Source organism: Halichoerus grypus, chromosome 3 (assembly GCF_964656455.1).
Source record: "Halichoerus grypus chromosome 3, mHalGry1.hap1.1, whole genome shotgun sequence".
In the NCBI taxonomy this organism is placed as follows: domain Eukaryota; kingdom Metazoa; phylum Chordata; class Mammalia; order Carnivora; family Phocidae; genus Halichoerus; species Halichoerus grypus.
In genome coordinates this window covers 159,987,917-160,105,478 of record NC_135714.1, presented here as the reverse complement: position 1 = coordinate 160,105,478, position 117,562 = coordinate 159,987,917, and the positions used below count along the sequence as shown (strand labels likewise).

At 51.4% G+C, this 117,562-nt stretch overlaps 2 protein-coding genes and 1 long non-coding RNA gene across 13 annotated transcripts; 2 read left to right on the top strand and 1 right to left on the bottom strand.

Moving 5' to 3' along the window:
• The first annotated feature begins 2,103 nt into the window (after positions 1–2,103).
• R3HCC1 (R3H domain and coiled-coil containing 1) lies at positions 2,104–10,341 on the top strand. The gene is made up of 8 exons (XM_036075071.2): positions 2,104–2,229; positions 2,649–2,776; positions 3,151–3,288; positions 4,152–4,779; positions 5,793–5,965; positions 7,581–7,651; positions 9,030–9,125; positions 10,017–10,341. Exons 1-8 carry the CDS (start codon positions 2,104–2,106, stop codon positions 10,142–10,144), a joined length of 1,488 nt encoding a protein of 495 aa, XP_035930964.1. The 3' UTR covers positions 10,145–10,341.
• Positions 10,342–11,280: 939 nt separating this feature from the next.
• Positions 11,281–98,986, bottom strand: LOXL2 (lysyl oxidase like 2). Of its 11 annotated transcripts, none has more exons than XM_078069506.1 (16): positions 98,816–98,986; positions 97,820–97,970; positions 70,895–71,298; positions 63,884–64,059; positions 50,010–50,221; positions 43,781–44,003; positions 40,128–40,332; positions 33,360–33,511; positions 27,227–27,394; positions 25,180–25,342; positions 21,816–22,059; positions 16,164–16,279; positions 15,746–15,805; positions 14,921–15,057; positions 12,957–13,068; positions 11,281–12,214 (listed from the first exon to the last, which is right to left on the bottom strand). In XM_078069506.1, exons 3-16 carry the CDS (start codon positions 71,247–71,249, stop codon positions 12,135–12,137), a joined length of 2,403 nt encoding a protein of 800 aa, XP_077925632.1. In that variant the 5' UTR covers positions 71,250–71,298; positions 97,820–97,970; positions 98,816–98,986; the 3' UTR covers positions 11,281–12,134. The 11 variants fall into 11 exon arrangements, 8 of the variants coding, with proteins under 8 accessions (XP_077925632.1, XP_077925631.1, XP_077925630.1 ...); XM_078069505.1 differs by lacking the exon at positions 97,820–97,970 and adding an exon at positions 80,756–80,869; XR_013446596.1 differs by lacking the exon at positions 97,820–97,970 and having other exon boundaries at positions 15,756–15,805.
• On the top strand, positions 75,204–81,685 carry LOC118524793 (uncharacterized). Its single transcript, XR_004911836.2, has 3 exons — positions 75,204–75,315; positions 81,291–81,454; positions 81,583–81,685. It is a non-coding gene; the product is annotated as an uncharacterized LOC118524793 (long non-coding RNA).
• Positions 98,987–117,562: the final 18,576 nt, after the last annotated feature.

Below are 117,562 nucleotides of genomic sequence, written 5' to 3'. Positions count from 1 at the left end.
TTCCAACTCTGCACTTAGTAGTTGGGTGTCCTTGGCTAAACCTGAGTTTCCTCTTGTACAATAGGCTAACAATCTCCATCTGAAAGGGCTGCTGTGAGGATTTAATGAGTGCGGTTTATATGGCAAGCTTTCTGTAAATAGTCATCTTTTTTTCCACCAGCATTTACTCAGCGACACTGCTTTGTTGCCTCTAGTTTTTGCTGCTTCTGTGATGAACATGATTGCCTCTTTTACATCTTTCCATGGCTCTGACAGTTCTCTTTCATCTCAATCTGTTGTTGGTTTATCCGCTGTGACACGGAAATCAGGCTTTCTTTGATTTCCTTGGGAATGTGAAGCAGTTATTAACTGAAATTTTATTCTCTTTTCTCAAGAGAATCTTCCAATATCTTCTTACCATCTATGCTCTGCTCTGCTCTTTTTCCTGCTCTGTGCTTTTCCTTTTCCTTTTTTTTTCCTGTAGAAATTCTGTCTATCCGTTGTGCTGCTTTTTGTTCTGTTTACTCACCTCTGAGTAATAGGGCCCATTTTATCCTCACCTGATATTGTCCCAAAATAGTGTGGGTAGAAGCACTTTGACTCCCTTCTGCATTTATGCAAGCGTCCCTTCATAAGGTCCACCCATGGTGGAGGCCTGCATGCTGACGCCTTTTTTTTCTGTTTAGCCTCTGAGCCACCTGAAGAGGGTGTGGTAGAAGCAGCTCAGGGGCAGCCTTCCTCTAGGAGCTTTGTTTTTACCTTCTCTGAATGTGTTGAACATCTGTAACACGAATCAGCTCTAAAGAGGTGGGGGCATGGCTTGTTTCCTGGGTTTTTTGATCTGTCCTTCTGTTTTGGGGAGAGATAGCCACTTTGCTGAGAAAATTGGGCCTTTGTTTTCTGAGTCCCCAGGCATATTTCTCCCAGGTCAGATCTGGTCCCTAGCTGTGGCCAAGTGGGCTTGCCTCCCAGCCTCACACCTCCCAGTCGAGGAAGCCTGGTCAGAGAAACAGTGCCATCGTGTGGCCACTCCGCATTCTCTCCAGGCAGGCTCCCACTTCAAGCCTGTGTGGAGTGTGGGTGGGGCTGGTGGGGTCAGAAACCAAAAGGGTGTCTCTCTTGTTCTTCCTGCCACCCTCCCATCCTCTGCCCCCCTCAGGGACTACAAGCCCCTCCAGGCTGGGGGCAGAGGACCTGTCAGGCCTTCAGAAGCTCCTCACAACCATGCCCAGAAAAGAGACTCATGACTTGGCTCCCTGGAGTTCTCCCTGCACCGGGTTTTGCCTTTATTCTAGGCCCTTTTTATTGTTGGAACTATCTGGAAAGATAGTTTTTGTAAATGTAAATGTAAAACATCTTCTTAAGAAATACTCTGGGAAAAACTGTGAGAAAGCAAAATGCATCTTAATTTCTCTCCATTTTTCTGTTCCCAGGCCTCTCCTCCCAGCCCACCTTTTGAGCTACACTGTCCCCATAACCTTGTCCGTATCCTACTGCAGGGCACATTCAGACTGTCCCATCTCTATATTAAAACCTGGGTCCTAAGTGTTCTTAGCTCAGGGCCTTGCTTTGCTCTGAGTTTCTGGACTCAGGATGATCAGGGGCTTACATTTCAGCCCCTTTCAGGACACAGGAGGATTTCAACTCTGGTCTTCTAGATTATAATAGCCAGGAGGAGCTGTCTGATGGCGAGAATTTCAAGCCCCAATTAAGGTGGGTGCTGGAGTTACTTGTGGATGTAGTAGGGTAGTATAATTTGATGGCCTGCAAGTCACCATGCTAGTGGCTACCTCGTCCAGTTACCCACAAGGCTAGTACACCTTGTCAGTGACCCCTTGGTGTCAAGCTGGACTTCTTTGACGATTCCATCAATGAGGGCAAAAGAAGGGCAGTGATGGGCAAGAGGTGGTGAAATATTTGGTGCCCCAAAACTTCCTTCCTCCTTATTCCTCTGTTAGGTCCCTCGGGAGGGGAGCATTGAACCGGAAAATCTGGTACCCCACGACCTAGCACGTAGGAGCCACTCAAAAGTGTTTGCTGAACTTAATCCTAGGAGACAGCGTGCTCTCATGAGCAAAAAAAACCCCAAACAAACCCAGAACACGCCCCTGTGCCATTTCGGCGATGCCTCCCCCGGGCCGCGCGGTGGCGCTGTGGCTCCGCAGAGGCCGGGTGGTGGTGGGGCGCTCCGGGGCGCGCGGGCTTCCGGGGACCCTCAGAGCGGCGGCGACGACGCGTGGGGCCGCGGCGGTGAGTGCGGCGTGCGGGCCTGGCGGCGGTTCGCCGCCCCGGGCACACCCCGCGCCCCCTGGGCCTCTCGCTCGGGGCCTGGGGAGGGCAGGCCGTGCCCGCCGAGCAGGCCCCCGAGGCGCCGCGCGGGTTCCCCGGGCGTGAGCGGCGGGCCCGCCCCGGGGAGGGCGAGGCAGCGTGGGGTTGGCCGTGCAGGGGTGCGCGCTCCCGCAGGGCCAGGAGGCGCCTCCCTGGCCCCGCTCCCGACTTGCCCGGGGACTCTGGGCACGTCCCTTCCCCTCCTCGGGGCCTGGCTCCTCGTTTGTCAGAGGAGAGACCTTGGTCGCGGTGCCTCTAAGACCTTTTCGGCACCGCCACTCGGGGTTGTGGGTGGGCCCGGGGTCTGTGCTCTGATCGCGCCGGGTCCGACTGCCCCGCAGGCTCTCTCACCTGTCACCCTGGCCCTTCTCTGCTTGGACGGCGTCTTCCTCTCCTCCGCCGAGAATGACTTTGTGCACCGCATCCAGGAGGAGCTGGACCGCTTTCTGCTGCAGAAGCAGCTGTCAAAGTAAGCTGGAGTGCGGGGGGCTGGGGGGCAGCTGCCTGTGCGGGAAGGGCGGGCTCACGCGGAGCCCCCTGTGCCCCCTTCCCAAGTAGCTGGTTCCTACCTGCCTCTGATCTTGGCCTTTGGGTTTAATAACCTCCTAGCCACAGCCTCTCTCAGCCACATCTTCCCTGTGTAATTCTGAGCATCACCCAGAGATCGAAGGGTGTCAGCACAGGAGTGGAATGGTACCAGTAACTCCCTGTGATAACCTCTGTGCTCACGTCCTTTGCAGTCGGGGAGGGAGCCTAGTGCCAAGCCTCCTGTAAACTGGACATGGACCTGGTGGGGGTCAGGCCCTAGGTCCCTGCTCAGCACTCATTCCCATCCCTTCCCAGGGTACTTCTTTTCCCCCCGCTCTCCAGTCGCCTCCGATACCTGATCCACAGGACAGCAGAGAATTTCGATCTTCTGAGCAGCTTCTCTGTTGGGGAGGGCTGGAAGAGAAGGACAGTCATCTGTCACTTGGATATCAGGTGTGTATCTTAGTGCCATGGGGGTCCTCAGTAGCTCCTTGTGGGTTGGTGGGTAAGCTGGTCAGGAACCAGGACAGGCTGCTGCCTCTGTCCCCACCTCAGCTGCTTAAAGTCAGTGCCGCCTTCTGTTTTAGCAGTGGAGTAGCTGTGCGTCGTTTGGGGGATTCATTCAGCAAATTTACCTATACACTTGGGCCGAAAGAGAGAAGAATAGAGCCGTTTAAGCAGTGAGAGTGCTTGCTCTGAGAGGCCATGGAATGTGAGAAGCACACTTGAGTCTCACGCATCTCTTACCGTGTGCATCTCACAGGATCTTACCATAGCGGCTATGATCCTAGTGCTTCAAGTTATGTATTTTTCTTTTTTCTTTTTTTTTTATTAGAGAGAGAGAGGAGGGGCAGTGAGAGAGGGAGAGAGAGAATCCTAAGCAGGCTCTATGCTCAGCACAGAGCCAGATGTGGGGCTTGATCCCACAACCCTGAGATCGTGACCCCGAGTTCATGACCTGAGCAGAAATCGAGAGTTGGACGCTTAACCAACTGAGCCACCTAGACACCCCCAAAGTTGTGTATTTTTCTAATAACCAGGTTCCTAAATGCAAATACTTACTTTTATCTAGTGTGTACCCGAAGATTCAGCTATCTCTAATGTAGTTGATAACACCAGAGGGAGAGCTGGTGTTTCTTCTTCAAAGTTGGCATTCAGCTTCCTCTGCAGTGCCTTCCTGTGGTCTTTCCAGGGGTCATTTTGGCTTTGGTTTTGGCCTAATGCTGACTCGAGAGCCTCATGCCTGAATGGCAGGTAGCTCCAGTAAACCATTGTCCTTAACACTGCTCTGATCACACCTCCTGTTCCTGCTCCAGGTTACCCAGTTCAGATGGACTCTCTGGCCCCTGCCGCCCTCCTGCCTCCCAGCTTAGCAAGTACCGAGGTCCCCGGCCCACCTCAAACCAAGGAGCACCTGCTGGTCCTCGAGGAGCACGGGCCGGCCGGTGGCATCGCGGACGCAAACCGGATCAGGCTTTGTATGTGCCCCGAGTACTGCGCAGGCAAGAAGAAGGGGTACCATCCTCTACCCCAGCGCCCCAGGGAGACCCTCCAGCTGGTGGGCTCCTGGAAGAGCCTGGAAATGTTGGTGCTGGGGACCTCAGCTCTGATCAGGACCTCCCTGTGTTGATGACTCAGGCACCTGAGGACCCAGAGGGCCCAGACCAACACTGTGACAATGAGCAGCTACTGGACCCACCTGGCGTTGAGTCCCCACGGCCTGAGAGCCACTCAGGGATGGGAGATGGGTTGGAGATGGCCACAAGGCTGGGGTGCAGCCTGCGGCTGGACTTGGAAGAGGGGAATGGGAATGAGGTGGAGAAGAGCCCGGAGGCAGAGGCGGAAGAGGCAGAGGCAGAAGAGGCAGAGGCGGAAGAGGCAGAGGCGGAAGAGGAGGGGCCTGGCTCCGGCTCTGGGGACGATTACAGTGAGCTGCTGCAGGAGGTGATGAGGCTCTTAAGCCCAGAAAAGGGAGGGCGGAAGTGAGGTGGGTGTGGTCGCGGGCCGGTGGAGACCAAGGGTCCTGGCCAGGAGGGGCAGGGTGTGCGCTGGCTGAGCAGGGCTGGGTGTTGGCTGATAGGGGTCCCTTAGGAGACGTAGGGGTGGAGCACTGGGACTTTCCTCAAGGAGTCGGGACTGACCTAGTGGAGGGGACGAGGCTCTGGATATGGGGTCAGGGGTGTGGATTTGGGTCCCTGTGCAATCATGTAGGAGCTTGTTGACAAGCTTCTCTATGGGCAAGTCCTTTTGTTTTTCTAAATCTCCCATTTCCTCGTCTGAGAGGCAGGTAATAATACTTTGCTTCACAAGGTAACAGGTAGGATATATGAGGAAATGCTTCGTAAGGGACTACAAGCCTGGGTCATGAGAATGGTTCTTCTGCCTGAGGCCTTGTGTTACAAATCTCCTTTCCTTGGAACGGTGTGTCTGTCCCCGAGACTGGCTGTGGTGTTCGGTTGGGAGGGTGGGCGTCTGTTATTACTATGTTATATGTGAAGGCTAAAGACCAGGTAGACTTGCTTAATGTCACATTGATGATAAGGGGAGGAAAGATCCTGGACTTGCCCAGTTCTGTCTCTTACTTGCTGACCATGTATCTTTGGGCAGAATTACTTAGCCCTTTGATATATAGTACTCCTGTCTGTGAAGGGGGTGTATAGAGTATAGTTTTCAGGATTCTGTGGAACATAATGCATGTAAATGCCAGTTCCCCAATGGGGACTCCATAAAAGTAAGTTACCGTCCCTAAAAGTCCCACCTCTCCACCTTCTAGCCCATTCTGCCCTCCTCCTGCCATTCCCGGACTCCCGCCAGGGGTGGCTCCTGTGGGAAGCGGGAAGCCACTTGGGGTGCTCTGCTCCCTGCCGGGGAGTCCTGCTTCTCTCTGCAGGACTCTGTGTGTGGTTTTGAGAGCAGGTGTCCGAGCTCCCCTTGCTAAAGGGTGTGGTCTCTCCCAGATAACAGACAACCTGACTGAGAAGGAGATTCAGGTAGAGAAGATCCATGTGGACACGTCCTCCTTCGTGGAGGGGCTGCCTGGAGAGAAGGATTTCGCCCACGTGGTGGAGATCTACGACTTTGAGCCGACACTCAAGACTGAGGATCTGCTGGCCGCATTTCCCGAGTTCCAGTGAGTGCTCTCGAGGCTTCAGGGAGGCAGGGGAGGTGGGCGCTAGGACATCCCTTTGTTGTTGGGCACCCTTGCCTGCTGCTCCCCCAGTGTCTACTGTCTGGAAGGACGGGCAGAAAGTGGATGTGGTTGCTCTGCGCTCCATACCCCTGCTGGCCATGACTCCACGGTGGGCCCTGGATCTGGTCCCGCGGGCACGCGGCAGCAGACCTCCATCCTGCCCCCTGCACACCCACACGCCTGCCAGGAGCCGGGCCCCCCATCGGGATGCCTCCCCTTGCTCCACGTCCTGGCCACCCAGTCCGTCAGTCAGTCTACAGACTGAGGGCCATTCCCGTGCAAGAACTGTTTCTGGGGTGAGCTGGGCCTAAATGCTCTGGGGCAGAGTCAGGGTGGAGATGGGCACCAAGGGGGTATGTTGCAAGCAGAGACTTCTGTTTCCCCAAATTTCTTGATCTAACTCCAATCTTTTCTCCTTTTTTTCCTTCCTCCCTCTCCCTTCCTTCTTCCCTCCCTCCCTCCCTCCCTGCCTGCCTTCTTTCCTTCTTCCCTCCCTCCCTTTCTTTTTTTAATGCTCATTTTCCTTTCTCCAGTCTCCTTTCTCTTTTCTGTGTAGTCTTTTATTTATTTATTTTTTAAAGATTCTGTTTTTAAGTAATCTCTACACCCAACATGGGGCTCGAACCCACAACCCTGAGATCCAGAGTCACATGCCTCACTGACAGCCAGCCAGGCGTTCCTCCAGCTTAGTTTCTTAAAAATCCCTTTCTTGGGGCGCCTGGGTGGTACAGTTGGTTAGATGTCCGACTCTTTGTTTCGGCTCAGGTCATGATCTCAGGGTGTTGAGATCGAGCCCTGCGTCAGGCTCCACGCTCAGTGCAGGGTCTGCTTGGGACTCTCTCTCCCTCTCCCTCTGCCCCTCCCCCTTGCTCTCTCAAATAAATAAAATGAAAATCTTTGAAAAAAATGAAAATAAAAAAATAAAGATCCCTTTCTTCATGGTCCCCTTTTCTGACTGCTTTCCAAACTGCCCTGCCTTGCCTCCCTGAGCCTGAGCCTGAGGAAGGCTGAAGGGGCAGCTTGGTGGGGCATGAGGGGCTCATCTGCTCTCGCTCCCTGAAGGTGCAGCCAAACTGGGGCCACCTGTGACTCGTTCAGCCAGCACGGGCGATGCCCACAGAGAAACAGGGGCCTCAGACTGCTTTCGGCCTCTCATCAGCCCCAGACTCAGTGTGGCTTTCTTGAGCAGTAGGAAGAAAGCTGATCAGGAGCAGTAACACTGACAGGCTTATTTTAGGTTCTGCCCCCTGTCCCCAGCAGGTAAACCCTTTTGTCTTCACCCTTGGCACTGTGGTCTTTGAGCTCTTTGAGTCCGGTCTTCCTCAGTTCTAGGAATTTGGGACCCACCAGTCAACAGGGGTGACATTTGTCTTTCTGAAGCTAACCGTGTGGCCTTTGAGAAAGTTTGCTGCAAAGGGTTGTCTCAGCAGGGGAGATAGGAACTTGTCTTGGGCTCATAGTGTTGGAGGATTGGAGGTGGGAGGGGACTCCTTTTGCAGAAGGGGTTTTCGCCCCTTGCTTTTGTACTCACTCTGTCTCCTCTTCCCTGGCACAGAGAGAAGGGGCTCAGGATTCAGTGGGTAGATGACACGCACGCGCTCGGTGTCTTTCCCTGCCTGGCCTCAGGTAATGCAGCTTCACGGTGGGCTTGGCTCTTTCTCTGACTGCCGCTGACAAGGGAAGGTCACCCATGTGCGGGGTGCGGGCTCACCTGAGCAGGTGGACTGGCAGCCCGCGGCCCAGCCCGCCCGGTCCGGAAGTTCAGAGGCGGCAGAGTGGGGCGCTCGGGCCAGGCAGCTCACACCTTCTCCTGTTCATGGTAGTGCCTTCAGGTCAGAGTTTTCTGAGTCCGGTGATGTTTACTGAGCACATGTCATGGGCTGAGCTCTGGGTGCTTCTGCATGTGAAACGAAATCATATGAATGTGCTCTTTTTACGGGTAAAAAACCTTTAAAATACTGGCGATTTCATATGGTTCAAACAGATGCATTTTACTCGGCTTTCATTGCAGCCTCAAGAAGTAGGTCAGACCTACTCTGAGACCGAGGTTTCCAGAATGTCAGCGGTCTGTCCCAGGTTACAGAGCGTCTTAGTGTCAAATCTGGGGATGTCAGCCAGCCCCCTGGCTGTGACCGCAGTGCTCCTTCCCCCTCTCGGCCACTCCCCAAGCCGCCCCTGCCCCACTGTGGCTCACTTTGGGTGTAGTTATCAAGACCCCCGACCCCCTTGGCTGGACTTTCCATAACCACGAGCTTCTGAACACCAGAGCTGGGAGAGGCCATAGCTGGTGCAGGCCGAGTTCTCAGGGAGCCTGTGGCATTGAGGGAGCAGGAGGCTGGGGCTTGGGGGCTGCTGCAGGCCCCCTGAAGGAGCTGACTGAGGGCAGGCAGGGAGGATGGCCACGGGGTGCCGTGGAAAGAATGAGCACTGGGTGCGGCATGGCCGTGGCTGCCTCCTGAGCTCTGCCACGCTGTGTGTGAGGAGTGGGTCCTGTTGGGCCTCAGCATCCTCGTGGACGAAGGGGCGGCTTGCACCTGCAGCTCCGACCTGCCGTGTCCGGCAGCACGTACCTAGCCCAAGTACCCCATGGCCCCAGCACAGCTCCGGGCAGTGAGGGCATAACCCCGGGAGGGTCTTGAGTGGGGAAGGGGGAGAATTTAGTCGAAGCTCCTGGGCTTCGGAAGGTGGGAGCCTGCCTTCCCTGATGTCCACGGTTGCAGCCTCACTGGTGTGGCTCCTGACCGGCCCAGGGTAGAGCATGGAAGCTTCCCATCTGAGAGCACGGGTGCGGCGTGCAGGCCTGTGGGGCTCTGGGGGCATGAGGCGAACAGGTGGCGGTCGTCTCTTGCCCATTCGGAGTGGTGTCAGGGCAGCCCTGTCCCCGAGCTTCAGATGGGTGCACAGAGCAGCTCCGTCAGTTTGGGGTGATACATGCGTTCCTTGGCCCTGACGGGGCCTCACCAGGGGGAACAGGGATGGCTCCAGATCTGTTTTCTTTCCATAGCTGCTGAAGCCCTGACCAAGGATTTTTCTGTGCTCAAGATCCGGCCCCTCACGCAGGGAACCAAGCAGTCAAAGCTGAAAGCCTTGCAGAGGCCAAGTAAGGAGGCCGGCTGTGTCCTGATGGGAAGGCTGTGTGAGCATATGAGTGGTTGGGCAGGGTGGGGCCTTCCCTCGGATTCATTGCTTGTTCTTCAGCTCCGCGCCTTAGGACCGCCAGGCTCCCGTGGCCAAAGGGGTGCTCCTCCCACACCCCGGGGGCCCAGGGATGCCTAGGGAAGAAGGGCCCCATTAGGGAGAGCTGTTCGCCAGCCGCTGTGCTCTGGGCTTGCCCTCCTGTGCTTACCTCTTCTGGGTGTTGCTCAGGGAAAAGCTCGGTCTTTCCTGTAGGGCCATAGAAACCATATTTTACGGTGGGGTAGAAAGAGCTTGGATTTTGGGGTCAGCCCTGGGTGTGATCCCGCTTCTGGCACCTATTTAAGTTGACCTTGAGCAAGTCACCTAACGTCTGTGAGCTGGTTCTTCTCTCTGTAGGATAAGCAGATTGTACCGGGTAGACTGGAGGGGTGAATAAAACAGCCTGGCACACAGAAGGTGCCAAATAAATGATCGCTCCTTTTTCCTCTTGCTCTTCCCGAAAGCGTGATTGGGGGTGTTAGAGGCCAGTTTTCTGTGCCTGCACAGTGGCTGGCGAGACTGGCTCAGAAGAGGCCTGCTGAGGCCATCCGATGCCCTTGTGGCCTTTGCCCCAGACTTGAGGACAGTAAATTTCCTGTCAGTCCAAGAGCTCCGGGTGTCCCATCTTGACTTGATTTCCCTCCCGGGTGGCCCAAACAGGGAAGAGGGAGAGGTGGCAGGATTAGGCGAGGCCTCCACGGGCATCTGGCCATGCTGTGGGCACAGCTGGGTCTTAGAGGTTGGCTCTCCGCTGGGAAGAGTGGTGGCCATAGCTTTGAATTCAAGTCCTCATCCCATGGGGCTTTCCTTTTAGAGCTCCTGCGTCTGGCGAAGGCGAGACCACAGACAAATACAGCGGTGGCCAGGAGGCTGGTGGCCCGGGCCCTGGGGCTCCAACCTAAGAAGAAAGAGCGGCCTGCAGTTGAGTCTCTACCTCCCTGAGGCCCTGAGAGGCCCAGCAAGCCTGGATTGGCGCCCGCAGGACTAGGCTGGTGCCTCCACACCACAAGCCTTTACGGACACCAGAATAGCCCTGTGCGGTTTGTTAGGGTGTCCCTATGGGGCGTGGTGGGCTTTCGCTTGGTTTAGTTGCAGGAGTTGAGAAAAAATAAAAACTTGAAAGTTGCTTCAAAATGAAATGGTCTGCCAGGGAACACTAGGGGGTGCTGTTTGTCTCCCATTTTAGACCTGGGGCTGCTGAAGAAATGGGTCCTCCAGGTCGGCCTGGAGGATCCCAGCAGGGCCTCAAAGGCATTTTTGCCCAGGGTTTACCCAGTTTTGGGGTGGGGGGAGCAGGTTGCACCTGTTGTGTGACCCCTGCCTGGTCTCCTGACACGTCAGGCGTCCTAACCTGATGTCACGTGCTGCAGGGCACCAACCCTTGGACCTGGTCCCAGTGTAACCTGCTGCTGTGGGTCACAGAAGGCCTTTTGTGCACTTCGGTAACCATGAACAAAGCCAAGAGGCAACCCCCGAGATGGCTGCTGAATTTGACTCCCTCACAGGGACAAGGGCATCTTCGGGGACAAGGTCTCGGGCCACTCGTGTTTCTGGTTTGGGTGGAATCGGTGCCCAGGCGGCCCTACTTGGTGCTCTGGGGTCATGGTGGACCCTTCCGGTTTGCTGGGCCGCAGCATGCTCTTGATACAAGGGGAGCCCCCAGCCCGCCCTGGCCGCCCACCCTGCCCGCGCTGGGAAGAGCTCGCCCTGCTGGTGCTGGTGCGCACGCCCCGCGTCACCGCCCCCCTCAGAGTCCGGCCGGCTGCCGGCCTTGTGGGCGCCTCCCAGGACGGTTTAAATCTGGATGTCCCATCTTGTCCTCACACCGCTGCCGTGCCCCGACAGACTCACGAAGAACACGAGTTCAGGAAGGGTCAGGACTTGCGTTTTTGTGATCCTTAGACTGCTGCTGTCAGAAGGCAGGAGTCCGTCTTTGTGGTGGCTACTGTAGGCGCCCCGGGAACCCATCTCTGCAGCGCGCACCTGAGAGGGTGTGCAAGGCTCCCGCCTCGCCTACCATCCACGGGAGCTCTGCTGCTCAGGGCTGGGTGCAGGGGCCCAAATGAAACACAGATGCGTATCATAAACCTTTTATTCCAAGTTTCAAGTATGTGTAAGTGTCTGTGATGACACATGGCACTCGGTGGGTGTCCTCATCACCCAGGACCCTGGTTATAGCACCGTTAAATCAGTTACCCACAGAACTGGAACAACAGAAAGATGAGTCACTTACACGGGTGGGTTGGTTTTTCTTTTGAGCTATACTTTCAGAGGCCCAGATGCCCAATATTAAATGCCACTAAATTACTTCGTGTTTCAAAGTCTGTGAAAATATAATAATGATATCTTGTAAGAGGATTTAGGAGGGGGGAGGGAAAGCACCAACTCTGAGCTCACCTAATTAGAAAACACGTGGCAGCATTATTTGTATATGTGAATATAACAGAGTAGAGGCAGTCTGTTTCATTGGAAGAGAGGTCTAGATATTCAGGTTGTCTGGAAATGACCTGAGGGGAGGAAAAATGGAATTCAGCCTGACCGCCTTGGGTTGATAGCTCCCACCAACATGGCATTTTATCTGTCGTGAGTTGAGTGGGGTGGTGTCCTACTCAGGGTGGCCCGTGGTTTCGGCGGGACAGACTGCTGGTGACTGTGCTCCTGGGGTCCCAGACAAGATGGCTCTTGGTGCCCAGGACCCTGTTGTCAGGCCCCACCCTGGAGGTCTTCCCGGGTCGTCCCAGGCTCCAGAGGTCAGGCAGCAGCCCCCAGCAGATGACGGGCACACCGCGTCCCCCCGAGCCTTGGACATGGCCGCCGGGGGTCGGGACAGGGCAGGGGCTGGGCTGGATGAGGGGGGAGGGTGGCCATCCGTCAGACTGCCGTTGTCGGGGAAGATGCGCCGTGGCCTGAAGACAGGAGGTGACCTGGTGCTTTACCGTGCGGAGAGCTGGTTATTTATGAGTCCACTGAAGTGTTCAAACTTTTTTTCCGTCTCTTCACTGAAGGAACCACCTGAGGGGTGGGCATGGGGGAGACAGAGTTTGGCAAACCAGATGCTCAGCCTTCTCCCACACTGGAGCTGTCGGCCTCAGGGGCCCTGGAGCCACCGCCGTCCACCAGGTGGCCTGCTGGGGCCACCTCTGTGTGACGCCCCGAGGGCGGCCACTAGGTGCTGGCCACCCCAAGGGCCACGCATGGGTCAGGTGCTCTGTCAGAGCTGAGCGAAGGCATGGCTAACCCTAGCGAGTTTAGTTTTTGCCATCAAGGGAGGGGGGCCATCGCTTTTCCTACAGGAGAGGAAGCCCTCCTTCCCCTTTTGTTCCCCAGTGTGCATAATGCAAGGAAAAGTTTCTTTATTGGCGACCAGGAGCCACAGTTGTTGACTAACTTCTAGTTCTCAACAGAGGGAAACAATACACAGAACCCACAAATTGCTGACGCCCACATGTTTGAGGTCACATGCGTAGCGAGGAGATGGCCTCAGCTCCAGCCCGGCGGGGTGCCGCCCTCCTCCTTGGCCAGAGCTGGCTGCGAAAACCCAGCCTCCGTCCAGGCCTTATGTGTCTACAGCTTCCTTCCTGTGTGTGCAAATGGGAGGCTGGCTCCAGTCCCCGCGCTCTACCCAGATTAGGAGGCTGTTCGGATTCCTTGACAAAGCAGGGCAATTCTTGCCTGTCTCCCGGAGGGTGGGCTGCAGGGGGTACCTGGCAGGCCTGGGGGGCTCCCCCTCTCCCCGAGGGCCCAGGGCCCTTACCTATGTGGCAGTTGTACATCCAGATGCGGTGGCCATCGTAGCGGGTCCTGCACTTCATGATGTTGTTGCTGTAGTCAGACTCCGCGACCTCGTAGTTGGGGTTAATGACGACCTGGGAGCGAGGCAGATCGGAGTGGGCTGCTGAGTCCTGCCGGGGCCCGGACCCCGCCGAGACCAGCCCTGCCTCCAGAGCCAGGGCGACCTCATGAGAGGGAGCATGGCCGGTGCTGGGGCAGGACTGGCCCGAGATGAGGGGGTGAGGCCCGGAGGCATGAGAGTGTGCGCCCCTGGCCGTCGGCCTCTGTGCGATTCACACACATACCCCTTCCCACAAGGAGGCCTTCGTAAAGGGGTTACCCTCTCCTGGGGGCCCTCGGAGGCTTGAGGTTAGTAGAGGCAGGAGCTGGGGCCCAGGGAGGCCACCAAAGAGGCTGTTGATTGGAACTAGAAGGGAGCTGGGGAGCAGGACGTGCTGAGATGAGGTGGGGACAAGGACCAGGCTCTCTGCTCCTGGAGGTGTGACGTCGCACATGCCCTGCCTCTGAGCCTTTGCCCGCAGGCCCCTCTGCCTGGAAGGCCACTTCCTCCTCACCCGGCTCTCTCCCGCCCGTGGCAGCGTTACCGATGTCTGCACACGGAGCCACGTGGGAACGGGGAGGGTCAGTGAATCCCAGGCCAGGGCTCTCAAACAGCTGCAGCTCCGAGTGTGGCCCAAGGGAAATACTCTTTTCCTTAATCTGAGGCACTGACATGCTCCTATTGAGTTCATTAGCGAATTGTATAGTGCAGGCGTCAGGGACACATGTGATCAGGGTTTGCCCGGCTGTGAAATGGGAGTACTGGCAGAGCCCTTCACTGGGGGGCTACCTGCGTTCACAGGGTTTAGGCACGGCCAGGCCTGGCATCAAGCTTTCAGTGAGCCACCGTTAAATAGATGGCATTTGTCAGGACCCATGATGATACCCATTCACCCGGCAGAGCGATAGCAAACCTCACACACAAACCCCCATGCACCGTGTACGTGCACAGAGACATGGATATTCAGGTTTTAAAATAAAGAGCACTTTGGTTGGGCCTCTCCAAGTCTGCGGTTTGGGGTTTGTGGGTGGAAAAGTGCTTGGCTGTCTGATTTCCAGCCTAGGAAGACTTCCAAAGCCTCCCTGTGGTCACTTCTCTGCAGGTGTTGGTTCTTCCCAGGGCCGTCTGCAGGGTGGGGACCATGGGCCAGGCTCTGGGCTGGCTGAATGCCCCCTTGGGCAAGTTTTCAAGGCAGAATGACACATTTCTGGTCACCCACTTTGCCACCCAGCGGGGCCAGCTCGAAAGCAAGCCGGGTGGCTGTGTAGGAACGTGACAGGGCGCCAGGGAGCCTCCGCAGGCCCGAGTGCACCTGTGGTCCCGACGGGGCGGCTGGGGATGCGGCGGCCCTGCTCCCATGGCTGGAACGGGCCACTGTGTCTGCAGGGAGGCAGGAGAACTGTCCCCTCTGCAGACCCTTGCACGAGGCCAACTTCTCTGGGAGACCCAAGTCACAAACACTTGCGAGTGAATGGCTCTTCATGCGATTGCTTTCAGCCTTGACAGCACAGACGGGTGAGGGCACCGGGAGAGGTGCGGGGGAGGGCAGAGCGTGTGTCAAAGGACACCGCAGGTGTGGGGGGCCTTAGGGTCTGAGGGCCAGGTCTGGCTGCACATGTACTTTGATTTGCAAGTGCCAGGTGTTAACTGAGTGCGGATGTCTCGGGAGGCTGGCAGTGCCCCGCATGCGTGCATGCCCCCCACACCTAGGTCACCTGGTTGACCCTGATGTGCCGGCCCCTGGGTGTAGGACTCCTGCACTTCAGACAGCCTGGCCTCCCTGCACGCGTTTTGTGTTTGGACACCAGCAGGAAGGGGGCTGCCTCCCACATCACCGGGGAATAGGGCCCTCCTGCCATCAGCCGGGGCTGGAACCCCCCTCCTACCTGGAACAGGTAGTCTCCAGGGGGTACGTCGGTGATGTCGACCCACTGGCAGTCGATGTCGTGGCGATACATGTCCCAGCAGCCCATGGTGATGCCCTGCTCACCGAAGTTGGCACACTCGTAACTCTTCTGGATGTCTGCAGGCAGGGCACAGAGAAGCCCGGTCACCTTGTACCCTGGCCCCACTGCCTCAAGTGCCTGCCCTCTGCGCTCCCCTTCTGCCACCGCGCCCCGAGAAGCCCCGCTGGGGGGTGCTGTTCCCAGAGCCCACGCTCAGCAAATCTCTTCCTTCCCCCAAGCCCTCAACTCTCTGCTTCATCTGGGCTTGGCATCCCATCCCCACCGCGTGGGTTTCCGATCCGTTCTCATGTCCCCGGAACCCCTTGCCGGATTCTCTACCCACATCCCACCCGTCCTTTTAGGGCCAGCCGAGTGCCCCTCTCCCACAAAGCCCTCCTGGCCACTCTGGCATTCCCGCTAGCTTGGGAATGAAGGGAGTGTGATTTGGGGAAGCTCTGGTGGTTAATATTTAGCTTAATGTGGGGGGTCATCTTGCCACCCTCTGGCGAGTCAGCACTTGGATGTGGGCTCAGATCCGGTTTGTGTATCTGACCCTTACTGGGTCAGCTGGTCGTCTGGCACAGAGCAGGTGCTCAAAACCCATGGGTTTGTGTGATCTCATGGCGTGGCATGTCCACGACTGACTAGTGAACACACATTTACTGAGGCTGCCACGTGTGGGCACTGCTCGAAGCACGGGGCAAATGGGGAAGCAGCACTGTGTCGCCCCGAGCCCCAGGCAGGTCGGGCGGCAGGCGGGCCCACCGGTGATCACCGTGCAGCTGTGGCGGCCTCCGAGACGTGTGAGCAGAGTGCTGCCTCTGTCTGGGGGAGTCGAGAGACCCGGGAACCTCAGAGCGGGTCTTTTGGGCTTGGACTTGGGGGGCATGAGCCTGTGGGGCGGGGACTTGGCGCTGGGACACAGGGAGAGAGGCGGAGGGGACGTCGGGCCAGGTTTGGCCCCACCTGGGGGCCATGTGGACCCGCCAGTGCCCCCCGGCATGACTCGGGGGGGGTCCAGCGCCTCCACAGCAGGCCCCGCCCGCATGCCCAGCCCCGAGTATAGCCACGGAGGGCCCTGAGGAGAGTCAGCCGTGGCCAGCGTGAGGGTCCGGCATCAGGCCTGGGCTCCAGGACAGGTGGGAGCATGGGAGTCCCTCTGAAGCCACCCACCCAAAGATACCTCCTTCACATTCTGTGTCCTCCAAGCAGAAGCTGGCTTTGTGGCCCTCGGCCACCTTGGTACCATTGAGGTTCAAGAGGTCATAGTGGGTGAACACTTCCATGCTGTGGTAGTGCCTGGAGCGAGCGAGAGACACAGAGACAGAGGGCCCAGAGGTCAGTGACCGGAGCCGTGCCGCCGACCAGCAGCTGCCTCGAGCGGGGCGTCCAAAGGGGTGGCCCGTGCAAGAGGAGTGGGTGACGGCCTGAGGAACGGGAGGGCAGAAGCAGAAGCCGTAACCGTGCTGCCCCCCGCCAGAGGCCCTCGCCCGCGCAGGCCTCGGCCCTCCCAGTGGCTGAGCGGGAACGAGCCTGCACGGAGCGCCCCGGGCCTTGTGGGGGTTAGCGAGGGGCGCTGGGGGGCAGAGGGCCCGCCAGGCCGTGCGTGCCATCCATGAAGAGCTCCTTAGTCAGTGCTTTTTCTAACCCCCTGGGCGCTGGGGTGGCCCTCCCAGCCCATCCCTATTTGGTACACTTCCTGCAGACTGATGAAAGTGACTTTCTGAGATCTCCGGAAACTTTCTGAAGTGGGGATGTGGCGGGGACGGCACGTCGAGGAGGGGGAAGGCGGGAAGAGCGGGCACGGGAGAGGCAGGGGGTATCCAGGCAAGACCCTCCCACAGCCCGGACTCGAGGCAGGGAGGCCCCGGGCCAGGCACCAGCTGGGAAGCGGGCGGCAGGAGTCTGTGCCCCTCACCTGGGACGTGACAAAAGGGGCAAAGGGGGCTCTCAGGTCCTTGGGAAGGAGCAGAGCGTGGCAGGCGCATCCCTGTGGGCTCAGGGTGACAGCAGAGGAGGGCGCGCTCTTGTGTAACAGTGTCCCATCTCTTGCTCACGAGGAATTGAGAACAGATGCAGGTTCTTGGAAAGCGGTGCTGCGTTTGGTTCAGAATAAACCAGGGGAAGATGGCTGCCATGTGGGCCGGGGCCTCCCTGAGGCACCAGGCACCGGGCGGGCCAGGCCCAGCCGGAGCTGCAACGTGGGTATCACCGGGGCGTGCAACTGTTTGAACACGCGCGTCTCCGGCATCACAGGGACATGCGGCAAGTGGAGAACAGAAATACAGGGCACCCAAGGCTCGGGGAGCAAAACTAGCTGAGCTTCTTCCTCAGGAAAGAGGGGATGATCACAGGACCCACTCTTAGGGGTCCCAGAAGGATGGAATCAGAGAAACCACAGAAAGACCTCCCAGGGGGCTTGTAACAGAGGGGTACTCAGCACCTGCCAACTCTCTCGTTGTTACTCCTGCTAACGGTAGTACCACGAGTAGTATTTTCATAAGCACCACCGTCGCTACTCTGCTGCTACCATTCCCAGCCGTCCTCCATCCCCAGGCCTCCCGGGGCCGGCCTCAGGCTCCCTCCGAGGGAGTAGGGGCAGTCAGGACAGTGGCAAGGAGGGAATTAAAACGATAGGTTTTCGGAGAGGAAATCAGAGGCTCTTTCCCCCTTCCTCCTATGTTGGCTTGCGCTAAAAATAATGTCAGGAGTTCCTAACGGGCTTTTCCCAGGTTGCTCATGTCTCTGGGTAAAGCGATGCTGAGCCAGGGGCCCCCTGAGAACACTCACAAGGATACATTTTGTGGCAAGTCGAAGTGATGACTTTGAACGCGTCTATTTTGGCTTCTCGAAGGAGCAGGATGAGACATGAGGTCTGACTCACTGCGTAAAACATGTCTGCATCTTTCACAGAGGGGTTTATGTTACCATGTTTACCGGCTGGAAAGACTGAAGAGAAATGGGTTTATATTCCGTTGTCTAAACAAAATTCAGACAGAGTCCACAGAGGGACTGTTGTAAGGCTGACCTTCTCCTGCTCCTCCTGCTTCCTGCAGACTTGATTTAAGAGTCTTTCTAGCTCTTCAGTTTTTCCCCGCAAACACGAGGAGGGAGAGAGCTGGTTTGGAGCCTCTTGATTCCAGCTGGCTGCAGTCCCGGAGCTCCCGTGTTTTACCTCTGGGACAGGTGTGGACATCACCCCCGGGGCCACGTCCCCCTCCCCGCTGGCTGGCTATAGAGGCCGAGGCACCCCTGCCCCCCATGCCCCCCAGGAAATACAGATGGGGCCCCCAGGAAGGCAGGAGGGCACATATTGGTGATGAGGGTATACTTCCTCGTTCCACGCTGAGGTGTCCCGACCTTTGGAAGTCTAAGAGGGGGCTGGGTCCATGGGGTAGGACCTAGGGAGATTACAACTTGGAAAGAAATGCCAGAACCTAAGGAGAGCGAGAATAACCTGACACTTGGTGTAAGTCATTGTAATCTGGAGAAAAGGAAGGACGGCCTTCTACCACAAGACTCTGGAGCTCAGTATTATTCTAAGACATGGTGTCAGTGGAAGGAGGAGATGAGGAATACGTGGAAAACAGACCAAGTGAGTCCAGAGGAGGACGGCAGGGTTGGGTATACCCTTTGTTATCCTAGGTCACTTGGGGCCCACATAAAACTCTGAATCAGAGAGTCAGTGCGCACTGTAGATGCTGTCACCTTTCATCCTCTGGTGCCTCCAGAATGGACGTCCTGGCTGATGCTCAGCTGCACTGGGGACAATGCTCCTGTCCCCATTGCCGAGAATACGGGGGCTGTGTTCCAGGCTCAGGAGGTGCTGTCATGAAGGGCGAGGGTCTTCCGCTCGCTCCACCCCACCTTCCCCACATGCTGGGAGCCCTCCGGCCAGAACAAAGCCCTACGGATGTGACGAGGGCCTAAAATTGGCTCCCAGAGGCCACATCGCATCTGTGGGGCTTTGATCCAACATGGAGCCTGCTCTGCACATGGTGGGAGCCGGGCAGAGTAAACGGAAGTCTCCCCTTTGTAGCAGGGCTGTCCCCGGCTCGCTAGGGGGGTACCTGTGCCGGGCACCTGCTTGCTGGCTCCCAGCGCCTCTCGTGGGGCTGCCTGCGCTGCGAGGGCTCGTCTCCAGACCACAGCAGGGACAGAGCTGCCCTGTGCCCAGCTCCGTCTGGACCCTGTCGGACCTGTGACATGACATGCCAGTTAAACAGGTGTGGCCCCGCTCCCTGGGCCACAGGTAGGGTCATCGACCAAGGGCGTGATGCATATGGGAGAGGACAACTCAGGGCATTTTCTTCTATGTCTGGTTGGCAAGAAAGGTGCTAAGGGGTTCAGTCTTTAGGTTTCATGTGAAGGCTTTCAAAGAACATAGTTCTGTTCCTCATCTTGGCATTAATTGCTTTGGGAATGATAATTGTCCCCATGCACACTCATTTGAGCCAGGGTTCTCAACTTTGGCTCCACAGTCAGTAAATCTGCTGAAAGAGGATGGTTAATCTTCTAGAAATAATTTTTTTTTTTTTGGAGTGGGAGAAGGGCTTGCTTTCATCAGACTCCCAAAGGGGCCCAACCAAGGTTTGGGGCCAGAAGTCCGATTGAAAGGTCCTCCTACAGAGCTTGGAGATGTCCCCTGGAGCTCTGGAGGCTGGGGGCAGGGGGTAGGGGGACCCTCTTATGCTCCCTGAGATCTCATGGTCATAGGTTCTCAGTTATGGACGAGGAAGAGGTGACTTGAAGGAACATATGCTTGGCCAGCATGTTTTTTCCATCCATTCCTCCCAAACCACCGACTAGAACATCTGTAAGCAAAGAAATGAAATAGGATGGCAGGAAAAGCAAGGGGTGGGGTGGGGAAGAGATCAGAATGCCCGGGGCTCCAGATCAGAAGAAACACTTCCATGGTGTTGCCATGTGTACTCTTAGAGGACAGACCACTGCTTGGAGAGCTAGCAGATGTCCCACGGAGACTCCCACCATGTAATGTCTGGGTGGACAGCCACGTGTGGGACAGAGATGCAATTATGTCCAACTTACAGTGGGCAGCACCAGCCCCACAGCCCCAGGGCTCCCACCCATCTGTTCTCTAAGGAAATCCGGCACCAGTCTGGTCACAACTTTAATTTTACTCTCCGACATCCACCCTGCAGAAGGCTGACATGCTTCTATATAGAGACCAAAAATTCTTTGGCTAATTAGGACATTCAAAACATATGGATAATAATTATGAAGGAAAATCAACACCCTAAGTTCTATCCTAGTCTTTTCTTTGAAACAGATTGAACAGTTCTATCACTACACCGATTTGAATGTGACTGGACCATCCGTTGTGACACGCAGAAGCAGGCAAGGACAGATTTCTGATGAAGATTCAGCAGAGGTAACAGAAAGAGCACTCGCTTTGGAGTCAGACACGAGCCGGGGATCCCTGCCTGGCAACTTCCTGTTGGACTTTCTGGAAAAGTCATATAAACACCGAGTCTCCCATTCCCTTACCCTTGAAAATGTACCTGGCACTTAGAAGGGGGTCAATAAATGTCAGTTCTTGTGCCCCTCACAGTGGTCACTAGGTTTTCCAGCTGGAAGGATGCCTAGTCCTAGCTGGGCCGGGGCTTCTCAGACTTGAACGTCACACGCACACAATCACCTGGTGATCCTGTCAAAATGCAGATTCTGATGCAAAGGTCTGCAACAGGCAGACTCTGCCAGCCCACGGGCCTCCCTGTGAGAAGCAGGGAGCTCTGTTGCAGAGATGGAGGGCTTCCGGGGGGGCGCTCACTGTGGACCCCTTGGGGGCTTGCTGCCCTGTTGCATGGCAGGGCCTCCCCCCTTCATTTTCAAAAGTGTCCTCTCTTCTGCTGTTCTCTCTACCTGCCCAAGTCAGGTCCCAGCAGGAAAATATGAACAAGCTAGGGCAGTGGGCTCTGCATTAGAGTAAGAATCAAGGCAAAGAAAAAGAAAAGACAAGACAAGGAGATGAATGGGGTGGCTTCTGTTGAGCTAGGGCTGGCTCTAGGATTTCTGTTCTTGTGTAGGATTTATAGCACTGGGGCCAAGTCCACAGGCTGAGGGCTGGCAGGGACTCTGGAAGTTCCAGGTGATGTGGCCCAGATGGCCTGACATCACGCAGCTGGTTAGAGGCATGGCTGGGTTGAGAGACCAGGTCTCATGACTACTGGGCCTAGAACTCTTGCCTCCACACCCAATACCTTCCTCGAGATATTTCACATATATATATATTTTAAGGATATTTTAAAAAAGATTTAATTTATTTATTCAGAGAGAGAGAGAGAGAAAGCACAAGCAGCGGGAGTAGGAGAGGGAGAAGCAGACTCCCCACTGAGCAGGGAGCCCGACACGGGGCCCAATCCCAGGACTCTGGGATCATGACCTGAGCCAAAGGCAGACACTTAACCGAATGAGCCACCCAGGCGCCCCTCAAATATATCTATAAATGAACTCAGAGTCCAAAAACTGCAGAACCCCCAAGCACCCTGCAGAGCATGAACTTGCCGTAGATGCACTTGAAAACCATCGACCAAAGGGTCAGTAGAGAGACATCGGGTACTCCAAGTTTGTTTCCTAACATTAGGCACCGGAGGCAAGAAAGAGACCAGGCTCGGGGAAGGTGCGTGGGGCCGGGGCAGCCGGGACTGGAGAATGGCTCAGTAAATGTGGAAGGCCACTGTGGCGACCCGGACTCCCTGCCTCCTGGGTGTGTGGCCTCTCGGCTGTCTCAGAGGGAGCCTGCGATTCTGAATCCCATGCAGGCCCTGCAGCGTGTCGGGCCAGCGTGGCCGGCGGGTGATGCACGAGGGCTCACCTGTGACAATCGTGCCAGATCCACGCATGGCGGCCATTCTTGGGTCGGAAGTCAGACTGCCCGTTGTTGTGGATCTGGGAGGAGAAGCGCAGAAGGCGTCGGTAGCCCGTGGTGGGGTTGGTCTGGGCGGCCGAGGCTGAGAGGCAGTTCTCCTCCATGGCACACTGGAGCATGAACATGGGACGGTCCTCCAGGTAGGTGCTCTCCTGGACGATCTCCGCATTGAGGACCAGGTCAGGGGCAGCTGGGGAGGGCAGACACGATGTTCAAACAAGACGAGAGACCCCCTCACCCCTCCCAAGTCTTTTGCTTCTGACACCTGAGCTGGGACAAACCCCCAATCCTGCCTAGCACCACCAGCTGGGACTGTCTCCTGGTCTCTCAAGGTCCCCTTCCTTGAGGAATGCTACCCCAAATTCCTCTTCCCCTCCTCTGAGAGTCCTCTTGGACACCTCTACAGCTATCAGCGCAAAATGATGGGCAAAACACGAGGGTTCATGATATTGTGATCTCTACTCTTGGGTGGCTGGAGATTTTCCATAATAAAAAACAAACAATAGCAATAATATTGTGCCTCCTGGAGAGAAAGCACCAGGAATGCCTTGGTCTGATCCTTCTGGGAAGGATACACATACAGTTTATGACACGTGTAATACTGTATGTAGATTTACAGTTTGCTAATACCGTTTCCCTTAAAATATATCTTGACATATTTCCTTGCTAATAAATATCCATTACCACATGTATTTCATGGCTACATAATATTGAATTCATAACCCTATCTCATGTTTTTAGATACACTGGTTGCTTGCCATGTCTCACCGTTAAGGATAAAGCTGTGATAAACATCCTGTAGTAAATCTGTGTATGAAACTTAAGTTATTTCTTTAGAATATGTTTCTAGAAGTAACATTGCTGGGCAGAAGGGCTGCATGTTCTCAAGACACACTTGTACCCCCTGGGGCCGGCAGCCTCTAGAGAGCAAATCCACCTGCAGGGTTTGGATGTGGAACTGAAGAGTCTGAAGGGTACACACAGATGAGATGTGGGGTAGGGAGTAGAAGACACCAATTAGAGGGCTCTCAATTGTTGAGAAATACTTCGTCTTGGAGGACACACACCAGAATGCAGCATCACCGGTGCTCAGTGTCCTGGGCACACTTTTATTGGAGGGTGTGATGGGTCTCTTATTCATTGTCTATACCCTAGTCAGTACTTAATGGACAGCCCCTCTGCTTATGTCTGAGCTGAGCGAATGGGTCTCCATTGCTCTCTCTTCTGAGAGGAGACCAGCCTAGCTCCAGCTCTGGAGTCTGAACATAACATGGTCTGCAGTGAGCTGGTAGCCTGGGAGCTGTGTTCTCAGCACCTGCCATGCAACGGGGCCTTGACCTCCCTAACATCCAAAATATCCACCAGAAGCTCATTGGAAGCATGCATTCATCCACCTGTCCGCCAAGTATTCTAGTAAACCCTGCCCTAGGCTCTCTGGACAGTGCTGAACAAGGCAGACCCTACATTGTTGCAGGAGAGACAGACAGAAGCCCATATTAATTACTTAATTACAGTTGTGATCAGAGCTAGAAGGGGAAATATGGAGGGTGTTGGAAATTATAACCGAGGGACCCAGTTGGGCAGGGGGAGGAGGTCAGGAAGGATTTCCCCGGAGGCAGTTAGGTTTTAGTTTCTCCCTGGAAGGAGGAGCAGGGATTACAGGAAGTAGCTCTACAAGGCTAAGTAGCATGGCCAGTCCCCTCAGGCATGAAGGAGCACCAAAGCCTGTGTGGCTGGGCCAGCGAGGAGGGGTGGGAGGTGGACAGTGGCCCCAAATGAGGCTGGACAACACGTGCCTTGTGCAAGTCCCTGCATTCACCTAAAGTGCTGCGGGAAAGCCTGGACGGGTTTGCTAACAGGATGGAGGTGTGAGTGGGAGACCAGCATCGATTCTGGCTTTGGGGAGGGGGAGCAATCAAAGGGACACATGTCACTGTGGGGATCCCGTGGAGGAGCGTCTGCACGAATACAATCTGGAAGAATGGCATCTGGACACGGGCCGAGGAAGCCGGAGGGAAGGAGGTAGAGGGAGTCGAGAAAACACGGAAAGGTAACAATAAAGATGGATTGTGTATGGTGGGGTGGGGGGGTGGGTCAGGAGGGAAAGAGAGAGAGAAAGGAAGACTTGCAGATACAGGATGGAACTGGTTGGATGAGAAAAAGTAATTACGAAGGGTGGCCTGAAGAATATACTTCATCTCTGAATACTCTAACATGCATTAAGCCAGATCCACCAAGAGCTGTGTTCCTGGCCCAAGTGGCCACTGCCCCCGCTCCCATAGTCACCCTGAGTGATGCCTTTAGACTAATTTGAGGAGTTCTCAGAGCCCCATGAAACTCATTTCTCACTTGCCATGAGGTGTCAAGGGCACTGTTTATCTCATAACTGTCTGTCTTCATGAGAAATTCCCTTTCCATCTCAGAATCTAGAACAGTGGGCTTCTCTAATCTCATGGGTGTGTTTCTACCTCATGGACATTGAGAATGACTTCCTTCTTTCCTTTGGCTGTTAGGAAGCTCATGGTGAATTTTATGACCTCCCAACAGTAAATGTTTAGGACTCTATAGTATGTATTTTTTATTAACCTCTCTCTCATTTCCATTTTGAGCCACTACCTTTTTGCCAGCCCTACTTTTCATGTCTGCTTTTCTCTTATGCTACCTTGAATTTTATTTAGGCTTATATTATGTTACTCTCCTCTTGGAAATGATGGTATATTACAAATATAAATTAAGAAGCAAAGAAAAGGCCCCTGACTGCTTCTCTCTGCTTGGATGTTCCTCCTGCAGAGGCCAGTAAGGGTGATGATCTCCTCCTCAGACAGGATGAATAGCTAGTGCTGTCCGCCCAGATGAGCTCACGCCAGGGTGGCCAGTCCCTCCTTACAAGGCTTAGAAAACACTGGGTGAGTCTAAAGGGGTCAGTGGGCGCACGAAGCTCACCAGCTCAGGTCTGACCTCCCCTAGCTCTCCATGACCATAAAAGGTGGTGCATCATTGTCTTCTCTGCACCTGTGCATATTCACTGTCACACTTAATTTCCATTGTCCAGGAAAAACAGTAACTAGAGATCAGAGTGGTTAACTAACTCTGCCAAGATCAGCTAATAAATGGCAGGTGGGGTCTGCTCTCAAGTTCTCTGGCCAGATCCGGGGCCTCTTACACCTCCCAGATTCACGAGGGAAAAGGCTAAGTGTCGGCTCAGCTCATGGCAGAGGCCCCAGAGCCTGGCCAGGAATAACCAGTGGGACTCTTGGTCCCCTCTTGGAGGCTGGCGGGGAGGAGGGATGTGACCCCCAGGGACTCTCACTTTCTGAGCAGGCGACTCCAGCCCCATACTGCACTGCACCCTGGGGGCAGGCCACATCCTCATCGTGGCGGCAGTGGGCCAGGGACAGCTCCGTTCCCGAGCACTTCACCCCACTCATGACCACTTTGTTGGCGTAGACATTTCCGTGCCAATACCAGGTCTCCTGGAGGAATCAAAAGAAATGGGAAGCGTGTCACCCTGAATTGTCACTTTCTCATATTCTGTCAACTTTCAGCCTCAGGAAAATCCCAAGGCTAAAGCTAAATGAGCCCATTTTTTCGGATGGAGACAGCAGAGGCACACACAGCCATGTCCCCAGAGTCATGCAGTTTGTTGGTGACAGAGTGGGGGAGACCCTCACGCTCCAGTTCTGCCACTGGTCCCCGCGGGGAAAGCGTAGCTAAGGTTTTGGTCAAATGGGTGTCCAGTGTTGTGTGTCAGGAACGGCAGGCACCTGTAACTCATGCTGCTCGCTCCCCAGCCCTGAGCCCAGGGCAGACATGACTGGTCCATCACAACCCTCTCTCCTCTAAACCTGCACGTGCTCTCAGAATCCTCGGCACAGTGCTCCCGGGAGACACGACCAATCGATCAGAATTGGCAGGAGAGAAGAAAGCTATTTACACGTGATAGCTCAACATGCATACATCCTATTGGTTCTGCTTACCTAGAGAACCCCCTCAGCCTCTAGAGAGAGAACTGGGGCCTTGAGAAGGGACAGGGTGTGTAATCGGTGGCAGATCCAGGCCCACGTCATGACCCTGCTGAGGCCCAAGTGACGTAAGAATGAGCTGACCGGGAATGAAAATAGCTGGACGAGCCCTCTGCTAAATGGCACTGTTTTTTCCTCTCTCCTTGGAGCCCCAGAGGGTGCCTTGGCTTGTCAAAGCAGCATTAGCAGAGACCCTATGGGAAGCCAGGGCCCTGGCGGGTGTGGGCGGGGCTCTCGGAGGCCCGTCCCTTCTGAATGCTGGAATGAGGAGCCACAGGGTGGCCTCTGCTCAGGACTCAGCTCCTACCCTGGACCCAGCCAGCCTGTGGCAGGCAGTTAGGCTCAGCAAGGCTTCAGAGCTGACCCAAGTCCCCCACTAAGAAATCCTGTTCCGGGGGACAGGGCCCCCCCCCCCCTTGCTAACCAGTCAGGGTTAGCAAAGCAAGATGGGGGCTCCAGCCATTTCCTCTTCTCCAAACACTGAGAAAGTGTTTGGAGCCAGGACACTGAGGACCTGGGACTATTCATTCCATGCCACAGGGAGGAGAAGGGACGCATGGGAGGGTGGCTGTTTTGCCCCAGATCATTATACAGCGGGCTGGTGGAGGTATAGATGGGAATAGACCTCAAGCCCCTCATCTCTGCCTCCTTCTCCCCCCTGCCTCCTTCTGACAATGTGTCCTCACAATACAGGCTCCAGAAGTCAATGATTTTTGAAGCCAAAGCACTTCTTGCCTCTCGTCTGCTGCCTTCTGCAAGGGGCAGGGGCTTAGCTGCCTTCAGTGGAGTCCTTCTCTTTCAGGAAGGGGCCAGCGGGAGGAGGGCACAGATGATGGGACAAGGCTTAGAGGTTTACCAGCCAATCGAGGGGAGAAGGCATGAGTACAGACACCAGTTGGGAAACGGTCTGTCCGGAAGGGCCTCGAAGGGAGTGAGCCAAGGCATCTGGGGTGCTGGGCCTTGGGCTGGGTGGTCTCCATTGTCCTGTAGGACCGAGTTGCTTCCCTCTGCGTAGGCACAGCAGCACACCCAGAATCAGCCCTCAGCCCAGGGTGAATCCCAGTGCTCCAAGCGGAGTGGACCCTGGAAACCAGAGTCCAGCCCCTTATTCTGTAGCGGGGAAACAGAGGCCAGAGGGGAACGTATCTCACCCTAGGACTCAGGGCTGTGAGGGGCAGAGTGGAGGCCAGGATGACGTTCCTGCCCCCTCCCCCTAGTCCAGGGCACTTTGCTGTCCACCTCCTGGGTAGCTGGGGAAGGTGCATGGAAAGCAGGGGCTGACTGAGAGGGGCAGGGTCACACTGGATGGAAGGGGCTGAGGCGGGGGCTTCTCACCTGGAAGGCGTTGCTGGCAAACCCCAGGCCCAGCTGCCGGCAGACCACCATGGCCTCCACAATGCCCCAGTTCTCACCACACACTGTCCCCCATACGAGGGACCCGTTCCTCTCCACCAGCACCTCCACCCGGCCCTCGTAGGGGTTCCGGCCCCCATTCAGGCGCAGCTGTGGAAAGAAAGGCATAGTCACCACGTGGGAACAGAGGGGGGCTGCCCACCATATTGCCAGCAAGCTCAGCTTCCCCCAGGCCAGGGGTCCTGCCTGGGACACAGTCAGATTCAACAGCATCACTGAGAGCCTGCTGTGCGCCCGCATCCTGCCCAGTATGGGCTTATGTATTAGGTCCCCACCTGCAGGCAGCCCGAGCCTTAGAAGCCTGTGCACTGACCCCCACTGAGCGGCACCTGCCCCTACTCCCTGCTGCCCTCTGTGAGACTACTGGGGAGGGCTGCCCTTAGAATCAGACACCTGGCAGGATGCGTCAAGGGGCCTTAAATGTTAGAATACACCCTCTGCTCGGCTGGTTCCAGCTCCCGATCTCATCTGCCCCCGCCCCCACTGTCCTCTCCACCAGAACTCCCTTCTGAGACCCTGGAACCAATTGCCCATTTGACAGTTCCACTTGGCACCAGGGAGACCCCAAATGTGAACGTGGCATCTTCTCAGTCTCCACCTGAACCTGTGCTCTATCTCCCCCTTGTTCCCTATTGCAGCAAAAGGCACCACGGTCTACTCCAGGGGCGCACACTTTCTGTAAAGGGCCAGGTGGTATTTTAGGCTTTGTGGGCCGAGCGCTCCGTGTCGTACACACTCAGCTCTGCCGCGTAGCTAAGAGCAGCCACGGCTGATGTGTACACGGCCGAGCATGGCTGTGTTCCAGTAAAACTATAATGACAAAAACAGGCAGAGGGATAGGTTTGGCCTGCAAGCTGTCCTCTGCCGATCCCCAGCCTACTCTGTTATACAAGCCAGAAATCCGGGAGCCATCCTCGACACCGTCCTCTCTCTCTCCCCCCGCATCCGGTCAAAACCCTCCTCCGTGGATTTTATCTCCAGAGTCTCTTTCCAGTCCATCGCTTCCCTCCAGCTCCATGCAGACTCTCTTGTCCCAGGGCCATCGCCTCTGGCCTGAGCCAGACCTCCTCTCCCCTCCCTGCCTCCGCTCTGGACTTCATCAACCTATTGTCTGGTCGGAAGCCAGAGTCAGCTTTGAAAAACCCCAGCTCGCATTGCTTCCCTGCTTGGCACATGGCAGCGGCTTCCCCTTGCTCCAATACTCACGCTTGCACCCTGTTCTCCCACCTCCAGGCACGCGGGCCTCAGTTTCCTCAGCTACCTAACTCTCTGGCCCGAGTCACGCAGTAAGTCACACCTGTAAGCGCACTACATACAGGTGCCCTTCTGCCTGGCTGATCCTTGTTCACCCTTCCGATTCCGTACCCTGCAACACTTCCCTCTCACTGGGGTCAGTGGGGTCAGTCATGTACACACTCTGTCGCTTCCTACATCTCCTTCTTAGCATTTACAACAGTTATAATTAAGCTAACTCACAATTTGTTTAACATCTGTCTCCTCCGCTCGAATATAAGCTCCCAAGGGCAGAGCTGTATTTGTGTGGTTTCCTGTGTGATCGATAATTAAGACAGTACCTCACAAACGTTAGGTTCACCAACATTACTTTTGGAATGAATGAATCATCAGCCTTATGGACTGAAAGCATGGACCAACTTAGGTGAGCTCAAGCAGAGAGATCTGGAGATTGGGGAAGGGCTCTAAAAATGCTACCCCTAATCCAAGCACCTTTCCCAGCTTCCTTTATATGCCTAGGAATTCAGCCTTTGGGACAAGGCATGTGACTCTAGGAACCCTGAGCACGTTGGGCTGTTGGCTTGCCAATCCTTAGCAACAGCATACTCCTGGGGCACAGGTCTCGATTCTTATTATGGACTTAGGGGCTGCAAAGGTCAATGAGGTCAGCTGGCAAACAGACAAGCCAAGGGCAGACACGATGCCGGGTCTACCTCCCAGGCTTGTGGAGAGGAAGAATTAAATGAGGTAATTCATGGAAAGTGCTCACACAGGGCCCGGGACACAGTAAGTGCTCGAGAAATATTAGTCAGCATCCTAGTGATGATTTTTATTAGGGTGAGAGTCCCATCAGAAATCAAAACTCTCTTCAGAAGAAATAGGGGGGGTCAGAGCAGGTGAGAAGAGGGCTGTTCTTCGGGAGGCCAACGTTTGTCTTCCTGAGTGTTTCTGGGCCGAGAGCCCAGGGTGAAGGTGGGCACTGGACGAGGTCTTAGATATGGATCGTACTTTACCCACAACTAACATATGTTTGGGTCTATGTGAAAACATAGACCAATAAGATGAGCGGAGCCAGTGAGAAAATCCCAGAACAGCAGAAGGCAGGCTACCCAGCTTCAACATGCCAAGGAAGGGCCAGCACCTTGGGTGGGGCGTATGCTTAAACCCATCAGGGGCATCTCAAGGGAACCACAGGCCATCCCCTCCCCCCCCCCCGCCCCGGTGTGGTTTCCAGCTGCCCCCACCAAGCCTGTGCACCTGGGGAGGTGGAGGCCATAGGTGTGGACCCTTCCAGTGGGCCAGGGGAGCGCTGAAGCTCTGAATGCCAGTGGGCAGTGAAGCTAAGAGCAGAATGACTTTAAACGGGTTTGTTACCATTTTTGAATTCCTTGTGGACTGTGCCTTGCCTTATTTTTATTTTATTTTATTTGTGCCCTGCCTTATTGACTGCACCAGGGGCGGATGGTTCCTCCTGAGGCCCCCTTCGTGGGCACCACCTCCTGAAAACTGACTTCATTTTGTCATCGCGAGGCCAGTGAACTATGAAGATGTGGGAGCCGGAAGAACCCCGTTATCACTCTGTCCTGCTACCAGAGAGCAGGGGGGCTCCCAAGTTTAAGTCTTGGTGTGAAGGGCTCCCTTTAGGAGGTTCCAGAGGACTCTCTCCCTTGTCCATCTCTGCCTGTGCAGCCCGCCCAAAGCTGGCTGGCCATGTGGCAGCATCCCTGTCCCGCAACCTAAAGCCACGGGAAGCCTCGGGGGCTCTGGCTGAGGATCGTGGCTGCACGTTGGCTCTAGGTAAGGAAACCACGCGGTCACCAGTGGTGAGCTGGCGCCTCTCTTTGAAGCCCTTCCCGAGGCTCCGAGCTGCTGCTGTGGTTCTCCAAGGCTGACTAGGCCTGGAGCAGCCTCTGTGACAGGGACCAGGGTGCCACTGCTCTGGAAGGAGTCTAGGCGCTTCAAGATGCATGGGGGGCCTTTTCTCGTTTTCTAGAGAGGACTAGAGGGAGCAAGAGGCCAGCCATGAAGCTCTCACATGGCGCAGGACATAGCCCTCCATGCCCCGGCCCTACTCCGAGGCGCCAGCATTCTGGAAACAGCCTGGCGCACTAGCTACAGGTGCTCTGCAATCACCAGCACTGGCAGAACCCCAAAAGGCCTCGGGTCAGCCAGCGGCCTCTGGCCCTCACCCCTCGGCCTCATCACCCAGTGAGGATGCCAGGGAAGGTCAATCGTCCTCAAAACAACCCTGGCATTTCCCTTTTCTTGCTCCTTTGGTTCTCAAGGGCGGCAGCCTGGGGTTTGAAAGAAGGCAGCGGCGTTCTCCTGAGTGTCAACAGGGAAAGCCAAACACTTCCGGCCGGTGGAGTCCAGCAAGGCTGCATCGTGGTTTGATAAGGTTGTGGTTAACCAGGCCCACACCTATTTTGGGAGGTGAGGGGGGAGGAGGCGAGGGAACACGACCCAGATGTCAGCCTGAAAGGAAGCACGGGCACCTTCCAACTCACATTCCACACACGGGCTTGGTCCCGCTAACCAGGCCAGGCCAGGCCAGGGGAGGCCCGTGGCTCAGAGGTGGACCGGAGGCCAGCATGGGTGGTCGCCCGGTAACCCCACCGGCCATTCCCAGAGCCTCCCAGGCTCGGCTCCTCCCCACCAGCAGCGGGCAGAATGAGGCTTTGCCACCCGATTCCAAGTCCGTGGTCTTTAGTAGCCATTCAAGAGAAAAGTCAATTTCCTAACGAAGGGGGTGGCAGAGAAGCCAGGGAAATCATCGCTCTCACTTCCTTATTTTCAGAGGAGTAAACTCAAGCCTCAAAGAAATTAAATAAGGAATCACCCAGTGAGTGATGGTGAACTGACTTGTGTCCCCATGAAATTCCTGTGCTGAAGCCCTAAGCCCTAATATGGCTGTTATCTGGAGAAAGGGTGTTTCAAGACGTAATTAAGGTTAAATGACGTCCTAAGGGTGGGCCCCGTGCAATATGACGGGTGTCCTCACAAGACGAGGAAGAGACACCGGGGATGCATATGCAAAGGCCGCGTGAGGACATGCGAGAAGGCGACCATCCGCAAGCCGAGAGAGGCCTCGGGAGAAACCAGCCCTGCCGGCACTCTGATCTTGGATTTCTAGCCCCTCGAACTGTGAAGACAAACATTTTTACTGTGGAAGTCTCCCAGTCTGTGGTGTTTTGCTATGGCGGCCCCGGCAAACTAACACAGTGATAACAGCTGGGAGTCTGGACGGTTCTGCCTGGCGTGGTTGCCCATGCCCGTGGGAGCCCCGAGCCACGCCACGTGACAGGCTGGCCCGCTGCGGTGGCGAGACAACCCGTACGGCCCGTGGGACTTTCCTTCACAGGTGACCTTGCCCATTTCTTCCCGGGGGATGGCAAGCAGGTGTAAAACTCCCCCACGCCTCCTGCGCGAGCTCAGGGAGCACCTGCCGGAGCCTGGAGGGCCCGAGCAAGGGTGAGGCCCTCGGTGCTGGGGGTGTGGGGCTGCCACCAGCCTCACCGAGCACACAGCCTGGCTCAGCCATCCCAACCACAAAATGCATCTGGAAAACATCACTTTCTTTGGCCTACGTCTTTCACTTGGGTTGAAAACCTCACTCCACCCTCCTCCAACCAGCCTGAAGTGAAGGCTGCCACAGCATGCCAGGACCCGTGGCTCGTCACCTTCCATAGCTCTGTACGGTGATCTTGCAATGCTGCCGGGCAATTAGAGATGGAAGCCTCCCCCACAGCTGGGGGCTTGCGGCCCGTGCTCCTACTCACCTACGGGCAAATGCACGGCTTGGCTGAGGCTGTTGGGGTCCCATTTTGGGTCCCATTTTGGGCCCCATCGGGCAGAGAATTGCACAACACACGTTGTGGCTGACCAGTTGGGCATGCTGGTGCCAAGGTCAAGATCACTGTCGAAGCAAGAACCCAACTGGGGAGCCATCCTGCACCCTGATGCGTCTGCAGCTGCTCATTTTTAAAATAAGCACTTAAAAAGCTCTTCCAACGTGCCAGCCGGGTAGCAGATGATGCATGGGACCCAACCAAATACATGGGATAGTGAAGAGCAATCTGAATAGGGGCAACCCCTTCGGGTCCCCTCCCTCCCTGGCAGCTTTGTACTATCACTTTGCTATCACTCAATAAACCTTGCAAAAAAAAAAAAAAAAAAAAAAAGAGCAATGAATAGGATGTACTGGGCCTTTCTGTAGGATGGGATAGACCGAGAGGAATTCATCTTGGCTCCCCTTGTGGGAAAGATCACCCAAGCCAGGAGACACGATGTAGGTTTCTAGAGACTCCATCTCAGGAGAGGAAGGGTGTGTCTCTGGTATAATGTTGTTAAGGTTCCCCTTTCTTTCCCTCTGGTTACCAAAACACAGTCTTCTGTCCCAAAATATTGTCTATATTGTGCTTACCCTTGTGTAGCTTGTAGACCTGCTGTCGATGTCGTTCCCCTGGGTTCTTGGACAGGGACCATGCCGAGGGTGTCACAGGCACTACGGACCTTGAGTCCCTTACAGAAAGGACTGCATTGCGATCATGCCACACGTCCAGTCCCCGCGCAGAGTGTGGCACGCAGTGGATGCCCGCCATCTGCCACTAAGGACAGCGTGGCTATCCATGCATTTTCTCACTTGGCACGCTTAATGAATGTGAGGCGACAATGTCGTTAACAATGACAGCAGCGGAGTCTGAGCCCTTTCTGAGTTCATCATCAGAGCCCTCGAACACCAGCTGTTAGAACCCTTGAGTGTGAGGCCACCTGGCCCATACTTTCTGGGACTCAGTGACCAAAAGAGAACACAGCCCCTCACCTTCTTCTGGAAGCCCATGGCAGGGATGTTACATCTCACGCCAGCATCTTCCTCGTGGTTGCAGCCCAGAGACTCGGCATTGAATTTGCAGTCTATAATGGACTTCTCATTCCCTGTGCACTCGATTTCATTGAGGTGGATGGGTCCTATCCCTGGGGGAGGAAAACAAACAGGTACTATTGACAGCTTCTGAAGGTAAGTTTCTGGAGTGGGCAATAAAGTCCTAGACGGTAAGAACGTGTTTCTCCCACCCTCAAAACTCTTCCAACTGCATCCCATAATCAGCTCAAGGTTCCAGGCCTCCTCTTCTGGAGAGGAGAGAATTGCTTTTTGTCTTGGGATTCACTTCTCCCCTAAAAGCAAATCAAATGTGCTGCAAACTTCCTGTGTGGCCTTGGCTGACCCACTCAGCCTCTCTGAATATTGGTTTTCTTCCCTGAATAAAGGAGTTGGACGAGAAGACATCTAAGTTCCCTCTTCCCAACTTTAACTTTAATACTCTGTGCATTTTGAACCCGAAAAGGGTGACTATCCCTATACAATCAGGAAAGTGATGGCACACTCAAACTGGATGATTTGAACACAGTTAAGAAAAAGGGATTTTGAAAATAAAGATGGGGGCACCTAGGTGGCTCATTCAGTTAAGCAGCTGACTCTTGATTTCAGCTCAGGTCAAGATCTCAGGGTCCTGGGATCGAGCCCCGCATTGGGCTCCACGCTCAGCAGAGAGTCTGCTTGAGGAGTCTCTCCCTCTCTCTCTGCCCCTACCCCACTCGCTCTCCCTCTCTAAAGTAAATAAATAAATCTTTTTTAAAAAGATAATAAAGGTACGGACAGAGTGTAGGGAAATCACAAAATCACAAAGGACAGTCCAACACTCAGAGGCTAAGAGTGGGACACAGAAATGGCCCGTAGGCCAGCAGGAGTGAGGGGAAGATGCCAATGTCCGACTCAGGAAAGCAAAGAACGTATGTGGAAAGGGCACCTGTTAAGAGCCATTACCCCTTTGGGGCACCTGGGTGGCTCAGTTGGTTAAGCGACTGCCTTCGGCTCAGGTCAGGATCCTGGAGTCCCTGGATCGAGTCCCGCATGGGGCTCCCTGCTCGGCAGGGAGTCTGCTTCTCCCTCTGACCCTCCCCCCTCTCATGTGCTTTCTCTCTCATTCTCTCTCTCTCAAATAAATAAATAAAATCTTAAAAAAAAAAAAAGAGCCATTACCCCTGGTCGAGGGGGGACACAGCAGCCTGCAGGGACCCTGTAGGGGGAAGAGATACCTGGCCTCCCTCCTCTCCCCAGCCCATCTCCTGCCAGTGCTCCCTGCTGGGGCAGAGAGGGCAAATCATCGGGCAAATGACCGATGGTGAACATGCAGGGAAGCTGTCACATGCACCCAGATAACCAAGGGGAGCCCCCCACTGCTGGGGAAAGAGAATCCCCAACGTGACCCTGTTGGCTCAGCTCAGCTCAGCTCACAGGGCTACCTCCCCTCTGTCTAGCCCATCAAAGTCAAGTTCTCTCTGGGAGCTCTGGGCTGCACTGACTCCCACTTTGGTTCCCACCCTGCCTGGGATCACCTCTCTTTTCCTGATCCTCACTCACCATCCTCCTCTCGCTTGGGTCCTGCCCCTCAACACTCAGACACTCACCTCCCATCTTAGGGCCGCCCTCCCCTGAGCCCACCCTCTGCCTGTCACTTTAGTCTCCATCAGAGTGAACTTCTTGGAAAAGTTGTCTCTTTTGCCCCCTTTACTTCCCCAGCCAGCAGAAGGACCATCTCCCATCCGCTTCTCCGCCAGCCCTCTCCATCCTGGGAAGTGGAGTCCATCCGGCCTGATGTTCTCACCAGAACCCAGAGGTCATCTCTGGTAACCCCTCTTCCTCTGTGGTTGACAAGAAATCCATCATCACATCTGTTCACTTCCCTAAATCTGGGTGCTTTGCGTTTCTGCCGTCGCGACACTCATCGCATTCTGTCTTCTCCCGTTTGGACAAATGCAACAGCCTCTAGGCTCCGTCCTGCTTGCTCATTCTAAAATATTCGCCGCAGGGCAGCCCACGAGTGCTGTTAATGCATATTGAATCAAGTCACTCCCCATCTTAAGTCCCTGGAACGGCCTTCTCACTGCATCGAAGGGTAAAATCCACAATCCCCAAGTGGCCTGTTAGGCACAGCCTGGCCTCTCACTTAGCGTTCCAGTTCTGTCCGCCGCCACATCACCTATTTGGCCGCTTGATCGAGCTGAGCTTTTCCCCTGCCTGGACCCTCTGCCTGGCCCATCTTCCTCCCCTCCTCACCAGCTAACTCTCGCTCATCCTTCAGGGCTCGGCTTTGACCACTTCCTTAGAGAAGCCTTTCTGATTCCCGTCTAAGCTGGGCCCCCTCGTGTGGCCTCCCACCGAGCACTCAGGTGGCTGTCTGTTCCGTGTCTGCTTCCCCACTGGGTTGGAGGCCCCACAAGGGCAGGTGTCATGTCTGTGTTCCTTCTGTGATTTCTGTTGCGGAGGTTTCCAGAGGCACCCGGTATCTAGGCTCACCGAGGCCAAAATTAACTTCCAGGAGCAACCTACGTTAGTAAGTGAGAGCCAAGTTTCCCTTTCCTTGGGAATTCACAAATTCAATTCACAAACAATAAAGCTTCCAATTCCTTGGAATTTTATAAAATTGATTAAAACACAGTGACTGTGGCTGGAAGCATCCAAGGACTCAGAGTGGAGAGGCTATGACAGCGCAGGCCCTCGAGGCAAGCAGGGGCCACAGCTCAGGGATTCGGGGGGACGCAGAAACGGGCAGCAACCTTGGACCTGTGTATCTGATGCAGGGCTTGTTTGACGACTGTCAGAAGGATGACGATGGCGATGGTGACATATATTTCTTGAGCACTTACTATGCGCTGGATTCTGTCCTACACACATGGCGTATATGAACTCATCATCACCAGTCAATACAATGTGGAAATGGGGGGCCAACGATGAAGTAACAGGCCTGATGGAGGAGCCAGGAGGCAAACCAGGCAGTCTGGCCCCACAGAGGGATCCTGCTGAGTTTCTGGAGCCATCAGGAGAGAAAAGCCCCGTGTGCTGGACGGGAGCAGAAGGTTGCTCTGCGAAAGACCGGAGGGTTTGGAAGCACCTGTGTTCTTCATCTGGGGATGCTCTCTCTGCCTCCTGAACACCTTCTCCTTTTGCTGACCTAGCTAGAGGCCTGCCTCCAAGGAACATCTCAGAGCCTTCCTCCGGCTTGGCTCCGCCTGACACCACCTCACCCCCACCTGCAGCATTTTCTGTTGACACCTCTCCCTGGGAGGCGAGGAGAGACTGGACGACGGCCTGCATCTCCTTGGGAAGTGACGGGAGCTTTCGGAGCCCCACCTCCCTCATCTGCCAAAGGCAATAATAACATGTCTCCGGCAGGGTGGGGATTATGAGAAACGAGGGACACCACGGATGGCCAGTTACCAGGGGCTCAGGAAACGGCAAACAGTATCACTTCTCATATCACCCCTCTGAGTGCAGGTTGTCTTTGAGGGAGGTTATTTCTAGTTTCCCCCGCTTGACGTGAGCTGCCGGGGAGCAGAAACCATTACCGTAAATGTTTGTGGAATAAATGAATTCTCCATTCCAGGGCCCAGCCCAAACAGTCTTCAATGAACGCTTATGAATCACTGGCCTACAGGACTGGCCAGGGGAGGAAAGGTTTATGCAAGAGCCTGCCGTGCTCTAGACTCCAGCTAGCAACTGGTGGTCTCCTTCCAGCCTCCCTTGTGTAAATGCCCACAGTGCTCTCAGACATCTGGCGGTGGGGCCCCAGAGGGCGGGCCCCATGTTCCTGAAGCATACACATTCATGGCACAGAGATTGGAGAACCAGTGTTTCTCACCCTCTTCCCTGTACTCCCGAGCTCTGCAGGGTGGGCGCTGTCCCTGAAGGCCCCTGGCCTGGGTATGCAACAGAGCCTGCCCAGCCATGTCTGTGGGCTCCTGGCTCCTTCTGTTGACCTGGGCCTGACCCCGCATCCTGACTCCCAGCATTCGCCTGCTCCGGGTTCTGGACTGACCCCTGAATTGCTCCTCCTCACGATGCCTTTCCTACCTGCACTTTGACTCTGCTCTTCCCCCAAGTAACAAGCCCTGGCCCAGGGGACCACAGGCCAGGGGCAGAAGCAGGGCACAGGGGAGAAGCGTAACCCCCTGGAGCGATGTCATGGACTCTAGACCCACAGTTAACTCTGCCGGTTACAATCACATTTTTTAAGAGCGCAGTAGAATACAGTAGGACATAGCGTTTTGTATGTTGTAGAGGTAAGCACTGTTTCCGGAAACTTCTGTTTCAGCTTTATGTGCGTGGCCTGTCCCATCACATGTATTTCTGCTTGGGGATTTCAGGAAAAAGGCTTTTAAAGACACTGCTCTAGAGCTGCCCTGACCAATACAGCCACTGGCCACACTGAGCACTTGGACCGTGGCCAGGCCACACTGAGCACTTGGACCGTGGCCAGGCCACACTGAGATGTGCTCTGAGTATAAGGCACACCTTAGATTCCAGACTCGGTACGCAACATGTACACTCTCTCATTAATAGCATTTATATTGATTACATGTTGAAATCATCATATTTGGGATATATTGGATTAAGGGAAATATATTATTAAAATTAATTTGTTTCTTTCTATGAGACAATTTAAAATTACTTACGTGGCTCCCATTATATTTCTGTTGGACAGCTAAGGTGTAGAGTGCTGAAACTTCTTTACCAAGTGTTTATTCAGCTGATCCTACTTACACAAGTGGAACTCATTCATTCATACATTCATTCTTCATAACATGAACAGCCTAGAGCACTATGAGCTGGGTACGGACTCAGCACTAGGGACACAGAGGTGAAGGACACAGGCCCTCCCCTCATGCAGCACTGGGTCTTGGGGGGAGGTGGACATGGACACAGACAGCTGGAGTCCAGATGTGTGCAAGGGGTCCCGGGAACACAAAGCACAAAGTGCCTGACTCCGACCTAACACCCATCCTGGTGATAAGAGCAGGTCTCAGAGAATCTCAGGAGGCTGGGGCCACACAAACCCTCAAATGTGACTCCAGTGTAGAATCTGAAACCCTGGCTTTTGCTCAAGGTCACTGAGCAAGGAGGTGGCAGGGCTGGGACTAGGACTCAGACTGCTCGCCGCTTAGTCCTTGCCTTTCACACCCAAACCACGGGTGTGGTCACTCGGCCCACCAGCCAGAGCCGGGACTGAACTGACCCCGTCTGCTCTGTGACTTGACACTGACTGTGGACTCTTCCCTTCCTGCCTACCAGAATGGACCTGCCCAGAGTGCTGGGAGATCATAAGTCATCCAGTGGTTCTTTCAAGGACAGCATCGAAAATGCCAGCTCTCTCTTTCTTGCAGGGTTCTGCAGGTCCCTGGAAACCTGTGGCTGCTCTGGGCAGTGAAATAACTAGGTCAAATAGCACACGCCCATGAGGGATGGAATGCTTATGTCATCCAGGCTTATTTGTTCCTCAGAATGAGTGGGCTTTGTGCTGCAGGCCTTGGGAAAGCACAAACCAACACAGCCAATCAGTGACACGGACTGTGGGGGTATTCGCCACCCAAGGGAACTCCAAAGAGCTCACCACGACCAGGGAGGAAGAGGACTGGCCTGCGGTATCACCAAGGCTTCTAGGTGGCACGAAGCAACGTTAGAGGCCAGCCTAGACCCCTAACCTTCAGTGCACGCCCAGGAAGCTTGCAGGATTGCAGAATTGGGGTAGAGACGTTCTGAATGTGTGGGGGGCCTGGGCGATGGTGGACATACCGGGAGAAGCCCAAATCTGGGAGCTAATGACTTGGGTTTCAGATTTTCTCCACCACTAACCATGAGGGTGACCACAGGCTCGTCCTCCCGTGCCTCCACGCCTCGGTGTCGGACTAGATGAGCTGAGGTCCTCTCCAGCAGGGCGTCTACGATTCCGGGGCTCTCTCCAGTCCACTGCGCTGTCACTTCCTCCAGGCTGTGACCAATGACCTCACCACATTCCTCTCCGTGGGGCGACGGCCCTCCGGCTGGCAGTATCCTCCCCCCCAGGACAGGGCGCCCCACCCTCCTTGTCAGAAAGGGAAGCTGTCGTGTCCTCATGTCACGTGTGCATCATTGTTCTCAACAGAATGACCCACTTGAAAGCCTCTTACACTTTTGTTCTCTGCTTAGATGAAGGATTTGTGCAGGACACTTAATAAAATCCAGGCCCCTTCTCGTTAGCATCACGTGACATCCGGAAAGGGGCATTCTTGTTCCCAGTCTCTCATGGCAGGGAGAGAATGTTTGTGGTGCTACGCCAGAGTGGGAAAGTAAGATGACCTTTGAGATTCTTGTGTGCCTGGGGTCGGCCACGGCCGGAGGACTTCTGAGATCCTGTCCTGGAGGAAGGGCCTGAGAATTCCAGCTTTCTCAGTGGGACTGGGGAGCACTGGGTTGCGAGCTGGGAGACCTCCACTAGGGTCTTCATTGGCCGCTAATATGTTGTCTCACCTTGGTTATTCACTTCTTTCTCCGGGTCTCAGCTTCCAAATTCATAAAATGGGGGCTCAGTGTTCCCTATGCCCTTGCAGCTCTGACTGCTGGGAGACGCCCGGCATTCTCGAACAGAGCGGCAGCCACGGGTGGGAGCAGGCAAAGCAGGAAGACCCCGCAAAGCCCGAAGCCAGCCCGCCTGGGCTGGGCCCCCCATGCCGTGCTCCCTGTGAAGAGGCCACAGAACGCCCCCCCAGTCCTTACCTTGCCCCAGCTGGGAGCCAGTGATGGCTTCTCTGGCACTCCCAAAGCCCAGCTCTCTGCAGACGACGCTGGCAGACACCAGGTCCCACTTGTCGTCACAGACGGTACCCCATTCTCCGTTCTTGAGCACCTCCACTCGGCCCTCCCCGATGTTGGCACCACCTCTCAACCGCACCAGGGGTTGCTGAAGAGACACACGGTCCTGCTGAGTGCAAAAGCTGATGCACATTCGGCAGGTGGGCGCTGCCCACTGCCCTCCCCTCCCAGCCGCTCCCCTCCACACTGAGGTGCCCGGGCTAGGAGCCGAACCTGTGCTGGAGTTGTGTGCATGTGCGGGGCGGGGGGTGGGGTGCCCATGCTCGCTCTGCACCGTCAGCTCTCCGGGAGCTGCCGTCCTGGACTACAGAGGAGCCCACCGGGACCCTCATTCGTTCGCCACCCCAACCCAGGCTTGGTCAGGGGCCTTACCACCAGCACTTCCCTCCACGGCCCCAGTGCAGAGCCTCAAGCTTTAGAGCTACAGAAAGCAGCTCCTACCCCCAAACTTGGCAGATTCCAGGCGGACCGGGAGTCTACCTTGCTTAGAACCGAGCGCTCTAGTCTAGGCCTGCGGGAGACTTCAGGGCACTGACGGTTACACTCCGGTGATCCCGCTCTGCAGGCGGGGAGAAGCAGGAGCGGGGAGACAGGGAGCTAACCAAGAAGGCCGGGGCTGAGACAATGGACCCTGTGCGGGGGTGGGGAGCCTGCCGTGTGTCCTGGGGCTGCGCGCACGCGCGGCCACTATTCCTGCTACCGCTAGCCCTGATTCTGCTCCAGGTCCAAATCAGCCCGGCTCTGCAGAAGAGGCAGCGCCCCTAGCTGTGCAGAGAGGGGGTGCTTACAGTTTAACTGCCCCTCAGCGCTCACCGACAGCCTGGAAGCCCAAGCGCCTCACAGGGTTTATTTAATCACACAGGGATAAAAGCCACTCTCCACCAGGGCTTTGACCCCACTGGATCACATGTTACCAGACGGGAGCTGGCTCACATGACTCCATCTGCCCACACACCCCAGTCTGCATCAACTTCCGTGCATGCGATGTGTGTGCATGTGCATGCGTGTGTGTGTGGGGGGGGGGGCTCAGAAGGCTTCGAGGCTCTGAGTTACTGCTGATGCTCATTTGCTTCAACACAGAGGGAATGGGCTGACTACGCAGCCGTTCTGTGTGTGCTGGATCAGACCAGAGTCATTGTTCCACTCGCGCCTCCGTGGTCCTCAGACCACACCCGCCGATGGCCCGGCCATGGTGGCCTGGCTGGAGGTGGTGTTTGTCGACATTCAGGTACACCTGCCACCTTGAGGGCCGAGGTGTCAGACCAGAACCCGTGTCTCCATCCTCCAGCTGAGGTTCCCACTCGGCCACAGGGCTCTCGCCCACTGGCAGTGCCCCGTGGCTGCCGTGGCAGGGCAGGGCGCAGTGATAGCACCCAGGCTTACAGGCCGTGGGGACTGCTCTGAGCCTGGCACTAGGGAGAGAAGATGGACAGGGGTGTGTGCCAAACAGCCGGAACCTTCTAGCTTTAGAAAACAAACCAGACACCTGCTGGCTGCAGCCCGTTTGCAGTGGAGCTGTGCCCTCTCCCTTCCCCCACCGCCCGGCCCAAGCTGTCTAGCACGCACAGCTGTGGCTTCCATGTTCTGGAAACTGCTCCTATGGGCTGGTGGGTGGGAACAGCACATGGGAAGAGGAAGGGGAGGGGTAGGAAAGGTGGCTGCTCATTTATGAGGGGGCAGACCATCCATGACCCGAGCTTGATGGAGGCAGAATGCCAAAGATCCTCATCCCAGCCTGGCAGTGGCCGAGCAGAGTCAGCTGGCCCCGGAGGAAAGAAAGAAACCAAGGGAAAATGTGATGTAAGGCTCGCTCCCCCCTTTTTTTTTTTTAAATTCCTTTGGCATGAACTCAATTCCTTTGCTTTAAACCACACAGCAAGAGGAATTCCAAAACAGTAGGGTCTGGAATTCTGGATGACATACGAGAAAAGCTCAGAGGCCCGGGCTGAGGCTGTAGGAAGGATGTGGTCATCCCATCATGTGGCAGGGGGGCAAGTGAGGGTGTGCGGGGGCTGTGGGGCTGGGGGGGGGGCAGCACTGTCCGGGGGTGTCTGTGTCGCCTGGCTGCACGCATGTGCTGTGTGGTGGGCCTGTGCACTTTGGAGGCCCCTTGGCGACAAAGGGGGCAGGGACGGCTGCCTGCTGGAAGAGTCACAAAGGCACTCCAAATAGTTCCCATACCCCTTGGTTGATGGCTGGGCTCACAGCATTCATTTCACTCCTTTCACTGAAGGCTTTCTCTTTTGTGTAAATACACCACCCCCAGCCTGGGAGGGGGCACCCAACATGGTTTATCTGCCTCCTGTCGGGGTTTCCCTTTTCCTTCGGATGAGTGCTATCACCCCCTTCCCAAGAGCAGGTCCTTAGATGTTGATGCGGAGGGGAGACGGCAGAGGGCAGAGGGGAAAGATGGGAGAGACAGGGAGAGAGGAAAGAGACACAGAATGAAGCTGCCATCACGGCCTTTCCCCCTCCTCTTACCCCTGACGTGGTCAGAGCTGACTCAGAACTCACCCCTGCCCAGGTGAGCACGCAGGTTTTATCTGGCGCAGGGGATCACTCCCCATAATGAGCAGCCACCTTTCCTACGCCTCCTTCTCCTCCTCCCATGTGCTGTTCCCACCCACCAGTCCCATGTGAGCAGTTTCTAGAACATGCACATCACTGAGAACCTTTGACGGATATAGGAAAAAAGAAGGGTAGGAAAAAGAAAAATGAATTTCCTCTTAATGATTTTCAAGGGAAGATAGAGGAGCGCACTTTCTCTGTTTCAGAAGCCGCGTCAAGCCTGCCATGGTCAGGACAGTTCACTTGTCCTAAGAAATCGGACACTTGAAACGGGGCTGTTATTTATGTGAGCAGATGTACATCGGCGTGTCTTGAGTGCACTCACACGCACACGCGCACACACGCGCACACACGGACACGCACATGCAGGTGCTGCTCGCATACATGGAACGAGACTGAGGGCTACAGGTGACAGAGACATGGGAATGACAGGTTTTCCTTGTCTGTCTCGGTGAAAGCTTTTTAAAAATTTTTATCCTTGCTGTCGCAGAACAAACCAAAACATGTTTGGAAACATTTGTAGCAGGGTCCATGTGCTTTTGAGAATCATACTGAATTTCCCACAAACTCCAGAACGCTCCTCTCCTCTGGGAATGCAGCAGCACTCCCCACCCCTGCCTCTCGTGCTGGGCCAGCAGACAGCGCACAGAGCCTGTGACAGTGGATAAGGAGGTGCTCTCCTCTCCCTGGTATCTGTCCTCCATGGAGGGGACTCTGGTCTCGGAGAGGAGTAGCAATGGTGGGAGGCCACGTTGGGGTGCTAAAGATTTGGGGCTGGGGCCCAGCGGCTCGGCGCACTCTAGAAGTGGCATCTCTGGGTGGGGCCGGCCCTGACAGGCGTCCCACTACATTCTGCCCTGTAGGAAAGTGGTCTGAGCTGGGGCCAGCTCTCCTCATTCTCTCCTGGAGGGGTCCCTGCCCGCTCCCTGAACTGCCACTCTCCCCCCGCGCCCCGTGCCAAGGGGCCAGACCTCTGGCCACGTCCTCACCTCTGGCTTGTAGGCTTTCCGGAATCTCGAGGGCCCGTCGGAGCTGAAGACCTGGCCAGGCACGCAACTCACCACGGCTGGCAGCCCATTCTCACAGGTGACATTCTTCACGGGGTCCAGCAACACCTGAGTGCCGAGCTTGCAGTTGGAGATGTGGGCCTCCGTGCCTGTGCAGTCCATGGAGAAGGGCCAGTAGCGCTGTTTCTTCCGGGCCGCGAACATCCTGCAGGGGGGCGAGGGGGCGGGTGACCAGGGTGTCATGGCGCCCACCCCTCATTCCTTCCACAACTGGGTACTGGGTACGGGGCCGGCCGCTGTGCTGGCTTCTGGGGATCTGATGGGGGAACGGAACGGGTACGGCCTGTGCATCTGGAGCTCAGCCCCGCTGAGTGGGCAGGCACTCGCTGAGCACCTCAGCCATGCGGGGCACCATGCTGGGCGCTGGGGAGCAGGACTGGGAGGGCAGACATGGCCTCCTTCCCCCCGCCCCGGCCCCAGGCAGCTTATATGCTAGAAGAGGAAGTGAGATAACACAAAAGCCTATAAACGCACAATGCAGAAAGGGGTCTAAAAGAGATAAGACCCCTGGTCCCAGGAAACCCTCAGTGCCAGGCAAACCAGAATGGTTGCTCACCCGAACACTTCAGATAATTTCAACATGATTGGCTGTGGTTTCTCACCTGTTTCAATGAGCAGAACAAGGCGAATGTTAAACTCTCTCCCAGTGACATACAAGATCAAAGGTGTGCATCCGATGAGAAGCAGCAAAGAACAGTCTTAAGTCACCCCATGGGCTGAATCAAAGTATAACTTGCTTGGAAATTAAAGTGGTCAGGAAACTCAGCCACAGACTTTATCAAATCTTCACCTGGGAGCCAGTGAGGCTCACGGTGTCCCCGGAGCATAGCCTAAGGGAAGCTCTTGGCCTGTATTACGTGTGAAGTGTTCCTTTTTATGTGTTTTTGGAAGGCAGAATAAAGACCAAGGTGAGCCAGAGTGTTTTCTAAAACAATAACCAACCCATAAGTAAGGAACTGGTTAACAGAAAGGTTACTGTGCCTCGGTTTCCCCATCTCCAAATTAGAAGGGTAATGGGATCTACTTGGTAAGATTGTTTATAATGCTTGTGAAGCAGTTAAAACCGCACACAGGAAGGGCTTCGTATGTGTTTGTAAAAGCACTGACAACTATCTTGGTTAAAGGAGACAAAGGGAAGAAGAGAAGGTAGGGCTCCCCAGGGTTGCCGTCATGAGACACGACTTCGGGGAGGAGCAGGGTTTGAGCTAGGCTCTGAATGATGGCGGGATTTGCAAAGGAGGAGGGCAGGGATGACACCCTGTCCTCTCATGCTGTCCCAGCTCTCTGGGGTCTGTGCTTGTCCCCGCTTGGCAGAACCAGTGAGATGCCCCAGACAGACAGCATCGCCACCAGCTGCCCAGTGGAGGGGCCTCCAGGGGCAGGCTGGCCCAGGGCGGGGCAGAAGGGGGGGCCTGTTTCTGCTGGTAGGGCAGGCCTGGAAGTTTCTGCTTTGTCTCGGAGTGAAGGGATGTGAACACAGAGGAAGGTGAAACCCTACAGACACCTCCAATATCTTTCCTTAACCCCAAATTTCGACTGGTAATAATTCTAGTGTACCTGTGCACCTGATGACACAGACTCTTTGAAAAAAGGACTATCCTGGGAAATTCAGGATGTGTGCTCAACATCCCTGTAGCCTACGGTGAAGAACTTTGCAGGAGGGCCGTTAAGAATTCCAAGCACCACTGCCCTCCCCACTTCCTGCATACAAGGCCCCTGCCCTTGGAAACACAACCTCCAGCTTGTTCCCCACCATACCCCCACCTCGGACTGGAGAACACACTTGGGGGGGGGTTGTCTCCAGCTTGTCCCTCAGGACGCCCCCACAATAAGCGAGAGAGCACACTCAGGGGAGATCAGCTGCACAAGGCCTGACACATCCTCTTGCTTCCAGGGTTCAGTGAACACTGCCCTCACCCAGCAGATGTACTGAGCTCTTAATATAGACCGAAGCGCACACAGCAAACACAGATCTGCTCCTGCCTTTCCCAGACAGCCCTGCTTCCCTCTCACATCAGCTCACAGGAATGCACGGGGGCCCTCCACAGGCCTTCCCTACGCAGGCAGCGGCCCACCCCCTCCCCCACCCCCAGTGACTCACCAGGGCCAGGGCCAGGGGGTGCAGACACGAGGGGGCGAGGCCGTGGGGAGGATGCATGACAGCCCGCCCCAAGCCTGCTGTTTGGAGAGCCACTGGAGTGACGGGCAGCTTTGAGCCCCGGGGGAAGCCTGCTGGAGAAAGAGGTGTCTAGGCCTATGGCAGGGTAGCAGGAAGAACCCTCGGCTGGGCCGCTGCAACTGAAAATGTAAAGTCCTCCTGGCTCTTTCCAGCCAAGGGAAAAGCCAGATTTGGTTAGGGATTCTGCCAGCTACTATGTATGTCTATTCCAATGATGAATTCCAGAATTAGGGAAATAACCACAAGATGGGCTCAGGGACCCACTGGGCCCACTGTGAGCTGGGCCTGAGCTAAAACTCCATTGATCACCTGACCTCCATAAGCCCCTCCTCTGACTGGAGGGCCATAGCGACCTGTGAGTCTCCCGGAAGCAGTGTAGTTCAGAACCTGTGTCCAGTCGTGCCAAAAGTTTTGGTTATTTCCTCTTCCCCAGTGCACACTTTGGTAAAAGGCCATAGGTCCCTTTTGGGGAAGGCTGGGCAATTGATTAACAGGGTGCATTTTTGGCAGTGTATTGGGGTCCGTCCTCAAGGGGAGCCAGCCTCCCCTTCATTCAAAGGGTCCTGGGTCTGTAACCTGGCTCGGGTCTGGGACTTGGGGGAGGGGTGTGACCCTCTGTGTTTATGATTCAGGTTCGATTTTTGTTCTCTCAGCCTAGATTTCCCATTCATCCAGAACAAGTAAGAACTCAGTAGGCTTCCTACCCATTTCACATCCAGGAACACCATGATCAACCAGCCCACGCCATGGGTCTGAAGGAGTCAAGCTGTTCTGATCACTGCTCAGACTCTGCTGTCATTCAGGAACCATGCCCACCTGGCCTGGGGAGGCTGAGTGCTGTCCCCTGGCCCCTCCGCCCTGGGATCCAGTCACCCCCCACTGCAATTAGGGGAGGTATGGCCTACAGAGAAGAGTTCCCTGCAGGGAGCTCTTCAGAACGCCAGGGTTTCCCACACAAATTTATTCCTCAGTCATAGGGAAAGTGTGTCTTCTGGACCTTCCCAGGGTGGGTGAGGTCTCAGAAGATAAATGCACTCCAATGTTCCAGTCTCCATAAGCCTTTGAAATCCCTTCCTCCACATGAAACCAAGGAGAGTAGGCATTTCCATTTCGCTCACGGTGGGCCACATTTTGGTCCATGTTTCAGCCAACCAACCAAATCATTAAAGCTTTCCTAACTCCTGAGATGCAACATTAGATGCAGAATCTCAGCTTAGTGAGCTCATATCAATAAATCAGTGTCAACACTGGGATCCTGCTCTAAGAAAAAAAACGACCACAAAACGCTCCTGGCTCCAAGAATGGGGCCCTGAAGCTTCAGTTTCATTAGCTTCAAGGAGAATTCATGGTTCCCTGGGCCAGAGCAGAAGTCAGCTCATGGCAAAGCAGCCCTTGGTGGGGAAACGGACTCCACTCTCAGCGACCCTGTGGGCACAAGGACTCTGAGGGACACGTGGGAACCACCTGGAGGGCAGGAGGGTGGCGAGCTGAGAGGCTCTGATGAAGAGCTGCGGTCCCGGCGCTGGGGATAACTGAGGCCCCTGACTGGCCACCAGACACACCAGTTAGCAGAGTAAGGGGGAGAGGCCTCAGACGCTGCCCAGGTGAATGTCTAAGGCTGCAAAGTTCCTTTGGACCTGGTGGATACTTGGAGATGGCCAACCCCACTCTAGACAGAATCACTTTGAAAACAATCTCCTTCCTAGGGTGAAGGGCCTCCCTGGGATTGAGGGATGTCAGCAACAGCAGGGACAGGCTGTGGGAAGGGTCAAAGGGAGCTGGGGGAAGCTGCTACTGGAAGGCCCACACTCAGGGACCACGCAGGGTGGCCCTCACTCGGCTCCCAGGCTCTGCTGTTCTGCAGCCTCTCAGCACGGCTCCCAGACCCCCTGTCCCCAGGCCAGCCCGGCCCAGCTCCCAGACTTAACAGCCCCCTGTGGTGGGGGCCTGTGCCGCGTAGCCAGGCCCTGCCTCTGGGGCGGAGCAGAGCAAGAGCAGGGGCTGAAGGGGGCGCGGTGTGGAGAACACACCTGGGCTCCCCCGTGGGCTCCGGCAGGGGGGGCTCTGGGACCCTGAGTGCCCTACCCCACAGGCCTGCGTCTCCTGTGCAGAAGTAGGGCTTGCGCCGGGTGATGTCTGAGGCCACCCTACGCCCTGGGAGACCCAGCTCACTACTAAGAGCTTCCTCCAGCCGGCTGCCATCACAGCCCCGAACAGCACCACCGAGGCAGACGCTTCCCACTGTGTCTTTCTCTTTTGGGGCCCAATTGTCAGCTGAATCTCAGAGGCTGACATAACACAAGCCTACAAGGTTTAGCGCCCGCCCTCCTGCCTCTCCGGCTAGAGGTCAGGAACCGAGCCGGTTTTCAGTAGTCAGTTCATCATCTCCCAACTTGCCTGAGAACACCACCCACCACCACTGCCTTGGATGCCTCCCAGCCCTGGGGGCCTTTTCCTGTCCCAATGTGAACAGGAAACTGGACACAGGGGTGGGTGGAGCAAGGAGAGGGTTTCCAATGCAGCCCAGCCCACGAGAGAGGATCGCCTGGAGCGAAGCTGCCAAAACAGAGCTGAGACCCCTCCTCAAAAGCAGGAAGAAGACTCAGGACCGTCCTCAGTTGGGGAGATGGCTTTCAAAGGCCATCTGAACAAGCCATGTGCTGCCTGGCTTTGGTCTGCTGGCAGCCTTCCCCACTCCTAGGACTGGGCTGGGGGCTGTGGTGGGGCCAGCCAGGGGAGGGGTTCGCTTTTCTTGGCTCCAATGGGTCGGAAAAGCTGAGAAGGTGTCCCCGGGGAAGGAGCTGACCAGATGGAGGGAGTTGTCCAGACTCAGAGGCCTGAGACCACTCCGCCTCCCAGCTGCCCTGCGCAACCAGGAAGGTCTGGGCCCCGTCTGGGGCGGTGGAGGGTGGGAATCGACATTGTGCTCGCCCCCGGGGTGTTGTGAGCCTGCCCTGCTGCCTGCGCTCACCCCTGTGGCGGACTGGGGGCTCTAACCAAAGGCGGCCAGGCCAAGCCCACAGAGGGATGCAGCCTGCCCGACCCCAGGGATCTGGAAGGAGAGCCTGGCTTGGAACCCACGTCTCCTGACTTTGAAATTCCCTGTCCTTGGTTCGAAAGGAGAGAGGCAGTGCCGTGAGTCTACACTCTCTGGGAGTGTAGACCCCGAAGCTGGAGACCTGTGTTCGGATCCAAGTTCTACCGCCTCTCTCTGACTTTCTTCGACTCTGAAGCAGCCCCTGCTTCCTGGTGCTGGAGGGTTCGACGGCTAGCAGCACAGCCTGACACATAGCAAGACACACACACACACAGTCAGAAACAGACTGTCGCTACCACTAGTCAGAGGAGGAGGAGGACCCCACTGCCACCAAGGTACTCCAGCGGCCAGCCTCTCAGGGGGCCGAATCCCTTCACTGGACACCCCTCGGGGAGGTTACTCTAAGTCTCGTTGGTATCTCGCCTTCTTTCCCCCTGGGAGATGCTAACTTTGGCAACCAGAACAGCACTGGAAGGTTTAACTGGGATGGGTGTAACTGAGTCAAATCGAACCATTTTTCAATCTCCTGAAAGGTCCAGATTTCTCTGAATGATCATTTGCTGAGGAAAAGTGGGCATGTCTCCTTAAGTTAGCACTGCCCTTGCCCCCCCCCCCCCGGCCTGGCTAGTACTGTCCTTGTTCGGCCCCTGTGGTCCCTGCGCTGACCGTCTGCACCAAGAGGTGGGATTTCTCCGGGCTGGAGCACCCTGCACTTCATCTCTGCCCTCACCCTTCCCTCACCCTACCTTCGTCGTACTTTTGCGGTCTGTCTCCCACAGGAACAGGAGTTTCTCAAGGGCAGGCTTGCTGGAGGGCCACGGGTGGGCCTGCCATGACATGGGGCAGGAAGGACTCTCCTTTGTGGGGCAGGGGGGACCCTGCCAGAGTTGACTCTGAACCAGGCAGGCGAGACCAGGAGTAAGCAGCCCCCTTACTTGTACACTTTGGTGTTGTACGTCCTCTCCCCAGGGAAGCCAAACATGCCGCAGACCACTCGGGAATTCTTGGCTGTCCAGTGCTTGTCGCAGATCTGCTTCCAGGTCTTGCCGTCCTTGACCTCCACATAGCCCTCTGTCACGGGGGTGCGCTTGCGGTAGGCCGACAGGATGGCTCGGATCCGGATGTCCTCCACCTGGATGTTCAGGTTCTGGGAAGGTGGAGGCACAAAAGCAGAGGACTCACTGGCCGGGTCTGGCCACAAGAGGTGGCTGCAGGCCCGGCACTCTGCAGCCTGCGTCTGCCCTCGGGCGTGGCAGAGTGGTGTGTGTGTGGGGGGTGTGTGTGTGTGGGGTGTGTGGCGGGGGTGTGGCGGGGGGCTAGGAGTGGCCAGGAGCAGTCAGAGAAGAGCCCCAGGACCCCAGCGGCTTCTCCTACATCCTACAAAAAGCGCGGCCGCTCCCTCTGTGGGTTCTCAAAATAAGCACAGAAGAGAGAACGCGTTCTTTGAATTTTCAAGTTCCATATTAAAAACAACTTGGGTTTTGTATTTTACTCCAAAGCATGTCCGGGCACACATGTGTGCCTGCATGTGTGTGTCTCCCCACTAAGCTTTCAGTAAAATTGAAGTGGCCTCGGCCATCTTAAGGCTGGTGGTGCCACCTTGCATTCTATGTCATCCCCTGGGGTCGGCGTTCCTAGGTGAGCAAATCCCAGGAGAGAAGGGGGAGGGCTTGGAGAGAAGAGGGGCGGGAGGAGCTTTGTGGAGGGACTCAGGGCTGCCCAGCAGGGAGGTAGGGATGGTCACCGTCGCTGGGCTGTGGCAAGGAAAGGAAAGATTCCAAATGACTTGAGGCCCTAGGAAAGCCTGCTCCTCACCCCCACTCCCACCCCCACCCCCATCCATCGTTCTGAGGCAGTGATGGAAAAGTCAGGACCCCGGCAGGAGGAAGCGGAAGACACTGGGCAAGGGGGGGACGGCCTCTTGCCGCACTGCATTGTGGGCTCTCCTCCCCACACCTCTGACACCGAGTGGCAATGTCCCTGCCCCCCGCCTACCCCAGAGGCCCAGGGATTTGGTAGAAGGACAGGGGGCCTCGAGAGGCCAAGCGGGATGGGAGGAATGGGGGACTCCACGGAGTTAGTGATAGCTGTGCTCAATCTGCCCCCAAACACTACAGAAGCTCCCTCCCAAAGCTCTCAGTTCCAGCCCTTCCTCTTTCTGCCCCTGCCTATGAGACCACCACCAGCTCTTGCAAGGGCCCCTGCGTCCATCTCCCTCTTCCATCCATCTGCTACAGGGCCAGCCACCAGAGGTCTTTCTAAAACACAGAGGGATCCTGTCCCTTGACTGTATAATAATGCCCCAATCACTTAGTGAGGTGCCCACAGCCGGTCATGACTGATGCCCCCTCTGCCTCCGGCCCCCTCAGTGTCCCCAGCCCCAAATCTATACTCAGATCTGGTTAACCGCAATAGCAACAGCTTCCATGTGCGAGCCCCATAAGGAGTGTTTTATGTGCGTTCTCTTACTTAATCCTCAACTAACAGAAGGGGGTGGTTCGGAGCTATTGCCATCCCCTTTTCCAGATAAGAAAACTGGCTGACTCTATCTCCTGAGAACCACCTAGAGGCAGGGAGCGCAGTGTGAGGAGCTCTCTGAGCTGGGCCAGGGAGGAAGGGGGGGAGCGCACAGGATCCTGGCAACCTGAGTGCCTGCACCCCTGTCCAGCCAGGATGCAAATGAACCACGAGGTTGAACAGAACCATTATTTGGGTGCCCGGGGATTCATGTCTCCTCACCCCGGCTTCAGGGTGCAAAGCCAGGCCCTGTTTCAATAGCCCGGCAAGGCAGTGGAAAGTATGTGGGCCAGGAGTGATGGCGTTTGGCCCTGGTTCCTTTCCATGCAGAGAGGAAGGAAAGCGCCAGGGGCAGGATTATGTTTGCCAGCTTAGATCCTGGATCCTTTACAGCCTCCATCGGGCCACAGGACCTGTGCCACCAAGACACGTGGACAGGGGCAAGCCAAGAAAGGGCCTGAGCTCTGGAGCAGCGACCTGTGGCCCAGCCCCCTCCTGCCTCTTCCCATGTCCGGAGGAGGGGCTGGAATTCCAGTGGGTAAATGCATAATGCCCAGAAGGAAAGTTACTCTCCAGGGCAGGCAGCCTGGGCCAACTTTGTTAAATTCCGATCCTTCCCTACCCCCCACCCCCAGCGCCATGGGGCAGCAGTGCAGGCTCACTAAGGGGAGGTGTAAAATGTGACCCTCAGCACCCCAGCTACCACAGTGGGAGAGGGGACACGGCAGACCCACGTACCCTTGTCTTGATGCAAGGTGGCATCTCTTCTGCAGAAATGTGACAGTGGGGGGGAGCCAGGAGGGCTCAAGGATGTGGGAAACGAGGTTTAGAGAGGAGAAAGTACTAGAGCAAAGTGTCCTTGTCCTTATTCTTCCACCAACTCACTACCTGTGTGTGTGTGTGTGTGTGTGTGCCTCTCTGTGTGGGTCTGTGGGTCTCTGCATGTCTGTGTGAGTCTGTCTGTGCACCTATGCGGTGCAGGAGAGGTCCACAGAGGGACTTGTTCTCTCCAAAGCCTTAGAGAAGTGGTCAGGGTCGCTCCTTCAAAATAGAATGTCTTCTTTTCTCCCTCCATGGAAGCAACCCCTTCTCATTCCGTCAGGCTCAAATTCACTTCAGTCATTCATTTATTCATTCGTTCAACAAAATACCAGTCTCTGCCCTCAATGGACCTTGAAGGGTTCCTCGTCTGCCCCAACCAGAGGGCTCTGTCTCTTCTCTGAATAACAAAACTGCGAGGGCCCTCACTTATCAAACACCAACTGATTCAGTACACGGCAGGCTCTGGGCTCTGGGCTCACTCAACTCCCATGACAACCCACGAGCAGGCCGATGGTACACCCATGTTCCAGGTGAAAAATGAGAAAACTTGGCAAGGTTTTGCAACTTCTCCAAGCTCACAGAGCCAGGAAGTAGGTAAACAACGGTGAAGACTGAGTTCGGAGCCCAAGCCTGTGCTCCGGCCTGGGGACCGCTGGTCTCTGCCCTCCCACTCACGCCCTGTCCAGGGCGAGGTACTGAGTTGACCCACACGGGGCAGGGGCAGAGGCTCGGCCTTCTGGGTGGTCCCTTTGGGGCCTGCACTTTCGAAGTCCATCCTGTGCTCCGGTGGGAGGAGCCCTGAGTCAGACCAGAGTGTACGTGAGGGGAGAACTGCCTCCCAGCTGCTCTTGGACTCGGGCCAGGGGGCAGCAGGGAAACCTTCGTGGCACGCATTCAGGGCTCCCTGCTAGCTAACGAGCTCCCATAGGCCGCTCAGAGACTTCTGTGCAGGAAAACACACACAGACACACAGAACTTCCCTCCTTACTTCACTGCTGTGGAATCTCTTCCATAACCACAAGGGTTAGATTTTTTTTTTCCTCAGAAGTTCAACTCCAAAAAAGAGAAGATGTGAAACACTGAAACATAGACACATTTTTCTTTCTTTTCTCACAAAGGGCTCTCTAGACTTGCTGGTTATACATTAAGACCAACAGCCCAGAAGCTGGTAATGCATCTGGCACATTTTCAAATTAAAATTAAAGTCTGAATGCTGTCTCTCTTGCCAGAGATAAGAGTTCACCCAGATCTCCAACAAGGCCTTCCTCCAAGGAATTCACAGAACCTTCTAGACTTGTCCTACTCAGAACTCATCTCATCCCCGGCAGGGCTCGAGCCCTGAGAGTGATGATCAGCCACTTCCAAAAGGGCAAATCAAGGTGCAGGGAGGCGAGGACCTGCCTTGCTTCAGCCAGGGGGCTGGTGGAAAGAAAGGCTGGTGCAGGAGGACCAGGGCAGGACTCCCAGTCTTGTGTCTGCACGACATTTCACATCTGCAGCATGTGTGAATGACTGGCAAAAATTCCACAATGTGACAGTCTGGGGCTGTCGCCAATGAGGAAAAATCACAAATTTTGAAAGTCTAGTTGAAGATTGCATCAGGTAAAGATACAGGGGGAGGCAAGGCAAGGCAAGGCAAGCAAGCAAGCCTATAAAGACGTACTTCACAATTTGAAAGCTCGACACTGGGTGCAAAGCCCCCCATCCCGGGAGGCATGTTTGTAAGGGCCCCACCTTAGCCCAATTATCTTCCTTCCCTCTGCTTTAGAAGCTGTCCTTGAATATCAGCCCAGGCCCTCCCACCTGAGAAGGCGTCCCAGGAGAGGTGTCGAGGAGGGAGGACGGCAGTGGTGAGCTGCACGAGTACGCAGTCACCCCAACGAGAACGCGCGGCTGGTTCCACACCACCTCTGTTTGCTTAGCAGGCCCCATCCCTCTACTGCTAACGGCTTCCTGCATCTTGCTCCCTAAGCCCTCAGCTGCCTTTATTCAGCCGTTTCAAAACCTGGCCTTCCAGACCGAGATCCATTTTCCCAGCCACCAGCTCGGCACCTTCCTCAGCACCTCAAACCAAACACATCCAAGATACCCTTAACCTTTCCTCCGCTCACCGAGTCAGGCTCCCGCCCTTCCAGCTTGCAGACCACAAGCCTCACCTGCGTTCTGCACCTTCCCCTCCTCACGCCTACCGCCCGGCCACCCGCCGACGCCTCGTCTAGCCTTCCGTCACTGCCGCATTCCTATCTCCATCTGCCAGTCAGGTGGCAATGGGAACCGTGGGAGTGAAATGACTGGGACTCTGTCATTTCACACAGGCTGAGCGTCTCCCCGGGGTGGAGGACTCGCTGACCCGGTCCACCTCTCACACCACCTCACCCACTATGTAGTCATGTCTTGTTCCAAACCTTCCCATGGCTCCCCAGGCCTTAGGCTCCCTGGTCTGATCCACACCATGCCCTGCCTTCCCTTTTTCCAGCCAGCGACCTTCTTCTCTCACTGCCAGGACATCACTCCTTAGAGCCCAGCACTGAACCTCCCTGCAATTCTCCCTTCCTTCGCTCTGAGTCCTATGACCTATAGTCCCTACGAGGACAATGTCATTCACGCGTTTGAACCGTGTCTGCTGAGTGTTCCTGGCACCGTGTGAGGCCAGGGACGCACAGGCCAACCCGACACACCAGTCTCCTGCTGTCACTCCTGACGGGAAACAGCACCATCTCCTCCACGAAGCCCCCTTCCCCAAATATCTGGTCCACGGAGATTGGATTTCTTTATTCCCCGTGCATCTGTTTTCTGAGTCGCTCAGTTAGTCCTTGATTTAGCCTGACCACCTTGTACTCTGATTATTTATCCTTCCAATGTGTTTTTGCCACCTCAGAATTGTGAGTTCCTGAGGGCAGGACGGTCCCTTATTCATTTCTGTCTTACCCACGGCCCCTAGTGCCAGACATGACACAGAGTGGGTCTTCAAATATTTTTGGAATGAACCAATAATAATTTTTAAAAATCCGATTACAGGAATTCGTCTTAGCTGAACACTGAGCTCCCAAGCCAAAACTGTAATAAAGACTCCCTTTATTCTTTGTTTAATGCAAAATAAACTAGGCAGTACTTGCTTCTCTTCACAGCATAAGTACTACTTGTATGACTTACGGATGGACAAGCAGAAGGTCTATGCTCTCTCCACGCGCTCCCTTCTCATCGGGGCTATTGACACCCTCCCTTGCCTCTCACAATCTGATGCTAAGGGAGCTACTGAGCTGAATTAAAAGCTGATCTGACCCTCAGCACACATCTAGATGGTTTAGCTAAGTGGGTATCATCTGTAAACAGCATGAGGCAAGTTGTAATCGAAGAATCTGGCCACAGTGTAGTTACCTCCTTTTTTTTTTTTAAGATCTTATTTGTTTATTTATTTGACAGAGAGAGAGAGCACAAGCAGGGGGAGCGGCAGGCAGAGGGAGAGGGAGAAGCAACCTCCCTGCTGAGCCCCCTGATGTGGGGCTCGATCCCAGGACCCCGGGATCATGACCTGAGCCGAAGGCAGACACTTAACCGACTGAGCCGCCCAGGCGCCCCTGTGATTACCTCCTTTTGATGATCAAATCGGGAATTCAGGGAGTAAGGAGCCTAAGTAAGAAGTAACATTCAGGGACTTCCACCGGGTCAGATGGATGAAGGGGAAGAGAGAAGGCATCGCCGTGATTGCTGCTCCTCGGCTCCATGTGACGGACACCAGTTGGGTGGGGGTGGTGTGGAAAGCTGGGTCATTCTGAGCCACCAGAGGAAAAGCCCAGCTGTCCGTCAGGGCCCTCCTCCTATAAACCAAGAGCCTTATAAAGCTGCTGGAAAATCGAAGGCTCTGTATTGCATTTTCCAACCTGAGGGCGCTGGGGTAGGTAAGAGAGACTGCTTCTTTGGAGAACAAGTGAGCCCTGCTCTCTGCAGGAAGCTGGCAGGACACGTGCTCCGGCAACCTGTCCCTCCGACCCAGCAGGGGGGCACTGAAGCCACAGACCAGCCAAGTCCCGGGCCAGACTCCCAGCTGGGATACCTACTGTTTCTCAGGGTAATTACCACCATGGTAACAAAGGCACGATTTGTGGAACTGTCCTTCACTACTAGACGGTAATCTCCAGGAAGGCAAGGCTGTCTCTTTATTCCCAGTGCCCGGCATCGCATCCTGTGCTCGATTAAAATGTGAATGCATGACCACATCCACCATCCAGCTAACTCAGCAACAGCCTCATGGGGATGGAGTGGGGGGGATTTTGGGCACTGACCCCTCCGGCCTGGTTGAAGTGACTCATTCGAACTGCTCCGGTCCACTGCAGCCCCACCCTAGCCACATGAGTGGACCGTCCTCCAGAACGGATCCCCCAGCCAGGGCAATGAGAGTCTCCTGCTCACTTCTCCCATCTTGCATTCCTTCCATATCTAATCTTCCACATTCTCTCTTCTCTCCCTTTCCAAACTGCCACAAATTTCCCATCCAAGTCACCCTTTCGAACTTTGAGTCCATATGCTGTCCATTCATTTATTTCATCTAGGATAAATGGTAATGCAACTTACTTATTTCATCTAACAGCTGAGTACAATGTTGCTTATTTACTTATTTCACCTCACACACAATTATAATCGGATTTGTACTTTTCAGAGTTGTGTGAACAACACCCTGGCCAGGAACCAGGTTCCCAGGTTTGTCAGGATGTGCCCAATTTCAAATATCTTGTTCTGTTACCCGCATAAATGCCCTTTTGCTTTTCAGATGCTATGACCTTTTTTCAGTTGGGAAAACAGGTCACTCTGGAACTACTTCTCTTGGTTCCTTGTGATGGCTGGCAAGCCCTGACCACACAGAGACTCAACAAACAGAATCATGGAATGTTAACACCAGACAGGATCTTACACATACATCCTTTTGCCCAAACTCCCTGTGAGCTACGAGGCGAACCCTGCACAGCTATGGCTGATGGTCCTATTCAACGGGTCGGCGAGACTAGGGATTCAGAGGCTGTGGGCTTCCACACAGCTCTTCACTCCCTTGCTGGAGCACCCGGCTCAAACAGCCCACTTGCCACCATTTCTCCTCCTGCCACAGAGGGAGGCCATCTAGCTCTCCTGCAGACACCACGGGAAGCAGGACTGTATTTAGGCTTGGAGGGACTCCCACCTTCGAAATTGCAGAGATGAGAACAGACGCCCTTTCTTTCCTAAACCACCCAGTGCAACCTGTTGAACCCACTCTTTGCTGGGGGGGATGCAGGGGCAGGGGGACACTTTTGGCTGGAAAGTTCTCAGACCTTCCTAGAGGTCCCAGATGCTAGCGAGATAAGGCTGCTGCTGAGAGGGAAATCTTGAAGCATCCTGGAAGCTGCGGGTGACTAATACAAACCTGGACTCCTGGAATTTTAAGAATTCACACCAGCCTCAGTTCCTGTGGTTAAGAGAAGAAAGCGCTTTTTCAGGTCTCCATGCCCTTCCAGAAGGATGTGAGAGCGTGGAGGGTAGGGGTCCCAGATTCTCCCAGCTCTGGCCTCATTGTCCCTCTGGTGGTCTCTCCAGACCTCAGGGCTGCCTCCTGTCACAAGGAGAAACTGAGGCTTGGGGGCCACTTGAGGGATGGGCCCCAACTAAATCTCACAGCCTGGTGGTTTCCGATCATTTCTGGTAACCTAACTGCCTTTGCCAAAAAGCCTTTAAAAAATGGGTATGGAAGAAGGTGGTGTGAGGGGGTGAAGAAAAGGAAAAGATCTGTATGTTCCCTGATCTCATAACACACGGCTCCAGCCTTGAGCCCTTCTATGAGCACATGACTTAGCAATGTGCAAAACAGCCAGTGTGGAGAGGTCTACTCAGGAGGGCATCTGGATTTGTAATCTCTTCTTATCTAATGCTTTTTCCAACTTGTCCACTGCCACAGACAGGAAGCAAAGCCTCTCAAGTTAAGAGCCTCTGAAATCCTGGGAGGTTTGGTGGGGGCTCTGTTTCCTAGGTTTAAAAAAGATCCGTTTGCTTGGAAGCAACAGTATTTTGCATTGCATGCTGTGGTCCTGCTTGCCTCTTTTTGAGAAGGTTTTGAGGACTGGCCTCCGACTCATTTGCCTTATGAGAATGCTATTTTACAGTCCAGAGACCCAGGAAGGGTTACGCACTCGGACACACAGCTGCAAATCTCAGGCTCCGCCAGACCGGAACTCAGGGGTCCTGCCTTCAACTCTGGGGTCTAAGAGAGGCTCCAGAGCAAGATGTAACTATACAGTCTGCGTCAGAAAACCAGAGAACTGAGACTCTCCCTGGTGAATTTTCTGGATGCCGTGAACCAAGGTTGGTAGATTGGTAGGGCTAACCTACTGCAGCACTTTATAGTCTGCTAAGCACTTTGACAGAAAGCATCTGAGTTTTCACATTTAAAACTCCCTTGTAAATGACGAGTGCATGCTGTGTCATTTTGATGGAGAAACCATTGCCACTCTGGCTTCCCGACTGTCCTAGCTGGAAGGGACAGAATTCAACCAGCTCATCTTAATGAAGAGAATGGACTTGCCCAGTGTTCTGGCTGCTGGCCAACAGGAGCTCAGGGTCCAAACCTGTGAACTCTCCCTTGGTGGGGCCATTCCTATGAAGGAGATGTGCTGCTTCCCTTCTTTAGATCGGAATTCATGACGCGTCCAAGAGCCCCCGGGGATGCCCCAAGCAGATGGAGGAGTCCACTGGAAGCACAGTTAGCTCATTGAATGAAATTCATCAGCCAGGCCCCAGGGCTTAGTGACTCATGCCTCTGGCATTCCAAAGTGGGATGAACTTGGTCTAGACCGATGCTCAGTTTTCTTCCACTCTCTGCTTGGGGAATTCCAGTGTGCTCCGGAGAAGGCACAAGCCTATGAGGGTCACCTCAAATGGTCTGTGACCTGCCCCCAATCTCCAGGAGTCAATGAGGATGGATGTGAGAGATCCTGGCCATACTCTTCAGAGTAGGGTGGGAAGAGATGGGATGGGAGGGTGGGGGAGGTGTCCTCGTCACATTCATTAGGCCACTCATTTGCACCTGGGGTCATAAGCCACAGAGAAAGCATTAACTGATACCTCATTTTGATCACACTCCACTCTTGGCCACTTTTGAATTTATGGACCCCAAATTGGGGACGTCAAGGGAGGGCCTTAGTGCTCACGCTTGGATGTGGAAGAATAAGGGCAAAAAGTCTGCTCCTGCTTTCAAGGCTAAGGTTGGGCAGGCCCAAAGAAGAGGCAGGGAGAGAGCCAGGGTACACAGCACACATACCAGCGGGCATTCGTCCCGTAGTGTGCGCATGTGTGCGTATGAGAGAGAGATGCCGATTCACACAATGGTGTGCACTGCCAACAGCCAGCTGTGGGCGCCCCCTGTGTGGGCTGGGGGTGTTCTCGTAAATACAGAGTAAGGAGGGATCTTAGAACTTGGCAATCGCCTCATCCTGCTTCCTTCCCAGGGTAGGAATCTGGCTGCACATTCCTGGCAGGAGGTCATCCCGTTCCTGCTTGCATGACTCTTGTGACGGGAGCTTGCTGTGAACACTGTGCCGTTTGCACTGTGGGGCAGACCTAAGTGTTACAGAGTTTCCACAACGGGCTGAAATCTCCATCCCATTACCTTCTTACCCATCTTGGTTCTGGGTTAGAATAAATCACACATCTTCTCCATGGTAACACTGCAGATATTTAGAGAACCCACATGGCTCCCCTCCTCTCTCTCTTCTTGTCCCCATATCTTCATTTCCTCATAGGATATGGTTTCCAGACCTGTCTCGGTCCTGCTGGTCCATCCTCTGGGTGACCTAGCTAAGAGATGGCCCCAGATCTTGAGGCCAAGAACCCTGCGCTCAGTTCTTGATCTAAAAACAAAGAATTTAGGGGAAGAATTCTTCCATCAGCGCATCAGTGCACATTCATGTTTTGGGTTTTTTTTGTTTTTGCTTTTTTTTACCACCATATCACAGCTTTGGCTTATACACAGCTTTTAGTCAACCAATCCCCTTCAGGGATTTTAAGATATAATCAATGCTTTTCATTCACTCTCCCTCGCTTTCACTCTATGCCTGATTTTTTTTTTTTTTTCCATGAACCTTGATATAGGACCTTCTATTCATCCCTAATATATTATGGTTTGGGCCTATTATCTCAACTTACTGAGGTTTTTCTGAACCTTGTTCAGTAATGTTATAGTCCAGCAATCCCTTCTAGTTTTGTGTCCCTTACAACTTTTATCAGGGCCCATTTTAATCTCCATGTGAACGTCTGCTGTTAGAGAGGCAGGAGCTGGGCCCCAGGAACTACGGTTCGAGACCATCTGCTGTGTTCTCGGATTAACCTGCAGTCTTCCCCGGCACCATTAGTCATCGCACTGTGGCCCCACCTAACTGCACGTCCACCAGCCTACATCTCTTCCTCTCACCCACAAACGTCTAATAGAGGACATTTCTGTAGCCAAGAGGAACGATTCCATGACTTCAGCTACTGACACAGGCTATTACATGAGGTATTTCGGAGAAACTTCTCAACATCCCACAAATATCCCTATAGGTGGTCTGGGCAGCTCCCTACCCATCAGGCCAGCTCTGACAGTAAGCATGAGCTTTAGCCACAAAGTCCTAGATGGAGTGGCAACTCTCAAAGTTTCTCCTCAGACATCCTGAGATGTGGGCCCTTTCATGACCTACATTCAGCTGACACCAAAGGGAAGAGGTTCCAGGGGACCGCTCATCAGTTCAAAGTTTCCTGTGTCTGTGGCTGGACAAGAACGCTCCCAGTGTGGCTCATGGCAACCACCCTGACTATACGACAGCAAGAGGGAGGCCTTCTAGGAAGCTGCAAAGCGTGGGAGGCGGTGGGAGTCATCCCACCCTTCAAACCACTCACCCCCCACCCCACCCCAGTAGTCCTCGCTGGGTTACCGTAAATTCATTTAGGGTCTAGGCTCCTTGCCTTGGAGTGATCGTCTAGCTTTCCAAAGGCATGCATCTCGTCTTCTCAGGTTATGAGGGCCATGTTTTCTTTCCCTAACGGTGTCCCAGACCACGCTGTGTGTACAGCGACACCCAGCAAAGGTCCAGAATAAAGACAGTACTCAGCTTTTATGGTGGACTCTTAGCACTTCCAGAATAAAAATGTACTTCTTACTATATTTGGGGGGGGGTCATTTCTCTGCCTATTCTACCCAATCAAGGGTCTGCTTTTTCTAGGAACCAGATTCAATAAACACTTTTCTGTTAAAGTGCCATGCCCTTTTCCCAGAATCATTTTTTCTAATGGTGGATGAAGTCTTTTCATTCTCCCATCCCCAAAAACCCACTGACATGGTGGTCCACCTTCTTTTTATTCAAACCATCAATGACTTTCTTATGCCTGGAAACCTGGATCTTCACTTGACAATCCAACTGTATTATCCTGAGGTTCTAGGCTGAACAGAGGCCCATTAAAGATGTTACAAATAAGGTCACTTTTCTATTAAGCAGGGCGATGCTGTAAAGGAATGATTTGCTTCTATGTGCTTCTTATCACTGTTTAATTTGATATTTGATCCTGGGAGATTCTTCACCTATGGGGATGACGATCTGTGGTATGCATTCCTAAGAAGAAAATTTAGGGGTTGGAGACTCTGTTCCTATCAGGCACCTAGCACTATTTCTACTGGATACAATGGTGCATTACATAGACCCCTACCCCCCAGGAGCTTCCAATCTCATTAGAAAGTGGGTGCTAATGATCCCGTATGAGGTCATAAGGAGCAGAGATGGAACGTGTGAAACTGGGCTGGACAACCCCATCCTCCAAATCACAGACTTTACTGTAAAGCGAAGCTGTCATCAATAACTGGAACACTAATGCACATTAGCTCTTTGACAATCTCTTCTACTTCTCCCAGATAAAATAGCAGCATTTGAAGAGTGTCAGCTAGAAGCAGTCTGATCCTGCCAGCTGAGAGAAAGCTGGAAATCCTTTTCCCTGATATAATGCAGGCTTGGACAAGTTCCCAGCATACTCAGTGTGCTCTAGGAACATATGAGAAAAGAGTGGGACAGTGTGAGTCATGAGAGGAAAATGTAAAGACCACAGTCTGGGGAGAACTTCCTCTGGAGCCCAAATAGGGCAATTTCAAGTTGCCTTTCTTCAGCACTGGTTCTGAGGTCAGCTGGGGGCTAAAGCACAGTGAAGGCCTTTTGGCTTGGCTTCATGGCAGATCTCACAGTGCCTTGGGGGTGACATCCAACGTGTCCTTGAGGAGGCTGCCTACTCCGGGTGCCCTAAGCCCCACATATCTTGTATGTAAAGCAGTGCCATAAATGTTTGTTCCTTTCTGTTGTTTGGGTGGAGAACTTATTGAAAATCTAACTCTGAAACGTAGCCATAAATGTAGAAGGGTCACAAGCCCTTTGGCCATTTCCAAATGCTGACTTGGGTCAGGCTGGCAACATGAGAATCATCTGAGAGCACTTTCAAAACTAGTCTGGTCCCCTGGGGGTAATTCTGATTCAGGAGGTCTGGGGTGAGGCCCTAGTATGTGTGTTTTAAAAGTGATTCTGATCCCCAGTAGATTTGGAAACAATGGTCCTTTGGTAGCCAGCCTCCGAGATGGCCCCCGATGGTCTCCACCTTCTGCATTCACACCCTTGGGTAATCTCCTCCCACACTGTATATGGTTGGTCTCTGTGACCAACAGAATATAGCAGAAACGATGGTCTATCGCTTCCAAGATTGGGTTATGAAAGGCTGTGGCCTCCATGTTTTGCTCCCTTTCTCTCTCGAGTCACTCACTCTGGAGAAGGACGACAGCCATGTCTTAAGGACACTCAGGCAGGCTATAGAGAGCTTGTGTGCAGAGGACCAGAGGGCTCCAGCTGATGGCCAGGAACTAAAGCTGACCAACAGCCGCATGAGTCAGCTTGGGACAGGGCCCCCAGCCCCAGGTGACCTCATGAAAGAATGTGATCATAGTCAACCAGCTAAGTTGCTCCTGGACTCCTGACCCTCAGAAACTAAGTGAGATCATGAAGGCTATTGTTTGAAGCTGCAAAATTTGGGGGGTAATTTGTTACACGGCAATTGATAACTAGTACATTTTTCCAGCCCAAACCGCAAGCTCCTGGGCAGAGCACAGAGGGGCTTTCGTGCCCACCCTCTGTAGCTTCCTTTCACATTACTCCCACATTCACCTTGTAGTCTTGGGCAGTACTGATCTACTTACCCCGTCATGCCTCGGGGCCTCTATGCCTTCACCCAAGCCATTCTTTGTGTCTGGAATGAATGCCTTTTCCACACTGGTGGTCTCCCCTTCTCCAGAAATCCTCCCCTCAGTCCCCCTGCCCCAAATCAGGTTGACTTGGGTCCCCTCGTTAGCATTCACACACTCTTCCTGGAATCAGTAGGTGAGAACTGAGTTACATGGAAGAAGGAAAATATTCATTGTGGGAGTCATCAAGAACGCAGGACTTGCCTCTATGTGGTTGACCAACGAATTGTCGAATTTGAAACCAGGAATCCTTTTGTCACTGCACACCACACCCACGTCTTCGGTGTGCTTGCAGTCGGTGACGCCCCAGCCATTGGAGGAGCAGGCCGCGAGGGTGGCCTCCTTGCCGGTGCAGTAGATATTGTCCAACCAGATGGGCCCTGAAGGAAGCAGAGAAGAGAGAGACCAAGCACTGCGTCAAAGTTGGCTTGAGTCTTTGGGGGCGCCAATGTCATCTATAGAGAGAGAATTCTTCTCTAATTTTGGCAGTTATTGTGGTCATCAACTGATTTTTAGTATGTTCAAGATACTGGATATCATTCTAGGGCATCTGGGTTCCCTTTCCAGAGTAGGCAGCTGATGTGATTTGGGGATGTGCCAGATTGAATGTGATTTGGACAGAAACCAGATTTGGGCCCAGATGTCACGTGGTTAGTAGAACGGGCAGAGATTTTGGATGCTAAGCTGGGTTTCATTCTGACAGAGCCACTTAGCTATATGACTTTGGTCCAAGCCCCTCTTTCATGTCAGACACCTCAAGTGCAGGGCTGTGTACAGATTAGAGATAATACACGGCACGTGCCTGTTTGTGGTTGGCCCATCGTTACTCAAACAAGGTAACAGTGATGACGATGGCAATTTTAGTTAGACTGACCATGCTGCAGGCCAGACCCACCTTCCATCTGCAGCGGAGGCTGAACTCTGACCCCTCAGGGAAAATGTAAGCTATTCTGCAACCCAGGGTTTGGAGTTTTTAAGGCATTTTTCATATGTATCACCTCCCCTGACCTCCCCACGCCTCAGGGATAGTCATTCCCACTTCCCAGACACACAGCTCTGGCTCAGAGGGCGGCTCATCCTGCAAGGCCACCCCCGGAGCCCAGAGCCTGGTCCATTCAGTGCTCTTCTCTCTTCCTGATGTTTCCCAGCCACTGATTCAGAGATGGCCCTGCTACACTAACCCGCAGAGTCGCCCCCTCATGTTCCAGAAGTCAGGTGAGGGCAGGGCTGGGAGGCCCTGTGCAATTCTGCTTGCCTCCTGTGTCTCCACCTGATTTGCACTCAGTAGAAAATTCAACATGCAAAGTGCTAGAGGGTTTGTCACAATGAGATGCCACCTCACACCCATTAGAATGGCTACTGTCGAAAGGGCAGAAAATACCAAGTGTTGACAAAGTTGAGAGAACCTGGAGCCCTTGTGCACTAATGGTCAGCAGGAATGTAAAATGGTGCAGCCACTATGGAAAACAGTATGGCGGTTCCTCAAGAAATGAAAAATGGGAGACACAGGCTTCCAGTAATGGAGTGAAGAAGTCACGGGCATAAAAGGTACAGCACAGGGAATATAGTTGATGGTACTGTAATAGCGTTGTGCGGTGACAGATGGTAGTCACGCTCGTGGTGAGCACGGCATAACGTACAAGCTTTTCGAATCACAATGTTGTACACCTGAAACTTATGTAACGTGTGCCAACTATACTTCAATAAATAAATGTTTAAAAAATAAAAATGGGGTTACCACACAATCCAGCAATCCCCACTTCTGGGTATACACCCGGAAGAACTGAAAGCAGGGTGTCAAAGAGATATTTGCACACCCACGTGCATTACAGCATTCTTCACAATAGCCAAAAGTTGGAAGCAACCCAAGTGTCCATTGACAAGCTGTGGTATACACATACCCTGAGACTATTACTCAGTCTTAAAAAGGAAGGAAATTCTAACACAGGCTGCAACATGGGTGAACCTTCAGGACATTGTGCTCAGTGAAATAAGCCAGTCACAAAATGACAAAAACTGTGTAATTCTGCTTAGATGAGGTACTTGGAGTAGTCAAGTTCATAAAGACAGAAAGTCGAACGGAGGTTGTCAGGGGCTGGGAGGGGGAGCATGACAATTGGTTGTATAACAATATGAATGTACTAACACTACTAATAGCACATTGAAAAATGGTGAAGATGGCATAGTTTATGTTATGTGTATTTCACCACAATTAAAAATCAATTTTTTTAAAGTGCTAAAGGGCGGGGCGCCTGGGCAGCTCAGTTAAGCATCTGCCTTCGGCTCAGGTCATGATCCCAGGGTCCTGGGATCGAGCCCCGCATCGGCCTCCCTGCTCGGTGGAGAGCCTGCTTCTCTCCCTCCCTCTGCCCCTCCCCCAGGCTCGTGCTTGCTCTCTTTCTCAAAAAAATAAAATCTTAAAAAAAAAAAAAATAAAGTGCTAAAGGGCTTTCAAACTTTATCTTTGTAAGTGCCCCTGCAAAATGAAAGGAAACAAAATCAAACGTCTCCTTTTGCTCATGGCTCTAGGCAGGACTTGACAGGATAATGGAGCCAGATAACCGGGGCTCAGACTCTCTGCCTTGGGCCCGGGCACCAGGTAACTTGGCCAGCTACTTAACCAAGCCTGTTTCCCATTTCTAAGGTGAAAACAAGGATCCCCAAGAAACAGGTCACCATGGAGATTCGATGAGATAATGTATGTGCCTAGTACATGTTCAAGCCCCTTTCCCTTCCTCCTTCCAGTTCATCAGAAAAACATGGAATCCCGCTGTTTCCACGATGCAAGGAAAACGCAGATACAAACACTCCCATTGTAGAGATGAGAAAACCAAGGAGAATCTGAGGTTCTTCGAGGTCAGGGAGGATGTGGGGCTAGTCCCTGACTCCGGGGCCCTGCTGACATGCGTCTGCTGTGACGGATGGCTGGTCAGGGCTCAAACCAGAGCGCCTCAGATGCGCTGTGGGGAACAACAAGCTGAGTGAAAACATCTGGGCTGAGGGTTTCCAACTGGTTTCTCAATTTGGCCTCGCTTCCCAGCCGTCAAGCTCCTCGGAAACATATGGTCCCTAATCGATTGCTGCTTGGACAACAAACCAATGTTTGTCTTACTAAGTACTAGCAACGGAAAAGACCCTCCACATTTGCAGCGGGGCCTCTTCTTTGGAACATTCTGTGGCAAAGCTGCTGAAGGGACAGAGGTGGTGAAAAGAAGCAGGCCCTTATTCCATCTGCAACAAGAGAAACCACCCCAGCTAAGGGGAGGGGAAGCAGGACAGCGTGCAGCTGAAGGAACCATGACTCTCTCTGGCCTGCTTTACTCTTTGATAAGGAACATTTGGAAATCAGCTTCCTGGATGCTAAGCGAACTAACTTCCCCCAAAGAGCTGTTTTCTTAAGTAGCTTTAGCTCACCGCCAATGATCCTACTCTTGACAGATTCTCACTATTGTTTTTTTAAGGTTTTATTCATTTATTTGAGGGAGAGAGTGAGTGAGAGAGAGAGAGAGAGAGACAGCACACGAGCAGGGGCAGAGGGAGAAGGAGAAGTAGACTCCCCTGCTGAGCAGGGAGCCTGACGTGGGGTTCGATCCCAGGACCCCGGGATCATGACCTGAGCCGAAGGCAGACGCTTAACCGACTAAGCCACCCAGATGCCCCCTTCCCAGGTATTTTTTCGTAGATGGTGGAAGTGTAAATTTCTACATAGCCCAAGATAGCATCACCAGGCACGATATACTAATTTAGCTTCATTCCATGACAATATTCTTCCCTGTATGCGTCCTATCATCTAGAATATTCTGATTGCAAAGCAGCCAGCTTTGGCTCTGCCTGCCGGGATGCACGGTGGGCCGGGCACAGTTCGGTAGACGCCATCTCAGAGCTACTAGGAAAGCGGCACTTGGATTGTAGATGCGGCTCTAACTTTGGACACGAAAAGCCAGCCAATCAGAGGCCGAACCTCTTTTCTACTGTCCGTTCATTCACTCTAAGAAATGCTTCTCCTGACGAAAGGAGAAATGTATAAACCAATCCATAAACAATTTGGAAGATAGAGATCACAAATGAAAATCTGAATGCCGGAGTGTTCCCTGAGTGGTCAGGACAACTGTTCAAGTTAGAACCTCTGGGGCCCCACTGTGGTCATCTGCTGGCTTTGTTGCTCTGATCTGAACAATGGGGGGTGAGGGGCAGTGCGGGGGCGCTGGGGAGGGATCAGATCTGAGCTCAGGTCTGAAGACAAGCAAAGGAGAGCAATCATCTCTGGTCAGGTTTCTGTGAGACCCAACCAGAGGGTGAGAAATAGAGCAGCTGTCCCCTCTAGAACCCTCTGAAGGGGTCCATGAGTTCCCTGAGCTCAGAGACACTTTAGGGGAAAAGAACTCTTAACAGTCCAGGCTGGAAAACCCGGGAGGCTCGGGTGCTCTCCTGGGGCTTCATTACTACAGCCTGCACATCAGGGGCACAGGTGATATAGTAAGTGCTCGCTGTGGTGTTCCCAGTGCACGCACGGAGCTGACCTGCAGGTTAAACTCCTTCCACGGGCACACAGCCCAGGGCACTGGTCACATTCTCTGGTCCCTATGCCAAGGACTGCCTGCCAGGTATTCTCAGTATTCTCCTCAATCAAAATGAATTAATCAGCTAATACTTACGGAGGGCCCAACATGTACCCAGTGCTAAGCATCCTAACCTGAGGGGCGCCTGGGTGGCTCAGATGGTTAAGCGTCTGCCTTCAGCTCAGGTCATGATCTCAGGGTCCTGGGATTGAGTCCCGCATCGGGCTCCCTGCTTGGCGGGGAGCCTGCTTCTCCCTCTCCCTCTACTGTTCCCCCTGCTTGTGCTCTCTCGCTCTCTCTGTCAAATAAATAAATAAAATCTTGAAAAAAAAAAAAAGAATCCTAACCTGATGCTGAAGAATTCAAATACCTTTGTATTTAAAAGACCTCTCATGATGCAAAAACCAAGTATCATTTTATATAGACAACATAATCCTCAAAGTCCGGGAGACAATTTTTTTTAGCATTTGTTTCTCCCTTCGTCTTTGATATTTCTCCTTCCCTAAGTCCTGCTGGTTTCAATATCCACCCAGATGACCCTTCAAGGACTCTTTGGCCTCTTGTTACTATAGCTTCTCTCTGCAGCATCTTTCCCTGGCCCTACGTCAGCCACTCTCCCACGATCGTAGCTTAGGCCTCGTCATTACCGACAGTGACACCCCTCCCCAATGTCCATTTCAACCCTTCTGCTGTGCATCTGCATCTCCACCCATCCCCAAAAATGTTTCTAGCATGCTCTTTCTTCTATTGCAATCTCCACCTTGACTGTGACCCCAGCAGCCCTCCACACAAGTCCCCGCCACGTAGTACCGTCCTACTTACCCAACCCAGACTCCAGGGACCATGGTTTCAATTGCTCCCTTGCACACTCCCTCTGCTCCCTTGAACTCTTCTCCCATCATCCTCCTTGGGTGGCAAAGTCTGAGCCAGGTTAACCCACCTCCCCGGCCACCCCATGCCCACTACTTGTGCAGGTGAACTGGGATGGGGAAAAAACCACACCCATCTAATCTGATGTTAGGTAGACTTTAAGTCTGAGTAGAAATAAAATAAAGTGGTCACTGGAAAAACCCCATAGTCATTGGAAAGTATTTGTTATAAAATACCTAGGCTTGAGAACCTGGGATTGAAAACACAAACCTGATGGATGTTACCCCTGGATTACTCAACCAGCAGAATACATGGAGATGTAGAAGTGTGGAGACATGTCCAGAGGTTTCTGTTTTTCATTTTAAAGCAGACTCCGTGCTGGGCATGGAGCTCAACGCAGGGTTTGAACTCACAACCTGAGATCTAGACTTGAGCTGAGATCAAGAGTCAGATGCTTAACCGATTAAGCCACCCAGGTGTTCTGACATGTCCAGAGTTTTGTAAAGAACACAGGAAGTGGTCTTTAAAAGCCCAGCATTTGCAGGGCGCCTGGCTGGCTCAGTCGGTTGGGCGTCTAACTCTTTATTTCGGCTCAGGTTGTGATCTCGGGGTTGTGGGATCGAGCCCTGTGTTGGGCTTCGCACTGGGTATAGAGGCTGCTTGGGATTCTCCCTCTTCCTCTCCCTCTGCCCCTCCCTGCCTCCCCCTCTCAAAAAAAACAAACAACAAACCAAAAAACAAACAAAAAACGGCCCAGCATTTGCTAACTCATCTTTGCTGCTTTAATCTTGTCACTGCTAGGGACCCCCAAGTAGGCCTCAGAGAACATTTTACTCTAAGTGTGGTCTCTTGGTCTGGTTACTCCCACAGAGCATATTCAACTGCATGGAGGTAAGATACATATGAGATTGGCTCCCTTTTCCCTATAATTTCTAGAATAACAGAAAGCAAGGGTTAGAAGGGACCATAATAATGATCTATTTCAATGACTCCCAAACCTGGCTACATATACGATCACTTGGGAGGCTTCCAAAAGTTAGAGTCCGAGACTCTAGCCCCGACCTTAAACCCAGAATATTACAGGTTAGCATTGCTCCCCCACCCCCCACAAGGACTGAGCTCAGGGTTCTGGGCTCCAGCACCTGCCCCCCACTCCATTCAAAGCTTTTACCAAAATACCTTTTTTTTTTTTAAATATATTGATTTGAACTCGACAAGGGACGAAAGAGTAGGCCAACCAAAGTGAAAAACCCAGAGCAACTCTGTTCCTGTGATGGATGAGCCCAGAACAGCGTCTTAGTGTTAACAGTGTGAAGGCTACATGAACAGCACATTGGGGAGAGTCAGGAACGCTGGCCTATGGGGAGCCTTTGTGCAAAAGAACAAAAGGCACCCCTTCGAGGAGGGGGCGACTGGAAGAAAGGCACCCCATCCCCTGGCTCACGCGGCCCCCAGGCAGGGCGCATGGGGCCCCGTGTAGAGACGGACTTCATCCCTTAGTGAGGGTCACCAACCGGTGTGCTCGGGCCAGGAGGAGGCATTTCCAGGACGCAAGACTTCCTGTGCTAACACCGGGAAAGCCCCGGGCAAAGCAGGACGGCTGGACCCTGGCCCCCTTCCCGGCACCCGTCTGTTCCCACCTTCCTGCCCAGACCCAGGAGGCTGTCCAGAGGCAGGATTATGGGGACCTGACACTTAACAGCAACTGCAGCTTCCTTTACCAGGACCGCTCCTGCTGGGGTTTCCAATGACACTAGCACTCGGTTCCAGAGCACAGAGCCTTTACCTTCCCCCTTGCCGTAGGAGGAGCTCGCGGTCCAGGCCTTGGCCTCCACGTATCCCAGCTCCCGGCAGACGACGTGGGCCGCATGGATGGAGAAGTCGTCGTCACACACGGTGCCCCACTGGCCGTTGTAGTACACCTCCACCCGGCCCTCGCTGTGCTTCCGCTTCTGGCCGGCCAGGCGCAGCTGGATCTTCACCACGTCTGACGGCACCTGGGGCCGGGGGTACTCGGGTGCCGGCTGCTGGAAGTACTCGGGGTAGTGGGGCCAGCCCTCGTACTGAGCCAGGCCCAGCGACGGCAGCAGCGAGAGCAGGGCCAGACAGCCTCCGAGGAGCCAGCCTCCACGCGTCTCCATCCCCGGCCTCTGGCTGGAGGACCCGAGCAAGGGGGCGCTGGGCAGCGTCCTGGAAGACAGGGAGGGATGCAGGTGACGGGGGGTCTACAAAACGTCCAGCTTAGTATTTAAAGCTCTTCACCTTCTGGACCCCGACCTCCTCTCTCCTCCCACCTGAGACTCCAGCCGACAGGTGTGTGAATCCCTACCTCTTCTGCCCACCCACCTTTCCCTAGCTCTGAAATGCTTTTTCTCAGTGGGGCTCCTGGCAGGCACAAGGGCACATTCACACTTCATTTGAGCAGAGTTCTTTTTTTTAAGATTTTATTTCTTTATTTGACAGAGAGAGAGAGAGAGTGAGCACAAGCAGGGGGAGCAGCAGAGGGAGAGGGAGAAGCAGGCGTCCCACTGAGCAGGGAGCCCGATGCGGGGCTCGATCCCAGGACCCTGGGATTATGACCTGAGCCGAAGGCAGACGCTTAACGGACTGAGCCCCCCAGGCGCCCCTTGAGCAGAGTTCTTAAAAAGCCCATCCGCAGAGATGTGAGCAGAGTTCAGGGGAACGAAGGAAAGACAGCATGATACCCGGGGCTGGCACCAGAGGAGAGCTGTTCCCGCGCCAGCTTGAGGGGCCGGGAGGAGTGGTGGCCAGTGTCAGAGAGAACGGCCAAGCCTGTTTGGAGCTGTGGCTTCAGGGAAGGGTCTTAAGGCCAAACCACAGCCACAGGAGTAGGCGGAAAAAATACCTGACCTCTCTCCCTCTCTCCTGGTCTCCTGCTCTCTTTCCGGTTATCTCCTACTGGGCAAGCCCACCCTGCCGCCCGAAGCCAAGCCTGTATGGGTAGGCCTCCTGGGGCACAGGGGATGGTGGGGAGGGAGGGCATCAGGTGGAAAGGGCAAGCTGAAGGCATCCAGCACATTCTCCATCTTCCTGCTCACGTCTGTACAGCTGGGTCCCCAGGGCCCAGGCCCGTGCCCGCCTCCGTCATGCCATATCCCTACGGAAGTGGCCTCCGGGGTTCTCTCCTTCCCAGGTGGGCTCATCATCTAGACATGCTTCTCAACCTTTCCAGACACCTCCACGTCCCCAGGTAGGTTACAAACTTCTCAAGGGCAGGACTTGAAAGCTCATTCTTTGGCTGCTCCAGAGTAAACATGACAGGTTCACGGACAGGTTTATTGAACGAGAAGGTGATCTGGTTCCAGGGACTGAGCCACTGGTGAGGTATGGAGCTTGAGAGCACTGCATGGAAGGAGTCCCGTGTGCACTCTGGGCGTTCCTGTGTGTGGTGTCGTCCTTCCTTTGGGACGTTAACTGACCTGGACAGAAATGGCCCCTTCCGGGTGCACAGAGTACCACAGGAAGAACACCATGTTTGACTCACACGGGCTGCTCTTCTCTCTGCACACTCCTAGGGCTCTGCTCTCAGGCTCCAGGCCTTCAGACACACCCACACCCCTGACCTCATTACACTGTGTACCCGGGACCGCATGACGGGCGAGGCTGCTGAATGCGGAGGTCAGTGGCAAAGTCTCCTTAAAAAGCCCTCATACAGGGCCTGTCCTTAGCTGAGCTTTGGTTTCTGCAAGCAGCAGCGTCAGACGGTCCCGATGCCAGTGATGGCCTGGGGACAGTTCCGTCCCTTTTCACGGCATCTGTCCCTGAGGGGTGCAGGGGGCTGAGACCAGTCTGCTCTTAGCACAGAGGGGAGGCAAACAGGAGAGGGGCTGAGTGGCCTGTCCTCAGGCAAGGGAGGACTGGACAGCAGAGTAGGGGGGGCGCACAGACTCTAGAGCTAGACAGCTTGGGTTTGAATCTTCATTCTGATCCATACCTTCTGTGCAACCTCAGGCAAATACTTAACTTCTCTGTGCCTCTGTGTTTCCTATCTATAACATGGGGATAATACTATCTGGCTCACAGAAGTGTCATGAAGATTGACTGAATGGCACATCGTAAGGACTACTGGAGCATTTCCTAAGTGAAAAATTTAAATTCTCAAGACTGTGGTCACCATACCCAGGTGGAGACTACCACTAAGAATTCCACAGTGAGGATTATAGCAAAAGATAAGTACTTAGGTCATGTGTCCTGGTCCTTCCATAGTCCAGAGAGAGGGAATACTAGCTTAAAAGGACTGCAGGTGTTTCCCAGGAGAGGAAGCAGTCTTGGGATGTGGGGCCCCAGAAGCAAAACTGGGACCAGCAGGTGGAAGCTAAAAGTAAAATACTTTCTATTTTAACCATGTACAAAGGGTTAGGCTAATCGTATTCAGTACATGGCACCTCACCATTGAGGAAGGACCAGATAATGGCCCAGAACTGTCAGGACGGCCAGGCAGTGCCCAGTCCCCCATAGTGGGCTCGGGGCAAAGATGCCAGTGCTTGGGGGTCGGTCAGGCCCGAGGACTGTGGAAGGCCCCCCAGTTTCACTGGAGATCCACCCATCGTCATCCTGTGACTCACGAGCAAGGTCGGAAAGTCAGGGGGGCTCCTGCAATAGCCCCTTTCAGGCACAGCCTGGCAAATGAGCAGTGTGGCTCTGAAGGGAGGCCTCGTCGCCTCCCCTGGTCACACTCCATTCCCATCAGAGCACGTTTGCCCCCCGCAGGCTTGATCAACCATGCCTCACTAAAACCTCGAGGCCTGCTGGGGAGAAGGCAGGGATCATGATTCTTCTACAAGGGAGAAACTCAAGAACCAGAGAGGATTAAGGACTTCCCTGGAGTTGCACATCAGTGCAGGCAAAGCCAGAACTAGAAATCCCAAGCTGCCGCGACATCAACAATCCACCAGCACATAATAGGAAAGGCCCAAAGTCTGCCTGGGGCATAGAAGCCTCTAGAGTTTGGCCCATACCTACATGCTTGGCTTCAGTTCCAACGACCCTTCTCTCCCCGCTCTCACTCCAGATCTTCACATGACACCTGTCCAATCATATCAGCCTCTACTCGGCGGAAGCTTTACACCTAGATCAATGTGCCCCTAACCCCTCCCTCTCCCCTTCCCTCCAAATAGTATATGTCGCAAGCCCACCCATTCTTCAAGAAAACTTTCCCAGATGCTCCTGTAGGGGCTAAAGGTGGGCCACTCTAAGATGGGCCGCTCTAGCATGAAGATTATTTTGAGTTAAAAGCAATCAAAACCCAGCAGATTCAGGAAAAGCTCTTCACCTCCCCCTCAACTGCCTAAAAAGAATTTAGATAGAGGACCTGCCCCAGGAAGAGAGCTGTCACCACAGAGAACTACATTACGATATGAACTGAGTGTGGTAGACAGGGAGGAACCTAGCAAGGCCTGTTTGATCCAAGTCCTGTGGTCCCACTGTTTCTGAGGGGCCTGAGCGGCCCCCCTCCCCAACATTTGTTTATCAAACATTTATTTTTTCATCTTCCTGTGAATTGCATTCCTTCCTTTGAAGTCCCAGACACCTACCTCCTTTCTTTAGTTGAGGAAGACGTATGTACCTCATTTTGCCTGACTGTCTTTGGAGTTTCCATGTCTGTGTAGATTCCCTATATGTATGAAATTAAATCTGATTTTTCTCCTGTTAATCTGTCTTATGTCAATATGACTCTTAGCCCAGCTAGAAGGGCCTTGGAGGGCAGAGGAAATTCTTCCTCTAATCAGAATGAATGTCTTCTCTGATTTCCTTTAAAATAGCATTTTGTTTGTGCTTTACACAATTAACCTTCCCAGGGCTAGTTAACTCCTTGAGATCTTTATCATCTCAACTCACAAGTGTAGTTTTCATATGCAAACCAACCAATCCAGAGCCCTGTCCTCTCAACTACCTCCTTACCAAAAATCTCATACTTTGGGTCACTATCCCTCTGCCCTAATCACCCCAAGGCCAGGTACCAGACAACTTGAGACAGCCCCTCAGCCCGAGTGAGCTGAAATCATTTGACCAGCCAATCCTAAACCTGCTTAGCCTGCTTCTTAGGCCTCACCCATTCCTTCCTGTGACAGTCACAAGAAAGGCTCTTGCCCACAGTTTCCCCTCACTCCCTCTGCCTGTGACCAACCCTGGTGCTTCCCCGTGTGGTCCCTTATTGTGTGCCTTGCCTCCCATTTCTAGGAATCAGTGAGTATAAACTTCTTCCTTCATAACGGTTTATTTTTTAAGCGGCCATTTTTAAAAAGAAATCTTACTCTCTGCATGTGCCTATCTCCACACTGTTCCACCCGTCTTCCTGGATTCTCCAACCTGTGGGAATGGCCAGTGTTCAACTCCTAAATCTTTCCTAGAAAAGTGCTCCTGAATTTTTTGTTTCTTTTGTGGAGACTTCTGCTTCCTACTCTGGGGGATTGTAAAGTATTAGACCCAGATGCTTCTCTCTTCTTTCAAAATTAACTTTTATGCTTTTTTCTTCTGGAAAAGTTACGCAACTAGTGATAAAAACCTGGATAATGCAAACAAGTAAAAGGAAGAAAATAATTCGCAATATCACTGATGGAGGGAACCATTACCAACACTGTGCTATGTACCCCTCCAGACTTTTTTTGTACATATGTATAAACTTTAAAACACTGGAATAATTTTCTACATACTTGCTGTGTAAACTGCGTTTCACAATTACCAGTATATTGCAAATATTATGCCACTTTGACTTTTCTTTACAAGATTTTTATCGATATACCATAAAATTGGATAATCTTGTCACAAAATTTTTGACTGCTATAAACATTGTGGAAATGAATATCCTTGTAGCTAAAACTCTGCACAGTCTTGGGATAAATTCCAAAAAGTAAAATTGCTGGGTCAAAGAGCGGCAAAAAGTCAACACTTTTGCAAAACTATATTAACTGCCCTCCAGAAACACTGTCAACTTGTGCATCAGCCAGCAGTATGTAGATTTCCCCACAAATTCAAAATTCTAGCCATGATCAGGTTTTTAAACCTTTCTCCATCTGATAAGCGGAAAAGAGTATTTTTGTTTTAACCAGCATTTCTATTGTTACTAGTGAGGTTGAGTGCCCCCCGCCCCCATTCTTATTGGCCACCTGCATTTCCTTTCTTCCTTCCTTCCTTTCTCTCTTTCCTTCCTTCCTTCCTTTCTCTCTCTCTTCCTTCCCTTTTTTCTTTCTCTCTCCCTCCCTCCCTTTCTTTTCTTTCTCTCTCTCTCCACCTCCCTCCCTCCCTTCCTTTTTTTTTTTTTTTGAAATTCTCTCTTCATGCTTTTTATCCCCTTTTCTACTGAATGTTCGTCTTTCCCTTGTGGCTTTGTAAAATCCATTTTTCTCATTGGCATCCGAACGACCCTCAGGAGGGAAAAAACTGCCAGGTGAAAACCAACGTCCAAAGCACAGCCTGGGTGGGCACAGAGCAACATGCCCTGGGTCTCTCCTCACGCTGCCCCTCTTCGAGGCCGGAGGCCTGGCCTGCCGCTCCCAAGCGCCCTGCACTTGAGCTTGGGTTCAGCCCCTCCTCGGCCTGAGAGACCCCAGCTGCCTGGAGCAAGGCGGCCCACGGGGAATCCGTCCAGGGTGGTCCCCGTTTCTGGCCACCGCCGGCAGCCTGCGGCGCCCCGCGCCCCTGATGCCGCGGGTGGAACGGAGCCGGGCGCCGGGAGGCCCAGGTCCGAGCTGCGGAGGGCGGGCCCGGGCCTGCGGGCTCGGCGCTCCCTCCTTCCCCGGGGCGGGCGCGGCACTCAGTCGGGCCGCCCTCCCAGCCCACTAGGGGCCCGGGCCGCCCAAGTCTTCCGGGGCCGGCAGCGGCCGCACTCGGCCCGGCGTGGGCGCACACGTGAGCCCGCGGGGGCGCGGGGCGCGGCACTGGGGTGACCACGGTCCCCGGAGGGCGGGGCGGGGCGGGGGGGGCGGACCGCGCGCTGACCCGGCGGCCTGGACTCCCCGGCCCCGCGGCGGCCGCGCTGGAGCCAAACGGGGGCGGCCGGCGGCGGGGCGCTGCCTCCGGGGCCTCTCCGGGAACCAGGGCCAGGTGAGGACAGGGTGGGCTGGGCCAAGTTCCGTGGGAGCGGGTGTCCCCTCTCTGCTCGCATTGCCCACGTGTGTGTCTGGGGGGTGCCGTTGGTGATCTGGCACTGGACACGACCCCCAGGCTTAGCCCGGTGCCTGGCGCATGTTAGATCCTTATTTTAGAAGATTTGGGTAATGGCAGGGTGCAGCTGGCTCAGAGTAGACCCATCCTCATTCCTGGAAGAGGGGAGGGGGAGGGCAGAGACCAGGCCGACCGCAGGCCTTCCAGATGGTGGGTGAGAGTCACAGTTTTACTTGTAACAACAGACCTCACAAAGGAGCTGGAACAGAGCACCAGGCAGAAGTTCTGAGATTATAGTTACGTTGGCACAGCTCTCTTACCCCTAGAAAACCATTTCCCCTTCTTGAGTGTTTTTCTCTGTAAAATAGATATATCGTTCTGACCTGTGATAAAAATGTATTCAGCCAATGAAAACAGTGGCAAAAGCAGAGCAAAAACTTGATCACCTTATCCGTACTTTTCCCTGGGAGGTGAGAGCTCCATCGTTGCCCAAGCTGTCTTCCCCAAACCCAGCTCTCTCATACAAAGCCATTACTTTCATGTTTTCTGGTGCCTTGTGTGAATTCCCAGTTGTGGGAATTCAGAGGACAGGGGTGACAGCAGTCAAACCTCACGAAAGACTCCCTCTACTTTCTGCCATTGATGTAGATAATGTCTCATATTGCATACATACTTGTTCCAGAAAGGATCATTAGAGCAGGTGAAAAATGCCATTTTTTAATTGAACAATTGCAGGGTTTGGGACTGAATTTTGGTAACGCGTGCAGTATAGCTCCCTTCTGTGGACTTTTCCTCTCCGAGGAGGTGACAGATAAGAATTCAGGTGCAGAAAACACGCCCTCCCTTCTTTTCCTGCAAGAATGGAGGAACAGCCTATACGGCCGCCCGGTTCCTGTGCTCCATCTCCTTACTCACCTCCTTTTAGTTCAGAGACTCTTTATCACTTGTGCTATGTAAACGAAAAGTAGTATTATACTTAATGAGTATTTAACTGAGCACCTATTATGTACCCAGTGTGGAGGAGCTGCGGTGGGAGAGACAGAAGAAATGGGAGGTGCTCCCATTCTTGTGGGGTGGGTCCTATCTCCCCATCTAGAATTCTGTCCTCATTTTCCTCCCATTGTCTCTTGGGCGGGTCCTATCTCTCTGGAATGGGAGAACCATAGAAGAGAATTTACTCAAGTTTTAAATAGGTGGGCCCAGATTATGGGAGTGTTAAGAGTTATGGGTATAAGAGGTCCGTGTGAGTTAGAACAAAATCAGAGGTTTTTTGCCAGAAAGTACGAGGCAGGGCCATTTGAAAGGGGAAGGCCATGTCCGGGTCACTTAGCTAAGGGAGCAAGAGCAGGGAATAATTTGTAGCTCCGGCTTCCCAAATTCAGGACTCCTGCCGCTTGAGTACCAAGGTCAGGAGAGTCTCTGGGAGGAGGACGGCCTTGAGCAGGGCTTGGAAGAAGAATTAGGAAAAGAAAACATGGAGTAGGCTGGACTGGAGCAAACTAGTGTGGAAAGCAGTGGGTGTGGAAATCAGCCATCCGTGCAGGGACAGAAGGAGGTGGCATTTGGAAGACAGTGTTTACAAGGTGCTGGAAAAGAAGGATGGAATGGGCAGACCTTCAGCGCAGCAGGGGAATTCAGAGCCAGTCCATCAAGTCAGCCAGTCCATCTCATTTCACTTTATAGATAAAAGAAATGAGGACCAAGGGTTTACTGGATTGCCCCATGGTCAATCGTTAGTAACTGGCAGAGCCTTTCTTGACCTTGGGTATCTTGGCTTCCAATTCTGCCTCCTATACTGGGATGCCTTTGTCTGTCCCTGTCTGTCCCCATTTTGTTTCTTATAAGTGCCTGGCTGAGGTCAGGTTGCAGAGGACCTGGAACCATCCTGCTGGACCCCAAGATGCAGCCAGGGACCATGACAAGAGCTCGGGCTCTCAGTCTCTTCTGTAGTCTGAGTCCCTGCCACCCCCAGCCCCCAATCCCTCATCTGTGCCAGGAAGAGGGTGCGCTAGCACAGGGAAGGGAAGCAGAGGTCGACTTGCATGTCACATTCACCCAGCTAGTGGTGGCTATCTAGGGAGCTGAGTGGCATCAAGGCCTAAGAGGCTAGAGGGCTGGCATGGGTTTGTGAGGACTGCCACAGAGTGGGGCAGGAGGGTGGCAGCATGCCTGCTGGGCATTTGCTGTCCTAGGCACGGGACAAATGATCTTAAGAACTTTCTGGTTCTCAGATTTTATGAATCCACTGAGGTCCTAAACGTCCTGGGTGAGACTATTGTTATGGGTTTAACTGTGTTCCCTGCCTTGCTCTGGTCAGTCTTTCTAGGGGCTGATGCTTCCCTCTCTGAGCCCTGGTCCTGATTCTGCTGCTAGACCTCAGGAATGCTTCCTCCCTGGATCTCTGCTCTGATGCTCTGCTGCTGAGCCCACCCCAGACACATGCTCCACCACCCCTCTGTGTGCGCATCTACTCTGTTCCACAGCTTCTCTATCCACATCCGCTGGTCGGATCAGATGGCCATCTGATACTTGATATGCCTCTCCATGGTGGTTTTAAAACAAGCTCTCTTCTATGATCATAGGTCAAAGCACTATTGAAGTCAAGTGGATGGGAGGGGGCCTTTGGCTCCCTCATCTTGCAATGTGTGGGTCCTCTTGCCTCTCGGCAACCCTTCCTCTGGTATCTATTGGCATCATTGGTTCCCTGGAGAGGTCTGTTGGGCATCTTGGAATCAGAACACAAATGTCTGAATCCTGCCTTCATCACCTCCAAGCTCTATTGATTTGGGGACAATTTACCTTTTTTTTTTTTTTTAAGATTTTATTTATTTATTTGATGAGAGAGACACAGCGAGAGAGGAACACAAGCAGGGGGAGTGGGAGAGGGAGAAGCAGGCTTCCCGCTGAGCAGGGAGCCCAATGCAGGACTCAGTCCCAGGACCCTGGGATCATGACCTGAGCTGAAGGCAGACGCTTAACAACTGAGCCACCCAGGTGCCCCAACAAATTACTTTTAGAGCCTGAATTTCCTCTTTGGATTATGGAAATAACCTTCCGTGTGCGTGTGTGTGTGTGTGTGTGTGTATTAAATAAAATAATGTAAAAATTCCTAGCACACAGCATAGACTCATTCACATTAGTTTTCTTCTTTCCTTCCTGCCAACTCAGAACCCCCGATTGTGGGTACTCAGTACATATTTATTGAGTAAGTAAAATTCCTATTCACATCTTCACACCCTACCCAAATTGCCTTTTTCTTCTGATCAATTGCATTGGAAAGCAAGGTGATAAATTCTTCCCTTATGAAATTATTGTGTTTAGGGATGTAACACCTTAAAGAGTAAGTTAATTACTCTTCTAAGGACAGGGCACTTTTACACTGTAAGAGGAACTCCTAGATATGAATTCCAATCGTCGAGTTTTACATATTGTACAATGTTAGAAGCAAGGCCAACAGGGTTTTTCCTGAGTGGGTGGACCTTCCCCATGCCCTTCAGATCAGCTGCCATAGGTACCTGCTTACCTCTGAAATTCACTGTGTAGTGAAGGTGGGAGGCAGGCGTTGGGATGATTTATGGAAGATGAAGATCCCCTGGGATCCTAAAATCTCACCCGACCAGATCATCAGTGCTGGTATCTAGACGAGAGTCATGGGCTATAAGGTGGGATCTGGGAGAGACAGAGTAAGGCACAATTCCGACTCATCACAGCTGATTTCCTCGGAAATGTGCCGACACACCTGTTAGCCCTCAAAGGATGAGCCCCTAACCACCTGCTGGACTTGAGAGCCTAAGGGCCGGTGAAGGTCTGAGGCAGTGAGCCATGCTGACACTTAGAGGGGAGAAGAGTTGTGTCTGCAGGGTCCACATGGCAGTCCCACAGGGAGCGGTGACTCCTCAAGACCCACCTCCTCGAAGCAGCCAGCTCCAGCTACTTCTGCCTTCCCGGCTTACCTCCAACAACACCTTTAGCTGTGCTCCGGAAGCTAGAGGGGGCTGGGCATCATCTCGTGCTTTGAGCATGCCCGGTAGGCCAAGCATATTCCATTCCCTCTCTAGGCCATTTCCAAATAGATGCCAGCCTCAGGAAGGAAGGCAGAACGAAAGCTTACGGGGCAGCTCAACAGGCTCCATCTTTCAGCAGAACATTATATTAGAAGGTGCCGAGAGGTAGATGTGCTTCACCTCTGGGGGTCTGGTCATTTTGCTGTGCAAAGATTGTGGTGAGTAATTCCACACTTGTCCCCCCACCCAGGGACATACAAAATTTTCTTACTCTCTGCCTGTTTTACGTATTCATTTGCCCTCATCCCCACCTTCTTCTAAAAGTATGATCTCTGCTTTTATACAGAAACCTGGACACTACATGGGCTGGTGTTGAAGGTGGGATTCTATTACAGAAAAAGCTGGATTTTTTAAAAAAATAAACAAACTCTGTTTTTATTGATCACTCATTCTGTATCAATTACCATGTGGAAAGTGCCTTACAGGTACGGACCAATTTAATTCTCTAGACCAGAGCTTCCCGATAGAAACATAATGCGAGCCACATATATGATTTAAATTTTTCTGGTAGCCACATTAAAAAAGTAAAATGAGGGCCACCTGGTTGGCTCAGTGGGTTAAGTGTCTGTCTTCAGCTCAGGTCATGATCCTGGAGTCCCGGGATTGAGCCCTATATCGGGCTCCCTGCTCAACGGAGAGCCTGCTTCTCCCCCTGCCCCTGACCCCACTCGTACTCTCTCACTCTCTCTCTCAAATAAATACATAAAATCTTAAAAAAAAGTAAAATGAAATAGGTGAAATTAATGTTAATGATATATTCTATTTAACCCAAATACATCACAAATATTATCATTCCAGTATGTATTCAATATAAAATTATTAATGAGATACTTCACATTCTTTTCTTGTACTAAGTCTTTGAAATCTGGTGAGTACATTCACAGCACATCTCAATTCGGTGGAGCACATTTGAGGTGCTCGGCGGCCCCACAATATCCCACTTGTGCCTACTGGATGGCACAGCTCCAGGAAACCCTCTGAGAGAGTGTTATCAGCATCCCTACTGCCCCCAGGAAAAACGGAGGGACAGAAAGGCTACGTGGTTTTCCTAAGGTCACATAGCTAAAAGGTGATCAAGCTGGGATTTGCATCCAGGCAGCCAGATACCAGAGCTGATATGTTTATTCACTAATCGTTCTTATCCCTGTGGCTGAGACAAGCATACTCTGGTATCCCCGTCCTTGCCCAGGGACCAATTTGCTTGAGAAGACTGCTTTGGGTTAAAGGATTTGAGCTTCACTAATAAACGTACCAGGCTCCAAATGATAACAAACAAAAGCAAAGGAAAGCCTGAATTATAATTTCAATAAAACAAACAGAAGAGCACTGGGTCTCTTACCTTTTCTGGTGCCTAATCATAAACAAATATGGTAAATTTTCCCTTTACCTTTCTGGACTTTTTTTTTTTTAACGATTTTATTTATTTGACAGAGAAAGAGAGAGCACAAGCAGGGGGAGGGCAGGCAGAGGGAGAGGGAGAAGCAGACTCACCACTGAGCAGGGAGCCTGATGCGGGGCTCGATCCCAGGACCCTGGGATCATGACCTGAGCCGAAGGCAGACGCTTAGCCAACTGAGCCACCAGGTGCCCCTACCTTTCTGGACATTTGATGACATTTGGATTGATGGAAGACACTTTCCTCCTCCTCACACCTGCTCTATCAGTCCTGGTCAGAAATTTTATTCTGCTAAAGACATTAAAAAAAAAAAATGGTGGAGACATCTGACCAAATGTGGTATCTGCTACCACAGCTGGGAGAGTTTTTGGCAACAAAGAAGATCTATTTTCAGCATTCACCTTTGAAGACCTCCCAGGTCCCAATAAGGGTCTATGCCAGTGAGGAAGCATCACCACCCAACAGGGATATTCCAGGAGCATCCTCCACCCAGAACACAGGCCAGCTGGGTCAGTGGAACATTTCTGCAGCTTGCGCACACATACCAAAAAGCGAGCTCAACAGGGTTTCAGCAACCCTCTCCAGGCAAGCTGAGGAAAGTTCACAAGGGGGAAGCTCACCTTGGAGAGTATTCTGTTAAAACCTCATCTGACTGAAGTCTAGGAACTACGGTAGCAGATGGTCTTAATTATTCACACAGTTTAGCTCGGGAGTGGGCCATCATCAGAGGGTTCAAGGCAAGATGCCCATGGACTGCAGTATGTGATTAACATGAATGAGAGCCAGTGTGTGTCAGAAAAAAGTTGGCTGTGGCCGTGGATTATCAGAAAGTGGTAAATTATCTCTCCTAATGTTTTCTCACTTGGCTCTCGGCTAAGCAGTTGAGGACATTCTTATTTTAATTCAATCCGCTGGAGGATACAACTTTCACACAATGGATACTAATACAAGTTTGGCTAACAGGAGGCTCTATGCCCCCAGGGGGTATCTGGGAGAGATAGGGAAAGAATTCCTTCACATCACTGGGATTGAACGTACCAGGCATTCCTGACAAACATCAGCCAGACTCAGCTCACCTTCCTCAGGGGCCTTGAGCACTCCCTGCCCACAGTGGCCCACTCAGCCTGCACGTTCTTCCCCCATGAAGAACGGGTTGGATGCACTCCCACCTCTCTGTTCTCAGTAAGCAGCATGGAGTAATAGGTTAGAGGCATGCAAAACAGGCTTCAAATCTCATTTCCACTTCCCAGCTCTGTGACCTCAGGCACACTGAGATTTTCTAAGTCTCTGTATTTCATCTGTAAAACCGAAGCGATATGTACCTAAAAGCAACTTTTTAGAGGGAAAACAAGAAACATCTACTTTTCAGGATTGTTATAAAAATCAAAGATCGTATTTCTTAAGTTCCTGATCCACAGTAGGTGGTCAAAAATACCAGGTAAAGTGTTTAGGTTCAAACAAGTGCAGCCTGCTAGATTCGGGTCAGGCGATTTAAATGCCAACCGCAAGTTGCTAAACTGCATTATGGAAATGGTTGTATTTAATTTTGATCTTCAGATTTTGGGGAACTGGTAACTCCCAGGGATGAGCTTAGGTAGTTCCTCCTGGATCCAGCTCTTGGAACAACGCAGTTTAAAACTAGAAATATACATTTGCTCCAAAGAATATATGATATGGGAGAAAAGCTTAATTACCTAAATCAATACGTGTCTTCACATGTGCTGTATAAGCTAGGGAGGTGCCACCGTATGTGAAGGTCAATGGGAAGGTGGGCTCTAGGGAGTCTGCAGTGTCTGCAAATAAGACTTTTATTTATTTATTTATTTATTTATTTATTTATTTATTTTTAAAGATTTTGTTTATTTATTTGACAGCAAGAGAGACAGCGAGAGAGGGAACACAAGCAGGGGGAGTGGGAGAGGGAGAAGCAGGCTTCCCGCGGAGCAGGGAGCCCGACACGGGGCTCGATCCCAGGACCCCGGGATCACGACCTGAGCCGAAGGCAGACGCTTAACGACTGAGCCACCCAGGCACCCCTGCAAATAAGACTTTTAAGTGGGGTCTAAGTCATCCAATGCTTCTTGATCTTGCTGGGGCCGGGGACATGGTCAGAGAGAGAAAAAGAGTTTCTAAACCTGGATCTTGTCAAGTTTCTCATCTGATCAGAGCTTCTTCAATGGTCTGATAAACATCCTTCTTTGAGGACATCTTTAGCTTCAAAGCATATGTCACCTGAGGAACTTTCCAGTACATTCTAGAAACACTGATTTCTAGGATTCCAAGAGTGGCACTGTTTTCATAATGGATAAATATTTGAAAATCTTTTACTTAACTTTAACCAAGCAGGGCTCCAAAATACAAAGGAGAAAATGTAAAACTGGAATTTCCAAGGTCCTTTTCTTAGGCTACTATTTTCACAGCTGAATCATTCTGCCTAGCAAAGAATATGAAAGGCCTATTCCAAAGAAATCTGAGTCTCAAGTAGCCTTGGACCCACTCAAATGTTTTTCTTTCCCTAGAAGCAATCCTGTCTGAATCACTCCATCATCTACCTGAAAAAAAAAAAAAAAAAAAAGGGTATTCTGTGCTATAGAACTTGCCTGCCTAAAAATATTTTCTGAAAAGTCAAGTGGCTATTGACTTCCCCAGTGTAGCCTTAAACAATATGACGAGCCATGGCCTCTTACCACTGATGCCTCACTTTGGGGCACCCAGTCAAAAAATGCCCCTTGTGACCAACTGATTCCCAGTCAGTAACAAAGGCACGCACCGATGGGGGTGGGGGACACACTGTAAACACCATTTAGCAGAAAGCACTGCTCTTATGCAAGCTGATCCTCTCAACGGCACCCCCTCCGCCTGCCCACCAACAGGACTGTCTGGGGCCCTCCGAGAGCAGTCCTCACTCCAGCTTTGCATGACTGGCCCTGTCGTTTCTAGGCCCTTTGTAGGCAGGGAAATGAATGAATCATTCCTCCCAGCCCTGGCTCCACATCTTGTACTCTGCAGCTCCCAGGAAGGGGCCTTCCTGCCCCACACGGGGAGCGTCACATAACAAGGGTACCGCTCCCCAGCCAGGAGCAGCGAGCAGCCCACGATGCAAAGGGCACTTGCTTAGTGTTGGCTGACCACTGGAGCAAAGCACTCAGCAGAATTCTTTCACCCGGACAGAATGCTCCGCTCAACACCGCTGCCAGATGTCGGCATTCAGATAGGGGGTCAAGGGGTGGGCTGGGGGCTGTCTCCTTCTTCAGACCCTCACCGCCAGGGATTCCTGCTGGATCAGCAGGAGTGATGAATGGTCCTCATTCTCGGCCTAGGGCGCACCGCGGGAGGCGACCCCAGCTGCGGTCCTGGAGCTGCTTCTGGCCCCACACAGAACACATTCCTTTGTGGAAGAAGGCTGCCTTTGGTGAATGGGGTGTGCTCAGAGAATGAGGGAAGCGCTGGGGCACGGTGGGGCCTTTCTGAACCACCTCAGACAAGAATGCAGACTTTGATACCAGGCTAGGCCAGGGCTGGTCCATTTGGCCCCTGGCCAAAGATTCCACCTCCATCCTGTCTATTTCTGGCCCCGGAGCAGGAATGTTCAGGGCACAGGGAAATGGTGACAAGGGGAGCATATGAAGCTGAATTTTTTTTTCATCCTCCAGAAAGAGGCCTTTGTCAGGCGTAATTGGTTGTGATCAACTGGGGTTCCCCACAGTCCACCTCTGGCTCTGGGTGGAATCTCATTTTAACCAGGCTCTTTCTTGGGGAGGCTGAAGGTACAATTTCCAACTCTTAAAAAGTGTGCCCAGTAGAGACTCTCGGACTGGATCAGAAATATATATAGTGTCTGCAAGAGACGCGTTTTATCTTTATAGCACAGAGCCCATAGAGAGAGGCAGAGAACATCCAAACCCAATGCTGCCGCTTGAAGGCAGCTCTGTTAAAATGGCAGCGGGAACCGTGTGAGGCCAAGAGGCCCCTCGGGTTCAAATTAACCAATCCCTAGCCCCTAAAAAAAGGAAGACTACCAGAGAACATACAATAATGGAAAGAACAGGGTGTTGGCCTCTAGAGTGGTCTCAGATCCTGATCTGGCTTCTGCAAACAGAGAAGGGCCTTAAAACCATCTTAGTGAGCTGCACAGGAGGTATCGAGGGCCCAGGACAGTGACTGGCTCATGGCAATGCTCGATGAGTGGTGACTAGTACAATTATATACAATCAGCAAGAACCTGGAAAAAATCCCAGGAGGGGTGTCACTTCATCCATCAACCACTTTTTTTTTTTTTTAAAGATTTTATTTATTTATTTATTTGAGAGAGAATGAGAGACAGCACGAGAGGGCAGAGGGTCAGAGGGAGAAGCAGACCCCCCAGCTGAGCAGGGAGCCCGATGCGGGACTCGATCCCGGGACTCCAGGATCATGACCTGAGCCGAAGGCAGTTGCTTAATCAACTGAGCCACCCAGGCGCCCGACCCATTAACCACTCTTAACACACCACTTGGATAACAGGTTTTAACCATTCTCCCACCTCCCCCCATCTACACACACACTGTTTCCCAGAGCTAAGGATCAGTAGCCAAACTGGTCTGAGTTTCTGCACCCTTTCGAAGGGGAGGAGAACCAAAGCCAGAGCCAGAATGGTGTGCAGACTTGGTCAGCAATCCAATCACTGCAAACACGTTGCGTATTTAGGGCAGGAAGTGTTGTGGGGGATGGGACCCAGTGCATGCAAATTCCTGGAGGGTTGGTCCAGGCCCAGACAGGTAGGGCGGGACTCGGCAGGGCCCGTAACAGTATACTGGGCTGGAGGGAATATACAAACCAGTTTCTTGAAGAGATGGCCCCTCAAAAGTGGCCAGGCAGGCACCTCCTACTTAGCTTCCCTCATGCCTCAGGTAGGGCGAGTCCCAGCAGGACTCACTCTTGGCTTTGTCCACTTTCTGTGGTCTCCCCTAGCTTCCAGGCCAAGCTCTCATTCAAGTGATACCACCTCAGCCTTCAAGGATCAACTGTTCAGGCCTGAGCCCGTCAGGTGAGAATCAGACCCTGCGGGGCCAGCAAGGACGGTGCAGCCAGCACACAGACCGCAGCCGCATCTTCAGCTTGTCTGGAAAGGTCTGGCTACACAGAGGAGCGGGCAGGAGTGCTGTTCTCAAGTTTGTTAAGAGCCTGTGATCCAGGACTCTGCTGTCCACAGAAGCCCTGGCTCCCTTCCAGAAGCCCAGTGAGTAATAGCCACAGGCCCCGACCGCCACATCACCAAAGCTGGCCGGGCTCAGCTGCACAAGGCCAGCTGGGACTGTGTCACTGATCATCATTCCTGGATGTAATGGCATCTGCAGAGTCGTGGCATATACACACCCACCTACCAGTTCTTGCCCTTACCGAGGAAGGCAGACTTCCTCAGCTACCTTTGGACCTGATCACTGTCCATCGTGCTGATCACAAGTCTTTTCTGGGCCTCCTTCTGGGAATGATTCTAATATTCTCACTGCATTTCCAAGCATGGCATGGCTCCCACTGGTGGCTACAGGATGCCCCCACTCTCTCTGGCATGGCACGCACCCATACCCTGAGCTCTCGCCACACTGACTGAGGGCATGTGGTTCCCAGAAGACACCTGCTTCCACACTTCCCTGCCACTTGCTGTTCCCTGTTCTAGAACACCACATATCCACCTCCTGAACAACTATTACTCTTTGTTTAGGAATCTATCCACATGTGTATATATAAAAAAAAAATCTTAAGGAACCTACTAAAAGGCTATTAGAACTGAGTTCAACAAGGTTACAGGACACAAGATCAATATGCACAAGTTAACTGTTTCTATTCACTTTCAAAGAACAATACAAAAATGAAATTACAAAACTAATTCCATTTACAATAGCATCAAAAAGAATAAAATATTTAGAAATAAATTTAACCAAAGGCATGCAAAATTTATCCTCAGAAAACTACAAAACATTGTTGAAAGAAATTAAAGATCTAAATAAATGGAAAAACATCCCATGTTCATGGATTGGAAAACTTAATGTCTGTCATTAAGATGAGAATACAAATTGATCTACAGATTCATCAAAATCCCTATTAGTATCCCAAATGTCCTTTTCATGGAAATTTAAAAGCTGATTCTAAAATTTATGTGGAATTTTAAGGGATCCAGAATAGCCGAGACAATTCTGAGAAAGAACAAAGTGGGAAGTCTCATACTTCCCAATTTCAAAAGGTAATACAAAGCAACAGTGATCAAGACAGTGTGGTACTGGCACAGGACAGACCTATAGATCAATGGAATAGAACTGAGAGTCTAGTAATAAACTCATATATTTATGATTAATTCATTTGGACAAGGGTACCAAGAACATTCAATGGGGAATAGTCTGTAAAATGAATGGTGCTGGAATAACTGGATAGCCACATGGAAGAGAAAGAAGTTGGGGGGGCACCTGGGTGGCTTAGTCGGTTAAGCATCTGCCTTCGGCTCAGGTCATGATCCCAGGGCCCTGGGATCGAGTCCTACATCCCAGGGTCCTGGGATTGAGTCCCGCATCGGGCTCCTTACTCAGCGGGAGCCTGCTTCTCCCTCTGCCTGCCGCTCCCCCTGCTTGTGCTCTCTCTCTCTCTGACAAATAAATAAATAAAATCTTTTAAAATAACTAACTAAATAAATAAATAAAATCTTTTAAAAAAGAGAGAGAGATGGGGCGCCTGGGCAGCTCAGTCCATTAAGCATCTGCCTTCGGTTCAGGTCATGATCCCAGGGTCCTGGGATCAAGCCCTGCATCGGGTTCCCTGCTCAGCGGGGAGCCTGCTTCTCCCTCTGCTGCTCCCCCTGCTTGTGCTCGCTCTCTCTCTCTCTCTGACAAATAAATAAATAAAATCTTTTAAAATAACTAACTAAATAAATAAATAAAATCTTTTAAAAGAGAGAGAGAGATGGGGCGTCTGGGCAGCTCAGTCCATTAAGCATCTGCCTTCGGTTCAGGTCATGATCCCAGGGTCCTGGGATCAAGCCCTGCATCGGGTTCCCTGCTCAGCGGGGAGCCTGCTTCTCCCTCTGCTGCTCCCCCTGCTTGTGCTTGCTCTCTGTCTCTCTCTCTCCCTCTCTTTCTCTCCCCTCCCCCCGGTCAAATAAAAAATAAAATCTTTAAAAATAAGAGAGAAAGAAGTTGGACTCCTCCTTCACACTATTTACAAAAATTAATTCAAAATGGATCAAACACCTATATATAAAAGCTGAACTATAAACCTAGTAGAAGAAAACATAGGGGTAAATCTTCATGACTTTGGATTTGGCAATGGTTTCTTAAATATGACACCAAAAGCACAGGCAACAAATTAAAAACGTATATATTGTACTTCATCAAAATTTAAAACTTCTGTGCATCAAAAGGCACTACTAAGATGTTTCATGAACTAGGGCAGCAGTAGTAGCGGTAGAAAAAGGCATATTGATCAAGTATTTGTTGTACTGTTTGCGTGTCTGTCTCCCTTTCAAGACTGTGAACCCTCTGGAGAGCACATAATCTCGATCTCCTGGGTCCATTATAGAATAAATGCTGAGTAAATGTGATATGAACTGAAAAACAAAGAGACACTACCAAGAAGGTGAAAAGACGATGCACAAAATGGGAGAAAATATTTGTAAATCATATTTCTGAAAGGGCTATAGTATCCAGAACATATAAAAACTCCTATAATGCAATAAGAATAAGATAAGCAGCCCAATTTAAAAATGGGCACAGGACTTGAACAGACATTTCCCTAAAGAAGATATGCAAATGCTCAATGACACCTGAAAAGATGTTCAACATCATTAGTCACCAGGGAAAACACAAAACTTTAATGAAATACCACTTTGCACACACTAGGATGGCTAGGATTTTTTTTTAGCGGGGGAAAAAGTAGGTGTTGGTGAAGATGCGGAGAAATTGGAACCTCCATACTTTACTCGTGGGAATGTAAAATGGTGCAGCCGTTTTGGAAAACAGTTTGGCAATTCCTCAAAAAGATAAACACAGAATTGCCACATGACCCAGCAATTCCACTCCTATTTATATAGCCAAGAGAATTGGAAACAGATGTTCAAACAAAAACTTGTATACAAATGTTCATAGCAGCACTATTCGTAATAGCCAAAAGGTGGAAACAACCACCGTCCATCAATAGTGAATGGACAGGGGCGCCTGGGTGGCTCAGTTATTAAGTGTCTGCCTTTGGCTCAGGTCATGATCCCAGGGTCCTGGGATCGAGCCCCGCATTGGGCTCCCTGCTCTGCAGGAAGCCTGCTTCTCCCTCTTCTACTCCCCCTGCTTGTGTTCCCTCTCTCGCTGTGTCTCTCTGTCAAATAAATAAATAAAAATCTTTAAAAAAAAATAGTGAATGGATAAACAAAACAGGGTCTATCCATACAATGAATGGTCCATTATTTGGCCATAAAAAGGTATTAAGTATGAACACATGCCACAACAGAAATAAGGCTTGAAAACATTATGTGAAGTAAAAGAAGCTATATATATGATTCCATTTATATGAAATATCCAGAATTGGCACATACAGGCAGAAAGTAGACTAGCAGGAGTAGAGGTGGGGAGCGGGGGAGGGGAGTGAGGGAGGGGAGTGGGAGGAGAAGCAGGGGATAGGTGAAGGGCACAGATACCTCTTTCTGGCAATGAGATGCTCTAAAATTGACCGTGGCGATGGGTGCACATATCTGTGAAAACACTAACATCCACTGACCTGAACACTTTAAATGGGGGAAGTGTAGGGTCTGTGAATTACATCTCAATTATGCTGTTAAAAAAAATCAACTTAAATGACACTTCATGTTAGTAGTATGTATTTATGAAGCATCTGCTGCATGACAAATGCTGTTAGGTGTTGGGAATTCAAAGATGTATCTGACGTGGGTTCTGCCCTCAAGGAGTTCACACTATACTTAGAGAGGCAATAATTGTGCAGGAAAAGGCACAGAAACGAAACAGGGAGGCGCTGCTCACGGGTGGGGATGAGGAGCGGGAAAGGCTCAGACAGCTGACACTGCGCAGGTTCTGGAGGAAAGTTTGAGTTTGACAAGACTGGGGGTGGGGAGATCATTCCAGGCAGCAGGTCTGAAATCACGCAGGGTATTTTGGGGAGCCGTGTGCGGTTCCAATTACCAGATGAAAAGTAGAAGCGCTGGGTGTGGTGGGAAGTGCAAGAGGTGGGGGTAGAGAAGCAAGCAGAGGGCCAGCCAAGACGGAACTTGAACATCATGCTAAGAAATGCCGAATTTTCCTTTCGGGAATAAGGAGCCAATGAACGGCAAGCGGGAGGGCGATGGGGGGCAGATCTGTGACCTAGAGCACTAGTCAGCAAACTGCAGCCCATGGGCCAAATCTATAAATACAGTTTTTGGAAATAAAATGTTATTGGAACACAGCCATAATGATTTCTTTACTTGTTATCTGTGGCTGTTCTCCCACTAAAATAGCAGGCTTGACCAACAAGCAACACAGCACAAATGGACTGTAAAGTCTAAAATATTTGCTGTCCATCCCTGGAGAAAAAGGTTACCACCCCCTGCCCTTGAAAGGTCACTGGGGTTATTGCATGAAAGATGGTTTCGCATGGGTTAAGACCAAGGGAAAGGAGGCCAATGAGGAGACCAGCAACTCTCCTGATGCTGGGTAATGTTACGATGGTGTAACTGATGGCATAGGGGGTTGGTTGGGGGCTGGAGGGACGGGCACGGCTTTGTGGGGAAGGAAAAACACCTGGAGATTATCAATTCAAGAAAAATCAACAGTGCCTGATTTTCTGAAAAGGATTAGAGACCAATGTGTAAATTTTAGGGTTTTTTTTTCATCATTAAAATAGTCTCTAAACATCATTTTTAGTAGAATGCTCTCAAACAGAGCACCTGAATTCAAGGCAGCTTAAAAGTATTTTATTTATTTTTTTAAGTAATCTCTACACCCACCGTGGGGCTCGAACTCATGACCCGGCTATCAAGAGTCAATGCTCTACTAACTGAGCCAGTCAGGTACCCCCAGCTTAAAAGTCTTTAAAAAAATTATTCTTACCCTTTGGTTATGGGCATGCTAGAGGAATTCTAGGTAACCAGATGGATAGTCTTCCTCTTTTCATGTGTTGCAACAAGCCCAAACTCCACAAATTCTTTGGCTGTGCTCTGAGGCTGCTGTTGGCACTAGGTGGGCACCGAGGGGTTGGCTGCCAGCCATCAGAGTATTATTCTTGACGGACGATTTCATTTTAAATACACACGTCAAATATCATGCCTTATTCATCGTGGTGTCTCCTACGGTGGCTGGCAGAGTGTCTGGTACATAGAAGGCCACTAATAAACCAATTTAGTTAAGAGAGAGAGGACTGGGTCAGCAGGGAAGGAGGAAGGAAGGAAAGGAAGAAAGGAAGGCAGGACATGGCCACATGATTTTCCCTCCAGGCTTAAAACTCAGGCTCCAGTGGCAGCTGATAAAAGGGCAGTTCTCCAGGTGGGTGTGAGCCCCCTTCTTCCAGGGAAAGCCTGGGCGGACTATCCTTAATGGTCATGCGTTAACACAGCTGCGACTGCAAACCGCAAATATGCGGTACTATCTTCCCCTAAGGAAAGAAGCTGCTTAAATCTTATCTTCCCCTAAGGAAAGAAGCTGCTTAAATCTCAAAACCCATCTTCGGGCCTTTTACATTATAAACTGTGTTTTTCAAACATCTCTTCCAAACTGCCTCACGGTAGAGAAAATGAGCAACCAATCCCCAGCCCCTGAGGTGTAGTTGAAGGAGGGGAAGCCGGACATGTAATTGACATGTAATTGACATCTCCTGCCTCCCTGTAAATCCCTGCACTCTGGGTAACCTTCAACTCTTGATCTAGGTGGTAGTTAATAAGGGTATGTTCATTTTGTAAAAATTCATCCAGAACAAGTATTTGTACACCCATGTTCATAGCAGCATTATTCCCAATAACCAAAAGTGGAAGCAACTCAAGTGTCCGTTGAGGGATGAATGAATAAACAAAATGTGGTCTATCCATACAATGGAATATTATTCCCTTAAGAAGGTAATTCTGACACATGCTACAACGTGGATGAATCTTGAGGATACATATGTTTGGTGAAATAAGCCAGTCACCAAAAGACCAAGTACCATATGATTCCACTTATACAAGGTACCTAGAGTCGTCAAATTTAGAAACACAGAAAGTAGAATGATGGTTTTCAGGGTCTGGGAGGTGCGGGAATAGGGAGTTAGTGTTTAATAGGAACCGAGTTTCAGTTTGGGAAGATGAAAAAGTCGAATGTACTTAATGCCACTGAATTGTACACTTAAAAATGGTTAAAATGGTGAGTTTTAAGTTATGTCTATTTTACCACAATAAAAACAAAAGTTTACACATATGTATGCTTAGGATTGGTGCCATTTTACCTATATATGCTATTCCCGGGGAGGGGGAGGAGTTGACTTTAAAAATGTACTCCATTTTATATTTGTATTTGATTTAGAAAGATATTTAGGAAAGGATATTGGTATTTGAATTAGAAATTTAAGAAAAGATCTTACTAGATCTTTGGGTCGTGCTGGCACTCTGGAAAGATATCTATCTCATTGCTGCAGTGGTGCCCCAGGACAAGGCTGGGGTGGGGGCGGGGGAGTTCATGGATCCAAGTTCAAGGACACTGTAAAGAAACTGAGCAAAGTAAGTTGTTCACAAGTCATCTACGTTAAATTCTGTTCTCATAAGTTGTCTGCTTTATAGGCAAGCAGCATGGTTTTCCACACAAGCATCGTGTTGGGGATGCATCAAGGAGGACATATGGTAGTTTGCACAAAACCTCCATGGGACTAGCTGTGTCTGCTTATGTAACAGAGATTCTGACAATGAAAAAAACAAAAAAAATGTGTCATCATTCACCCATGATATTATAACACGAAGTTAAAAATACTCCAAACAAAGGGATCAAAAGCCTTGGGCAAGAAGAAATTAACTGTGACCCTAATTACATCCTCACTCTCTGCTGAGCCCACTCTCACTCTACACCCATCCTTGCCACACGAAACTTGCCTGGGTATGCTGTTTCTGCCAAGAGAAGTGCGAAAAGATTTTTCTGAAATCTGGACGGAAATCTTATCTAAACTGTCACCCTCATGCTTTATCCCCCTCGAAAGGATGGTCCTGGTGCCTGAAGGCTTCTCAGACACAGGTGGCGAGGGGGACGACTAGCCCGCACACCTGGCCAACTTGTGTTCCCCGCCAGGCATGCGCCATGCCCAACAGCAGGAGCACTGCTAGAATCGCTAACACAAGAAGGTCTGAACTCACTTCAGACTGGACATGGCTGCGGGACAGAAGCGACCCAGCGCGTCCTGCGGATGCTCGTCTGCAGAATCTGCTTGGCCCTTCCTTCTCTGGCCCACGCTTGCTAGTCCCGCTGGTTCTGTGGGCCTGGAGCAGGGCAGGTTGCGGCCACTTCATCTGAGGCCTCAAGACCCAGCCAGGGTCCACAGCGCAGCTGAGTCCGTGTGACATGGCCATGCGACGGATGGCCAAGACCCTTCCCCAGAGGGAAATAAAACAGTCGTCATCACAAGTTGTTCCGAATCCAGGCAGCCCTGGGAGCAGGGAACTATACCTCCCAATGCTCCCGAAGCTGTCAAAGGAAGGAAGCAACTTGCCACCACGGACATGCAATCACCGAGAAACTATATCCCCACGGAGCCCGCCTATCCGTGAAGGGGAAGAGAACTGGTGGTTCCCAGAAGACAGTGTGACTCCAGGTCAATGCAGGGCCCCGATGGGTCCCTACAGTTGAATAATGGGATTGAAGCAGCCAGTTTCACTGTCCCTGACTGGCTGTTTTACGGAAGATCTGCTCATCCAATGTCTATTTCAGGGCAATGAACATACAAGCGGAAAATCTAGGGGTGACGACATAAGAGATTCCATTTTCCCACATGGCCAGCCAAGGAAGAATTCCAATTCATGAGCCTTACTAGTAAGATGTAAAAAGGATCTATCACCCGACTTCAAAGCAAATAAACACAAGTAATGAAAAGGCTAAAAGTACAAAATTCTGGTGTTCTGTATCCCCAGCGGACAGCGGCAGAATAAACAAAGTTGTCCGTGAATGAAGGACTTCAGAGGGAAGCCTCTTCTCCGTCATCGGAGTTAGGAATCTCCCGACAAAAGATTCCAGCTGCCAGAATACTCAGGCAGCACTCCAGGAGGGGCAACTGTTCTCAATGAGATTTCTTTTTGGGGCCTTGGTCTTGTCCAGGAATTACAGCTATAGTCTTTTCACTCGTCCCACTCCCAGATCCAGGAGCCCGAGAATGGCGGGGGGGGGGGGGGGGGGAATGCTTCCTAGTTCAGAGAGGGCCACCTCGAGTCCTCAAGAGGGACATTGTTTTCCTACAATTTCATAACAAGCTGGGAAATAAACCCAGGCTTCCTGACTTTGCGGCTGATTTGCCTCAAGTGCCAAATGGCCAATTACTCAATATTTACACAGGGATTTCTGACAGCAGGTGTTTAGGAAGTGATCAGCTCAGGATGAAGCGAGAGCCAAGATGAACGCTTTGGAGAACAGCTGATAGTCCAGGAACGGCACTGAGAAATAGAACCACCGCCGCCCAGGAAGGAGGAGGCTGGGTCGGGTCCTGGCTCCGCCAATCGCCGGCTATGCCACCTGGACAGCTTATCTCTTTGCCAGTTTACTCAGGCGTAAAATGAATTCAAGACTCATCTCACTCTTTAGTGGGGCGTCATAATGACCGAATGACACAGTGGATAGAAACATAGTTTGAAAGGAATAACATATGATATAAACATAGATTATAAAAACCAACAGAACTCAGATCACCTTTACAAAGGCATTTGGGGGAAAACTGGGAAATTTTTGCATATGGGTTGGGTATTAGATGATAGTAAAGAATCATTGTTAATTTTCTTAGGTGTAATAATGGCATCACGGTTATTTAATATTTTTCAAGATCACACTGAAATACACAGGGATGGAATGATTATCAAATCTGAAATCTGGCATTTGCTTTAAAATACTTCAATGAAAGAAGAGAGAGCAGAGGGATAGTTACAAGCAAGTGTGGCAAAATATTGATAATCTGAAGCTGGGTGAGAAGATATGGGGGCCTTCTCTCTACTTCCGTGCATATTTGAAGTTTTTCAGAATATAAAATAATTTTTAAATACACACTGCAGAACCTGGGTGGACATCACAAAGCTTCACCGATGGCCATCCCCAGAGCACAGAAAATCTGTTTCCCTCACAAGAAAGACCCTTCCACACTGGTCATCCAGAGGTCAGATGACAAGGACGTGGCAAAAGGCCAGGAGAAGCCAGGCCAGGAACCCAGCTGGAAAGGAGACACACAGAAGCCTCTTTGCAGAATTTTCCTAAGGTCCTAAGACCTAAGTTTCATATTCACTTAGACCAAGTAACTTTTTAACACAAAGTCACAGGGAGACCAACAGATTCATGCATACACACACCACTGAGACTGGGTCTTCTTGGGCCCCCAAGAGCTCCAGGGGCCCATGGGGCATACACTTTGCCATGGGTTTGATGGTCCTTCCCAAGGCAGATACTAGGGACCATGAAGGAGAACAGGACAAAAGGAAGAGGGAGACGAGTGAATGATTTAGCTGAGGCAGGTCCAGTGAGTCACTCACTCATCTGGGCACTGACCAGGGAAATGAACACTTTGCCTTCCTCTTAAGCCCCATCCCTGACCATTTTAAGTACAGAATACACCATAAATAACTAAATAATTCCAGCAAGGGTGACAAATGGGCTTTGGGGGGTTCCTGGACAGACAGGCTCGCGGTGGCATAAGGGAGGAGCTGGAGTAAGGGAAGGGGTTTCGAGGCCCCACACTGACCAACTCAGGGGCCTTGAGCTTCAGTGCTTTTCCTTCTCTTCAAAAAGAAACGATTGGACTGCTTTTAAGAACTCCGCAGTTCAAAGATTTTAGGGGGCAAAATTAATTTGGGGCATGTTTCTGACTTTCATGCACATCGTTCTCACCTGGACCTGAGGTTTCCAAGCATCCTGAGTAGTTCAGTGCCCCCGCCCCCCCCCCCCCCCGCCAGTTCCGCCGCGTCCCCTCACCCTACCCGCGCTGGTTTTTTTGGTGGTCTCCGCTTGTTTCTTCCAGTCATTTCTATTCCGGCGCTGACTTCTGCCACCTCCAGCAGGCTGCTACATTAGAAGGCTCCCAAATTTGGGGTTGGGAGGAATGTGTGCAGAGCGCAGTGGCCAAAGCGCCTGCGTAAAAACTGCAGGCACTGAGGACCGTCGGAGTATCCGCATTAGACTAAGATTTGCTCTACCCCCGGGGCGACCCTGCATGCACGACTCGCGGGGTAGCTTGTGCTGGTTCTTTCTTACTCCAGGGCCTCTCTGTGACAACGGCGGGAGAGGTTGCCTGGGTCCCGGGACGAGCCCGGGCGACGTGGGAGGGAATACCTCGCGTGCGGATCGCGCCGGTCCTCGCACGGGACTCAGGGCTCTCCGGCGCTCAGCCGAGCCTTTCCAGCAGGCTGGGGAGAAGGCCCAATTCCGAGGCAGTGGGCACTAAAGCACCCAGGCACAGCCCCGATGGCCCCCACCCACTCTGCCCCAGCCCGGGGCGCTCCGTATCCCCAAAGCCGCAGCACCCGAGACATATTCCAGGCCGCTCCCCGCGCGCGCTCCACCTCCTCAAAAGCCCTAACTCCGCGTATCCCTGGCCCCCCGCCTCACCCTCCTAGGCACCTAGAGCGCCAGAGCCTCGACTAGCTCCGTCCTGCCGGGTCGCGGGCGCCCCCAGCAAGCAAGGAACCGAGCGCCCTGCTCTCCGGGGCGCGCCAGCTGCATGGCCTCGTCTGGCTCAGGAGAGGTGGGGCTGGGCGGGTCGGCCCGAGTCGGAAAGGGCACCCCGTTAGCCTGCGGGTCCTAGCATCTCTCCGAGCAAGTAGCCCTCGCTCGGAGTGTCCGCCGCACAGGTCCCGGGAACCCCGAGCACCGCCGAGAGGCAGCTCCGCAGGGAGTGGAGCCTGGAGACCCCACCGGGACGCTCCCGCTTCCCTGCCTACCGCCGCGGGGAGGGGAGAGGCAGGGAGCGCTCTTACTTGGCAGCAGGGCAGCAGGGGCCAGCACTTCCCACGGTGGTCCCTCTCCGCGCCCGTCGCCGCTGACCCCCTTTCCCGAGCAGTGGGGGCGAGCCGACGTCTCAGGCCGCTGGAGAAAGCGGGCTTCACGTTGTGGCCGCCGCAGGCTGGAGTCGCTCCTTTACGCTTTTCCCGGTGCTTTTAACGAGAGTCGGAAGGCAAACCCCTCCCCGGACCCACCCCCTTCCCGGGAGGCGGCCACGGCAGCAGGCCCGGCCTCCAGCCCCTTTTGTTGTAATTCGAGAGCTGCCCTTCCCGGGGCCGGAGCGGGCTGTGCCGGGGAGGCTGCACGCCAGAGGGGCAGCCCTTCCCAGGCTCCTCGCGCCCAGGTTTCCGGAGCCCGAGAAGCTAGGGAGGGGGCCTTTCCTCTGGGAGATTCCTCTACCCACCCCCACCCTCAATAGCTCCCGGAATTTAACTCTTCGATGCCCTTATCCACCAGCATTAGGGGCCCGCGCCTGATCGTCTTGGTCTCCGGGGAACTCAACGCGGCCTGGCGCATAATAGACGCTCAATAAAAACTGATCAATGAAGGAGTTCAGAAACTTTCATCTATCTCGCCTGGGTTTCTCGAGGAAAGCAGATTCTGCACGTGAAAACACAGCCCCCTTTCTTCCAGCGGGTCTTATCTATGGCCTTTGACAAGCCTCCCTCTCTGAGGATTGGTTTTCTCCTTTGTAATTAAAGACTTTGGATTCAGTGACCTCTAAGGTCCATCCCTGCACGGCAGGGCCAGGATTAACAAGCTCTGTGCTCAGGGAACCGAACAGGGCACAGCTAAGGGGTGCATATTGTGCAGAGCGACATTCCATTACTGGCTCTGAGGCTCACACTGGGGGCAAAGTGAAGGGCGCCTTACAAGTTGGGGGAGCCCTCTGTGCGGATTCCCAGGGTTCCTTAAGCAAGAGCAAGGCTCGGCCAGGCAGGAGGCAGCCAGCCATAAAACAAGGCACGGGGTCTGTGGGCCTCTGTGCAGGCAGTACCCAGAAGGGGACTGTCAACTGATGTCTGCTTCATTAACTGACGAAAAAACCCCAAAACCCACCCACAGGAGCTCCAGGGCCCTCAGGATTCAGTCGGATCCCCTTGACATCTGACGGGGTCCCCAAAAGCATTTCCAGCCTGCCCATCTCTCAGCCACATTCTTTCCTCTCCCCAAAGGCCCTACTTGCTGTTCAGCCTGCCTGCTGTTTCACACCCCAGGGCCTTTGCACGTGCCATTCCCGTGCTTTGTCTGCCTGGCAATGATCTCACTCAGTCGGCACAGTGCCTGCACATAGCAGTTGCTCAATAAATGCCAGTGAAACTGAGCTCTCTCCTCTCCCCTCACCTTTTCCCCTGATCCCTCCACTTCTGGTTCTACTCTTCATGCTAAAGCTTTAACGGATAAGGTATAAAATGAAAGGAAGCTAACTTTGTAAACAATGTGTTGTCTGATTGTGAAAAAAGGCAAACTCCTTGTGGAACATTTAGAAAATGTGGAAAAAGTATAATAAAGAAACTTGTTGGGGTGCCTGGGTGGCTCAGTCATTAAGCATCTGCCTTAGGCTCAGGTCATGGTCCCAGGGTCCTGGGATCAAGCCCTGCATCCGGCTCTCTGCTCAGCGGGAAGCCTGCTTCTCCCTCTCCCCCTAGTTGTGTTCCCGCTCTCGCTGTGTCTCTCTCTGTCAAATAAATACATAAAGTCTTAAAAAAAAAAAGAAAAGAAAAGAAAAGAAACTTGTCACTGTCACGTCCTATCACCCAGAGATAAACACCTAACATTGGGGAGTATTTCCTTCAGGATATTTTAAAAATCAAAGGTAGATACAGTTTTTGTACCCAGCATTTTTTTTTTTTACTATATTGTTTGTTGTGCATTTTTCAATGTACTTTTTAATGGTTTCAGACTCTTCCAGTGTCTAAAACTACCATGTTCGACGGCATCATTTCTCTATTGTTAGACATCAAGTTATTTACACCTTTTTACTAGTTTAAATTATACCATGACGGTTAAAGGAATATTTATTGAGCAGCTACTATATGGTTCCTGCTAATTGTTACAGATGAGAAAGTGGAGGCTCAGAGAGGCTGTGTAATATCCCCAGACTCACGGAACTGGTAAGTGGTCAGGCTGTGATCATTAAAGTGTACTTAACCCCTCCTACAAGTACTCAGTGGCCTCACACCCGAGGCCTCTACAAGTTTACCCGTGCCTCCCCATGCCCCGACTCTCAAGAGAAAATGAGTATTTGAAGCTTGCACAGAGTAGTTCATGGATGCACTTTCGGGAACTGAACCGAAGGCCTGGGAGACCACGAAGGCAGCAGACCTCTGTTCTAGATGAAACAGAACGCTTTGTGTCCATATGTCATCCATACAGTCCTCATGTGCCCCCCCCCCGCCCCCATCTTCCAGTCAGAGGCAGAGCCACGCAATGGATTCCGAGCACGCGTCTGCAGTCAGAATACCTGGGGTCACATCCCGACTCCACCACAACCTGCCTGGACAGTGACTCTCTTTGCCTGGCTCGCCTCATCTGTAAGAAGCCCCTCGCTCAAAAGGCTTCTAGAGGAGTGAAAAGGGCGAATGCCCGTGGGGGCATAGAACAGTCCCTGCCACGTGGGATTGCACGGAAGTTGCTGTTTGGCATCTGCTCCTGCAGGGCTTCGGGGAGGAGGGCATGGGGCTGCTGTGGACTCTGCAGGAGCAGGAGCTGCAGACCCCCAGCAGCCAGAGGGAAGGAAGCCGGCACCTGCCTGCCACCGGTGGTGGCCACGGGGATTGCGTCCCCAGGACACACTCCCTGGACGTGATGCCTGAGTCCAAGGGTGTGGACTGTTCGCTCTCTTTTTTCTTGGCTCTTGAGCTCAGTGGCCAAATCACCTTCCTAAGTCTGGGGATGTCCCAGGAAGTCCAACCGGGGTCTCAGTGGAGGCCCAGCTAATATCCTCCCCAGTCTTTGCCCTCAGAGGGCTGACACACCCGTGTGGGGAGACCGACAAGACACAAACTGACAAGGAGGAACAATGCAATGGGGAAGGAGCCAGTGGCAAGTACTATGGCAAAGACCGAAGCAGAGCAAGGAGGACAGAAGTGAGGGAGGCACAGGGTGCTCTTTCATTCAGCGCGGCTGGGAAGACCCTGTCTGACGAGGTGGCATTTTGGGGTGGAAAGTCTCACCTTCCTGCAGGCTCCACGGCACTTACCTCGCAGCACTCCTGAGCTATGTATCACTTTGTGTTTGAGTTATACGTGGTAATGTATTCGATTTCTCTCCCTTATAGGACTATCACAAGCTCCCGGGTGCAGAAACCATGCGTCTAGAGTGGGCTTCGCCTCTGTAGCCAGCTGGGGAGCCAGCGGCGCGCCCTGCACGTATCACGCGCATCCGTGTTTGTTGAAGTGAATCAGACTGACCTGAAACATTTGAAAGCCTACATGACTAAGAAATCATTGTAGTCGGCATTATTAATGATTACTCACAGTAAGAAGAATAAAAAACTAGTAGTTTAAATCTATACAATCAAAGAAGAGGCTCCAGCTCGCCTACTTGTTAAGTTAAAAGGGGAACCTAGCAACAAAACAAACATTGGTTCCTTTGGGAAAGTGATTTGGAAACGCAGGGTCGCGGCCAGGGTCGTGGTCTGGTCTGGTGCTCACGGAGGGGATTGCAATTAAAGGAGTCAGGTTGGTCAAATATTTCATATATTCCAGTGTCCTACGTTGGCCAGATATCAGACCCAACTGGCTGGCTTTCTCAGATTCAGAAATCTGTAGTGTTATCACAACCACTTTTAACGGGTGTGGATGCCTTGTACGAAGAGCTTGGGGGAAATTCTCGCTTCCTCCTGGCCGGCAGCGCCCCCTAGTGTCCATGTTCACACGGCGTTGAGCGCTTGTACTTGGCCTTGGGCTACACTTCCTCCATCTCTCTCATTTCCATTTTCTTTATCATTAGTCATTATAACAACATGTTTGAAGGTGCAAAACAATTTATTTGGGACCCCAAAGCTGTTCAAAGTCTTCTCTAATGAAGAAAGCAGAGCAAGGCGATCCTTTACATTCTTCAAAGAAGAAAATGAAGTCTAGAAAAGGGAAAATCCATTTTCCACGACCACCCTGCCATTTCTGTCCAGAACTTGTGCGGGCAGCTACCTGGCTCCTTGGATAACGTCTGGTGCTTGCAGCCCATTTGGGGTCCCGTTCAGCCTGATGTGGCCCAGTGCGTCGCCTCCCTTGCAGACTGACCAGGGTAGGTATAATTTAAGGGGTCTGCATGAAAGCATGCATTTCTTTTTTGGGGGTTGCTGTGTCTGAAATCCTGTCATTAGAAATTAGTCTCTTATGAATAAAGTACTGGTACATGCAACAGTATGGTTGAGTCTCAAAAATATCATGCTGAGCACCCCCTCCCTAAAGAAGCCGGCTACCAAAAAGTAAAATACCATGTGATCCCGTTCATAGAAAACTCTGGAAAAGTCAACAATAACCCACTGTGACAGAAAGCAGATTGGTGGTGACCTGAGGCATGGAGGTGGGCATGGGGTTTGCCTGGGCACGAGCAGGAGAGGACAAACTTTTTGGGGTGATGGAAATGATCTACTTCTTGATTGTGGTGGTGTTTACATTGGTATATGCCTTCTTCCAAAAGTCGTGAAACTGAACACTTAAAATGGGTGAATTTTATTTTATAGAAATTATTCCAGAATAAGTGTTGTTTGAAACTTAGTGCTCTTTTCTGGGACTCCTCCCCATTCTGATATCCTCTTTTACAGTGCAAGCAGTTTCGAGAAGGGTCACACAGGGTGACGCGTGGGTAGGAGCTCAGCAGCGGGAGCCCTGCTGTGTGGGTTTAAATCCTAACTCCACTACTTACCAGTCATGTGAACTGAGCATGTCATTTAACCTCTCTGGGCCTCGGTTTCTTCATTTGTCAAATGCCTCCATATTTTACTACACAGAATTCTTGTACGCTGAAATGAGTTCATAAACGTGAAGTGCCCAGAGTAAAATGTCTGGCACATGGGCACCACCAGCTAGCTTTAAACCAATTTATATGGAGGTGTAAACATCACTTCAAGTTGTCTTCTTTTTTCTAGTTACTATGTTTTTTAGAGTAGTGTTAGGTTTACAGAAAAACTGAGCAGCCAATACAGAGAGCTCCCATATATTCAACCTTCACACAGTGAATTTCCCCTCTTATTAACATCTTGCATTAGGGTGGTACATTTGTTACAATTGATGACTATATTGACACATTGTTATTAACTAAGGTCCATAGTTTACATTAGGGTCCAATTTTTGTGTTGTACATTCTGTGGATTTTGACATATGTATAATGACATGTATTAACCATTATAATATTGTACAGAAGAGTTTCACTGCCCTAAAAATCCTCCCTGCTCTGCCTGTTCTTCCGTCCCTCCCCACAACCCCCAGCAACCACTGATCCTTTTACTCTCTCCATAATTTGGCTTTCTTCAGAATGTCATATAGTTGGAATCATATAGCATGTAAACTCTTCAGATTGGCCTCTTTCACATGGCGATCTGTGTTCAAGTTTCTCCCATGTCTTTTCATGGCTTGATAGTCCATTTCTTTTTATTGCTGAATAATATTCCATTGTCTGGATGTACCACAGTTTTTTTAATCCATTCACCTACTGAAGAACATCTTGGTTGCTTCCAAGTTTTGGCAATTATGTATAAAGCTGCTACAAACATTCATGTGTGGTCATAAGCTTTCAACTCGTTTGGGTCAGTATCAAGGGCCACCACTGCTGGATCATATGGTAAGGCTATGTTTGGTTTAAATGACATAAGCCATACAATGGAATATTATACAGCCCTAAAAAGGAAGGAAATTCTGACACATGCTCAAATGTAGATGAACTCTGAGGACATGATGCTAACTGAAATAAACAAAAGGACAAATACTGTGTGATTCCACTTATTTGAGGTACTTTTAGACTAGTCGAAATCCTAGAGACAGAATGTAGAATGGTGGTTGCCAGGAGCTGGGGAGAAGGGGAATGGGAAGGTGCTGTTCAGTGGATATAGAGTTTCAGTTTTACAAGATGAAGGAGACAGAGTTATGAGATGGTATAGAGAGCTCTGGAGATGGATGGTGGCTATGGTTGCACAACATTAGGAATGTATTTAATACCACTGAACTGTACACTTAAAAATTATTAAGATGGTAAATTTTATGTTATGTGTATTTTACCATAATAAAAACCATAGGGGAAAAAGGCCATATAAAGCAGAGAAATTGTGTGTGAGGGGGAAAGAGTATGTTTTGTTTTCTAAGAAACTGTCAAACTGTCTTTCAAAGTGGCTATTCCATGGTGCATTTCAACCAGTGATGAATGAGAGCCCCCGTGGCTCCACATCCTCACCAGCCTTGATGTTGGCCATTCCAATAGGTCTGTAGTGGTGTCTCACTGTTGTCTTAATTTGCATTTTCCTGATGACATATGATGTGAAGAATCTTTTCTTATGCTTATTTGCATCTGCTCAGCTTTTTTTTGGTGAGCTGTCTTTTCAGATATTTTCTCCCTGTTTTAATTGGGTTGTTTCCTTATTGTTGAGTTTTGAATTCTTTGTATATTTTATATAGTCCTTTATGCATTTTACAAGGAGTTTCTCCCAGTCTGTGGCTGGGAGTTTTCACCAAGTACCTGGAACATCATCATATCTTCCCCTGTGTGTGTGTGTGTGTGTGTGTGTGTGTAGCAGATAGGATTTGGAAAGGGGTACTAGGATTAAATAAAACTTGATGCAGTCCTCAAGAGGCTTATATTGTGATTTAGGAGAGAAGATCACATAGAAATTAAATAATAAGACAAAGCAGTAGGAGATTCAGTACAAAGTGGCTGCACCATGCAGTGAGCATCGATCAGAGGGACCGGAGAGTCCCAGGGGTTTCGTGGTGTCTGGGGAGTGTGATGGGTGGGGGTGGTAGGAGGAAGACACACACCTGGGTAAGCAGCTTAATCCTTGCTCAGGAAGAGCTCTGGGACATCTGGGAGCAGGTGGGATGTGGCTGGGCATACAGTGGACCCTGGAGATTTGGCAAAGGCACAGAACATGGGGTGACAGGTTCTGAAGACACATTTCACCTACATTATAATTTTACTGCTCTCCTCACTTCTCACTTGACTGCCCCACCAGCAAAGTCTGCAGCTGGGAGAAGAGGGAGACTCTTACCTAGCACAGTCATTTAGAGAGAGAGAAAAAAAAAAAAGATTCCAAATCTCATTCCCAGACACCTGGCCCCTGCCAGTTCTGACCACCTTGCCTCAAAGATGCAGCTGAAACAGGGAGGGGGAGTGCCAGAGAAAAATGGGAGCTTTTCTGCAGAGCAATGGGCTGGCATCTGGCAGGGTCCCCACTCCGGCCCGCAGCCCAGCAAAGCCTTGCCACCTCCCAGAAAGCATTTGAGCGGCCCGGCCAGGTCACTCGGGGTTGGCTGAGGACACAGCCTGACTCCATTCCATTCCAGCCACGGGCTTTACGAGGCTCCTGCATGCCCAGACCCAGCTCAGCACCCTAGGGGAGGGAGAGGAGGTACGAATCCTGCTCTGCCCACCAGCCCCTTGCTCTTGGGAGAAGACCCAGCACCAGCCCACCAGGGCAGCTGTCTTATTTTAAATATCTGGAGAGGATGGGAGGTTCAGAGGAAGGCATGGTTCAGGAAAAAGTCTCCAAACCCCAACAGGCCGGTCACCAAAATGGCAGGAACACTGCTGCAGACTAAACTGTGTCCCCCTAAATTCACATGCTGAAGCACCCGCCTCCCCCCCCCCCCCAGTGTGATGGCATTTGGACAGGGGCTTTGGGAGGTCATGAGGTTAGATGAGGTCATGAGGGTGGGGCCCTCATCACGATGGAGTTTGTGGCTTTGTAAAAAGAGAGAGATAGATGAAAGCTCTCTCCCTCCCTCTTTCTCTCTCTCTCTCTCTTTCTCCTCCCACCAGGAGAGGACACAGCGGAAAAGGCAGCTGTCTGCAGGCGGGCGGGAAGCAGGCTCTTGCCAGGAACAACTGGCACCTTGATCTTGGCTTGCAGGCTCCAGAACTGTGCGAGATAAATGCCTGCCATTGAAGCTGCCCAGGTGTGGTATTTTGTTTCAGTAGCCTGAGCTGACTTGCACAAACACGCAGATGGCGCTTCCTTCCCAGACCTCGGCCACCGTGGACCACTGGCAGCATCGCGACCCTGGGGCTTTTGCTTCTCTGTCCTCTGGCTTCACTGTTACCCCTCTCCTACACACAGGCTAGCTCCCTGAGCCCCCATCGCCTCCTCTCCAATGCGCAAGTGCAGCATAAATTAAGATGCACCCCAAATGTGTGAACAACGTCATGTCTCTCCAACAGCCCCTTCCCTCGGCTACTGCCCTAACCCTCCTCCAGGTGACCTTCCGTCCCCGACTTGGCCCCTGATGCTCTAGGCCAGCAAGACTTCTCAAAGTGTGCTCCAGGGACCCCTGGGGGTTACCAAGACCCTTGCAAGGAGTCCATGAGGTCAAATGATTTTTATAAAACTAAGACCTTATTTTCCTTTTTATTCTCATCTTCTGGAGCTGGCAATATGCCAGGAGCTGTGGGCACCACCTCCTCCAGACTGACGAACCGGTGTTCTGGAGCACTCCAGGAATGTCAAGCAACTTGGATTCCGGTTTCGGGTTTTCTCTTCAGGAAACAAGTGGTTGAATTAGATAATGAAGGCCCCTCCTAGCTATAAAAATGGCATTGCTCTATTTTTTTTTTGAATCTTGGTGTTCTTTCTTGTAGATTGAAATATAATTGTGTCTTCCCCCACCTACCTCATAAAGCTATTGAGAAGGCGGAAGAGATTAAACATGCATGTGCTCTAGACAGGGAAAGTAGCTCCCTAATTATTGGGTGTGATTGTGAAGAATGGAGCAACCCAAGAAACATCAGTGTAGTCAGAGGCCTGTCCCCAGGTACCAGCCTCCCTGGTTGCTAGGAGACCATTGCAGGGAGGCTCAAGCCAAAGCAGCCGGTCTCTCCAACGGCTTCTACTTTAGGAATTAGAATCATTTTTCCTAAAGGATCCCTGGAGCTCTTGAGCTGTAGTAAGAAACAAAACAAAACCAAACCCCATTCTCTGTGGTTCAACATAAATAACTTCTGGCCCTCCAGTCTCATTCTCCTGATTTTCCTTATGAGCCCATTATCGATCTGTCTGTCTATCTATCATCTCAAAACTTTTAAAACTATGGAATATAACCTACACACACAAAAGTGCATAATGTATAAATATAAGCATAATGAACTAATATAAAGCAAACGTCTATATAATTACTGTCCAGCTCGAGAACTAGAATATTATTGGCATCCCAGAAATATCCCCACAAAACACATGCTCCTTCCCCAAACCGCCTCCCTGCCCTGAAGGTAAACACACACTCTCTCTTTTTTAATGGTAATGACTTTCCCCGCCTGTTTCTCCCTGGTCTCTTATTGTCAGAGGCTCCAGGCCTCAGGGTGGGTTATGCCCTCCAGGCCTCTGACTTCAACTACTTCTAGATGCTGCCAATTCCCAAACAGACCTCTAGCCTGCTCCTCTCCAAAACCCTTCAGACTCCTGGTGTCCAACTCTGTGCTTCATGTCTCCCCTGGGTACCTAAGTGATACCTCAAACTCCACTTCTGATCCTCTCCCCCAAATCTGCCCACATCAGAAAGGGTAAGGCTATTCTTCTTGCTGACTCGTTCACTTTTAACTTCCCAGATTCACTCCAAATCACTGGATCTCCAGAATCCCAACCACTCCTCACCTCCTGTACTCATCATCTCTCATTTAGATGACTGACATAACCCAATTGATCATTTTGCTTCTATCTTTGCCTCAACAGTTGATTTAAAGCCCACAGGCCAAGTAATGCTTTTAAAGCATCAAATTCCATCTCTCCTGTGACATCACCTTGTGATAGCCTCCCAACACCAAGAGTGAAAGCGGAAGTTCTTACAACTAGCCCATGAACTCCTCCTATACTCTCTGCCCTCCAACTGCGTGCCTTGCTGACTTCATCTCCACTTTGATGTCTCTGCTCCAGTTCCACTGTCCTCTCTGCTGTTCTTCAAATGCCCCAGGTCTGTTCCTGCCCTAGGGCCTTTGCACAGGTTCCATCATGCTGAAACTCTCTTTTCCAGGGTCCTCTTGGGCTTCTTCCCTTGCCTCCTTCAAGATTTTGCTCTAGTGCCATGTTCTCTGGAAGAACATTCTTTCTTGACCATAATATTTTAACTTCCAATCCCCCCCCCCCCCCCGCAGTTTGGCATTTCCTGGTCACCATCTCAGCTTTATATTTTTCCATGTAGCCCTCAAACCTTCTAGCATACCATATACATTACTCATTCATTTCCTTTTCCACTGGCATGTGAGCTCTGTAAGGGCAGACCTTGCTTTTTTTTTTTTCTTAATTGGTTTTCTTTTCTCACTGCTTTTTCGAGTACCTAAAACAGTACTTGTGGAATGAATGAACGGGTTTCCCTGAGCTGATGCCAAGCTGGTCATGCCTCTCACTTGGCACCTCATCTCAGCGCCTCAATCACAATCACCTCCTGACGTCTCTCAGAAAATCAGAAGTTCACATGTCTCTAGGTTTTCATGATGATTTTACAGACATATTCACGTCTTCCCTACAAAGTCAGAGAAGGTTATGTCTATGTGGCTGAGGGAAAACTGAGGTACAAGAGAGTGAGCATGCTATTCAGAGTTTGGCTGTGTTGCAGTAGCTGCAGATTTCTTCAGTGTGTGTATGTGTGTGTTGGGGTTGGGAGTTGTTGTATAAGAAAGAATTTGGTCTTTGTCCTTAGTTCTGGAGAGTAAGCCTTCCAACCTTTGGAATTTCCCCCGTATTCTGTGGCACCTCGGGTTTGGAGGCTTACTCTCTATCAGCCCTGCTCCCCTCTGTGTTGGCTTCGTTTCTGCCATGGCAAAAAGTTCTTTGTGAGTCTGGGGAAGATGGTGAATTTTTTATTTCAGTTATTGTTATTTTCGGCTCCAGAATTTTCTTTTCTTTTGTTTTTGTTTTTAGTTTTCCTCTCTCTTTGTTAATATTTCCACTTTGTTTATACATTGTTTTCTTGACTATCTCCACATCTTCCTTTAGTTCTTTGAGCATCTTTAAGATAGCTGTTTTAAAGTCTTTGTCTAGTAGTTCTGACGTCAGACCTTTTTCAGGGAAAGTATCTGTTGATGAATTTTTTCCCTTTGCATGGGCCAGTGTCCCAAGATCTTGACAAGATCTTGTATGTCTTCTGATTTTTGTTGTTGTAGTTGAAAACTGAACATTTTAATCCAATAATGTCTGGAACTCAGGAAACTCTAGGAATCAGATTTTCACATTTTCCCCTTGTGTTGCTGGGGATTTTTATTATTGTTATTTTTTTTAAAGATTATTTATTTATTTATTTATTTGACAGAGAGATAGAGAGAGAGCCCAAGTAGGCAGAGCAGCAGGCAGAGGGAGAGGGAGAAGCAGGCCCCCTGCTGAGCAGGGAGCCCGAGGCGGGACTCGATCCCAGGACGCTGAGATCAAGACCTGAGCTGAAGACAGGCGCTTAATTGCCTGAGCCACCCAGGCGCCCAGTTTATTGGTTTTTTGATTGTTGTAGGCTGCCTCTGTGCCAAGGATCCTCCTAAGGTGTAAACTGAGGTCTTCTCTCAGGTCTTTTCTGGGTGGGCCCTTTTCCTGGGCCCACGTGGTCACTTCCCAATTTTGCTCAGGGATACACTGTATTTTATTAATTTATTTTATTTTTAATTATTTATTTATTTTTAATTTTAAAGATTTTATTTGACAGAGAGAGAGGGGGAGAGAGAGAGAGAGCACAAGCGGTGGGGGGTGGGGAGTGGCAGGCAGAAGGAGAGGTAGAAGCAGGTTCCCCACTGAGCAAGGAGCCTGATGTGGGGCTCGATCCCAGGACTTTGGGATCATGACCTAAGCCGAAGGCAGATGCTTAACAGACTGAACCACCCAGGCGCCCCTTAATTTTTTAAAAGATTTTGTTTATTTATTTGAGAGAGAGAGTGCAAGAGTGGGGGGAGAGGCAGATGGAGAAGGAGAGGCAGACTCCCCGCTGAGCAGGGATCCTGATGCAGGGCTCAATCCCAGGACTCTGGGATCATGACCTGAGCCGAAGACAGATACTTAACCTACTGAGCCACCCAGGCGCCCCTATTTATTTATTTTTTAATTGGCAGCTGTTAATGTGTGCTACTGAAGACACAAACTCATTCATATCTTGATTGGAAAGGAGTGAACCTCAGATCTGTTCTTGCTTCTTCTTGAAGACATACAGCCAATTAACTCATGAGGTCCATTAGATCCTCATTATAAGCCCATGAGGTGTGTAGAACAGGTCCCATTGATCCCATTTTACAAACAAAATGTAATAAGATGGAGAAATTTCTATTCATCCAAGTTTCAGGCAGAGGGACGTGTAATTTGGAAATACCAAAACTGCTTGTTGGGCTCCTCCACATCAGAGAAGCAGTGGGGTGGGAGATGGGGTCATAGTCCCCAGGGGCTGCCTGAGGCAGGGAGGGTCACGCTACAAGTGCAGGCTTTGGAGGGTGTGCAGTGTGAGAGGGTGGTTTTGTGGAGAGGGCACAGAGCTGTAGACTCTCTCCGTGGGGGTATCCCAATGTCTTCGGCAGAAGCTCTGATCCATGAAAATGCTAGGGGACACTGAATTTCTTGACAAGATCTTTGAAGGTCATGGCTTGACATCTGGATACGGTGTGGAATGGATCAGAAGCTGTACAAAAAGACCATAGGAAGGCACTCCAGAAAGGACAGATGTGAAAGACCCTCACCACTGTAGTTTAGTTTCCCCCAAAGGGACAGGAGGAGCCCTAATGGACAGCTATGCTGCATTTTATTGGCACATCAAGCTTATTATAACAGTTTGAACTTTATGGAGGTAGATAGAGAGATTAGTCCTCTTCCTCCAAAATCCTTCCCTGATGTAAACAGCATAAAATTTGTGGATCCTTCCATGTGGGTACTTTAATTTGGACTCCAGGTGCCTGGAATCAAACTCTTCATAAGCCCTGGTTCATGACATAGCTTGGTCATACTATGTCATACCATGACATACATCCTTGTCCATTGTGCATGGCCAGGTTTATTTTGTTTCATTTGTTTGTTTGTTTGTTTATTTATTTGTTTAATTTTTATTAATAAAAGGAACACTCATGAGTACAACATCCAGCCAAAGATCTGGAGAATTATCAATGAATTACATTTACTTACACACCCTCTCATATTGGGTGTGTAAGTAAATGTAATTCAGCTTTATGCCTCCACAGAGGCAACCACTCTTCCTGAAGTCTGTATTTGTCAGTTTATAATTCTTGTTTTGCTTGTTAAATCTCTCTCTCTATCGTTTTGGTTGGTTTTGTGTTTCTCAATAGGGTATTCTACTGTATGCAATCTTCTGGAACTTTCTTTTTTCATTCGATTTTATGTTACTGAAATTCATCCTGTTGAGTGTAGTTGAAGTACATTTATTCTCACTGTAGGATAATATTCAATTATGTGATTACACCACAATCCATTTTTCTAGGCTTTCAATGGGTCTGGATTGTTTCTAGTTTAATACAATGAAAAAACAGTGTTATTGGGAACACTCTTGTGCCTATCTCTAGTGTGTATAGAGACCTAAACTGCCATTTCTGGGTCCTAGATTGTGGAAATATCAACTTTCTTTGATAATATCAGGATGTTTACCAATTTCCCTCCCACCAGGAAGTTAGAAATGATTCACTTCTTCACCAGAATCTATCAGGCATCTTAAATTTTGCCATTTGAATGAGGGTAGAATGGTATCTCATTGTGATCTTGATTTGCATTTCCCTGATTGCTAGTGAGGCTGAGTATTTCTCCATATGTTTATTGGCCAGATGGGTTTTTCTCCGTGCCTATTCATTTTTCCCTTTGGGCTGTTGGGCCCATATTTTCTCTGAGCTGTTGGTCAATTTTGAGACATCCCATGTTCATGGATTAAGAGGATAATCTCATAAAGATGCTAATTCTCTCCAAGTTGCTCTGTAAATTTATTTCAACCTGGGTAAAAAAATTCTTTTTTTTTTTTTTTTAAGATTATTTATTTATTTGACACACAGAGAGAGAACACAAGTGGCAGAGGGAGAAGCAGGCTCCCCACTGAGCAGGGAGCCCAATGCGGAACTCGATCCCAGGACCCCGGGATCATGACCTGAGCTGAGGGCAGACGCTTAACCAATTGAGCCACCCAGGTGCCCTGGGTCAAAAATCCTACCAGGAATTTTACAAGATGACATAGAAAAGCAACAGATCAAGAATAGTGCAGATACCTCTAAACAAAAAGAATGAAGTGAGAAGAATTGACTCACCGGATTTAAAGATGTACTGTAATGTAAAGCATATTTATTAAGGAATTGTGGTATTGGCATAGGGGTAGACAAATTGGCAATGAAACAGAACAGAGAGGCTGTGAACAATCCCACTCATGTATAGATTTTTGATTGGTGACAAGAGTCAAGGCAGATGACTGGGGGTAAGGGAACTATTGAATGAATGAAGCTGGAAAGTGTAGTTATCTATATATATGGAAGAAATGCAGTCAGATTCCCAGTCATCACCATACATAAAATCAATCCCAGGGTATTAATAACATAAATGTCAAAGTCAAAAGTAAAAAACTTTTAGAAGACAGTAAAGGGGATTACCCTTCTAACCTTGGGGTGAGAAAGAATTTCCTAAACTAAAAACCAAAAGCAGAAACCACAAAAATAATTGATACATTTTATTGTGTTAAAATTAAGAACTTCTGTCCATCAAAATACAGCTTTAAGAAAATGAGAAAACAAGCTACAAACTAGAAGATATTTGTAACAAATATATCCCCTAAATGTTAATATTAATAACTTCATTGTTTGATCTATTATACAAATATATAAAAATAGATAATGTATTTTTAAAATCATTTAATAATATATGAATTATCAGAAACTTGCTCATCTACTTAAAAATGTATCAAAGACAGCTTTCTAAGGTCTAAATAATACATTTAGACCTAACTCACTCCTTTTAATTACTGTAATATTTTGTAGCATGGAGGTTTCATGATTTATTCAGCCATTCGTTCCACAGTGGATGAGCATTCAGATGATTCCATTTTTGCAATCACAAGCAATTCTGTGTTTAGGAGTGTTTGCTATGGAGACAGATTGCCTAGGTTGGAATCTTAGTTTCACCCTAGCTATGTGCTTTACCAAGCTGCTAGACTTAAGTTTCATTCCTTATGTGAAATATGGGGATAGTAATAATTCTTGCTTTGTGGGATTGTTGTAGGGATTAAATGAGGTTATGCACATAAGGAGGAGTGTAGAACCATGCCTGGCTACATCATGAAAGCTCAGGAATGTCAACTATATATCCTGTAATGTACACACATTTTTAAAAAGATTTATTCATTTATTTGAGAGAGAGAGAGAGAGCGAGAGAGAGAGAGCACGTGTTTGCACGCACGTGCGCACACAGCGAGGGGAGGAGCAGAGGGAGAGTCTTTTTAAAAAATATTTTATTTATTTATTTGAGAGAGAGAGGGAGGGAGGAAGAGGGAGAGCACAGAGGGAGAAGTAGGCTCCCCGCTGAGCAGGGAGCCCGATGTGGGGCTCAATCCCAGGACCCCGAGATCATGACCTGAGCCAAAGGCAGACGCTTAACTGACTGAGCCACCCAGGCGCCCCTAAATCATATTTTCTAATTCTCTTGCCAATGTATAGAAATACAATTGCTCTTTGGATATTAAAACCTTGCTAGCTCTCTTATTAATTCTAATATATAGTCCTTTATTAGAATCCAGGTAGGCAAGCATATTATTTGTGAAAAATGATGCTTTTGTTTTTTTTTCATTTCCAGTTCTTGTAATTTTGTTTGTTTTCTTTGACCTCATGAACAGACCTGGTCATTCAGTAAGAGGCTGAATAGAGGTGGTTGTAGTGGGAATCCTAATTTTGTTTCTGATTGTAGAAAGAATGTGTAACTTTGCACCATTACAAATCAGGCTGGCTGCAGGCTGGGGTACATAACCTTTAACAGGGTCGGGGAGCTCCCTTCTGTTCCTTGTTTGTCTGAAGATTTTATTATTACAGGTATGTTGAATTTTATCACATGTATTTCCTGTACCTATTGATGTGATCTTTGCCTTTAATTAAGGTACTGGAATTACAGAAATACATTTCTTAGTTTTTCCTTTTCCTACTGTCCTTTTCTAGTTTTAGCATTAGGCTAGCCTCACAGAAGGAGTTGGGGAGTGTTCCCTCTATTTCATATTATCTGGAAAAGTTTGCATACGACAGGAATTATCTGTTCTTTGAATATTGGTAGAATTTTCCTATAAAAGTACCTGGCCCAGTGAGAAGATTTCAAATTACTAATCCATTCTTTTATGAATGTAGGACTATTCAAATTCCTTATTTCTCCTTGAATCAGTTTTGGAAAAGTTGTAATTGTATGGGATTTTGTTCGTTTCATCCAAGTTTTTAAATGTAGTGACATTAATATATTCATAATTTTCTCTTATCGTTTTAATATCTGCTTTATTTGTAGTTATAGCTCTCTTTTATTCATAAAATTATTTGTGCCTTCTCTTTTTTTCTTGAACAATTTTGCTGAAAGTTTGTTCATTGTATCAGTCTTTTCAAGCACGAACTTTTGGCTTTGCTAATCTATTTCTATGCTTATTGTTTGCTTTATCCTATTTTTTCATTGTCATCCTTTTTTCTACTTAGTTTATTAAATTTTATCATTTATGTCTTTCTAATGTATACATTTTAAGGCTATAAATGTTCTTCTTAAGCAGAACATTAGCCACACCCTTGCAAGTTTTCAGATTTAGTATTTCATTAATGGTCAGTTCTAATTACTCTCTAATTCTCAGTCTGGTTTCTTCTTTGGTACACAGATTGCTTAGAAATGTGTTTTAATTTTTCAAACATTAAGGGTTTAAAAATTATCTTTTGTCATTGATTTCTGACATAAGATATTGTGGTCGGAAAACATGGCCTTTGTGAAATAAATTGCTCAAAATTTGCTAAGCTTAGATTTTGTAAATGTTCCATATGGGCTTGAAAAGTGTGTGTTCTATAAACATTCATGTATTAAGTTTGCTTGGCGTGTTATTCAAGTGTGGTAAACTGATTTTTGCTGCTTGATCTATTAATAACTAGGAGAAGTGTTAAAACCTACTGCCATGGTGAATTTGCCCATTTCTTGCACTGGATTCCCTACATTTGTCTGATTAACCATGTCATCTCAAGAACCATTTCTTTCTAGAAGATGCTTAATAAATGACCCCCCACTGTTGTGGGTTAAGTTCTGTCCCCCAAAAAGATATGATAAGGTCCTAACACCAGGACCTGTGAACCTGACCTTGTTTGGAAATCAGGATCGGCAGATGGGATGGACTTAAAATGAGGTTGTACTGGATTAGGGTAGGCCCTAAATGATGAGTGTCCTTGTAAGGAGAGATCTGAAGACACAGAAGAGACCCAGAGAAGAAGGATGTGAAGATGAGGGCAGGGCTGGAGTGATGCTGTCACAGTCAAGGGCACCGAGGATTTCAGGCAACCACTGGAAGCTGGGAAGAGGTGAGGAGGGACCCTTCTCTAGAGCCTTGGTGGGGAGGGTGGGCTTTCAGCCTCCAGAACCATGAGAGTAAATTTCTGTTTTTTTTTTTTAAAGATTTTTATTTATTTATTTGACAGAGAGAGACACAGCGAGAGAGGGAACACAAGCAGGGGGAGTGGGAGAGGGAGAGGCAGGCTTCCTGCGGAGCAGGGAGCCTGATGCGGGGCTTGATCCCAGGACCCTGGGATCATGACCTGAGCCGAAGGCAGACGCCCAACCGACTGAGCCACCCAGGCGCCCCTAAATTTCTGTTGTTTTAAGCCACCCAATTTTGTGGTGATTTGTTGGGGCAGCCACTGGAATCTAATGTACCTGCTATTCCAGTGGGTTGACCTGAAGTGAATTTCTTGCTAGCCTGTCGCTCACACCTCACTGCCACGGCTCGGGACTCCTGTGTGTGGGAGTCGAGGGATGAGTCTGTCATGCTCAAGCTCAGCTCTCCAGGTCTGCTCAGGCCAACCTCTGCTCTGGTAAGCCAGCTGTGCGAACACCCAGTGTTATCGCCGGGAGCTACCTGGTCACATTATCACATCTCTTGGCTTCCCCACTCACAGGGGAGTCAAAGTGAGAGCCTGGAAGCCTTCATGTTTACTATCTCTATAACCCGTGTACAATTCACACATTTCTGGGTTTCCACTGATAACATGAGTACTTCTAGGTTGGGATTATTTGCAAAGGACACATTGCTTCTTCAGTAGGGCAGTTTGGGTTCTCACGGGGAGCAAGAGAGCGCGGGACTTAGAGCAGCCACTAGGTGGCGACATTTCTTCCCGCAGCAGGTCCGCAGGCAGACTCGGTCCTTGACCAGGGGCTGCACGGCACCTGCCACTCAGGCCCCTGGTCCGGCTCTCAGGGGAAACTATCCAGACAGGATGGCTGAAGCTGCACCTGGAAACTTATATCCAAGAAAAAGGGTGGATCTGATACTTGATTGGTGACTGATTTGATGGAGAGAGAGCGTGATAAGAAATCATCTAGAATGTTTCCAGGTTTCTGGTCTGAGTTACCAGCTGGT

Coding starts and splice junctions, on each gene's coding strand:
- R3HCC1 (XM_036075071.2), top strand. CDS start 2,104: ATGCCTCCCCCGGGCCGCGCGGTGGCGCTGTGGCTCCGCAGAGGCCGG. Junction 4,780..5,792: donor ACAGTGAGCTGCTGCAGGAG/GTGATGAGGCTC, acceptor GGTCTCTCCCAG/ATAACAGACAACCTGACTGA. Junction 7,652..9,029: donor CTTTCCCTGCCTGGCCTCAG/GTAATGCAGCTT, acceptor TTCTTTCCATAG/CTGCTGAAGCCCTGACCAAG.
- LOXL2 (XM_078069506.1), bottom strand. CDS start 71,249: ATGGAGACGCGTGGAGGCTGGCTCCTCGGAGGCTGTCTGGCCCTGCTC. Junction 16,280..21,815: donor ATCTGGCACGATTGTCACAG/GTGAGCCCTCGT, acceptor CGCTCGCTCCAG/GCACTACCACAGCATGGAAG. Junction 15,058..15,745: donor CAGCTGCACGGTGATCACCG/GTGGGCCCGCCT, acceptor CCCTGCCTGCAG/ACATCCAGAAGAGTTACGAG.